The sequence below is a fragment of the Narcine bancroftii genome, chromosome 3 (genome assembly GCF_036971445.1).
Source record: "Narcine bancroftii isolate sNarBan1 chromosome 3, sNarBan1.hap1, whole genome shotgun sequence".
In the NCBI taxonomy this organism is placed as follows: domain Eukaryota; kingdom Metazoa; phylum Chordata; class Chondrichthyes; order Torpediniformes; family Narcinidae; genus Narcine; species Narcine bancroftii.
Window position 1 is genome coordinate 339,328,068 of NC_091471.1, and position 144,179 is coordinate 339,472,246.

Here is a 144,179-nt window from a genome sequence, read left to right on the forward strand (position 1 = left end):
CCATGCAATTTTGGAGCTAGTTAAAAGCCATTTGGGCTTTAGCTGAGAGGGGGAAGATAGTGGCTTTTAAGAGAGTGCGAACCTTATCAGTGTATTGAGGGATCAACTGGAAGTAATATGAGAAAAACCTCAGACATCTCCTCAAAGCCTTTGTGGTCCTGGGAACAGGGAGCTCTAACAGGTGGCCAATTATGCCATTCTCCGTCATGTAGCCAAGGATAGCCAGCCGTTTAGACCCGAACATGCACTTATCAGAGTTATAAGTGAGGTTCAGGCTTTCACTGTGTGGAAAAAACTCTGAAGGTTGGTGTCATGGTCTTCCAAGATGTGGCCATAGATGATGACATTATTGAGGTAGGGAAAGGTGGCCTTCAACCCATACTCGTCCACCAATCTGTCCATCTGCCTCTGGAAGATAGAAACACCATTAGTGATACCAAAAGGGACCCTCTGGAATTGATAGAGATGACCATTAGTCTCAAATACCATATATGGACGGTCTTGGAACGGATTGGCAGCTGGTGATAAGCAGCTTTTAGATCGATTGTTGAATAGACCCGATACTGTGCAATATCATTCACCATGTCCGAAATTTGAGGGAGAGGGAATGTATCCAGGAGTGTGTACTGATTAATAGTTTGGCTATAGTCAATTACTAGCCTGGACTTGTTTTCCCCTTTTACTACTATTACTTGTGTCCTCCCCGGGCTGGTGCTAGGTTCGATGATACATTCGTCAAGCAAATGTTGTGTCTCAGACTTTATAAAATCTCAGTCTGCTGCGCTGTACCTCCAGCTCTTGGTAGCAATAACTTTGCAATCCGAGGATAGATTCGGGAAGAGAGGTTGAGGTTCGATATTCACCATGGAGATGCTACATGTGCGTTCTGATTTTAGGGGCCCTCCGTTCTGAACCGCTATGGAGGGAAGGGACCAGAATACTCCAAGGTCACGCTTTTAAGGTGACACAGGAAGTCCAGACCCAACAACACCGGAGCACACAATTCATCAAGTATGTACAGCCGAAATTTACAGAAATCCCCCCTTCAAACAACAGATGTACTATACAATGTTGTTGAACACGCATAGAATGTGAATGAGATGCAAGGAATATGCAATAATTGGAAGGATACATCTTTAGGTTGTATTCTTGCATAGTCCATGAGTCTATGAAGCTTTCAGTAGAGCCCGTTTCGATTAGGCATTTAGTGGAATGTCTGTTTACCTTCACAGTCAGAGTTGCTAAGCTGGTGAGGCCTGTCCTGATCTAGGACCATCGAGGCTAGGAGCATGGAGACTCCATACTCATCACTCAAGTGGCCCCCACCATCCTGGGTTGCCCTGCGTGGGTAAAATGGCTTCGACCTCATGGAATGGCAAGATGGCCGCCCTCCTTCCTCCTTTGACGATGATGGAACCGAGTTTGAATATGGGTTGCAGCAAGATGGCCACCAAGCCTTTTCGCGCAGTTTCCTCACCGCCACCCTCAGTCCACATGTAGCACAGCATATGGACTTGGGTGAATTCGGGGCAGGTGGCTTGGGGCTGGAATTGGAACTGGGAGCAGTGCAAGCCACGGACTTCCCCAGGCTTCCCCTCATGTGGCAAATCCTCGCCCAATGCTCTTTCTTGCCACAGCTTGAACACACTGAGTCTTTAGCTAGGTAATGAGACTGAGGATGCTGCCTCTTGCCGCAGAAATAAAAAATTCCCTATCACGGGAGCTCTCCCTAGCACAGGAAGTGGCAGCCATTAGGGCTGGGGTAGTGGGAGCATCTGGTCCCTGGAAGTGTCACCTGGGTGAGTGAGCTTACTGGCTTCAAGGTCATCATTCTGGAGTTTGGCCTGTTCCAATGATTTGGCCAGTTCAAGATGGCTAGCCAGATCATTTGTTCCTGACTCGAGTAGTCACTGCCTCATTTACCTTGAGCGGCCCCCATGACTAGAGTGTCCCAGATCTGATCTTCCTCATGAATGCAGCCCATAGCCACTGCGTACCTGCATTTCTTGGCAAGTGTCCAGAGATCCAGCAGGTAGTCATCAATGGTCTTTCCATGCTGTTGGTGACATAGAGCAAATCGTTGCCTCACTAGGACCTCATTTTTTTCCCTTCAACACCTCGATGGCAGTCCCTGATGCCTGCATACCCTTTCGTTCCTACCCTGGAAACGGGTGCAGACCTCCTGTGTTCATTTGTCTCTGGTCGCGTTCACGTAGGCCTGGAAGCAGTCTAGCCAGTATGTGAAGTCCTCAGCTGCATCTGGGGACAGAGGGTCTATCAGTAACGTACCTGGCTTGAGTAGCGCTTCTATCGTTTAGGGCAGAAGCTAATAAAATTGTAGCTCGAATAAAAGCTCTCATGACTGGAGGGAGAACAAATGCTTTTATTAGCTTATAACTATGGGTAGGGGTTCACAGTAGTCTTTGGAAGGGTTCTGGGTTTAGGCGGGAAACCAGGGTTATATACGTTAGTAGATGGGGGCGGAGCCGGGAGGCAGAGCCAGCCATCAGCACAACACACTACCAGTGAATCCCAGTTCACTGCAACGAGTATATATTGTATTACAAATAGAGTACTGTACTTTATCTAAACGATGAATCCTGACACTACATACGAAAAATACATAACCTTGTCACATTTTGTGACAACTGTATTGTTGCTTGTGCAGGAGTTTCAAATGCAAATTATTTGTTTCTGGTCTCCACCTTAGAAGTGTCTGCCGCTTCAAAAGTGGCTTTATAATACTCCACCTTAGAAGTATCTGCCCCTTCAAAAGTGGCTTCATAATATCTTGTGAAGTCTTGAGATTGCATTGGGTGCTTAAGACAGGATGCCCTACGTAAGTATGTATTAAAAACAAACCATGGAAGGTTTCAGATTGTAGCTTTTTTTTATAATGTGGAAGAAAATCAAACTTTATCAATTTACCAACTCAATAAAGTTTTATTTGTGAAAGTAAGTAAAGCATGGTTTTTAAGATATATGGAATGGGTCAATCAATTTGCTGGTGAATGGTTAATTTATATGCAAATACAATGTGATTTTGTGGCTATGTTTCTATGGGAACTGCCTGTTTTTGCTGTGATTGGTAGAGAGCAGTTTAGGAGTTAGTGTGATGTGTGAGACAATACCATATTCTGACAGCTGCATATTCAGTAGCTGTAGTCCTCTCTCTTGGGATTGCAGGCTGCTCAGGAATCCCTCTAAACTTTCCACCTCCGCTGGTTAATTTTGCATTGAGTTAGCTATGAATGAAAGATTGTTTTGATTCATCATTCCAGGAGCTGGAGGTCTTGACTCAATGGACCAACGCAAATAAAGGGAACTTGCCGTGTTGGAACTGCTGACACCTGAACGATTTGGTGAGGCTGGGAAAAGGTGTACATCATCCTAGGTCGTGAAGAGGATTGGATGTTCTTCAATGAGGCAGACTACTCTGAAGCAATGGGGATCTTCAATGACAGAGGCAGGGATGAGGGAATAAGTTTAAACCTGTGGCTCCGTCGTTTACAAACTTCGAGGACTGAAATGCCATTGCCTATCTTCATTGTGTTGCTGCACGTAATGCAGGTGAGAGCGTGCGACTGATTAAATGAAAGTCTGAGTACATTAAAAATAGAGGAAAGATAAAGCCACGGAAAACAAACAATTAACACGGCGAACCTTTCAGTTTGGTGTTTTGCCAGCCTATTCGTCAGTTTAAAGGCAGAATGAATTCCACAAGGCTTTATGGTAACTTTTCTCTCATAGAAAGTTTTCATTTATTTCTGTTTGGTCTTTTTGGCATGTCCTTTTTTAACATGTTTGCATTTTTTACTAAATCCATAAGCTGTCAAAGAACCGTGTTCGACTGCGACAGGGCTTTCATTAAAGCACTGGGAAAAACAGCAAGGAATAAAAGATTTTGTTTTCTTTCAAAATATCCTTTTCCTAATCTCACTCATTAGACGCATACAGTTGAGTCTGAAGTAACACAAGTGTGCTCCTGGCAGAATTTTCAGTGAATGCACCCCTCTCTTTGCAATGAGGCTTTAAGCATAAAAGCTAAGGAAGGGAGGGAGAATTTAGATTCAAAAGCAGCAAAACCAGGTTCTGGACCCTCAATACATAATTCATTTGTTGATATTCTCATGACTGATTTATCCAAAGTTCAGCAGGCTAATTGAAGTTTCTCCAAATCCATGCTCTCCTCAAAAATCTTTCATCAAGATTTAAGATTTATATTCTATGAAGGGAACAGTGCACTCAAAAATTGAAGTTTGTTCTGGGATCTAAGATCTGGATTATTTTCTCAGGATTACTAGTTGAATAACCTTGCCCCCACTTCACTTTTCTCAACAAAGGAGAGGATTTATCTGCATCAAGGCGCACAAACTGGATGGATTATCATTTTTAAATTTGTGAATGGCTGATGCGGGAAAGGCTTTGAAATGACGAGGTGACTGTTAAGCAGCTCATGCTGTCACCTGAACTGAATCTAATTTTGCAATGTTGAAAGCAACACACATTAGTTATTTCAAAGTAAGAAAGCTCATCAGGCCGTTTGCACAAGTTTCCTGCCTAAACTCCCCCATGAAGTTGTGTTAGCCCTTCCTCCAAAAGTCGCATTTCATTTTTCATCATGGCACAGATGTGATTCTGATATGATAACCAGTTAGGATAACAAAGTAATACCAACACAGATTGAATTAACATGCTAGAACCCATTAGATTTTGCACAAAGCAAATTTTTAATCGACTGGGGTCTCTACCAGAGAAGGGGCAAGATATTGAAAGTTGTCCGACACCCTGCCATTCTTCATTGATTGTTTAAATTACAAAAAATTGTGCATAAATAACATAAATATATATTTTTCACTTTTTTTAATAAAGCCTACCTCATATGTAAGTTGAGATAGGATCATTATCTGCAGTTCAATTTTCAAAATGCCTGCAGTTGTGTTTCTTGCAGTGAAATTTTCCAATCCAGTCTCTATAATGTCAAATAATTGTTATTGTCAGACAATCTTCACTGAGAGCAAATTAAGGAAGGGGGAGGAAATATTTCTTAAAAATCATGTCTGCATGTTGAGTCTGTTTGAAAGTACTGTATATACTGACAGCTTTACATCTCAAAGCAGATTTCTCTGAAAATAAAGGTGAGTGTGTTATATCTATAGGTTAGAGTCAACATCTAACCCCAATCCCATGCCCTTTTAGTCACTGCATGTTTATATTTATCATCACATATACTGAGGTGTGTGCTACCCAACAAGTCTACCCAGGCGTAACTGGAGCTGGATAAAAAACACTGCACAGAGTTACTGTGAGAGATCAGTTCAAATGAAATAAGGGCAACATTACTTTGCTAGCATCAGTGTTCATCAGTGATCTGATTGCAGCGGGAAAGAAACTGTCCTTGAATCTGGTGGAGTGTGATCCCGCGCGCGCTCGAGTTTTCTTCCCGATGGGAGGAGGGAGACGAGAGCGTGGCTGGGGTGGAATGAACCCTTCAGTATGTTGCCTCAGGAGCCGTAGATGAGGTCAACAGAGGGAAGGAAGGTTCTGAGCTACAATATGCTGGGGGACATATGCCTGGCACAGGAGCAAATTACAACAAAAAGTAAAGCATTTTCCCTTGTCACTACATCTTGCTCATCCTCATTCCCTTGTTTTATCCTCTTGTGCTTTTATTTCCTGGTTGCTTCCACTCGTATTTTATTTTTCTCCATTGCTTTTCATATCTCCCTCCCTCGTTCCCTACAATGCAGCAATATATGATGAATATATGTAAAGAATATTAAGTAGCCAGTATATTCTAGCCAGACTTTTTTTTAAAAAATGAAGTGGTACACTAATTTTTCTGTCTCCTTTAGCTTTTGCTTAACAGACTAAATTTGTTGTAATATTTAGTGCTATGTACCATGAGTAGTTAATCTCTTTTAAAAATGCGTTAATATCTGCCAAGCAACCACTCGAGCACAAAAGTTGCCTTTTGTTGTGAATTGTGAACGTTTTCTCGGATTGTGCATTAGTTTACAAGATAACAAAGATTTTATGTTGTATTAAGGAGCTGCACTGTTGCTTATCCTGGCCACTCTGGTTCCAAACGTTTTATTTCCTGCACTGCGTAATCATCAGTTCACATATTTTCACCATCTCGGTCAGAAAACTGTCTTTGGACTAATTCTTGCCACAATGGTTAGCTCGCGGCACAGTTTAGCGTAGCGGTCGGCGCAATGCAATTGCAGCGCCAGCGATCCGGCTTCGAATCCGATGCTGTCTGTGAGCAGTTTGCATGCTCTCCCTGTGCCGGTGTGGGTTTCCTTTGGGTGCTCCAGTTTTCGCCCACCCTTGAAAGCCATCGTAGGTTAATTGGTGTATTTGGGGAGCAAGGGTCAGAAGGGCCTGTTACCATGTTGTTTGCCGAAATTTAAACGTCCAATGACAGCAAACTTTGACTCAGTGGTTATTGATTCAGAGAGGAAATGAGAAAATCTTTGAAACCTAAGTCACAAAAATGCTGTATAATGGATCTGATTATTTAACTTATTCTATATCGACATGGTGCATTTCAATACATCCATCACGTTAATTATAATAACCACTGTAATTGCTTATGAAGGAAACTTAGGATGGAGAGATATATGCACATCCTGCAAAAGGCTGTAACAAAATTATATGCCTTCAATCTATCATGTGCTTCAGGTCACTGAATGCTCTAAAGATATCATTCTCGCAACCCGCCCCCCCACCCACCCCCAACACTGCCGGGCTGAAGTTAGGTAGCTCTCCTCGTATCCTGCCAGCTCATGCTTTGGTGAAGACCGTGCCCCAATGAAAGGACAATCACGTCTCAACCAATTTTAAGTAACTGGAAGTTACGTTGGAGCCACAATTTCCAACATGAAAAGTCAGGCAAATTAATGAGGGTGTTGTACCTTTGGCCATTCTGGGAATCATATGAACAAGCAGGTGGGATTATGGTCAAGTTTATTGTCATCTGATTGCACAAGTACAATGCAACGAAACAGTATCCTCCGGACCTCGGTGCAAAACACGCAGACGTGCAACCAGACATAATACACATACAGACAAACAATACATATGCAGGACAAGCATTCATCTATACAAATAGATATTGTTTCCTGACTATGAGAGTCTCAAATGGTGAGCAGTTCCTTTCATCATTCTTACTGCCCATGAGAAGAAGGTGCTCCTCAGTCTGGTGCTGGCTGATATTCTTTCCTGATGGGAGCAGCTGACAGGTGGAAGGGGTCCTCAATGATTTTGTGCGCCCTCTTCAGTCAATGATCCATTAGAGTATGTCGATGGGGAGGGTGTGAGACTCCATTGATCCTCTCTGTCACTCTTGTGGTCCTATGGATTGACCTCCAATCCATTTCTCTGCAGCAACTGTACCACACTGTGATTCAGCTGGCCAGGACGCTCTCAATAGAGCTCCTATAGAAGGTTCACATAATAGTAGCCAGTGGCCTTGCCCGCTTCAGTCTTCTCAGAAAGTGTGGTCGCTGTTGCAATTTCCTGACAAGCGAGAAGACATTGTGTGTCCATAATAGGTCAGTAGTTAAGTGAACTCCAAAGAACTTGGTGCTCTTCACCTTCTCCCCTACAGAGTTGTTGATGTGTATTGGAGGGTGGTCATTCCTGGCCCTCCTGAAGTCCACGATCTCAAGTATACTCAGGAAATTAACAAGATAAAATGGGAAGGTGGAATGTGTAAAGATTTGTACAACAGTAAAAGAATGAGCGTTGCTTAAGGTTTGACTTTCAATACATTGCTGACCCACTCACTGCCTTTGGTTGGAAGTTGACTGCCTTCAACAATGGATGCTTTATTGACTGCTCATCTTCTGTTCATGATCTTTGGTCATTGCAGTGGCAATGAGTTGGGGGTATTACTCCTGGAAGAAACAGCAAGCCAGCGATCCAGTGTGGTTAATCAAGAAAAAATATTCTTTTGGTAAATAAACTGTGATGATAAGCGGTGGTCATGCCAAATATGTTTGTGAGCTCAAGAGATAGGACCAGTCATAATGACCATACCACATGGAAACAGGTCCTTCTGCCCTACTTGCTCACGGCAATCAAAATGTCCCACCCACACTAATCCCATCTGTTTGCATTTGGCCCAGATCCCTTCACTGTATCAGGCATTTGCCCTTTTTATGAAATAGTGATGAGTGTTAAATTATATTTGCAAGGTACCTTGGGAGGATATAAAACAGTGCAAGGCTGATGACATTACAATGCGGAATTGTGCTTGTAAATGGGTCAGGGACATGTGAGACGTTTACGATACAATTAGTGCAGCAGACCACTGACATCACATAATCTTGACCAGATAATTTAACCTAGCCCCTGCAGAGATTATTAGGATACAAGTCCAGTAAGGAGCATTGAAACAATTGGCAAACATAGTAATAAAAAGTCCAATTGCAAAATTCTTTTGGATCAGACACTCAGATTACAAAATGTGAAAGCTTTTTGGGCAACAGACAAATTTCCACCACTGTATATATAGTGTATAAAGTTGTGGAACAATTTTGATCAGGGCATAATTCTGAGCTAGAAACCCCAGAATTAATAACACTGCTATAATCCTCTTCTTTGCAAGGATGCCACACATCAATTGGGAAGGAAAAGGGAGACTGGGGAAGTGGGAAGTTTAAAAAGTCAAAAATTCTTTCTTTGGAAGCCCATTGCCCATTCAAGAGGGCCTGGTGTTACTAGTATTATTAGGTAGGGGATAATTCATTGACATTCAAGTCTCTGAACAAAGTAACTGCCAGTAAAGACTGTCACCCTGTATGACTAGACAAAGATTCACATAATGGGCACAGGTAGCTAGACAGTCGAGTCCACCCCAGTTTGATCTAAATAAAGTCCAGCAAGTCCCACTCTCCACTCTCCTGACTCCAGGAATGACCACCCTCCAATACACATCAACAACTCTGTAGTCACTCCATCATCCAGCCAATCATTTCCTTTCAATACTTAGCTATTTACTTTTCAAACTCCTCTCCTGTTAAATCCACCTCCTACCCCAGCTGTGCATATCATGCCTGAACCACTGTATATATCCAAAAAAACTTGTTTCTTTACATCTTTTTACAATTAAGGTTTTGGGCTAAAGCTTGGAGGTACAAGTGTGGGTCAGTGTCACTTGGACACAGAATAAATAACAAGGAGGAGCAAATGGGAATATTGAATGGTGTTTTTTGTAGGGGAAAGAACAGTGAGGACTCTAACAAGTAAAGAGGGATGTGGATTGTGATAAGACGGTAATAGAGAACTAAAGACGGGTCCAAGCGTAGATTCATGCAATACAGCGGTGATGACACCCAAGTTTCAGGAACATTATTCATTAGGTTATAATATGTTCTCTTTGATGTAATAGGAAATTGGATTTATTGTTAAATAAGTTACAGTCATAACATGCACCCATTGTTGTAACAGAAACTTAAGCTCATTGTTAACTTAGTTAGAGATAATTAAGCATCCTATATTGCAATCAACCTTATCTTGCCAGTAACTAGATCTTTGTTACATTCATTCTGTAACCAAAGCAGGAAAACTAAGTGAATCATGTTTCTGTAATCACGTCGAATGAGAGTGTCAAAACTGTACAAAAGTCATGCTGGTCTCCTGATGTAGAACAGTTTTAATAAATTGCCTGTTGTTTCAAACACCATATTCACATGGTACTTCTATTTGTTCAAACAGCATTCATTACATAGCCAAATAGGATATTTAAAGCCAACTAACTTGACTATAAAAGCAATGATTAGCATTTGTTTGATCCTCTTTCAAGCCTGGCTGTTGTAGGTTTTAGGGTACGTATTGGACATACATTGTGACAGACCAAAATGATGTTCAAAAAATATACAAGAAAGAATTCTAAGTTTTGTAGAGCAACCTGTTGAATGTCCAATGGAAGAAGAAGGGTTCAGTTAACGAGGTGCTTAGGGAAAGGAATGTGTACCTGTAATCAATGGCATATGAGAAAAATAGCGCAACACCATTACAATGCCAGCAATCGGGACCGGGGTTCAAATTCTGCACTGTCCTAAGGAGTTGGTACATTCTCCCCATGTCCTCATGGGTTTTCCCTGGGGGCTCCAGTTTCCTACCAGGGGTTGTGGACTAATTGGGTGTAAATTAGGAAGCACAGCTCAAGGGCTAAAATGGCCTGTTACCATATGCTATATGTCTAAAAAACTTTTTCAAAAATTGAAAAAAATTTAAAATATTGCATCAGCCAATGAGGAGGTCCACAAACCAGTCACGTACGAAACCTGCCCAAATAGATCTCTGGTCAGATTATTTAAAGAGGTGCCAAGTTCATGGACCACTCCATCCAGATTCACCAGCTCCATCTCCAACAAACTAATCTTGACAACCAAAAATTCAAAGTCTAAGTAAATATAGCGTGAAAGGAGAATGCACATGGGTTTGAGAGGTGATCAAGGTTGTGAACAGAGCAGGGAGAACCTGAGGAATATGCAGCTGAAAATGTATGGGAAAGGTAAAATAAGTTGCTAAATGTGTGACTTTCCTGAAGAAAGTGAAATCAGAAGCTGCAGAAATTAAAGAACAATTGAAGGATATAGAGCCAAGACGATGGTTAAAGGGAAAGTGGAGAACAGGAATCTAATGCCTCTTGAAATGACTTGTATGTGCAAATTGCCAACATCAACAAAAATCACAGCTTCCTCAACATGAAGGGATTCTTTTCTTTGAAAGCCAGGGATTCGGTGAATTGGTCAGTGAAGCGTTGGGCACGTATCTATTTTGCTGTAGTTCACCAAGGATCAAAAATATTCGATTTTGATGGCAGGGCAGAAGGAGCACTTTGGTGACGTGTCTGTGGAGGCCAACACAAAGTTACATACAAGCCTGCATTGAAAGCTAACAAGCAGCAGAGTGAATTAATCCTGGTGGAATATTCAGAATAAAAGACTGTAATCATGAAGCATCTGAATCATCATTTGGACAGCGATTTAGCACTGTTAGAGAGCAAGAGGAATTGGGACAATCCTCAATAGAAGTTTACTCAGAAGAAAACATTGGTAATGTGTCAGATGGTATGAGATTTGAGAGGGCAGTGGTGTCATTAAAACAATCCACAGAGCAGGTCAAGGGAAAAGTGTGAGTCGTTTCAACTATTTCTGCACAGATGGTGCTGTGGTGGAGATGAGGCTGCCAAAATGTTAGGGGAGAAGGCTTTTGCTGTTTAGAGAACTGCTAAATGAACTGAATCAAATGCAGACTAAGTAGGATGCTTTCTGTGAAAAATGCATTGCAATATGGAGGCATCTCTAGCATTCTAAAGATCCTACAAAAGATACCACATTAGGCATGGACTTCCTGATGTCAGCCTCCTGGCCAAAGTGCAACCAGAGAACTGAGAACAGTCATAGTAGAACAGCAAGCCTTGGAGGCAACCCAGGAAGAGGCCTTTAGAAGAAAACAGAATGACTTCCAAAGGGACAACAGGAAAGAGGGAAAGTCAAGAGCCATCCGAGGGTCGAGACAGAGAGAGAGAGAGAGAAGAGAGAGAGAGAGAGAGAGAGAGAGAGAGAGAGAGAGAGAGAGAGAGAGAGAGCGAAAGAGAGAGAAAGAGAGAGAGAGAGAAAGAGAGAGAGAAAGAGAGAGAGAGAGAGAGAGAAAGAGAGAGAGAGAGAGAGAGACTTAAACCAAGATACAGGAGTCGTAACTGAGTAAAAACACACAGAAATACTGCTGGGATTCAGCCAGTCTCATTCATTGGAGGTAAAGGTATATTTTTTTTGCTTATCCCTTGAAGGGCTCAGACACGAAATGTTTGTTAACATAATTTTAACTTCTGTGGATGCTGCAAGACCAGCTGAGTTCCTCCAGCATTTCTGTGTTTCTAGTACAATCACAGCGTCTGCAGACTTCCATGTTTCAGTTGTAATTGAGTTCATGGTTTGATGTGACTTTCCGAAATCCTCAAGGTCAAGATCAAGATTCAATTTATTGTCATAGTAATAAAAAGCAGACAGATTCGCCACTGGCAGGAGTTGCCTTGGCTCCTCTCTAATCTCTCTCTTATGCACACATCTCCAATTGCACAAAATTTCTTAAAATGGATATATAATACATTAATTTTCAGGGGCTGGGCCCATGGTTACAAAAGAGACAGGTTGAAATATGTCTTTAGGTGTTAATATATCCACTAGAGACTGTTCACCCGATCCGAAGAGGCCACCGCAGGCTTCTACCGTGCTACCATCAAGGCCACTTTTACCATCGTCTGTTGGATTCTGGATGTTAAATTGTCTTTTGTTTAAAAGGGAAAACCACTCTCACAGCTCACCATCTTTCAAGGTCGAAGTCATAGCATCTCTCCCATGAGGCCCCAATAATCCTGGACACGTATCTTCAGGAGCCCCGAACCGGGCCCATGACTCTGCCGCTCCAGGGACACCTCCTCCGGATCCACCACTACGTCTCCGCAACCCCCACCAACAGGCCACGTCAACTCTAGCGCCAAAGCCTGAAGGCCGCATCGCCCCAGCAGAGGCCTCAATCTTCTCAGCCTCCCAAGTCCGCAACGTAAGCTCCGTCTCCCAGTAGTCGGGCTTCGCGGCCACTTTCAGAGGTCTGCTCTTCCTTGGCGTTCTCCAAATTTCAACATCCGACTCCCTGTGTTCCAGGCCTCATCCTCATTGGATCAAGGATTGAGCGCGGCACCTACATGGGGGGGGGGGGGGGGGGGTGGGATTCCTGCTGCACCCGGTCCAGAGAGGCCGCAGAGGGCTACAGCCAAGCCGTCATCTTAGGGTTGAGAGTCACTGCCATCGTTGTTAGGTATTATTATCCTATGTTAAGTTTAATGTTAACAGTTGGTACTTAAAAATATATGATGTATTTTGGAGAAAATGGTTAATGCAGAAATTGTGTAATATGAGATTAGATGTAAATGAAGGTCTCTCTGGAGAAGTTTGTCATTGACATAATGGGTAGATCATTCAGAGTTGTTAAACACAGCTCTTGAGTGAAGTATTTGTTGAGAAGACTGAGAAACTAGATAAATAATATTTGGTTAGTTATAAATCTAACCAAACATTATCTATTCTATCACAGTTCTCTATGCATAAATCTCTCTGTCAATTACTTGATTGTATAATTTAATTTCTGTAGGAAGTGAGCTGATGGTATCATTTACTGCAATTAAAGAGTTGATTGTTGCTGGGCTTGTATTATTAGGGGATTAATGTACCTTAGATTTAATACCCTATATAATGATATTCGATGCATTGTTGAAACACCTGCTGATGATGTAGGTATTTTGCGGGCAGTCGTACTTTTGCTACTTCCTGTGTCAACCAGCTGCACCAAACTGGATGCAGGCAGCAGAAAAAAAAACACGAAAGCTGCAAAAAGCTAGAATCTTCAGCAAATGAAAAAAAATGGATGCTGGAGCTCGGCAGGTCCGACAGCATCCACAGGCAGTACTGGTGACCAAATATGTTGTGAATGCAGAGTCCACGTCAACCCAAGGAAGTGAGCCTGTACCAAGGAAAGGCGAGCAGCCACTTGCCAAATTCCATCGAGCAACAACGTTACCGAAAGAAGCCCCTCATCAATTTAAAAACAGTCCAGGCACAATGTCAGAATTTGTGGTTTGTCATCCATTAAATCATTTTCTCCGTGAATTCAGTTAGATGAACTGTGCAGCAACTCAACAGGACTTCTGGGTTTTATCTGCAATAGCCACATGGCCTGTGCATAGTTCTTTGATAGGAGCTAAGTCTGCGGAGTATCAGTCCGATTGCTGAACCCCGGTTATTGCATATTGCGTCTGATCTATCAGAATGTAATAATCTAGATAGGTTGAGTAATGGATGCAATTCTAGCTGTGCTTGATAATTCCCATGTTACCAGTGGACATGACCTGAAGAACAGTCAGCCGAGACAAAGGGCATATTGAAAACAAAATGAAGAGTTAATAACAAAACATTCTTTGGATTCTTTCTTTTCTTCTTTGGCTTGGCTTCGCGGACGAAGATTTATGGAGGGGGTAAAAAGTCCACGTCAGCTGCAGGCTCGTTTGTGGCTGACAAGTCCGATGCGGGACAGGCAGACACGGTTGCAGCGGTTGCAGGGGAAAATTGGTTGGTTGGGGTTGGGTGTTGGGTTTTTCCTCCTTTGCCTTTTGTCAGTGAGGTGGGCTCTGCGGTCTTCTTCAAAGGAGGTTGCTGCCCGCCAAACTGTGAGGCGCCAAGATGCACGGTTTGAGGCGTTATCAGCCCACTGGCGGTGGTCAATGTGGCAGGCACCAAGAGATTTCTTTAGGCAGTCCTTGTACCTTTTCTTTGGTGCACCTCTGTCACGGTGGCCAGTGGAGAGCTCGCCATATAACACGATCTTGGGAAGGCGATGGTCCTCCATTCTGGAGACGTGACCCATCCAGCGCAGCTGGATCTTCAGCAGCATGGACTCGATGCTGTCGACCTCTGCCATCTTGAGTACTTCGACGTTAGGGATGTAAGCGCTCCAATGGATGTTGAGGATGGAGCGGAGACAACACTGGTGGAAGCGTTCTAGGAGCCGTAGGTGGTGCCGGTAGAGGACCCATGATTCGGAGCCGAACAGGAGTGTGGGTATGACAACGGCTCTGTATACACTTACATCCCTTGCAAATGGACGTTGCACTGAATGATGCATGCTGGTGGCCAGTGTGGTCATTGCAAAACAGGTATCTCAGAATTCTTTTGTATTTCTCCTCAAGCAAGCTTTCTGCTTCCTACCACATGGGAACCAATTGGAGATCTTGGCCAAATGGACAAAATAATTCTTGCTATTGTTTTATATTTGTCTGGATATGTATGGTATTAAATGTAGGATATACTCTATGTCATAACCTAATTCTGTTGCTATCCATGTTTTTACTATTTCGTTGAAACATGCTGTTGTTGCATTTTAATGAACACAAATAACTTGCAACTAAGCTCTCAGACCAACATTGTTAGAAGTGCTTAACAAATTCTTTAGCTGGTAAGAAAGTGGGAATGGTAGAGATGATCTTCCTTCATGTAATTCTGAATAGTCACCCTGTAATGGTGACTGGCTGGCAACGTGCTGGAGATAAATGAACAAGTTTTCTAGGTACAATATAGCGAAACTTCTGTTTGCCAGCTCATGTTCCAAAGACAAACCGAGGTAAAATGATAATTAAGATTGTGAATGAGGTCTCTTCACTACTGTGAAAGTTTTACTGTTGGTGTAGAATAGAACGCCTGGTGTGGTGCTATACCTACATAATGTAGCGACAAAGTGCGTTGAAGGTCAGGTACTGGCAGGTCGGTCCTCCTACTCCATCCTGTTACACTCAGCATTGAGCCCAATGGCAGAAAACAAACATTCTGAGCCGAGGAACTTTGTATCTGATTGCCCAACTTTGACCTGAATATATTGTGCATGACCCTTTTCATTTCAATAGTGTTACTGACCTGCATGGAAAGTGCATGGAAATGAGTTTCTTTTGTTTATTCCTTATTTTACTTATTATTAACATTTTTATTGATTAATATTTGGTTGATATTTTCAACATTTTTTAATGTTTCAATTTTATTTAAATTGGTAACTTGATCAATGATCAAACCTCTTCAAAATACAAGTTTATTTTTAAACATATAAAGGGTATCTTTACATGAATCTGCAACGTACTGCTTCATTACTGCGGTGTGAGTCATTGAAGTCCAACTCTATGGAATTCATAAATCATTAACCATAATTCTGAGATAGGGAATAAACATTTTCTCCAATGGAATTAATGTGAAAAACAGAGAACTGATATAGTATGTCAATTATGGCAGGCTACCAATTCATAACAGGTGGTCACTTCAGGGATTTGCTTTGGAAACTGACAGGCGAATTGCTTTGAGCTGAAACCATTTATTGGGACTCAGCTCAAAATGTCAACCATACTTTTTTTTCCCACTAATACTGCTTGACCTGCAGAATTTTTACAGCAGCTTGTGTTTAGCTATAAATTATTATTGTTTAGTTTTGTGAGTTTCGATTTACAAATATGACCGGATGGAATGCAATTCCCAAACACAAATAAAAATCTTAAATTGCTAATGTGCTATTCCATCAGTAGAGGAGGGTGAATAATAATCCCAGCTAGACGTTAGAAGTAAGGCGCCGAATCTTCTCGCTACTTGGAAAGACAGACTGGTTCGCAGAATATGACCACCTCATAAATCTGTGGAGCCATGTGTAATAGCACCAGGGTTTGGCTTATAAAATCAATGAAGATAGACAAGGTTGCTCTGATTTTTGAAGAGAACATCACACACTCTTGAAAGAATTCATTTTGATATTTGTCTTTTCAAGCCTCCAAGTTTGGTGATAAACTACTTTTTGTTCATTTTATCCCTATACCGTAAAACCTTGTTAGAACGCGGTAGTTGGGGGGGGGGGCCTCCAAGATTTCATACCGCAGAACAGCTGAGTCGCGGAACAGATGCATCAGATAATATTAGAACTATCACAGAGGCAAGCAGTTTTGAACTCAAGTTGTTTTGTGCCTTTTGGAAGTCGAGGAGTCCATCTTTCTTACTATATTACAATGACATTCAAATGATATTTCATAGAGCTCAGGAGGAAAGATAATCCATCTATCTTTCAAAATTTGCAAAGTTTGGGGTCCACAGACAGCCGCGGATTAACGAATTGTGTTCTACGAGGTTTCATTGTAATTATCATAGAGCTTACCGTTAACAGTAAATAAAATGTATGTGGTTGGGCGTACACTAAATGCATACTGGAAAAGCCAAATTGAAATTTCTAGTTTGATAACTAATCAATCAATTGACCTACATTTCATCAGGATATTGCTCAAACAGGCCTTGGTAGTAAAGGTTTTGTGATTTTCATTGTCCTGACTCATGCCGTTAAAACATCTGATGGACTTTTTCAGAAAGTTGGATGAAAACTAAAGATACAGTACTATGGAGGCCCAGTTAGTCTAGCGGTTGTCACAATGCTATTGCAGCATCAGTGACTCGGGTTCGAATCTGGCGCTGTCTGGAAGAGATTCTCTGGTTTCCTTCCACATTCCAAAGACGTGTGGGGTTAGTGGGTTAATTGGTCACATGGGTGCATTTGGACAGTGCGGACACATTGGTCAGAAGGGCCTGATACATTGCTGGATCTCCAAGTTGAAATTAAATCATGTCCCAGGAGTTGAAGATTAGAAGCAGAGTTAAATCAAGAAATAATGTTTAAGCATTGACTTCATTTGGGATCAGCTATGCTGCTTCCATACAAAGCCTAACAGCAATCCTTTCCTTTGGTAATATGTAAAGAATTTTTCTTGTTTAGGTTTCTTACAGGGGCTTGTTTACATCTTCCATCCTGTTTACTCTGCAGGTCAGTGGCACACTACTGGAGGACACGATCAGTAACTGGTCCTTGTATAAGGATCAGTGTTTGCAAAACCTAACCAGGTCTAGTGCGAAAACTGGTGAGCAACCAAATTTGATATTAAAAATGATTCTTGGGGAAAATCACTCTGTTTAAAAATGTTATCTTTTTGCTCTCCTGGGCTTGGCTTCTATTGAGATGAGCACCAGAAAGGGAATCTGTTCAAACTCTTCAAGGAAGTACACTTTATTTGATGTTGTACTTCCTGTTGCCAATTGGGGAGCTTAAGAACATAAGAGATAGGAGTCGGCTGTCTGGCCCATTTACCCTACTCCACTGTTCAGTGGTTGATCTGGCTGTGGACTCAGCTCCATTCACCTGTCTGTTCTCCTTATTCCTTTAAATCTCCTATTCAAAAAAACCTATCTATGTCTTAATTCAATAAGGCATCCCTACTGCTTCCTTGAACATAGAACTGAAGATATTCACTACTCTTTGGGAGAAGCAGGTCCTTCTTATCTCTGTCTTAAGTCTAGTCTCCTAAATCTTGAGGCTGTGTCCCTTAGTTCTGGTCTCACCTGCAGTGGAAACAATCTCACTCCTTCTCTATTCCTTTCATAAGATCCACTTTCATCCTTCTAAACTCCAGGGAATATCCCAGGTTACTCAATCATTCCTCCAGTTCTGGAACCACCTGGTGAACATCCTCTGCACCGCCTCCAAAACCAGTCCATCCTTTCTCAAGTAAAGAGACCAGAAACTGCACACAGAACTCCAGGGTGCGGCCTCACCAAAGCCTTGTACAGTTGCAGCAGGATCTTCTCTCCTCTTAAATTCAACCCCTCCAGCAATGAAGATTACCATCGTGTTTGCCTTCATGCAGGCTACACCTGAAAACCACTTCTTTGCAATTCATGCACAAGCATTCCCAAGCTCTTCTGTACACTGGCATGGTGTAAATTTTCATGTTGTAAATATACAATTTTTCTTTCCAAATTAATAAGCACACATTGTCCTCCATCTGTCAGATCCTTGCCCACATTTTTCAACCTATCTATATCTATATCTGCTTTGAGGAATTGCTCACTTTGTCCATCACTCGTGGAGGTTGTCACAATCTTAGCTTTCTTCATAACTATTGACCAATTGGAAATTGTATTTGCAAGAGAGAGAGAGGTAATTAATGATTCATAACAGTGACTATGCAGTGCAGTTGGCTTCAAGAAAGATAATGATGAGTTTGGGTTATATTCATTGTACAAGGTGCATATGCACCAAATTTCTTACTTATTGCAGCCAAGCAGATAGTCCAAAAACAATTACAATTGTTTACATCAAATAACATTGAAAAAGATAAGAAATGCAAAAGATAGATAATAAATGTTCACATTACCAAAGTGTAAGAAAAAAAGTGAAGTTACTGATGAGTATTACTTGAAAGACTCTTGTAGAGAAACCAATAAGCTTTTATTCACTTAAGAACACAAGCACATCCGTACTGTTTGGTTGAGCTGCAGGGGCTGTGGAACAGTCACCTTTATACAGGAGCCTGTGGGGAAGGACCTCAGGTACAACCACCCAATAGGGATGTCTGACCAGACAAGGATACATAACAATGGTTTACCCCAGTTACAAATGTGAAGACAGGTCTTTCTGAAATGTCAGAGTAGGTTATGATTAGGGTAACAAGAGGAGGTTTGAGGGACGGATAGCTTTTGGAAAGAAACTGAAGGTGCTGGTGTTCAGACTTCTGTGTCCTCTGCCTGAAGACAGGTGAAAAGAAATTGTGACTAGGGTGAGGAGGTTATGTGGAGATGAATGATAAAACTTTTTGGAGTCCCAACAAATAATCTTTCTATTATTATACTCTCAAGAAGGCAGCCAACCTCCTAAATGAGCCGTATCTCTTTGGCCCATAAAGTTTCCATGATCAGGCCTTCCCAACTCCTTCTCAGCGAATGCCAGCCGAGACTTTGACTGAAACAAACTGAACAATGAACAGCTGACCATCTATGAAGCTGTTGTCAATCTGTCAGCACAACTTGGGCCATCGGCAACATTTGCATATCCAATGACATGCTAGCCAGCCATCTTTTACTAACTTCAAAACTCCATGCCTGGCTATCCTCCTATTGTTGCCGGCTAGTCAGGAAGCGGTGGAAGAGAGTGAAAGGAAAGTTCACTAGGAGTTCATTGAACCTTTGTTCTCTGAAACGGTCAAATTTCTATCTGTATGAGGTGAGCCAAGCCACATTGGCACAATGAGTGGGCAGAAGAAAATGATAGCATGATGCCAACAGTGTTGAAGAGGACAATCGTCCGGAAATTCTTCAGCAGCTGACTCCATCAAGAAGATTCATGCTGTTGGTTATAGAACTAGGCAGGCAATGAAATGTTTGCTTGATGATAAGATTACCAAAAACGTTTGCTTGGACGATTGAGGAAGGTATGGGGATCCAGCCCTGACCCTCGACAAGGCTGCATGCTGATCTTGGTGTTATGGTGGAGCATTCCATCAATCCACCTAGACTTAGCTGTGGAGTATCCAATAGCCAGTATCTCAATCTCCAATGCAGCATGGATGAGAGACAAGCCAATGGCTGCTGATACAGATATCTGCCATACAAGTTCAAACTATGATGGACTCCAATAGCTTGCAGATTGATCATGCACTCCTTAAGTGCACCATACAATAAGATCACAGAAGTTCTGCCGCAAGAGAATAGAGTGACTCCATGGAATCTTTCAAGATGACCTCTTGCACATCTCCAAAGCTAGCAGTCATACAGGGGTCATGCATTGCCTGTCAGTCAGGAAGCCCAGATTCTTTCTTTCTCTGCTCCAGCTGGGAGGAAAGTCTTCTGGAAGTGGACTACAAGGGCTGATTGCAAGCCCTCCTCTGCCTTCATCTGCTGAAGGTTGGTGACCTGCCACCAGTTCTGGTGCAGCTACTGATGTGGCACATCGTCAAGGCACAAGGAGCAATAAAGACGCATGAGTCATCAAGAAACACACGTCATTTGTTGAAATGTATTCACAGCTTTCATTTGGACAGTCAGTGTTGCAGGCACTGTCACTGGTGCACAGCTGCAGGGAGAATGTAAACCATGGGCATTGGGGAGATGGCAAGATTAGGGCGTGGCAATTTAAAATTGAAGTGCATAGGAACTTCTTGCTGAGAGAGGAGAGTTTGAGAAATGCTTCTGTTTAACACCCCAGATGAACAGCAGAGCCTCCGAGTCTGCAGTACCTCCTCCCCAATCCCAGTTCTGCAGTATCACTTCACCTGGCACCTTCACTCTGCCTGCATCAGTGACAGGGACCTCCCAATGGCCATCCATTTTAATTCTGCACCCACTTCTGCCCTGACATTTCTGCCCTTGGCCTTGTACAATTGGAGGAGCACAAATTGGAGGAGCAACACCTAATTCTCTCTCTCTCCAACTGAATGGCATCAGCGTCGACTTCTCTGGTTTCTGCTAGCCTACTCCCCATCTTTCTTCCAGCTCTCCACCACATTCCCTTTCCATTCCCAGAGCTTTCCCCATCCCACATTGTTTGCCATCCCTCCCTTATCTACCTATTACCTCCTGCCTGTGAGGGGAGTGGTCTTCCCCCTGACCCCCCACACCCCCCACAATTTTGTTCGGGTGACTGTTTACATTTTGCTCATACCTTGAAGCCCAAACATTGGTTATTTACCTTTACCTTTGCTGTACCAAGGACACTGTTTGACCTGCTGAGTTTCTCCTGCATTGTGTGTTTTTACTTCACTCACAGATCCACATGCATGCGATCAATGGTGCCCTGCTGCACTGTGAAGCATGCAATCTTGCAGCCACTCCAACCTTTGCATTCTGGTAATGTACTCAAATCAGAAAGCATCAGTCAAACATTGAACCCCCACTCCCCAATCCAGTTCCACTATTCCCATCTGTTCTATCTCTACTTTATCTTTGCTTTCACTTTTTTCACAAATTTTTACCCGCCCCCCCACCCCCCACCACCACCACCACCACTGTGGCCTCCTCTCCTACCTGTCCTTTCACCTCTCCCACTTTTATTGTACACTTTCCTTTGACTTTTTGGGTTCTTCCCCACCACCATCACCTGTTGCCCCTGCCACCACAGTCTGACTTTTCTGTTTGTTACGCTCCGTCTATCCCTTCCCACTTTGATCTCGAGAAAGTGCCCCCCCCCGAAACGTTGACTGACCGTTTCCATCCATGGATCCTACTGAGTTCCTCCTGCTTCAAGTACATCGGTCACATCACTGATATATTACTAGATGGTCAAGCTGAAGGTTGAGATCGACTTTGTGCATGCCTTCACTTTCAGCTTGGGAGGAACGTGACAATGGAAACCATCGACGGCCACAGCAGAGCAGTCCTTCTCTACAGTTGGAGCAGAGGAAATATTTCAGTTAGGACATTCTTTGTGAGCCACAGGCATGTTATGCACTTGCAAGATTCAGGATTATTTTATTGGCGTGGAATAAAACAGAAAATGTGATATTACACAAAATTTCCTTTAGTCTGCCATAGGACAAAGATTCGCTATCAGCAGAAATTGCGGAGTGCCCCCTTACAGTTCAAGAATGAGAAGCAAAAGAGAGCCTCCCCTCAAGTCATTGAGTGTCCATGGATTTGCCTCCAGCCTCTGCAGCCACACAGCCAAGCCATCAAAACCTGAGCGCCAGATGCACACCTCTGACACGATCCTCAGCATCCTCTGGCATCATTGTTCTGATGCCTGGTACCACTTCAGCCAGGCTTGAGCCAGTCTCCAGCAGTCCACAGCCCTGGTGTGGGTTCCTCGGCTCAAGTCACCAGCAGCCCCGCTGCCTGTGTGTTCTTCAGCCTCAGAAGCCCTTACTGGTCACAGCCATGGTCACTGTCCCATGGGTCATCTCCTCTGCTTCTTCTCAAATGAGGGGTGGTTTCCCCATTTTCTGGTGCCCTACGCCAGTCCCCCACTTCCACGGAGTCTGCAACCCTTCATGGCTGCTGCCGATCATCGGGGCCAGCATCTTGTGCCCAGACCCATGGTCACAGGATTTTAAAATAAAACCACTATCTGCTCCTTTGTCAGGTGTTTCAAACCAACAACAGTCAGACTGGGTGGTTGTGCCCCGCAGGGGAGCAGGCACTGTGTCTCCAAACCCTACTCTCCACAGGTCCGCCCGCACCAGTGACAGTGCCAACATTTTGTTTTCTTTCTTTCATATTCGGGGGGAATGAGGGCAATCATTCTCCAAAGACCCTGAGAATATATTGTTATGGGAGTCTTCCTCCCCTTCTCCTCCTTCCTCTTCCTTGACCAAGGGCACAACCCAGGTTGACAGTGCCAGCAATAAGCCTGTGATGCTTGAGGACTAAGGTCACCCAGCCTGTGTCCAGCAGGTGTCAACATTGTGCATGCAATCTTCCATCAATGCAATCCTGTCATAACCTTCCTTTTTGCTTTAATATTCAGCGCCAGTCTCTGATTTTATTGAAAAAAAATTGTAGTTGCTTCACAAATGAGTGATGAAACTCTATTGATTTGTAATGTACAGTTACCAATCTTAAATTAATTAATTATGCTTGAGGAAGGCAGGGATCACAGGACGCAGGTCACTGATTCAGCTTTATTGTCAGAGTACATACATGACATCGCATAAAACCCTGAGATTCCTTTCTCCTGCAGCCACGGCAGAATTACCACTAATTCTGTCCAAAAAATAAACCATGCACAGTGTAAACATGTAAACAAATAAAAGAACTGTAAACAGAAACAGATAAATAATGTCAACAAACTGAATGTGCAATACAGAGAGAACAAAAAGAAAATCAATAAGGTGCACAAGTAAAGGGTCCTTAAGTGAGTCTCTGATTGAATTTGTTGTTGAGGAGTAGCAGCTGTTCCTGAACCTGGTGGTGCGAGTCTTGTGGCACCTCTACCTCTTTCCTGATGGCAGCAGCAAGAACAGAGCATGTGGTAGGTGGTGAGGGTCTTTGATGATCGCTGCTGCTTTCCGAGGGCAGCGTTCCCTGTAGATGTACTCAGTAGTGGGGAGGGCTGTGTCCACTACCTTTTGGAGGGCTTTACGCTCAGGGGTATTGGTGCCCTCATACGAGACCTTAGTTTGTTCCATAAGAACATAGAACAGTATTTCTTGAGAGATTTTATGGAGGCTGGAGAGATACTGAAAGCACTTATTTTTAGGGAATCTAAGGATTTTACTTTTCTTTACTGTTTGGGAAGCCAATTCAGGGACTCCAAACACTGTGCAATTTCCTTATCCAGTTGGACATTCTCAGTTTGGAATTGGGAATTAATGAAAGTTGAAAATCTTGGATTAAAAATGACATGATCTTAAATGTCATCAAATAATTTACGTGAGTAATGGCAGAAAAAGATCATATTTTCAAATTTGTTGTTATCTGAAAGACTAGGTCATGATGGATCCCGGAGACTCTCGATATTGAAATTCAGCATCCTGGGACAAAATAATGTAAACCAAAGAACTCCTAAACCTTCCTCACTTCCTTTTTGCCCACCTTTGTGATTCCTCGCAAATTAATTAATTCAGTCGGGAATAAGCTTTTGTTTGTGTTCTTGGCCCCGTCCTTATATTCAATGGCACTGAAGAGAGGAATGGGTTAAAATACTGAGCAGGAGCCACATCTGTGAATCAGTATCCTTGAGCCTAATAAATGACGGAAAAATAAGTTTGGTTGCCATGGATTCCTCTGAATTAATTAATCAATAATTTGTAAATTGTTACAACATGGCAGCAGGAACGTTACTCGCTCCATCAGATTTTGCTCAGCTGTTTATGGTTCAGTTTCATTTTCCTTCAGATCTGCGGTCATACCACAAACTTTTGTGCGTACAAAACAAAGAATGGTGGTGATTTATTATTTTGAATGTTTTAAGATATAAAATGAGGGGAAATGTTACTGCAACCAAATGAAAAAGGGGGAAATGAATGTACTTACGAAGGCAGCCATGCAAATTAATTTTGAGAGAAATAGATAAGACTAAAATTAAAATCCACTTTTGAAGGGAGGCAAGATTGGAAATTCACAGCTTCCAAAGTGATCATCGAACATTGAGAATAATAAGTAAAATCGACTCTGTTTCAGCCCTCCTTTTTCCACCTCAGCTCCGTCATGATCTCAACATCTCTGAATTGTTGAGTTGTGGTAGCTGGAGAGGATGGGAGTGCAAGGGTAATGAAGGAAAATTATTCAAATGTTTAGTGCAACTGTATTAGGTACACAAACTCAATTACAAATCAAACCATCCTCCCAGGTTAAAATTTAATCTTAAATTCAGGGACAAATTTCAAAATTCAAAGTTCTCGCAAAACATTAGGATGCCCCTAACCTTAAATCTCAAATGACACTGCATTGAAGTTAGAACAATCTTTTAACATCAATCAAAATGATAAATGGTTTATCAGTAGAAACACCAGTAAATGGAGATAGGCTTTTTTCCACTGAGAGTAGGCAAGATACAAACCAGAAGACATGGCTCAAGGGTGAAAGGGGTAAAGTTTACTTTCTCCAGCATGATGTTTTTTACTTCAATCACGGTGTCTGCAGAATTCCGTGTTTGATCAATGGGCTATCAGTGATGCAACCACAGAAACATAAAACATTACAGCACAGAAACTGGCCTATTTGGGCCTACTAATCCATGCCGAAACATTTTTTTTCCCTAGCCACACCGAACTGTACCCAGTCCATAGCCCTCCGTACCTCTTCCATCCATGTAGTTGTCCAAATTCATCTTAAATGTTAAAATTGAGCCCATATTCACATTCATTGTATACTCCCACCACTCTCTGCATGAAAATGTTTCTCCTCATGTTCTCCTTAACCTTTCCCCTTTCACCCTTATCCCATGTCCTCTCGTTTGTACCTCACCGACCCTCAGTGGAAAAAGCCGATCTACATTTACTCTGTCTATCCCCCTCATAATTTTAAATACCTCTATCAAATCACCCTGTATTCTTCTACACTCTGGGGAATAAAGTCCTAACCTCTTTAACCTTTCCCTATAACTCAGTTCTTGAAGTCCAGCAACATCCTAGTAAATCTTCTCTGCGATCTTTCTATCTTATTGATGTCTTTCCTGTAGTTAGGTGATCAAAACTGCACACAATAATCCAAATATGGCCTCACCAATGGCTTACACAACTTTACCATAACATCCCAATTCCTATACTCAATACTTTGATTTATGAAAGCCAACATGCCAAAAATTCTCTTCACAACCCTACCCACCTTTGAGGCCACTTTCAGCGAATTATATATCTGTATTCCCAGATCCCTCTCTTCTACCACACTCTTCAGTGCCCTACCATTCACCATGTATGTCCTTTCTTGGTTTGTCCTTCCAAAATGCAACATCGTACACTTGTCTGCACTAAATTGCATCTACTATTTTTCAGCCCATTTTTCCAGCTCGTCCAGATCCCTCTGCAAGCTTTGAAAACATTCTTTGCTGTTCACAACACCTCCAATGGTAGTGTCATGTGGAAATTTGCTGATCCAATTTATCACATTATAATCCAGATCATTCATATAGATGACAAACAACAATGGTCCCAGCACTGATCCCTGAGGCACATTATGAGTTACAGGCCTCCGTCCAGTCTGAGAAGCAATCATCCACCACTACTCTCTGGCTTCTCCCATCCGGCCATTGTCAAATCAAGTTCACTTCTTCACCATGTACCCAGCGTCTGAACCTTCCTGACTAACCTCCCATGTGGGACCTTGTCAAAGCCCTTACTAAGCCCATGTAGACAACATCTACAGCTTTTCTTCATCAACTTTCCTGGTAATCTCCTCAAAAAACTATAAGATTGGTTAAACACAGCTTACCATGCCCAAAGTCATGTTGATTATCCCTAATCAGTCCCTGGCTATCCAAATAATTGTATATCTGATCTCTTAGTACATCTTCATGTTATTTTACCTACTACTTATGTCAAACTCATTAGCCTACAATTTCCAGGGTTACTTTTGGAGTCTTCTTTAAACAAAGGAACAATGTGAGCTACCCTCCAATCCTCTGGCACCACAACCATGGTAAAGAACATTTTAAATATTTCTGCTAGAGTCCTGCGATTTCTACACTAGACTGCTTCAATGTCTGAGGGAATATCTTGACAAGCCCTGGGGATTTATCCTCATTTATTTGCTTTAAAACAGAAAGCACTTCCTCCTCTTTTATATGTATAGGTTCCATGACCTCATAAAAATTCAAGTTAGAAGTAATGCTTATTTTCCAGTTGATTGATTTTTTTTGTCTTATATTCATACTTAATGCTCAGATATGCTTTCAATCTATAGAATGTAACTGGTTTCTTTCTCTTGTACACTAGATAGAACACTGAAAATTAGCATTTAATATGGAAGCACATCTGATCCATCATCTGTAAAAAACAGAAATTAAAAGTTTTAATTCGGTATTTGTTTTAGCAGTGTTGTATACAGCTATCCACATGGGATTATTAGTGCGATTCCTGCCGATTAGTAATTTTATGCTGGGAATGCCCCTCTTCAATAATTTCAAACCACGCTGCACTTGAAAATCAAGGGGAAGGCTCACCAATAAAAAAAAGTCTATTCCAAAATAAGATGTTAAATCTTGATCACTCATGTAATTTTGTTTCATTTTTCTATCTTAATTGATTCTTTTAAAATTGCTTGTTTATCGCAGTTTGAATCACTGACACATACTTGTTTTCACTAGGAATATTTTGTAACAAAATGTTTGATCAGTTTGTCTGCTGGCCAGCATCATACCCAGGGAATGTGTCCGAACCCTGCCCATGGTATCTGCCTTGGATTAAAACAGGTAAATAGTCTGCTTTGGTTCTTGGACCCTTTTAGTTCATCCTCTGCATCTGAGGAAAACCAAGCATCTCTTCACTGTATCCTCCTTCTTGTTCGGAGTCAAATGCTGGCTTTAAGCTATTGCCAAAGTCCTTCTTATCTGAGTTTATAACGTAACGTCGAAGTGTTGACCTTTCTTCAAATTTTGAATGTCGTGCCTTGTGTAGATTCTCATCTGTATGTGGTCCAAAATTCTGCATTTTTATTGAGCAACTTCTGTTAAATTTGTTAATTGTGTAATTGATTCCAAAAAAGTTAATATGTGTGCATTGGTGTAAAATAATATCAATTCTACACATAGATGAGTAGGAAATGGAACAGGTCATTTATGAACAGGTCATAAGTGCCATTTCACCACCTGCTTCTTCAGAATCAGAATCAGAATTTATTGATACATATTCCGTCTCACCAGTCTGGCATTCCCTCTGCCTCTAGTTCACTCTGAAGTCATCAGCTAACTCAATGTGACAGCCAATCTTTTAATTGGATTTTGTATTTGTACAGCTTGGCCATGCAAGGATTCACTGTTCTCTTCTGGAGAAGCTGCTAAAAAGGAGTATTTTCCATTACAAAACTGACCATTCTTCGCACGTGACGCCTCAATCCTTTATTAGTAATACAGACAGACTAATTAGCAGTAGCACCAACATATGAAAATACACCAACATCGAGAGCCACAAGCCTATCTTTTGAAGGTCGGCACAGTACCTATTCACAACAGTTGCCCCAGTTTCAGGCTAACCAAATGCACCCGAGAGAGTGTCAGTTTCTCAGTTATATACTCTTTAGCAGGTGGTATATTTAGCAACTAAGAATTTCATCTGCTTAATAGTTTCTTAGACAGTTGTATCAATCACATAGTCATTGGGTAACAAAGGTTATGGCGGTGTATCCATACTGTAAAATTATTTTATCTCACGAGAAAGTTAAAAAAGAAAATGAAAAAAAATTCTTATTTTTGCCCATTCGGATAATCAAACTTATTCAAGGTGACTACTTTTACTTGATGTCTTAAATCTTTAATTTCTCATTCCATCAACTTTCAGCCAACAGTCTACGAGCATTTAAAATGCTACCTTGCTGTCTTCTTCCTACCCCTTGGCTTACATTATTTTCCTTCCTTGCAGGTAGCACAAAGCGGGTCTATAGATATTGCCTCAACAATGGAAGCTGGCTGACCCTCTCAAACTCTACTGTTATCTGGCGGGATCATTCTGAATGTAATGAAGACACCCAGGATATTCAGCAAAATGTATTTCATCAGAATGTTTCTAACCTTGCTTGGCCTTCAAGAATTAAAACCATTCTACAATATTGATCATATGAAAAAGCAAAAGTATTGATTAGTTCAGAATAACATTATTGCAAGATTAAGAAAATCTATATTTCTTTCAGATACTTATCTTTCCAAAACATTTTTAATAATGCCAGCCTCTCAATGTATTTTGGACAGATTTTCCAATTTAAAAAAAAAATTAACTGTTCAGATTTTCTCTCAGTATCTTGTGTGATTCTAAATGCAGTTTGGTTACATAAAGCTCAGTTGCTGTACAGTTTGGTTGAAATATGTTCTATAATTGTACATGATCCTGTGAGGTTCTCACAATGTTCGGTTCCTTCGTTATGCAGTTCACTCATTGCATACTGCAGTATCTTTATGCCAAGTGCCAATTCTCTGAGTGTGAATTAAGCCGGTGAGTGCTAAATAATTAGTCAATCTGCCACAACTTCATCTCGTGTTCACACCTTCCATAGGTCCACACCCGGAAGTTATGCGGAGAAAGAGCACAACAAATGAAATGGCAGCAATTATGTTTTATACACACCTGCTCCATCCCAAGAAAATATTCCCATTCTCCCAGAATGGGAAAGCTCGGAATAGGAAGAGGGTACCATCCCCTTTGCAAAATTTTACCTCCTAGACCCCTTGTCAATTTCCTTGAACGTCTGCAGCCTAAAGTGAACTGCAGGCATTCCGTGAACAACGGGCTACTGAATAGGACATCACCAAAGTGGCATTGCAAGTCTCGCCTCTTTACTTAACGCACTTCCGGTACGCTGTCTAAACACGCGTAAAGAACCGGAGATTTGGAGTTTTGGTCATTCATGTGTGAACGACCAATGCCGAGATGTCAGACTGGTAAAATCACGCAAAGTCTATCTAAAAAAAAATGCTAGATCCTATCAGTGAGGTGGCTGAGAATGCGGATTAATTAATCTAATAGTTTATGATCTGATATCTCACTGCACAAATGTACATCAGAGTTATACCACAAACAAATCAGCCCTTCAGTCCGGCAGGCCCATGACAATCTATTTGCCCTTCTGCACTAATTCTGCTTGCCCATATCCCTCAATGTCTTGTTTATGTAAGTGCCCATAATAAATGGCTTTTCATAGTAATTAATTGAATCAACATCCACCATCTCCTCTGACAGCACCTTCCAGACATAGCCAACACAATGTAAAATACTTATCCCTCACATTGACTCAAAAACTTTATCTTTTCATCCTAAACCTTGCATTTGTTACCTCAATCTGGGGAAAAAAATGTTGATCATCTAGGCCTCTCATCATTTTATCGACGTCAATCAGATCATCTCTCTGAAGCTCCAGTGTGAACAACCCCAGCATATCTAAACTCTTCCCATAATTAATGTTCTCCAATCCAGCCAATTCCTGGCAAACCCTTCAATCGAGGCAATATCTTACTAAATCTTCCAAACCAGTAGTAACCTGGTGAATCTTCCATCCAGTACTTCACCATTGTAAACTTACAGAATTATTCTTTTGCAAATAAGAAAAGCTTCCTGAATATTTAGATTAATTTCTATTTTAAATTGTTCTCCCTGGAGAACTTTGAACTGCGTAACATAGCAGCCATTTAATCTGATAACCATTTGACTTAGTTCAGCTTTGTTCACTCTTTTTACAATATTAGTGACTTCAGGACCATGCAAGTAGCATTTGGCCATTGATTGAAATCTTCTTTAGAGCACCCACCCTTAGCTTTCAGTGGAACACTACCATTGACCTCTCCACCGTTCAGATCCCAGAGGTGTTGAGCGTTAAATAAGAACAAAACTGAACCAACCACACGAATACATTAAGCAAGCCAAGGGAGAAAGTCAACAAAGAGCAGCTTGCACCCCCAAAATTGAGAGCTCCAAGTCTGAGAAAGACATGGGTAGCAGATACAAAGGAAGACCATTTTGTTCAAGCTCTACTCAGAGTTGCATATTATCAGAATTGGCCCATTTGTTTGCTGTTACCTTGCCAAAATTCTGGAATATCTAATGTCATTGCAAATATGCCCTCAATATATAGATTGTGATTAGTTCAGAAAAAGCCTGACTCCTTCCACTGAGATGGATAATTAGTGACCATTTTGTTCATAATGTTCATATTGCAGACATGTTGCATAATCATGAACCTGGACCTTTTACCTCAGTTTCTCAATATGCAAGTTAAAGATAAAGGTCTGAACCTACAATGCAGGAAATGTTTTCCCAGCAATTCTCGTCAGCACCGAGAAACACCAATGCTCCTTTTAAATGCATGTTTCATGTTTCTTTTTGCAGAAGAATCAGCATGGACTATTGAAAACCCTGCAATTGATCTACACTGTGGGCTACTCAATCTCCTTGTCCTCACTTTCATCGGCCATATTGATACTGCTATGGCTTAGGTTTGTTCTTCATTTGCGAAACTTGCTAACTACTTGCAGAATGTGCCTATGATAAATATAGCTTTTATGTTGCTCTTTCCCTCTCATTTTTCTAATAACATGAAGCAAAAGTACACTGACATATATTTTCCCTTGCACCAGTGAGTGATGTGAACTTTTGTAAGTGGGTTTTTTTTTTCTCACATATATTATTAACTTTATTAATTCCTCACTCTTTATTTTTTGGGGGGAGAGGGGGGGTTGGACTAATTTGAGTTGGGTTATTAATGTGTAATAATTATTGGGGAGGGTATAGTTTATTTAGATTACTGATACTGTATTGTAATTTTATTATTTTATTCTTAATTTTTTTAATGTAATCCTATATGTTATTCATGTTATAAAATCTTAAATAAAGTTTTTTAAAAAACCTACTGAAACACGTTTAATATCACTTCCACCCTAACGATGTGTTGTAAGAAGATATAATTTTTCTTTTTTTTATCTTTCATGGCAATGCCATTGGCATGAAACCTTTGTGGGAAAAAACAGGGCAAAATGGCACAAAGCCACAACATTTTTGAGATGATCACAACCAAGTTCTATGGTGTGAGAAATCACTTGCACATCATGGGGTCGAAGTGATAAAGTTCCTACTATTTATAGGAATATTTCACTTTGTTACATGTGTTGTATTTATATGCTTTTGTGATTCTCACTTTCCTTACAAAATCTGGAATTCCTCGAAATAACGTGGTCAAATCCATCAGAGCAGACTAATCTCAACTTTTTTGGAGACGAGCTTCTCAGGGGATGGAATTATTTCATTGCCACTTCCCTGGTGATCACATGACCCCTGATAGTGTAATTGACTTCCCCCCACCCCACCCCCCAGAAATCAGATGATCTGCAGAATTCAGTCAAGTAGTCGAAAGAAGAAAGTCTCAACATATTCAGGTCTTGGGAGTTCTACATCATTAGATATCTTTCTCCAGCTCTGCTTTCTTTTCTGATCTGTTGATAACGGAAACACCTTTATTTCTGTTGGGACATTTTCTCACAACTCTGGATGCTAAACTTTCAAACTTAGTGAAACTATTTGGGATCACAGTTTAGATCAATGTTTTCAATTACTGTTTTATGACTGAGGTTTATCCATGATCTTCGAAAACCCATAGCACTAATTCAAATAGGGTCTCTCTCTGTTTGTCTCAAAGTCAAATTCAATGCCATCTTCATTCTCAGTAACATAGCCTCAGGATCTTTGAACTTCATATGCAGTAAAACCCCTGGTATCCAGCACCTACCAGTTAAACAAGTTTTCCAGTTGCTTGAGACTGCATTTTGCGTGAATAGACAACTAACGGCAAGGTGCACCAATTTTAAACTTCCGTGTTTTTTACCCATTTATTTTCCACAATTTTTTTGGCCAGTTCCCTGAGGTTGCTGGTTGGTTGAATTCCAGATAACAGGGATTTTACTGCATTTACCCCATCAGGTGATATTTTGCACCAATGGCAAAGTGGAGGGCCTTCTATTTTTGGTAAATGTAACCGCTTCATTCACCCCTGGAAAAAACATCCAGCTGAATAGTGAACATCAAAATTGTGCAGACTCTCCTAAAGGGCACTCGAGCCCTAATAGAAACTCCTTCCCAATTTTCCTCCTGATTTCACAGTTCTTCAGAAGTCTCTGTATTTGAGGGTCTTCTTGAGGGGCTCCATCACCCTCCTTAACCAATACCCTCTTCCACCAAAGTTGTATGTAACTTCTTGCAAAATGACATTTGTTGAAAGAATGTTGCTTGTTTGACATCAATGTCTATCATTAATACTTTGTGTCTTCTCTGACTTCAATCAACCAATCAAAAAGCAACAAATATTTTTAGAGCATATCCTGTTTTGGTTACCTGCACTAACTCAGGTCTAACTTAATGTCTGCTCTCATTAATGAAAACCGATGTAAAATATCCTTCACCAGCGGTTACCTTTATTTTTGTAAGTGAATAACAACTTTTCCTCAGATATCTATTTCTTTGTTTACTTTCTCCTCCCTAAAACATTCTCTGCTCTCTGCTTTCTTTAGTTAACCCAACTTTTTCCCCATTTTGTTTCAATCCATTTATGTATGGAGAATTTATCCTGACTCCAACCTTCCTTAGGTATCAATTCATTAGCTTGTCCCTCTAACACATGAAGAATTTCTATTGCTGATTGTAGAGCGCATCGAAAGAATCAAAGGCTTGTTGACCCAAACCAAAGCTTTTATTAACTAGAAGACTGGAGCGTATCACATGTTGGTCGACCAGTCCAGAATGGCCTGGTCTGGCTAGGACCAACCCTTTAAGATCTGCCAGTAGATGGGGCTACACTCTCAGCCAATCACAGTCATCCTACACTACAATCTGTACATATACTCATTGGTGATAGAATCTGTACCATCACACTAATCGATTGCTCTTTAGTCTAGTCAACTCCCAAGTCATCACCTTTATTTATCATTCATCCCATGCTTGCCCGGTAAAGACGAGGAAGCGTTTCTCCAGGACCATGGAGGATATTTACATAAATATAAGTTAGAATAGAAGTTAAATACATTGAAATATTAAAATATTAGGATGTATGTAGTCCATGGTACACTATCCATGATGCACTTTAACTGATTTTGTTACTAATCTTCTTGGAAACTTTAATCTTTTCCTGTCTGCACTGTGCCATTTATCATCTGTTTTCATGTCCATGGACCAGATGAAGCAATGCTTTACGTTGACGGACAAACATATTTTTGAACTGGGAAGCAAAAAAATTGAGAACACTTCCAATAATGCTTTGCTCAATGCAAGTACCCATCATCTTCACATTGCTTAAACAAAAGAGTTTGCTTTTTCTCTGACTTCAAGCATTTTCATGTCAAACTATGTCATCCTATCTGCTCCTATACCGTAGATGTCCCAGTGCCTGCTCCAAAGTTGCAAACAAGGGCATGGTTCACTATCTGTATCTATGTGAATGAACTTATTGGAGCAAATGTGTAACTATTTGATAGTATGAATGCTTACATTTTTAAGGGAAAGATGTTTTTGTGTCTGCACAGAAAAGAATATTCTCCATTAGTATCCATTTAAGAGATAAATGGACAACTTGTGCCTTCTGTTCTTTCTGTTTGTAGGAAGCTGCATTGCACACGGAATTATATTCACATCAATTTATTTGCTTCCTTTATTCTGAGAGCTTTGGCAGTTCTCGTAAAAGATATTTCTCTGAAAAACACTTTCGCAAAACGCCCAGACAATGAAATGGAATGGAAGTCATTTTTTGACACTGAGGTAAATAATAAATATCTTCTTATATCTAAGTGTCTTCTGAGACTGTTTTAAACAGCTCTAGAAGAGTAACGCTCGATCAATCAGCCCACTGTTTTCTGTCAGAGACCATCTCGTCATCTGTGACTTTCACTATTTCTCCTCTTTCACCTTATATAGGATGGCATGGTTAGCACAGCCGTTAGCACCACACTATTCCAGTGCAAGCATCCTGGGTTTAAATTCTTCGCAATCCATAATACATTCTCCCCATGTCTGCGTGGGTTTCCTCCGGGTTCTCCCATTTCCTCCCATCCTACAAAGACCTGTGGGGTTAGTAGGTTAATTAGTCACATGGGTGTTGTTGGGTGGTAGGGGCTCATGGGTCAGAACAGATCTAACCGTGCTGTATCTCTATAAAATATTATAACATTTTTTTAAATTGCTCAACATATAAACTTACAGACAAATTTTTAAGGAAACCAATAACAAGTCATCTCGTACAAACAAAAATTGGACAGTTCCTTAATCTACATGAGAAACAAGTTTTTGAATTAATCTGATAACTTGTTGAAACCCATATTTGCCGAACTAATCCAAATAAAAACATATAATAGAAAAAAAACAAATAAAAACCCTAAAAACCAAATCTAATCTACCCTCTCCCTCTAATCAAAGTAACTTTTGTCAAACAAAAGGGAGATTGTGGATTGGATAGCGACCTCCAGACATTGGACTGAGAATCTCCAAAACATTCAAAATTCTTAATTCTTCCACACATGATGATATTCTATGGATGAACCCCACAGCTTTACAAATTGAAGCTTCCTATCTTTAATGTTGTATCTAATTTTCTCCAAGCTTTAAATGGGACTTTAAAAATATTGTTGTTTTCATGATTGTTCAATGTCCCGAATGAAATGATTTGTTTAAAGGGAAGTCTACACCTAAAATTTGTACTGAATTCAGTATGGATCTTAATGGAATAATCAATGATGCAGATTATTATATTTTCCACTATAAATTTGTATATCAATAATGGCAGTGCTCTACCTCTTTACCAATGTACCTTTCAAACTTTTCTTTATATCACTATGTATTTTACAGACTGGTCAGGTCCTTACAAAAGATTTACTGTTAGAATGCCAGGCAGGGCTCTGGTCCAAATAACACAATGCCTCAAAACATTCCAGTCCCTTAAAAATAATATTTTGAATGAAAGCTTTTATTTATTTTTAAACTCATCAGTGAATCTAAAATAAAATTATAGAAAATGACATTGTTGTAATCCAGTGGTTCTCAACCTTTTTCTTTCCACTCACTTCTTTGGCTTGGCTTCGCGGACGAAGATTTATGGAGGGGTATGTCCACGTCTGCTGCAGGCTCGTTGGTGACTGACAAGTCCGATGCGGGACAGGCAGGCACGGTTGCAGGGGTTGCAAGGGAAAATTGGTGGGTTGGGGTTGGGTGTTGGGTTTTTCCTCCTTTGTCTTTTGTCAGTGAGGTGGGCTCTGCGGTCTTCTTCAAAGGAGGTTGCTGCCCGCCGAACTGTGAGGCGCCAAGATGCATTGTTGTAGGCGATATCAGCCCACTGGCGGTGGTCAATGTCGCAGGCACCAAGAGATCACTTTAAGTAATCCCTAGGCCATCACTGCTCTGAAATTAGTAAGGGATTACATAAGGTGGTGCGTGAGTGGGAAGGGAAGGTTGAGAATCATTGCTCTAGACCCAATTGGTACTGAAATATTTTGCTTAGAAAAATTGTCATTGGCCTATTTCCTTTGGAGTTATGAAACTGTGCACATAACAAGTCAATTAGGTACGATTAAAAGAGTGATTTTCTTTCCACCCACATACCACCTTAAGCAATCCCACACAGAGTACTCGTGGAATAGGGATTACTTAAAGTGGTATGTGAGTGGAAAGAAAAAGGTTGAGAAGCTACTGTTGTAAACGGATAAGTATTTTTGCTACTTGTAAATAAAGGAGTCAATATTCTCCAGCTAACCCTGCTGCCAGCTAGCTAATAGTGACCTCTTTTCAAACTTTTATCATGGGTCTTGCCCAGTCACCCATGTTTCATCACATAAAGCTAATTACTGTGTATGTTCTTTGCAGTGTCAAGGCGCCAGCTGCACATCAATGAAGCAGTAATCATATAATCATCAGGAGAATTTGGCCATTCAAACATTGCTTTCTGTTTCTGCGGAGTCCCCATAAACATGAGTCACAACCTCGAAGCTTCACTGAATCACAGCTGAATGTCTTTTGGCCCGTGTAAATGTCTCACTGTCACACTTATTTACCAAAGTTGTACTTTCTCTTCAGGCTTCAAATGGATGCAAGGCAGCTCAAGTCTTCATGCATTATTTTGTGGGAGCCACCTTCTTCTGGCTTTTAGTTGAAGGAATTTATCTTCATAAGCTGATAGTCCTGGCAGTGTTATCAGAGAAAAGATTGTTAAAACAGTACATCCTGATAGGATGGGGTAAGTGGAACTCAATTTCAAAAATTAATTGTGTCCCATCTCTTTGCCACTGCTTTTAAAATTGTTTTTTTTTGCACTTCATTCAGCTGCACTAATTCAGTGAGTCAAAATGACCCTGTCCTTGGCTTCTCTTTGTACAATTCAATAATTATTCATTGATGTAAACTTTATGAAATTTACAGATGCCTTTCAATGAAGCCTTGGTTTGGTGGTTGAGGGGACTATAGAGACAAGGCAATGTGCAAATATGCTACCAAATTTCCATTTAATAGATTAGGAAATGTACTCATTATTAAAAATACCTAATTTGCTGTATAGGGCTGTTGGATATCCTGCATTCATGAAAAACAGTAACAATTCTATATCTTTATGATACCATGATATTTCCACCTCACCCCCCCCCCCCCCAAGAAAATTATTTGGTGAGGTACAATATACCATGGAACTCTTCCCTGATTTCGTGTTGAAGTTCACAGGACTCAGATCTGGTTCTTGTCACACCAAAATCTGGTCTGGGTTTTGTTTGAAAATATTGGAAGGTTCTTAAATATTGTGCACTTTACATTTACTGTTGGATGTGGCAAGATAAGCGAAGGAGATTTTATGTATGTGCTTTTTTCCCACTTGCATCTGATCTGTCACCAGGCATCCTCTTCTCCCATCTTTATTGTCTGGTACCTGGCCTATCCTTGCCCTCCTGAAGTCAGCTAAGCTCAAATTTAGATAGGTTCTCAACTTTCTTTTTTTACACACACCACCTTAAGTGATCACTTACTAACCCCTGAGTGCCTCTGACAGAGGATGTCTTGGTAATTAGAAAGGTCAAAATCATCCCAGCTAATTTTCTGTATATTTTTTGTAGACCTGAAGATTTGAGAATGGATAACCTTAACAGCAGTGCTTCAGTGATGGAGAAATTATACACCAGGGCAGACACACCCTTCTTTCTAACTATCTTCCAGGCCCTTGTTACCCAATTCCTTTCCCTTTATCCACCTGCCCACCTCCCACACATCCATCCCACCCCCACTGTCCCAGCTGGTCATCATTCCTCTATGGTTCCCACTCTGTCATTACTTCAGCAGCTGCCTCCACCTTTAACCCACTCCGCCTCCTCTCACCACTTCTCTCTTTTCTCCTTTTCCTTTGCCCGTCCTCCTCCCCTTTAATACCCTTTTCCTTAGTCCAGAAGTGGGGTTTCAACCCAAAACATTAACTGTTCATTTCCATGCTGCCTGACTCATCGAGTTTCTCCAGCAGTTTGTTATATGGGAGAACTGCTGGCATCAGCATTTTGAGATTGATCTTAATGTAGAGTAAATCTTTAAATCTGGTCCAAAAAGTTCAAATAATAGATCCATAAAGACAGAAAATGAGAAGACAACTTCTCGAATAGAAGTTACCTTTGGTAACTCAAGATTCATCTCCAACCACACACCACATGTTTCCTGCTGTTTAGGTATCGCTATCCTTGCCCTACTCTCAGAGTCGTGCGCTTCTATTACACGGTTTTTCTCCAGGCTTTTACAGGAATCTAGCTCTCACCTTCCAATGCTCGACAAGTCCAAAAACTTTTATGAGTCTTTTAATAAAGATGGACATGACTGGTAATACTCAGAAGGTCACGAAAAGAAAAAGAGTTAATGTTCCTGATCGATAACCTTTCACCAGATTTCAACAAATGTGGCCTGAGACTCTATCTATTTCCAGTGCTTTTTCCTTATATTTTGGAGTTATGTGCTTGTCCCATGACTTGCTTCCCTGATATGCTGTAAACCTATGCACATTGCAACCTACCAAGCTTTGATAACATTTAGATAACATACTTTGGCTTTCTGTCTATATATGAGAGCCATCCTTTTATCTTATCCTCTCTGTGCATAGCAGGGCCTTCTGCCAGAATTCCTTTTGCCATGCTCTATGTCTAAAATGAAATAAAAATAAATCCTTTGGTTTCACCCACACTTTACTGCCTCCTAAACTATTGAGGTTTCTCTCTTTCTCAAGTCTGGTGAAGGGCCCATCATCTGAAAGGTTAGCTGGTTCTCTTTCCACAGATGCAGCCTGACAGTTCATTTTTACATCAATTTCATTCTCTGTTTTATATCTAGTCACCTCAATTTTTTTTGTTATCCTTCTTGTATAAATCTGTCCTGCCAGGTAAATCCCACCCTCTTATTATCAGTAACTCGCTTCATAAACCAAGAAGCTGGATATGCTGGTTATTTTGACCCATCCTATCAGTTTTTTTTTAATCTTTACTCCACTCATCCCTTCCCCACCTTCTCTCCTGAAGAAAATGAGCTTAAAGTTCTCTTTGTTTCCCAGGTGTGTGTGTGTGTGTGTGTGTGTGTGTGTGTGTGTGTGTGTGCGTGTGTGTGTGCGAGTGCGTGCGTGTGTGTGCGTGCGCATGTGCGTGCGTGTGTGTGCATGTGTGTGCGTGCATGTGCATGTGCGCGTGCGTGTGCGTGTGCGTGTGCGCGCGCGTGTGTGTGCGTGTGCGTGCGCGTGTGTGCATGTGCGTGTGCGTGTGCGTGTGTGCGTGTGTGTGTGCGTGTGCGTGTGCGTGTGCGTGTGCGTGTGAGTGTGCGTGTGTGTGTGCGTGTGTGCGTGTGCTTGCGTGTGTGTGTGTGAATGCTCCCTGCCCTGCTGATTCTTTTCAACATTTTCTCCTTTTTTTGTCAATTGTGTGAGTTGTCCTTTAACTCTTGAGCTCTCTGAAAGCACACTTGCCTCGAAGTGGGCAAACATGTGCCCGCAGTTTGTTTATGGTAGGTGATGACCTGCTTGCCAAGTTCCATTGGAGAGGCTGGCCTCACTTTCCCATTGGTCAGTTCATGATAATGAATTTATAATCTCCATTTACAGCATTAGAAGACTTTTGCTTTGGTTCCCCCAGCCTTACATAGATCCTGATGTATCTGTCCAAAAAAAGTGCTCAACTTTGATTTGGATTGCTTCATACCTGGATCAAGAGGCCATAATGTAATCCAAATATAATCCTGCTCTAATGGAAAATAAAATTCTTTCTTTCAGTGTTCCCGCTATTGTTTGTCATACCTTGGACGATATCAAAGATTATCTATGAAAATGAATGGTAAGACTTTACCGAAAAAAATAATTAATGACTGCATTAAGATGATATTTTAAATGTTTAAAACAAATCCAACTTCCTAACATCATTATTGGATAGTATTCCAGAGAAACTTCCATTATGTGTGATGAGCCTTCCTTCATCTCAAGACTATTTCAACTTTGCTGCCCAATTTCATAAATATTATTCTCTCTTACAACCTTACACAGTATCCTGAGCTCAACGTTTGTTGTGCTTTCCAAACCAAATCAAGCTAACATTTTATTTGAAGTCCACAGTTATATCCAACTGGAAATGATTTATCTCGCAATGTCTCCCTCTTCCCACCTTTTCATTCTATTTCAATCAAGATTGATCACACGACTTCCTTGTTACTTTCAAGTTCTGTTTCTCCCTCAATCTTTCCTCCCTGTTAGGAGTTCTAAACAATGAAATCTCAATTTGGCATTCCTTAATCACTGATTTACATAGCACTAACTTTTATGCTTTTCAAATTTTCTACTGATTTACACACTGGGTTATAGCCTTAAATGTTCCTCAGTTTAAGAAATGGTAAATATATTGGATGGAGCAATTGCATTTTTTGGAGACATAAGACACAACAGATGCTGGAAACTGAAGCAAAAGTAAATCTATTGGAACTCAGTGGGACAAGCAACATTCATGGGAGAAAGAACCTGACATCTTAATGAGCCAAAACACCACCAGTTCTTTGTCTCCCATTGATGCTCTTCAACCTGTTGAGTTCTCCAGCAGATTCTATTTTGAATTTAAATTTTTATTTATTTTCAGGGTCTGGGCATCTCAGGGAAGGCTAGCCAATATTGCCTGTCATTAACTGCCCATGAGATAGGAATGCTGAGTCACCTTCTTGATCTGCTGTGGGCCTTCTGGTGAAGGTATTCCCACAGTACTGCTTGGGTTGCAAAATTGAGAAAGAGTTGATGAATGATCAACAAAATATTTCCATGTCAGGCTGGTACATGACTTGGAGGGGAGACTCCAGGCGGTGGTGTTCTTCAGCACCTGGTTCCTTGCCCTGGGTGATGAAAGTTTGAGGATTGGAAGCCGCTTTGTGAGTGACTGAAGTGACGGCAACTGCTGCTGTAGAAAGGACCATCCACAGGACCATAAGAGTAGCAGAGAGGATCACTGGAGTTTAAGGTGGGAAGGGCAGGTTGAGGACCACTGCTCTAGACCCAACTTTTACTGCTTGAGAAACATTGTCATTGGCCCATTTCCTTTGGAGTCATGAAACCCTGCACATAAGGAGTCAATTAAGTACAATTAAAACAGCGGTTTCAAACATTTTTTTCCACTCACATACCACCTTAAGCAATCCCTTACTAATCACAGAACACTTGTGGCATAGGGATTGTTTAAGGTGGTATGTGAGTGGAAAAAAAGTTTGAAAACCTTGGCTCTAAAGGGACTCTATTTTACTTTTTTTTTGCTGACTGGCAATTGCGAGGCAATTTCTGCTGATGGCAAATCATTGAATATTTTACGGCAGATTAAATGCAATTTTGTGTAAATATTACATGCCATTAAAATAATTAGAACCAATGTCTCAACGGAGCCAAGACAAAGGAGATGATTGTGGATTTCAGGAAGAAGAAAAACCACTACTCACAACATATCAATGGCTCAGCTGTAGAGAGATCGGGGAGGATCAAATTCCTTGGTGTCCATTTAAAGGATGAGCTATCCTGGACCCACAGCACCTCTTCATTATTCCGGAAGGTGCAGCAGTGCCTGCACTTTCTAAGGAGGATGAAGAGAGCAAGGCTACTGGCTACCATCCTAATAACGTTCTACAGAAGCACACTAGATGGTGTTTTGGCTAGCTGCAAAGCATCAAACTGCTGAGAAGATCACTGGGGTCTCTCTCCCCTCAACTGATGATATCTACAGGTGCTTAAGGAGAGCTTAGAGAACCAGCAAAGACCCTTAACCTCCAGCCCACAGTATCTTTGAGACACGACCTGCAAGGAAGAGGTATGGAAGCACAAAAAAACAGGACTGCCAGGCTGGAAAACAGCTGCTTATGCAGGCAGTAAAACAATCCTAGAATCCACTAAATTATTTTATATATATATATATATATATATATATATATATATACACACACACATAAATTTATTTATTTATTTATTTATTTTGGATCGCTATGTACGTTTATTGTTAGTGTGCGGGGTGCACTGTGTGTTTGTGTGTGTGTGAACTATGTCCCAGAGATACACTGTTTCGTCGAGTTCTATATGTACATATGACAAATAAATCTGAATTTGGTCCATTGGAAAACACAAGAGGAGTGGAGATGCCTATTTGGTTTACTTTTGTAAGAACTCTCTACCCTTTCAGCAGGTATGCAGCTCTGCTAAAAGAGTTTCATTTTAGATGCATTAGATGGGCACCACGGTTAGCACCAGCAATTGGGATCGTACCAGGGTTCGAATCTTGCACTGTCTGCAAGGAGTTTGTACGTTCTCCTTGTGTCTACGTGGGTTTTCTCCAGAGGCTCTGGTTTCCTTCCACCCTTCAAAACTTACTGGGGGAGGGTGTAGGGTTTTTTTTTAATTATTTTACTTATACATTTTAAACCACAGTAATAGTTGCATTACATTCAATGCAAAAAATAATTTCAAAAAATTATATATGTGGTTTATAACCCCACCACCGCACCCCCATCCCACCCTCCCACCTCCCCTTCCCAAACCTTGAAAGAAAGGAAAAAAAAGAACCATAAAATACCAAAGGAATAAAAAATTTATACCATAAAGTCTAGATTGGAGGTTACCAAGAAGCGAGGCCTTCAGAGAGTCTATGTGATATTTATCTCACAGTCTGTTAGTAATTTTCTCTAACGGTGTACAACTACAAAGTTCTGCATGCCATCTTTCCATACCTCGGTCTATTTCTGACTTCCATGATATTGCTATACATTTCTAATGCGATTAACACAAATTCAGTTTGAAATATTTAATTGTAATTTTGGTCTCATAAGCTTAATATTATTCAATAAAAATAACTTCGGGTACTGCGGGAATTTGACTCCCATAATTCATTCCAAAAAATTACCTACCACTAACCAAAAATGTTTAACTTTAGGGCAATGCCAAGTTGAATGCAAGGGGTTGTAGGTTAATGAGGTGTAAGTTGGGTGGCACGGACTCATGGGCCAAAATGGCCAGTTACCTTGCTGTATGTATGTCTAAATTTAAAATTGCACCCATAATGGCTACTGGAAGATGCATGAAGGTTGATTCCCTGGTAACTGTTAAGGTGGCGTGGCAAGCCTGAGGAGTTTCCAATAAGCAAAGAAAATGTAGATCAGGCAGAATTATGGAGGGAATTCTGATGCTCAGTCAGAGGCATCGGCTGGTTTCTCTCTTCATCTGTGTCGGTGGAGCAGAATTGCAGCTCCTGGAGCTGCTACCTTAAAAATCCTGTAAGCTGAGTTCAATCCTGACCACCCCAGTCCTAACTCTGTGAAATTTACATGTGCTCCTGTTGACAATGATGGTTTCTTCCACATAGTCTGATTCCTTCCCACATCCAAAATATGTGCGGCTTGGAGGTTAATTGGCTGATGTAATTGCCTGACTGTCGAAGAGTGATTGTATCAGAGGAACCCTGGGGAGAATAAAATAGGGTTGGGTAAGATTACAGAAGAATGGGAAGAATAAAATGGATTGGCGTGGGCTTAGATGCTGAAGGGTTGTTAAAGCTTCACATCAATTCACCTACCTTTATAACAACTCTGATGGCAGGTACTGGATGTGGATTCTGATCCTTCCAGGAGGATAGTTTCACAGGTGAAGCGAGTTGTTCCACCTCATTCTGTAAAGACTATGTCGCTGAGGGCGGTTGCTTAGCAGCGGGCTGATGACATCGCGATGATGCTGTCAGCCCATGACCCAGGAGCCACCACCAGGGCTCCCACAGTGAGTTGTGTGGGGTAGCATTCCATCCTCCCACCCCAAAATGTCCTCTTCCTGTTCCCTTCTGCCCTCTCTCCTTCAACAACAAGGCCGCCAAGACCGAGGAGCAGGGGGGCGATGGGGAGATGGAAAGAGAGAAATAGACATGCAAGGTGACTGGGGGTGGAGAGAGTCCAGCGAGGACAAGGGGAGTCAGAGGGTCAGAGGGTGAAGGAACCCAGGTGCTGAGCTCCACAGCCCGGGAGGAAGAAGGAGAGATGCTGAAGAGTGGAGACAGAGAAGCAGAGCCGGGGAGTCCGATGGATGAAAGAGGGGAGCGGAAAGCCATGCTCGGCGTGCTGGAGGGGCAGCATCGGGCAGAAGACCTGAAAGAAGGATCAATGTCCATCTTTGTTACCCATAATCCCCCACACAGCTGGAACTGCTCTGTGTTTCCTGTCATGGTGAATGGCAGTGGTACACCATCACTTGACCCCCACCTCCTTCAGCTCCGGAAGAAGACTCTTTATAAAAGCAATGCTGGAGCACCCTTATAGGCCTTCTCTATTAAGGTAAGTCCGCCTTTTTCTTTCCCCAAATGGAGCTGACCTCAATGCAGCATCACTCCATAAAAGCACCTTTGCCTCGAGATATTGACTCCTCAAGTACCTCCAGCATTTTCTGCTTTTACTTCAGATTTCCAGCAACTGCAGCTTATTTGATTTTTCACTTAACCTCGGAGGTAGCAGAGGCCTTTCAAACTTTCACTACGTGGCTTTTATCACCATATTCTTCCTCTCTCATAAAACAGAGAGTGAAACTGGTGTTCCGAGCAAAAAAAAGGATGTGTGAAGGTGCCTGGGGCTTCCACACTTGTGCATCAATACGAACAGAAGAGTAAAACTGTAAAAGCCTCATCAGAGGTTAAGATACATGGGGAGGAGAAAAAAGTAAACATCGTGAGGCAATGAATTTTTCTTCAAAACTGAGATGTTGTATTTAAAAGTTATAAATCTATTTTCATACATTAGGTGCTGGACAAGAAATCGTAACATGGGCATTTGGTGGATAATTAGAGGACCAGTGATATTTGCAATTACTGTAAGTATGGAAATCCTTTTGGTACAGTCACATTGAAAATAAATCAGCAATTTACATTGCTTAATTTCATTTTTTGATGAACGGTCAGTGTCTTAGTTTTCGATTCACCACCACCTTATCGGTCCTGTTACAAATTTGTTTCTGCAATCCTTCAGTCCGGCTGTGGAGAAAGCACCTTATTGATCTACCAATCACTTGGATGGAGAGATGTCCAAATCAGCCGCACGTAACTGCCATCTTATTGGGATCATTTGATCCTCATGTGTTGCTGGGGCAGATGTGGCTCATTTTATGGATCTGCTGCTACATGTATCATGAGAGGGCTTGAGAGAAGAAATTCATCATTATTAGTGGAGCCACCATTTCACATTGGTTGCCTTCACGTCCTTTTATGGATTTCCACTGGTCCACGGATTCAAATATGCAGAGATGAATGCAGTTTAAACATATGTTTAGCGACCTCCCACTACCCCACACTCCCCATCTCACGTTTAATTCACCTGAATAAACTGGGTGCAGAGGCTGTGAATGACAAAGCTACCTTCTCTGAATGGAGTGCCTATAATTGAGTGAAATATCCAAGAGTGCTTCTTGAAATCTCACCAAACAAAATTTAATTGAGGCAGCTACTAAAGCAGGAGACCAAAAGGTTATAAAATTCTACGGTACAAGTTAAATGGCTGTCATTTCTTGGGACATAGAACATAGAAAACTACAGCCTTGGGCCCACAGTGTAGTGCAGACCTAACAGCCTACTCTAATAGCTGCCCAGACTTTCTCATTCATTTTTATCTATCAATATCTCAAGGTCTTATATAGCTGCCACATTACATCAAGGCTCTTGAACTCAGTGCCATGGTTAATAATGGCCCATACATCATATGCCTTCTTTACAACACTATCAACTTGTGCAGTAGCTTTGAGTGTCCTATGTCTGCCCAGTCTTTCCATTAACATTGTATTCTGCCTTCAAATTTGACCTATCAAAATGAATCACTTCACAATTTTCTGGATTACATTCCATCTGCCACTTCTCAGTCCAGCTCTGCATCCTATCAATGGACCCTTTCAAACCGCCATGTGCACGGGGTTAACTGGGCAATTTGCACAGTTAGTGACCCAGGTACACGGCAATTGCAAGGGTCCAAATGGGTCAACCTGGTCAGAACCCAACCAGCTCCCTGACCTATCTTAGAGGTGGTCAGGGAACCCAATAAAACTTAGCCCGGGCGTCCTGCTCTGGCGGTTTGAAAGGGAAAATTGTTAACCCAGTTACTTAGATGACACCAACACTTGCATGTGTGCACCACAGGGAAACCTCTATCTGGTGCCCTGGCATCGAGGGGAGGGGGGCCAATCAGGGGAAGAATGATTGCTGCCACGAACGCCACTCCAGTTCACAGCGACAGCTCAATGAGGGAGAGCGGGATCAATGGCCGTCTTCCTTACCCATAATCTCTCACACCGCTGGAATCGCTCAGGCGCTGGCAGAGCAGCACATCCTGAGTGGTATGTCATGGCAGAAACTGCTTCCTCCCCCCCACCCGTTCACGGCAGCGGGGGAGACAACTGATAGGGGATGGGGAGTTGCAACTGATGGTGAAGGAGGGGGTTACCATGATGAAGGGCTTCATTCAGGGTGGCAGTTAAACTGGAGATATAACCAAACCCTTAAGTTACTAATACTAGTACTGTATTTAGAACACAGGGTTTCAAGGTGTCAAAAGCAAAGGTGAAACAGTTTTGATAATGCCATTAACCAATGCTTCAGGAATACAGAGATGCGCGGTACATTTTGGGCAACTACTGCTTTTGGTTATCAAATCCTGAAAAGAACTAAGTTTTCTTAAGCTGTTTCTGCCTCAAAACTGCATTAAAAGCTCAAGATGCACAAGCTGTTGCAGAAATGGAAGCAACTGATTAAATATCACAGATAGAGTGATGGTATATTGCTTAGTTCACCCCCAATAATAGTGACGTGTGTGCTTTATGATGCCGTCAGCACATTGTATGTTACTTCCAAAAATAAAGTACTGACTGACGCCAGTACTTCTGGTGAGTGCGCGGAGTTTCACTCACCGCATCACCATGGGGATGGGATCCCCCTTAAATCGCCCCGTTGGTGATTTATCAGGCAGGTCAGGCTGTTATCCTGCACCCACGAGCCAGCAATCGCACCAGGGTCCCGGGAGGGCGACCCAGGTGCTGCAATTTGAAAGCACCTACTGTCCCTCTGTAACCTCTGGCAACCCTGTAGACTATTCACATCATCACCTACCTTTGTGTCATCCATCAACTTCCTAACCCTTTCGCATTCTGGTCCAGGTCATTTATAAAAATTACAAAGAGACTATGTCCCAGAACAGATCCCCACAATACATAACTGGTCTCCAACCCCCACGTAGAATATGAATCATCTCCATCCACCCTCTGCCTTCTCCGGGCAAATGAATACTGTATCAACAAAGCATGGCCTCCTTACTTTCTGAATAAGCCTTGCACGAGAACCTTATCAAATACCTTACATCCACCACTCTATCTCCATCAGTGTGCTTTGTTACATCCCCAAATAATTCAATCAGGCTCCAGAGATGACCTTCCCCTGGCAAAGTCATGCCAACTATCGCTAATCAGATGATGTCTTTCTTAATTCTTGTAAATCCTATCTCTTAGGATCTTCTTCAACAGCTTGCCCACCACTGAAGTAGAACTCACTGGTCTATAATTTCCTGGGTTATTTCTACTCTCTTTCTTGAACATGGGAACAACATTTGCAAAGCTCCAATCCTCTGGTACTTCTGCCTCCAGTGACAATGCAAAGATCATCGCCAGTGACTCAGCAATCTCCTCCCTCACTTCACCCAGTAGCCTTGAGTAAATCTCGCCTGGTGCTGATGACTTACCTAACTTTGTGTTCAGATGCCTATCGACATTTTTCCATACCTCGATGAGGGGCTCAAACTCGAAACATTGGTTATGTATCTTTATCTTTGCTATTTGACCTGCTGAGTTTCTCCACCATTGCATTTTTACTTCAAGTCTGCAGACTTTCGTGTTTTACTTTTTTATCCTAACCTTGCTTTTCAAAAGCTCCAACATGTCCTCTTTTTTAATCTCATAAGATACCTTAAGATTTTTTTTGTAGTTATGGTCTTGCTCTGAACAAGTGGTAATATCATATACAATCTCATTTACATTTTTGCCATTTTTTATTAAGATCAAGCATTTTAACAAAAAGCTATTTAACAATACATCTCTTTAAAGTACACTTGTAGCAAGCGACCCGCGAACCGAGTCATGACCCGGCTCACAAAGTGGCCGGTGAATGCGGCGATCATGTGGGTCCCACAGGGATCAATGGCCGTCGTCCCACGTGACCTCCCACATGGTGGGAAGCAGCGGGCAACTGCGGGAACGCCGGGCAGTCAGAGGCCGGTGCTGAGATGACACCACTCCTGTCGTCAGAGGCAGGGAGTAAATGTAAACATAGCTGGCAGAGCAATAAATCAGTCTTCGACCTCTACGCGACTGTTGGTGTGCCTCGTTCTTACTCCACATTTTGCGTAGCGTTCCCGCTACATACGGTTAATATTTTAGTTCATGCCCCACAACCACTAGCCAAAAATATCTACTATTTCGAAGAAGCTTAAGAAATTAAATAAATACAATCCTAATATTTTACCTTCATAAACATGATTCATAATTACCAATAACCAATAGGTGATATGAAAATTCTCATTTTATACAATTAAAGGACACATCTACTAAGAACTGAACCAGTGAAAAAGAAGATTGCTTCAGAAATATTGCAAAACCCAATTAATAATGGAAATCACTACCGATTTATCTTCAGGAGAAATGTTAACTCCCAAGCAGTGCATTTTCTTGGAAAGTGTTTGAAGAGACCTGGTTCATTTTAATGGCCAGGCATCACTGGATTTCAGCAGGTGAAATGGTGCTGACATGTTGAGGGCATCCAATTCATACAAGTCATTTGGTTAATGATGGGAATTACTGATGTTTCAAGAGGGAAGCATGGGGGCAGTGGTCCACACTTTAAGTAGACCACTAAAAAGTGTACTCTATGCAAGAAGAATGATTCACTGGGTTGTTAAAATAATGTTGCGATTCTCTCTAAATGACAGAGCAAGCATAGTGAATAAGGTGACAGTCTCAGCTGCACAAACAAGGCAATAGAAAGTGTTCCCCCTTTATATTTCACATGACAATTAGTATTTGAATTTCAGGGTGGCCTGGTTAGCATAGGAGTGCCATGGTTAGTGTGGCAGTTAGTGCAGTGATCAGGTGTTGACTGTAAGGAGTTTATACGTTCTCCCCGTGTCTGCGTGTGTTTTTTTTTCCAGGTGCTTCAGTTTCCTCCAACCCTTCAAAACACATGAGAGTTTTGTAGGTTAATTAGCTTATTTGGGCTCGTCGGCCGGAAGCGTCTGTTACAGCGGTGCGTGTATAAAATTTAAAAATCAATATGCTTATGTGTTTCAGTCCACTTTAAGTCACTCTCACAACTGCCAACATCCTTCAGCTCTTCAAAGTTGAAGTTATTTCTGTCATGTGACTGTGACTAATTCTCAGAGAGCTGAATCCAGAAATAATGATGGGTATTAGCTGCAGAATTATATTTACACACAGTTATACTGTGTTTAAACGGTATAAGAATTAGAGGCACTTAAAATTGCAAAGGCAATAAAAGCACTAAATATTTGTGCAATTTACAATGAGTTGTCTTGGTTAATAGGGAGTATGACCTCACAGGCAAAGACTGTGGCTTTGAGCTCCAATTAAAGAAGTGTGTCCCGGTATGTGCTTTCTTTAAAGCAATATGCTGCATTTGGCTGACACTGCCTCAGCTGAACGTTAAATATTCCACCTCACTATTCCAGGAAGAGCAAATTCCTCTGTATCTTGACCAATATTCCTCCCTCAACAAACATCAGGTAAAAGACAATGTGGTCTGTGTGGTGATACAACCACCAGCCTACTGCAGGAGGTAATCTCTGTATCTGCAGAAGGACCACATAAGGGGATGACTCCACCTGGCCGGCTGTCAATCAGCCGACCTGAACATAGACCTGAGCCGGCCCCTCCTGAGGGAGCCACCAAAGCATGAACTGGTGTTCTGACTTTTGCCTGAATAAAGCCTGTTGTACAGTCTTTTGTGCCTGCTGGCTGCTTCCTCAGCACGCCACAGTCTGCTAATTAACAGTGGCTGCCTCATTTCTCCACACTATACTGTCACTGCAGGAACTTGCAGAAACAAATTTTAACAGGATCAATAAGTCAACTTTAATGAAATGCATTGTCATTTTTTTGCTTCTTTTTATGACAGATGAATTTCTATATCTTCATAAAGATCTTGAAAACCTTGCTTTCCAAACTTAAAGCCCAACAAAAGCGTTTCAGTGATTACAAATACAGGTACCATGATTTCTTATACATGCTTTGCCGCATTTATAATAAAAATCTGAGATGATAACATTGCAAGTACAATTAATAATCTATTAAATCAACAACATTTATTTGTTTCTCTTCTCCTTACCTCATTAAGATGATGCCTTTCATTGGACTCTCAAGAACCAGCTACCTTTTTGATCAAGTACCGATCATTGCGTATCGGCTATCCACAGGGTCGGCGCCAGGACAGGTCTTAGTGGGGGGCATTAGGGTAATGGTGGGGGGGGGGAGATAAACTGACTTTTGAAAACTCACTCAGCGGGTGGGAGTGGTCGGGGTGATGGTGGTGTCTACCTTCCTACCATGAACGTCCTCCATGCAGCACTGGTGCCAGCACCTTCCCCCTTCCTACCCCGTCCGCTGTCCCCTCCCCATCCCCTGTCCACCATCCCTTCCCCTTCCTCCTCCCACTCCCCCTTCCCATCCTCCTCTAACATAACAGACAAGCATGCTACTTATATTGCAGACTACAGTTGCAACACGCTATTGATGTTAGACAGTTGTGACTCTAGGCTACGAGGGCGGGAAATGGCTGTGAGTGGGTGGGGGGGTGATGGCCGCGAGCAGGTTGGGGGGGTCAAAATACCTTGTTCGGGAGTCAATGCCTGCGAATGCCCCCTCGGCACGACTCTGACTATCAATCAAACAATGGAAGGGGAAGGTCATTCTGTCATCAGTCAATAACAACATGTCTATCATCAAAATGGGTTTAGAGGGTAGCAAGGAGAGCAGCATTATTTCTACTTTTTCATGCTGAAGATTGAAAATTGCAATTGAAATAATGAAATTCACTTGGACTCACACCGATTTAAATCTAGGACCATCACAGAATCAGGGAAAAAATTTACTATGTCAAAGGGGACTACTCAACCCATTTTATCTGAATTAGTTGAAATGGAGCTACCTTCTTAATATAGGTAATATAGGCCTGCAGATCATAGATTTCCTGTAATTTCAATATCAAGTGTGTTGTTGCATGTACCAAGGTATAGTGAAAATGTTTGCTGTGTGAGCAGTCCAGCTATTGAACCCATACATAATACTAGAGAATGTAGGGTTACAGAGAGAGATCAGTTAGAATGGAATAATATTGCGGGTGTTGGAGTGGGGTGGATGGAAGAGTTGAGCAATTGAAGAATGTGTGAGGAGAAGATCAGCGGGAAGCAGCTCACAATATGGCGCTATCTTGAATCGAGTACCCATGGAGAGTTTAAATGTGCTGATGGTTTCGGCATGTGCCACCCCCTCCTTTCTGGCTGAAAATAAACAATTCCACATCTCTGTCTCATCCTTCTCCCAATAATTTATTCCATGTGTTTTGGTGCTTGTCACCTCTCCTACCCTCCCTACCACCCCACCAAGAAACAAATCCCTCCTCTTTACCTCCCGTTCTGTAATAAAGAAAACAGGTGAATCGAATCTTGCCTCATAACAACTATTTTAAGTCCTGCCACCATCTGTGACCTTCTTCTCTGCCCCGCCGCAGTTCAATCTCATCCCTCCTGAAATGTCCTGGTTATGACTGTATGCAGTATTCCCATTGTTCCAGCTCTTGCCTCCAGCTCTTACATTCAATGCCTTACTAATAAAGGAATGCATTCCATGTGTGTTCATTGACCTGTTCCCATGCTGTGTCTTTCTGAAGGCCTTGTTCTACACTGCAGTAAATTCCCTTCACCAGTTTTTGGTCCTACTTATTGGACCATGTTTAACCTTTTACCATCTAACATTCCTTTAACGCAGCCGTTAAAAGACAGGAATTAACCACCTTTTAACCATTTCATGTACCTGTGTAAACGGAATGAATGCAGAATAGGGAGTCATTTTCACCCCAGGTATTACCCGCCAAGGTTGGCAGTATCTGAGCCGATGTGTTTGCCAGTGACTCCTGCCTAAAAGGCTCACTGACCCGACTTTTCTTCAGTGTGAATGACCCGAGCTGGCTTTAAAGACGGGTCGTTCTCATGCCAATTAAGTGGGATCACTGTGTAAAAGGGACATAAATCTTTCCTGCTTACCATCTATTCAATGAGTACACTTGTAATAATGCCCAAAATACCTTAATCTGCTAGGCAATGGTTAAAGCATTGAGTAAAACACTTCTAATTTGGACCTGAAATATCTCAAGCATCATGCCTAACATACTACTGACTGTTAAATTACCCAACCCTAAAACATCATGCAACAAAACATTTAGAATGGGCATAAACAGTTCTTCTGCTTCATACATTAATTGTCCTGTGCTGTGTATATGATATGATTGATTCATACTTTGTAATATTCTCTCCGTTTGGGAATATGTTGGACTCAGAGAAAGCTTGCAGCTGCTTTGATGAATTGGATGCCAGATACTGGGAAATATCAAAGGCAGGATTGCATTACAAAGCAGGGCTCCAAAAAGATGCCTTTTTATTTTTCCAATTTAACCTTGTACGGCCTGAGTGTCAGGATCAACTCAGATACTACCTGCTGAAATTTGCGAAGGGTTTGGTCATGATAAATCTCAGGAAGAGCAAATTCAGTCAGACCTCCTGGCTCTTTCACTTTTAGGAAAAAAATACACCAAAGCAATGCACTGCAGCATTGGCCCTCGTGTCTGACCTCAGAATCTAATTCTCATGAGCGTCTAATTACAACATATGGCATTGTACCCCAGCAATGTGTCAACTAGCTCAGGACGTAGCAAGAGGGAAAGAAACATTCTCAGGCCTTGCTGTTCATAAATTAAAAGGTGAATATTTAATTCATCATTCATATACATAAAGAACATTTTATAAAAGGTATGAAAAAAGCATAAACTGAATTACAGAGAAATTCAACATTTCTGCCTGGTTATTTTGCATTGCCATTTTGTTTTTTGTGTTTGAATTTTATTACTTCCTTATGACATAGGAAGCCATTTCAGTGTGAGAAAATCTCCCTGTGAAGCACCGTGGAGAAGAGGAAAGTCTAAGCTAGCAGTGTCATAAAAATATAAAGTTCAGAAATAGACCTGTCAGACCACCACATCTTTTGCTCAACTATACTCGACCAACTTGCCCACAACAAGACTGTGTCTTTGCCTATTTAAGTGTCTGTATAAATGTCTCTTAACCATAATGATTGTATCTGATTCCATCACCTCCTCCAGCAGCAAATTCCAGAAACCAACGTTTCCTTTAAATCACCATTAAGGCTCCTTCCTTTCACCTTGACGGTGTGTCCTCTTGTATTTGACACTCATACACTGGAGGCAGGTAAGCTGTTCCCAATATTGAGTTGCCTTCATGCAATAGGCTCCGGTGGGACAGAGTTTGATAACTACATCCAAAACAGATTTTTAGATGATGTGTCAGGGCAGTGCTTGGTCTTATTTTTGGAAATGAAATTGGACTAGTGATGGAAATATTGGTAGGGGAGCACTTTGGGAACAATGACCATAATTCAGTAAGTTTCAAGGTAGTTATGGAAAGGGATAAAGTTGGTCCTCAAGTTAATGACCTGAACTGGGAAAAGCTGATTTCAACAGCTCGGAGAGGGCATGGTGAAGTAGCTTGAGAGCAGATTAAGGTCAGAGGGAATTAGGATGAGTTCAGAGCTATGTTCCTTTGCAATAAGCAAAGATTTAGCAAAATTACGGAATGCGAGATGATAAAGAACATTGAGGTTTAGTCATTTCAATAAAAGTACAGGTACTTCCCGACTTTCAACCTATGTGACTTATGTCCATCCACAGATACAACCGAACACTTTTGAAAACTAAAATAAAGAAAAAAATATAAAACTTGCACGATTACAGTGAAAATCGGCCTATCTATGGAAAATAATGCCTCTCGCAAAAGGTTGGCAGTGGTGGCAAACTTTGCTCAAGAATTGGGTGGTAGCCAACCTCTTGCGAGCACTGCCCTTGGTGGCCACCATGGACTTGAGATATTCAACTGCATTGTAATCCTTTAGAGTATCCAGTTTTTTCCTGGTTCTGTTGCTCAATATTCCGACAGTCAGATGGATTTTAGAGGCCAGTAGAGTCACCAGGTTGCTCCAGGTTCGCAGCAACAGAGAGAATGAGAAGGATTTGGTCATAGAGAATGGAAGGAAATCGATTGTTTTACTCTTCAGTGTCACTCCGTGAACAGAACACGGATGTATGTCTGGGAGTACCTTAAACAAATGTAGGCAACAAGGATCAAGGAAGTCTCTTAAGGAATATAGCGTGCAAGAGAGAACTTAAGAAAGAAATAGGGTTCAAAATGAAAGGCCATAAAATAACGGCAATATTATTGATGAAAATTTCAGGACATTCCATTAGTATATTAGAAGTAAGAGTGTTCTGTAGATGGGGAAAGAATACATCCCTTCAGGAATAAAGGAATGGAGCCAGGCAATGTGGTTCGGATCCTAAATAAATATCTCTCATCTGGATTAAGAGAAAGACGCGGGAGATAGTGAGTTGAGGAAGGAGCACGTGGACAATCTGGAGCAGGTGATCATTGAGAAGGAGGAAGTGTTAGATGTCATGGAATGCATAAGGGTTGATAAATCCCTCAGGCCAAATAAGAAGCAATGAACGAGAGAGCAGAAGCCCTGACCCAGATTTTTGCATGTTCTTTAGCCACAGCTGAGATGTCAGAAAAGTGGATGATAACTAAAATTCTTCAATTATCTAAAAAGGTCTGCATGAAAAAGCCAGGTAACTACAGGCCAGAAAGCTTTACATCAGTGGTTGGGATATTATTGAAGAAAATTCCAAGGGGAAAGATTTACGTTCATTTGGAAGAGCAGAGACTAATCACAGCTTATTGGTATGGCTTGGTGAGGGGGGGGAGTTCCTGTCTTACTAATGTGATCGAGTTTTATGAAAAGGTCATTGAGAAGATTGATGAAAGTGCATTGTCTGTGTAGACTTCCATAAGGCACTTAATATTGTCAGCTGGTCCAGAAGGTTAAAGTAGATGGGACCCAAGGCAAATTGGCTAACTGGATCCAACTCGTGAATGGAGCAGAGAGTCACAGTGGAAGAATGCTTTTCCAATTGAAACCAGTGCTGTACAACAGAGATCACTATTAGGTCCCTTGTTTGTTGTGATGTATATTAATGACTTGGATGTATGTTTGCACATGTGTAGGTGTTCAGGAGAACAAAGATTATCTAAGGCTACTGTAGAATATAAATCAGATGGAAAGTTAGGTGGAGATTTGGCAGATGGAATTTCATCCCAATGATGCATAGTGAGAAATCATTCTGGGGATGGGACACACACAGTAAATGTCGCTGAATGGAGAGACCTTAGGGTTCAAGTCCATTGTTCCCTGAAAAATCTTAACACAGGTTGGTAAAGAAGGTATTTAATTTAATTCAGGCATACATCACAATAACATGAGCTCTTGCTGCCCAATTGACCAACAACGCCGGTACATTTTTGAAGGGTGGGAGGAAACCCATGCAGACATGGGAAGAATGTACCCAATCTTTACAGACAGTGCTGGAACAATGTCACACTAACTGCTACACTAACTGTGTCACCTTGGTATAGGGAATGTTTCAGGACATAGAATATTAAATTTAGGTCATTGTGCTACAACTTTACAAGACAATGTTTAGACCACACGGAGCATTGTTGGAAGTTCTGATCACTAGACTATTGGAAGGATGTGGTTGTGTTGAAGAGAGTGGAGAGAAGATACACCAGTTATTGCCTGGATTGGAGGTCTTTAGTTATGGGGAGAGATTGGATAGGGTCTATTTTGTTGAAGGAGACTGTGGGATGATCTGATAGAGATAAATATAAAACTTCAGAACCTTCTTTTCCATGGTAAGGGTATCAAAAGAAGGGTTAAGTGTAAAGTAAAAGGGAGCAGTCTTAAAGGTGAGTTAAGAGGAACATTTTTCTCACAGTGGAACTTACTGACAGAGGAGCTGGTGGAGTCAGATACAATCACTACATTTAAGAGACATTTACATAGACACTTAAATGGTCAAGGCATAGAAGAATATATATAGTCCAAATGCATGCAAATGAGTGAGGTTAGATGGACAAAAAGTCTAATGATCCATTTCTGTTCTGTACAACAAAATGGCTCTGACTCAACTTTATAACTCTTTCAAAATTCTACCGATAGCCAACACATGAGAAATAATTGTCAGTGGCCACTTAGTCTATCAACTTTCACCTCTTTGGGTTATGGGAGGCATCTGGAGCACCCAAGGGAAGTTGGCGCAGTCACAGGCAGAATGGGGAGACTCCACACCAACAATTCTAGAGGTCAGGATTGAACCCAAATTTCTGGAGCTCTGAGACAGCAACGTACTAAGTCTGTGGCTACACTACCCTGTACTCAATACCATCAATGACTCAGGAGAGCATTTTAACAGGTCTACAAATGGGCCTGGACAATAGCTCTATCGATTATCAACAAGGCAGCAATTAATCAGAATGTGCTGTTAATTGTGAAGTCAGATCCATCCCAAGATAATCTCTGTTTTTTTTAATGATTTAGATTGACAAGATCAACTCTTGTGCTGATACCATTGCTTGGGGTCCATGAATTTGTCTTCACCTTCCTGCTCGATGAACATGTACAGGGCATACTGCTGCACATCCGACTCTTCCTTCAATTAGCAATCAGCTCATTCCAGGTACGAGAAATACTTTGCAAAAAGAGTTTGGATATTTAAGCTTGCATTCTTTATCTGATATTTTGAGAGGAGACGAGCTATTTAATTCCACTCCTGAGCTCTTATGTTGAACAGTAATTTCTACAAGTAAACAGGACCTTTGGCCTACCCAAACCACATCGAGCCCTCATTTTTACATGAATGCTACCCAGCCCCATTCTCCCCACTTTGCCATTACAACCCCTCCCCAGAGTCTCCCACTCATTTACACAGAAGGGGCAATTTGCAGTGGTTACTCACCAGCCTGCACATTTTTGTGGTATGAGAGGAAACTGGAGTACTCAGATGAAAGTGCAAGTTCCACACCAGCAGCACTACAGGTCAGGATTGAACCCACATCACTGAATCTGTGAGCCAGGTGTTCCACAAGCTGTGCCCACTGGGTCATCTGAAGCTGAGCTTAATAATTTTGGCTTTAAGGATCCACAGGCAAGATATTCTGATTGCCCCTGATTTCAAAAAGTGGAACCTTCTTCTTGAATACTGAGGCTTGTATGATGCATCTGCTCCTTTAGTGTGGGTTAGTGGGTATTCCAGGATTTTGACTCCCTATAATGAAGCAACAGTATTATATTTCCAAGATCAGATCATGCAAGAGTTCAACATGGAAGTGAGGGCTGGCTGCACCTGTCCTCCTTCCCTGTCTAGCTGGTGTAGATGTGAGATTGGGATGAGTGACAGAAGCCACCATGAGTCCCTGCAAGGTATTGGTTAGAGTCATAGGATAAAAGAGAAAGTGGGCACCTGCAATATTCTCAAAAGTGAGGTCTGAGTGTCCCTGCAGGGTGGTGGTGTCCTGATGCATCCATGTCACTCCTCTAGCTAGTGGAAATTCCAAGTGCAACCATGGGAAGCTCTGAAAATGCAAGCAATAAAATCGGTCATAAATAGGGAAATAATGAGCATGAAATCAGCTAACTCTGTTAAAATCCAACACATGCGTTACACGTATCCATTGGGGAGGAAAGCAGTCATCCTTAGCAATCCTCTGCTTAAACCTTGTGCCCAAACACCAAGAAGAACCACCAAAAAAGTCTTCTAAATGTCAGCAATCTACACAGCCTTAATAAACTGGTACAATCTTCATGCTGTAAAATTACTTTATAGTAAAATCTCTTTTTAAAAAAATCAGAAGGGGTCTGAGGGGGAAAAATGCATCCAGAGGTAGTTGTAATCTGGGACACACTGCTTGAGAAAATGCAAGGCATTTTGTTGATGACAAGCTACTGCAGCAAACTTGCATTGATGGAGGATACACTGTGTACTTGGGGTGGTGGATGTGTAAAAGAATATTGAACAAGAGGTTCTTGCTGTGTGTGTATGCTAGTGAGGATTCAATAGCTTTGCAGATACGAGCAAGGCTGCATAAATTCAAGGTCTCATGTTACGCCTGAAAACAATTCGACAAGGTCATGGCAATTAGACAAATATAGCATAACTGGAGTCAAGCAAGATTAGCCTATCTAAAAATGTTGAGATTGTATGTCTAAAGACACCACAAGGATATATGGAACAAAAAGAGGAAAAAAACCAACTGCAAGAAATATGTAAAACTGCACGTAGCACTCATCTAGAGGACTATATAAGATGAACTAAAACACTGTATGAATGGAGTGAGGCTCAGTGCAGGGAATGAGTGACACTGTCTACCCATTCTTTGTAACCTTTATTTCCGCTAGCGTAACACAATAAAGTTGGTTCTGCTTTGTTTTTTTAAATTGCTGCACAGGTCAACTTTAACAGATGGGGTAAGCGGGTTACTTTTCCCTGCTTGGTGTCCAGCTTCCTGAGTGCTTGAAGACTATTGAAGAGCTTTCCATCTCACTCCCAACTTGTGTTTTAATGGTGGTGATAGGTGTGAGCAGGTGAATCCTGGATGCAGGACAGTCTGCTTTTAACCACTCTTCTAGCCATCGTGTTTATATAGCTGGCCCAGATAGGATTCTATATAAAGGTGACTTCTGAGATGTTGATGGCTGGGATATTTGGAGATAGTTATGTGATTGAAAGTGAAGGTGGGAATAAGCTCATGAAAAATTGGATTGGAATATTAAGGCTCTGAAGTTGTCATTTTAATTTATTGTGGCATGAAACTTCTCAATGAACAATTCAAATTTGATGGTACATAAATGAATTCAATGATATTTTGGAGCAGGCTCAGACAAAAACTAGTTGTGGGCTGAGGAAAGACAGGGAGAGAGCTTCAAGAAAATAATATTCCTAAAAATGTTCAATAAAATCAATGCCATTTGATCAAAATGATTGAATCTGCTAGTGTCCCTTTGTTTCTCTTAATTTCATCTCAGTAAACTGCGCTCCTTGCCTGGTTCATGCAGAGATGCTTATAACTTTGATAAACAGCACACAGTGATAGTCCTTCTCTTGGCTTGTCCATCTAACTTCACATTACAAGCCAGCAGAAGTACTTCCCCTGAAAGGCAGTTGCTTGTTTTGACTTGCAATGTCAAAACTTGCAGTGTCAAAACATCAAGCTCTCTGCCTGGTTTTATCACCAAAGTGATTTCTTTTAGAATCTAGTTATAAAATATATTTATCAGCTAGCACTGCCCTCCTTTGGTAGTCAAGAATAAAACAGGAGGCAGTTGCATTATTTGGGCATTATAAATAAAAATCTGTCTGTTTAGAAATGTTGGCATCCTTAGAAGCAGTGCTTTAGAGCCACGGACACCCACCTCTCAAATCATGTAGCCATTGCTCGGGAAACTACAGAAACTCCATTTTTCACATAGCAAAATATTATCTCAAATCATAATGAGAGAAAAGGTCCGATAATTGGCTTCAATTATGCCACTTGAGCCAAAACAAGCTGCTCTTTTTAATGGAATTTCAATTAAATTGAATTATTGATTATCACCTTTACCAAGATACAGTGCAAACTGTTTTGCATGCCATCCGGTCAAGGTAACCCATTCTTAAATAAATAGATTTGCAAACTAAACCAAAAGTGTATAGTCTTACAGAGGAAACATTCAGTTAAACAGTGTAAGGACAGCATCATTTTACTAATGAGAGGTTCATCAGTCGTCTAATAATACTGAGGAAGAAACTATCCATGAATCTCGTGGTGTGTGTTTTCAAGCATATATCTTCTATCCAATGGGAGGAGAGGAAGAGAATGTGAGATGGGTCTTTTAATATGTTGGCTGATTTCATGAGGCAGCAGGAAATGTAGAGAGCCAATAATGATGGCTTGAGCTGCGTCCACAACTTTTTTCAGTCTTGGGCTTCCACTGTCGCTCTATCAAACAGAATGGAGCTCCATTTAAATTTGGTAGTCAAGAGATTCACCTGTCAATAGAATGAAGTAGCCACCATCTCGGAGCAAAACCATGCTTCACAACAGATTTTGGAGACAAATTACAATGTGGTCCCAAGAGGCAAACTCTTCCCAACAGCACCAGTACTATACTGTCTCCAGAATGCAGGGCTTGGATAAATATCTCACTGACCCAGAGGCAAGAGTGCTTCCAACTGAATCAATGCTTACACAATTTTGGCATTGAATTGAGGCAGAAATCAGAATATCTACAAATGATGAAAAACCCTGTATACTGAACAAAACTTGAAGGGCACAAAAAAAAATGCCGCTGATCTTCAGGAGTCGTCCAACAGAAATTATAAGGTCATTTTTTAAACTTATTTTCATTTACAATCTTATTTTTAACAATTATACAGAACACAAAACACCAAAGAAATCCCGTTTCCCTACACTTCTTAAATAAACCCAATGAAAAGAAAAAACGGTCAGTGCATACAGTGAAACACATAGAGACACTGTACTAAAGAGGCCCTCTGGCTAACCAGAAAAGATCACATGCCTTGGCCGAAATCAGTGAAGTGCCTATATATTCTAGGTAAGGCTGGCAATTTTTCAGTAAGGTGTTGTATCCTTTCTAAGACTATATGTGATCTTTTCAAGAGGATTACAACTACTTCCAAAGACCATCTATCAATGAGGAGAGGGAAATCAGATTTGCATGTCACCGTTGTACATTTCCTGGACACACATAAAGTGATTTCCATAAATTTAATTTGGGAATTGGTTAAAGTCTTCTGACCCTAGTGAAATTCCCCAATAAACAAAGCTCAGGTGGCTCCTATGATACTAAAAGGGCCCCACCTTTGTACAAAGCCAAGTAAGAAGGAGCCGGCTTCAATTATAAGGACTTTTAATCTAAATAAGCAACTGATATGTGAACACCAAGGTAAGTTTGGTCTAATCTCTTGTGTCATTGGATCATCAAGCTTCTCCAGAAGAGTTAGGGACATCAGGCAACTCTTGGGTGCTATGGAGTTCAACAAGAAAGCCTGCAGACCCTGGCGTTGAGTGCATGTTGGGGAAACTCAGCAGGTCATCCATAGGAAGTAAAGTTTAACCAACATTTTGAGCCTGGTCCTTTTGTCGGGGGGGGAAGGAAGGGGAAGCAAAAAAACAGACGGCCAGCTGAATAAAAAAGATGGGGGGGAGTGGGGAGGAGAGGAGAGAGGGAGGGGCGAGGTAAGGCACCCAGGTGAACAGGTGGAAAAGAAAAAGCTGAGAAGTTATAAGGGGAGAGGGTAGCTCCCTGATTTGGAGAGGGAAGGGTTAGCAACTCATCCAAGTTGAACAGAAGACCAAGCCCGTCAGCAGTCAACAATTAGTTAGCATTGAGACTTCCGCACAAAAATGGTAATAAGGAAGAACATTGCATTTACCGCATCAATGCAAGGAAAGCACTGGCTTTGAAACAGTCCGAAATTGCCATTGATTTAAAGACCTGTTATAAGATACTGCTCTCGCCACCACTACTTTTTTTCAACACTGTAATTTGGTTTTGAGACATTGATGAACAGCCTTCGCTGCTCATTCAGAGTATTCTGGGCAATAATGAACCAAACAGATGGTTCTGCTAATACATCTGATTTGGGAGAAATTAGATTTGTGTCGTGCAGTCAGATTTCTTCCTGCTGCCTTCATTAAGTTACTTATGTCATATTTGCTCTAGTTTAAATAATGAGTCTTAAAACGATAAAAACTGCTTTCTTCCTCCACAGGGTTTTCTGGTTGCTTTGCTTTATTGCTTCGCCAATGGAGAGGTAAGAGAAATGAAACTCTCCATAATGATGGAGTTCTTACTAATGATAACAGCAGGCATGTTACTTGTGAGTGAGTTAGTATCACCTCAGGCTTGATTCCTGATTGGCACTGGGTTAGTTGACCTCACAAAGCACTCACAGTCTCTTTTATTCACTGATTTTTGGTGCAACATCCACAAAATATTATCACAGAAATTTTAACTGTCAACACTATCTTTCAAAAAGCAAATGTTAAGCTGGCTGTTGATATCTTTATTTTCTCTTTCTGCTTTGCTTTAATGTGTCTATTATTCTCTCTATGTCAGTGTATCTGACCTGGGAAATTTCTACCGCATGATCATTTATATGTGCTTTACTTGTCAAAATTGACTTGATGCAGCAAATATTCACTGCATTCAAATTTTAATGAGTCAGTACAGTAGAAGGCCCATGCCACCCAATTCCCCTCCCAACCCTGCACATTTATGGCGGAAACCGGAGAACCCGGGTGAAACCCATACAGGTCACAGGGAGAACATAGAAGCACCTTACAGAAAGCCAGGGATTTGAACCCAGGTCACTGGTGCTGTTGTTAAACTGCAGCACCTGGGCAGCCCTCCTGGGACCCGGGTGCAATTACTGGGGCAGTGGTGCTGGAAGCACCTTTCCAATCGTGGGGGGATGGGGATCTACCCATTAAATCACCAACCCGGCGATTTAATAGGGGGATCCCACCTCTGGAATGATGCATTGCATACTCACCAGATGTTCAGATGCTGTCTGCCCAGTGACTCACGCACACAAGGGCCGACATCAATGGAATAAGCGGGTCGGCCATTTTCCTGTTCTAATCGCCTGTGGGCGCAACCTAGGTAAGTTTAACTGGGTTCCCTGACTACCTCCGACGAGGTTAACCAGGTTGGACCCTTTCTATCTGTGTACAACTGGGGTGCTAACCGGGCAAATTGCCCCCTTAACCCCATTTTACATGGCAGTTTGAAAGGGCCTAGTGTTGCACTAAGCACTACACTGTTCCTCCTGAAGTTTGCTTTTTGAATGTCGGTTCTTTCTAATGTAAGAGGTGCCTAAACATGTCAGCATTGTGCAACGCATATTTGGGTGCCACATCCACTTGGTCTCTGGGTGGGGAAAGCCACTCAGGAAGAAAGAGGTCTCCTTCTAGTTTGCTGAGGGCCTTCACAAGCAGATCCTGGTCCCTGTACATTCAGTCCAGCACTGTACCCCTGCTGTAACTGGTGCTCTTTTGACAGGGTCTTCCTTGGATCTCCTGGTCACCTTGCTCAGTCCACCATACTCCAGTCTGATTGCAATCACAACTCAAAAACCAACCTGCCCATTCACTACCCTGACTCCACTTGTGCCCAAGAAATCATCTGAGCACCACAACTCTGCACCACGAAACTCTTACAAGAGCTGACCCATGACATTCTCTGATAGCAGCAAGCAGACGCAAAACACAAAAGTCTGTACTACAGGTTTTATTCTGCTAAAAGTCTGTATACAAACCAGTTTCAGCTGTGGTGGTTCCCAAATGACTGGCTCAGGGGGGGGGGGGGGGGGGGGGGGCCAGCTCAGGCTTATATTCGGGTGGGCTGATTGACAGCCGGCCAGGTGGAGTCATCCCCCAGGTTGTCCTTCTGCAGGCACAGTGATCACCCCCTGCAGTAGGCTAGTGGTGACACATTCCAATTCTCCTGCTGTGCTGCTGGCATACCACAACTGAAAACATTTCTAGAAGTCGTGAGCTTCCCAAGTAAAAGTCAGCGGCAAGGTTAGTGTAGCCGTTAGCACAACCTATTACAGCACCAGCGACCCAGGTTCAAGACTGCCGCTGTCCGTAAAGAGTTGGTACATTCTCCCGGAGATTGCATGGGTTTCTTCCCACCCTTCAAAACATATGGGGGCTGTAGGTTAACATCAAACCGATTCATAGTTAAAATTCTACAGGCAACATTGTTCTTTGACACCCTGTCCAATGACTCATTATGCCATCTTCCTGTGCCTTATTACAAGGTCAGGTTTTAGTCTCTGTGATGAACATTCGTCACTTGCCATACATCATACTTACCCTTCTCCAGAAACATTCTATAGCATCCTGGACTGAAATTTAATCAGGAAGATTGAATAAACCTTAATATAGAACATTGATCATAGAACACTACAGCACAGTACCGGCACTCCGGGCCTCGATGCTATGTTGATCCCACCAAATAAAAATAAACCCTTCCTACCTTGTAACCCTCCATTTTTCTTTCATCCTTGTGCCTCACTCTTAAATGTCCCTATTGTTCCTGCCTCCACCACCACCCCGGCAAGGAACTCCAGGCACCCACAACTCTGCGTAAAAGAAAACTTGGATTTCTTGGTCATGAGGCCTTCAGTACACTTACAGCAATGTCCTGTTCATCAGGGAGGTTTGCCGAAACAAAACTACAGACTCAGAGATGTTGTGTATCCTCGGACCATTGAAAGTTACCCGTCCATGGTAAAAGTGGCAAATACATCAAAGGGGAATTGATGGGCATGTAAGAGAAAATGTTACAGAGCTACAAGGGAATAAAAAGGGATGCAGTGCCAGAAGCCGACATGACCGATTGATCTTCAATGTTGTACTCAGTAAATTACAGTCACACAGCATACAAACAGGCCCTTGATACCATTACATCTGTGCCAACCATAAAACATCAATTTATATTGATCCTATTCTCTTCTTTCTCTCCAAATTCTCCTGCCTTCCATAATGGGGTTAACATACAGTAGACCATTAACCTACCAACCATTATGTGTGCAGGACGAAACTAGAGCACCTGGGGGAAGACCACGAGTTGGCAGGGAGAAAAGAGACATGGTCAGGTTTTAACCCAGGTCTCTGAGCTGTGAGGAAGGAGTCACTACATCTCCAACAGACAATGCACCATGTAAACAATACACACAAAGAGGAAATCTAACCATCACCCAGCCTTCTGCACAATCTTACTGGAACTAAAGATAAAAAACATTTTAAATTAGTTGATTTCCAACCCTACATTGTTTGATTGTCGACATCTTAACACGTCGCCCACACTACTGATGTACAAATTAGCTCACAGTTTCAATTTTACAAATACATGGTTACTATTTATAAAATCTGGAGGAGCCTGAATTCTTAAAACGACATTAAAGTATGTAGGATGGTTGAAAATATGTGGGATTGTCAAACATATTAACATCATTTGGTGAACTGTGAAAAAAGTTAGAAGTATGAAATCATCTCTCCTCGAAAAGAAATGGATTGGCTTTAGAACATAAAACACTACAGCCCAATACAGGCCCTTTAACCCTTGAGGTTGTGCCAATCTATATATTCCTACTAAAAAGAACCACAAAACAACAAAAGTACTAAACCCTCCCTACCTCATAACCCACTATTTTTCTTCCATTCATGTGCCTGTCTAAGAGTCTCTTAAATGCTTCTAATGTTTCAGCCTCTACCACCACCCGTGGCCTTCCAGGCACCCACAGCTCTCTGTGTAAAAAAAAACCCACTGATGTCTCCCCTAAACTTTCCTCCCTTCATTTTGTCCGGATAGCCTCTGGTGTTTGCTACTCTCAGCCTGGGGAAACAGTGCTGGCTGTCTACCCTATCTATGCCTCTCAGCATCTTATTGCCTCTATTAAGTCACCGCTCATCCTTCTTAGCTCCAGAGAGAAAAGTCCAAGCTCTGCTAACATTGTGTCATAAGACCTGTTTTCCAATCCAAGCAACATCCCAGTAACTTTCCTCTACACCTTCTCCACAGCTTCCATATCCTTTGTATATTGAGGTGATCAGAACTGAAAACAACATTTTAAGGATGATCTCACTAGAGATTTGTAGATTTGCTGCAAAACCTATCAGCTCTTGAACTCATCAACCAACTAATGAAGCCCTGCATCCTATAGGCCTTCTTGCATGGCAACCTTAAGTGAAGTATAGATTTGGACTAGGGTGGCCATTCCAAAGAAGGACATGGTCATAGGTTACCACACACACACACACACACACACACACACACACACACACACACACACACACACACACACAAAATGTGTTTGCATTTGCTGATCTTGCAATGCTGTTTAATTTGGAATTTGGAATTCCTCGTTTGGAATGGCTACCCTAATTTTGACCGTACGGTTAAGTATCCAACTATTAACCCTATACTCAGCCTTCAGGTTTGATCTTCCAAAATGACTCGCCTCACACTTATCTGGATTGAACTCCATCTGCCACTTTTCTGCCCAACTCTGCATCCTATCTATATTCTTTTGTAACCTACGACAACCTTCAACATTATCCACAACTCCTCCCACTTTTGTATCTTCCACAAACTTACTGATGCATCTTTTCACTTCTTTATCAAGGTCATTATTAAAAATCACATCAGAAGTTCCAGAACTGATCCCTGCAGAGCTCCACTAGTCACTAACTTCCAGGGCTGAATGCTTTCTGTCCACTACTACTCTTTGCTTTCTGCAGTCAAGCCAATTTTGAGTTGGCACGGGTTCCATGAATCCCATGCCTCATGTCTTTCTGAACGAGTCTCTCATGGGACAAATGCCTTACTAAAATCCATTTACACCACATCTACCTCCCTACCTTCTTCAATTTATTTTGTTATCTCTTGAAAAACATTCAATTAGGCTTGTGAGGCACAATCTTCCCTTCACAAAGCCTTGCTGGCTATCCCTGAGAAGACTGCACTTCTCCAAATGTTCATAAATCCTATCCTTAAGAATCCTCTCCAATAATGTAAGACAAGGAGACCACATTTGTCACTCTGAAATCCCCTGGCACTTCCCCTCTGGCCAAAGAGGATGCAAAGCTCATCCCCAATGCCCCAGCCATTTCTTTCCTCCCTTCCCGTAGCAACCTTGAGTATATCTCGTCTGGCCCGGAGGACTTAGCAATCCTAATGTTTTTAAGAAGATCACTTTCTCTTTCCTAATCTCAACATGGTACAAAACATAAGCCTATTCTATTTTGACCTCACCTTGACCAAGGACCTTTTCTCTGGTGAACACTGAAGCAAAGTATTCATCTAGGACTTCCCCAACCTCCTCTGCCTCCAAGCACATGTTGCCTCCTTTATTTCTTATTTGGTCCTACCTTTACTCTTATCATCCTTCTGTTCTTTACATATGCGTAGAACATCTGTGGGTTCTCCATATCATTCTTGCCAAGGGCTTCTTATGCCCACTTCAAACATTCCTTTTTCCTTTCTTAATTCCTTCCTGCCGATAATATAATTCTAATGTCCTCTTCCTCATTTTTGCTTCCTAAATCTAATGTATGCTTCCTTCCTCCTCTTAACTATTTTGTCAACCATAATTGCCTTTTGCCACCATTTTCCCTGTCCCAGTCGGCAAACCTATCCAGAACCCTATGCAAGTGGTACCTAAACATCCGCCACATTACTCCTGTGATTTCTCCTGTGAACATCTGTTCCCAATTTACTCACCCGAATTTCTGCTTCATGTCATTGTAATTAGCCCTTCTCCAAATAAACACTTTCTCATTTTGGCTGCTTTTATCCTTGTCTAGGCTAAAGCTCAGAGAGATATGGTCACTATCACCGAAATGTTCTCCCACCAAGATGGTACTAGATCCAGTTTGGCTTCTCCTCTATTCGGCTGGTCCACATATTGTGTCAGAAATCTTTCTCAGACATTCTGCCCCATCTATCCTTCTTACAGTCAGAAGGTGCCAGTCAATATTTGGGAAGTTGAAGTCTTCCATAACAACATCTCTAATTTCTGAACCATTCCAGAATCTGCCTACTTATCTGTTCCTCAGTATCCTGAGGGCTATTTGGGGGCCTATAGTGTACAGTGTCCCACTACAGTGCTCCCCTCCTATTTCTGACTTCCACCCATCCTGACTCAGTAGATATTCTCTCTTCAGTGTTTTCTCTTTCTACAGTCATGACACTATCCATGGCCAGTTCTTTTTTTAACCTCTCATTCTATCCCTTTTAAAACTCCTAAACTCCGGTACCTGCATCAGGCAATCCAGTCCTCCATCAGCCAGGTCTTTGTAATGGTCACAACATTGCAATTCTACATCCTGATCCATGCTATAAGTTCATCTTCTTTATTCCTAATACTCCATGCATTGAAATAGACACATTTAAAACCTTCCAACTGATGATATTTATGCTTCCTCCCTCCCTGTACCTCCTCACAAACCCACAACATATTGTATCATACTTTCCACCTTTTGCCTGATTCTGTTTACTTATATTTTTTGGTTTCCACCCTCCTGCCAATCAAGTTTAAATTTTCCCCAACAGCTCTAGGAAGCTTGCCCATCAGGATATTGGTCCCTCTCCAGTTCCAGGATAACCTATCCTTGTTGTACAGGTCAGTTTTCCTCAAAAGGGATCCCAGTGATCCACAAATATGAAGCCCTGTCCACTGCACCAACTTTTCAGCCATGCTTTAATCTGCCACAACTTAGTTTTTCTAACTTCACTGGCACATGACACAGGCAGCAATCCCAAGATTACAACCCTTGATGTTCTTCTTTTCAACTTTCTACCTAACTCCCTACTCATTCCCTCTTCAGGACCTCATCCCTACTCCTATCTATGTCATTGGCAAACTGGAGGCCTGCGACGAGTTCTGTGCCTCAGGGATCAGTGCTGGGACCATTGTTGTTTGTCATCCCTGTCAAAGGTAGGGATGATAATGAGGTAAATTAGATCAGCAAGTTTGCAGATGACACTAAGATTGGAGGCATTGTAGACAGCAAATAAGGTTTTCAAAGCTTGCATCTCGAAAAATGGGCTGAAAAATGATAGATGGAATATAATGCAGTCAAATATGAGGTGATGCATTTGGAAGAACGAACCAAGAAAGGGCATATTCGGTTAATGGTAGGGCACTGAGGAGTGCAGTGGAACTGAGGGATCTGGGAATACAGATACATAATTCCCTGAAAGTGTCATCACAGAGTTGGGAAGTTATAGTAAAGTTGTATTAGAAATTGGTGAGGCCAAATTTGGTGTATTCTGTGCCGTTTTGGTCACCTAACTACAGGAAAAATAGACAAGATTTACTAGGATCTTGCCTGGACTCCAAGAACTGAGTTACAGGGAAAGGTTAAACAAGCTTATTCCCTGGAACTTAGAAGGAGGAGATTTGATAAGGTATTTAAAATTATGAGGAGGATAGATAGAGTAAATTCAGAAAGGCTTTTTGCACTGATGGTAGGTGAGATGCAAACTAGAGGACTTGGCTTAAGAGTGAAACGGGACACTGAGGGGGAACTTCTTCATACAGAGTGTGGTGGGGGGTATGGAATTAGCTGCCAGCTAAAGTGCTGAATGCGGGCTCAATTTTAACATTTAAGAATTTGGTCAGGTACATGGATGGGAGTAGTATGGAGGGCTATGGACTGGGTGCAGGTCAGTTGGACTAGGGAGAAAAATGGTTCAGCACAGACTAGAAGGGCTGAAGGGACCTGTTTCTGTGCTGTAATGTTCTAAGGTTCTATTGTTTTAACAAATCCCTAATCATTATCACTCCCTTCCTTTCTCCCCTTTCCTTCTTAGCAGAAGAGACAGACTCTGTACCAAAGACCTGACCACCATGGTAGATCACTTTCCCTCCAACAGTATCCAAAATGATATACTTATTGTTGAGGAGAATGGACACAGGAGTACTGCACTCTTCCCCTTCCATCTCCTAACAGTCACCCAGCTACCTGCCTCTTGACTTTTGTGGGGGGGGGGGGAAGGAAAGGGGTGACTATTTCCCTTTAGCTCCTATCACCCCCTCTGCCTTCCATATGATATTGGATCATCCAGTTCTATGCCAAGTTATGGATAGTAAGTACAGTAGAGGGATAGAAAGATGGAATTAGGAAAGAGATATTGGAAGCAGAAAGATGGAAAAGGGTACCTGAATACTTTATATTTTTAAATTTCCAACAATGATTTAAAATGGGAATAAGGTTCAGTTTCTGAAAATGTTATTTCTTTATGATGTTTTTCAGTTGCTCATGTAATAGTTGATCCCGTGCTTAAGTCAACACCACCTCCCCCTCTCTTTGGCCCAAAAATTGCATATTTTCTGTTTTAACCCAAGTAAGAGTTGACCCCCCTATTTTTGGCCCCGACTTCCCTGAGCTCCAGATGCCCCGATCACAAACCCTCGCCCTCAGTCGTCCTCCCATCCAAGCTCCCGACGCCCCAACCGCGGATCCTTACCTCAGCTGCCCGTCCATCTGAGCTCCCGATGCCCCAACTGCAGATCCTCGCCCTGACCATCCAAGCACCCGACGCCCCAACCGTGGATCCTCACCCCGACTGCCCACCCATCCAAGCTCCCAACCCTTCCGAACAAGGAATTACCACCCAGTCCCGGCCTTCCAAGCTCTCGGCACTTTGAACAAGCAGGTATTTTCCACCGTCAAAAGTAGCATGCATGTAAAAGTCGATCCCCCCAAATTTGACCCTATATATTGGTCCCCAAAACTCAATGAGTACATGAGTATATATGGTACTTAGAAATGTACTTGCATTGAAATGATCGAGCCATTTCTTTGTTGTGCTCAGTGGGTACATGTTACTGAGACTTCCTTCCTTTTCGAGGTAAATCTTTTCCAAGAACTTATGAAGCTACAGGATCAATAAAGCAGCAACCTTTTGACTCTAGCACATGTGATCAATGGGAGTTGCTGCCTGATTTACACTGCAATATTGAGCAATGTTTACTCTCCACCATTATCTTGTACAGCAAAGTCCAGCTCACACCTATGGCCAGAGTTTCTGGCTCCTGCGAGCCTGTGGGAGCTAAGGGTTGGTGAATATGGAACCAGGAATGGATCCTGCTCAATCCAAGTAATCACACACACTCACATCTCCCCTATCTCACCGGCCCATTGGCCTCTCGAACCTTCAGCAGCCACTGATTTTTGGAACGACTCAAGGCCTCTGCACACTGGCTGGCCCGCAAGTGGAGTGAGCAAATCAAGCCACAGGTAGTGACAGCCCTCCTGTGCACCCAATGCAGCAGCCCTCTCAGGCCTTTGACAGGCCTACTTTAAATATCACAGATAATCAGAGATCCAAAAGAGCAGTTTAAATTTTATTTTAATTGAAAAATATTAAAAATGACTTCTAAGAAATAATGCACACATGCTGGCATGCAAACATCAAATTAGGAGCAGGAATAAAGCTATTTGACCCCTCAAGTTCTCTTCATCATTCAATCAGGTTCAACAGTAACCTTTAATCTGCAGCCCCATTTAACCCTGATAACTTTTCATCCCCACTTGCTTATCAAGAACCTGCCTCTACCTTGAACAGCTGCTTCCAATTCCCTTTGAGTAAGAGAGTTCCAGAGACCTAGCCACTCTCTGAGAGGAAAGAATTATGCCTCATCTCTGGCTTAAAGTGAGTAGCCCTTGTTTCTATACAGCGAGCTCCTGCTTTATGTTCACAAAACTTGTCAAACCTCCTCCCTTCATCCAACCTGTCAGTGCCCTCTGGATTCAACAAGTATGTCTTGATATTCAGAATTTCACAATTAATGGGGGAGGGGCACGTGGAGAATAAATATGCAAAGGAAGAAAATATTTTTATTTTGGAAATAAATTTTTTTAACTTTATGATGAGGGATGTTGACTCTATTTCAATGATGGGGCAGCAACCAAGCACAGTGTAGTTGATGTTAAGTTAGAAGGCTGGTATAAAATGTATTCATTCCCTCCCCTCTGTATATTAAGGAAAGGTGAGTCCAAGATTCAGAGCACCAAATTAAACATGGCACATTGTCCTCCAGGCCAATCCATTATTCCCTGCTCTACTGCACAGGCACAGGAATCCTAAATGCTTTGATAAACACACTGCGCCTTGCCAGCAGTTGTCTACTGCACCGCTGGTTCACCAACCTGACCCCAATCTGCATGAAAATTTCACAGATACTCTTCAGACTGACACTTAAAATAAAATTGTTTTATTGATAATTTGCTGGTTGGTCCACTTGATATCACAGGAGAGCAAAGTCCAATTTTTTGCTTAAAATTTTTTTTTAAATCAGAGTGAGAACATGGTGGAATACATAGATTAAACCCAGTGAAGTATGTTCTGCAAGTACAGAACAATCGTGGCTGCACCGATGAGCCATTAAAAAGCCAGAGAGATCACTTGCACAGTTCAATCTTTACAGCAAAATATGGATGTCAGTCATAAAGCAAATATGGGCCTTGTGCCTTGCATTTTTGCAAACCCTGTATGTTTTTAAGGAAACCAGAGCACCTGGAGGAAACCCACACAGAGAGTGGACACTGTCCTTACAGACAGTGAGATTGATGAGACGAGGTCCGTGCTCTCCAGAATTTGGAGGAATGAGAGATAATTCCATTAACACTTGTAGAATGCCTACAGGAAGCAGAGGATGCTTTCTCTGGCTGAGGAGTCCAGCAGAAATATCACTGCCTCAGAAAAAAGGCCAGACTTGTAAAGACTGAGGTGAGATGTAACCTCTTCACTCAGAGGATGGTAAACATTTGAAATTCTTTATCCCATAAAGTGGTAAGAGTCTCAAACATTCAAAATAGAAGTCAATCGCTTTCTGGATCAACCACAGGAGTGAAGGGATATAAGGAGAGTGGAGACAATGATCAAAGTTGGCCGTGACCTTCATAAATGGTTGAGCAAGCTTGAGCCAGAAATTTACCTTCTGCGTCTCATCCTTATTGTAAAATGGAAGGTCATCTGAGCTCTCTGACGGGAAACCAGTTTGAAGTCACCTCACCTACCAATCCAGAATTAGATCCACCCAGCAGTGAAGCTGCCACGCAATTGGTTCTCGCAGGTCATGCAGCTACACCTCAGCCGGTCGCTCTAGCTGGCTGCAGTATCCATCATGTGGAGCAGCTCACTCTGTTTAGATCCCTGAGCTCCTCTCCAGGTAGTGAGCCATGTCAACACTGGATGACTGATTGTTTTGGGTCTAATCCAGGTTGCGGACAATGGGCGGTGATGCTTGAGAGCCATTTGTGAGATCTAAGACAGTACAGGGTAAGGTCTATTTGTGGTATGCACCCAGGGAAGTCTGTAGCGTCTCACCCATTGTAGATTGTAACCAAACTTGTTCATTGGCTAATCGGTGTGCCGTGTCTGCTTGTTGTAGAGGGGATGGTGGGCACTGTCTGTTTAACACTCACTTCACAATCGGGAGTTATTCCCAAATTTCCCAAACGCAGTCTGTGTAAAAAAAGATCGGAATGGAAACAAGGGACTCATTCCCATTTCAAAATTTTACCTCCTAGACCCCTAGAAAATTTTCCAGAACCCCTGCCGTCTAAAGTTAACTGCAGGTATTCCAGAAGCAACAGGGATAATATATAGCATGTATTTGCAAGTCCCGCCGCTTTAATTACTGCAATTCTGGTTCGCTGTCTAAACTCGCGTACGGAAACAGAGGTTTCAACTTTTGGTCGTTTGTGTGTGAATGGTTACTCCAGAAAGTAGGAAGACATTTTTAAATGGGAAAAAGAACATAAATTCTATGGTAAAAAAAAATGTGATTTCTCAGGAGATGCGTTTATCAATGATTAATCAGCATCCGATGTGTATTATTTGTTTGTCTGTGTGTTCCGTGTTGTAAATTCCCCCACGCATTTGTTAATAAATGGTGTTCGTGACTTGTTACTTCATGAACCCTTCAAACTTGTTCTCACAATCACACTTATGCTCTTAGTTGTGTCCAGAAACCTGAAGCACATTATTTTTATTTTCCAAATAGGTTCAAGCAGAATTAAAAATGCGGTGGAGATGCTGGGTGTTGGCAAATGACTTTGGATGTTTTCGCTGCTTCGTGGGCAAGCACTTCCAATACCTAGGGAAATGCTCCAAACCCAGGTCAAACAGCTACATTAACAGTAGCAGCTACTGCTATAGTGACACCAGGACTTCCAGTGTGCAACTGAACACTGCTCCCATGTCAGACCAGCTGACACTGAATGCCACCCCCATGGAACAGTTTACCCAGACGACTGTCTCCGAGATCAGTGAAGGAGAGATGGCAGTTGGAGAGAGTCAAATCTAAGAGCAGATTTAAATGTGGAACAGACCTAACACTGGGACGGAAGTATATGAAGACCTTTAATGCAAGGCACTACCATATATGCATTATGACTGTCCATATTCTGTTGTAATTATTGAACTATGATCTTTTAAAAGCTCAACGGTGCAGTTATGATTGCCCTGTACTTGCAGAACAGGTTTCACTGGGCTTGGTTCTCCACTGCATGAACTGACATCAACAGAAATTCTGCAATTGGCTTCAGTGCCCCTGAGTTAAGAAGACAGAGATATATGGAAAATGTGTAGACATTTGAGAGGGCAAGAGAAGGCAGCTGAAATTCCCTCCTGATTAACATTCATTAGGCTTTTCACACTGGCTAACCTGTAAATTGGCTATTCAGTAAACCAGCTCAAGAACCATTTTTCCCATTCACACTGGACCACTGTTAATGGGTTCTCTGTGTCCTTTCACACTCACCACCAGGCATTCCCGGGGAGAGGGGCACTATCCTCCACTGGTAATGTCTGAGTGACCCATCAAGCAATGGTGGACCTACCTTCCCAGAATTCTGTGCAGCAGAGAACCCCTTCCATGAGTGTTCCGTGCATATGGCCCTTTCTCTGCTGCACCTAATTAACTCTGAGAAGGCAGGTCCACCATCACGCTCGCTCTCACACTCTCTCTCGGCGACTTCCCACGGTCTCTCTCTCTCTCTCGGCGACTTCCCCACAGACTTTATAAATCGTGCACCTGTGCGTTTTATTTCCGCTACCACCTTCCCATGGTCCTTTATAAATTTATAAAAGTTTATATAGGTCGGCACAACAACAGGTGCTGAAGGGCTCATATTTTGCCTTTATTATAATTATGTTATAATTAGGCATGATTAATTTTGTTTAAGTACAATATCATAATGCATTGTAAGGATTTAGTAAATTGAATACAAAGTTGAGGCCCTTTTTATTTTTTGTTTCCTTCTCGTTCGAGCACTCACACAAAAACATCATCAGTGAGTCACTACTTTGTCCCTGGTTAGTCTATGTCCCTTTCACACTGGGCTGATTGTCACACAAGCGTCGGATGATACACCCTACGTAGGCAGTCCGTCCCTGGCAAGCGAGCATTTACACTGGCCCTTTAACAGTAGATTGGCTGTTAAAAGGCCAGTGTGAAAGGGGGCATTGTCTCAGCTCACACCCCCTTCAAGAAAGCACATTGCTTTGAAAGGCAGTGAAATACAAGATAGTTTCCAAATAACAGAGAGCTAATCTTCTGGCCACATACCTTCTGCTGCCTTCCTTGTGCCTCAGTAATTATAGTCCACAATTTCAGGACCAAGCATCACTAGATACCATCCTGTAAACAAGAAAGGGTAAAAGAGCTTGTACATATTGCACACTATAGTCACCAATCCTCTCATCTCCAAAGTTAACAGCAAACTTTACAGTGCAAAGAAATATTAGTAATTCCGTGCACTTTCATACTGTAGGTGTGAATTGTCTTATAAAGGATATCATCTCTATGTTCAAATTTTTTTTAAAACTCTACTTAAGCAGCACACAATGACCAGTCACTTCCACTAATTCCCATCTTTAGAATTAAAGTTACTGTCCATTCCCAATACAATAGTCTCAAGGGGAAATGCTATTTGTCAGTTGATGGCAGGTGACCCACTGTAACAACTAGAACATTGGTACAAAGCCATCAGCTTCCTTCATGCCCACTTCTCCTCCTGAACTTGTCTTAATACAGTAAGTGAAAATCCAGAGTTGATTGTTACAAAAGGCCTCCTGTTTATGTTCAGTCCTACTACATCTCACACCTTGAAGAAGGCCTCAGGCCCGAAAGGTTTATTATGTATCTTTACCTCTGATGGACATTGTGTGGCCAGCTGAGTTCTTCCAGCATTTTTATGTTTTTATTACTGCATCTCAGAGTAGGTTTGGACGCCAGGAGCTGAGTAGGTCTGCTCCATCATTTCAGTAAATGCTTGATGTGGGCCTTAGCTAAGTTTAACGATTCAATATCCTGACAAAATTCAACAGGAAAACCTAGTTGGAGCTTACTCTGGCACTGCTGGCTACTTTAAAGAGCTGCGGACGTGTCACGTGCAACGAGGGGCCAGAGGAAATGGTTGTTGAAAGGCAATAAACGTGCAATGGTCGTAAGTTAATAGATGGGGAACCATGAGATAATTCAGCACAGAGGCTCCGATAGCTCAGTGGTTAGAGCACTGGCCTTGTAAACCAGGGGCCTCAATGATTGCTATGAGGGGCGTTGGACAAAGTGGTGACTCTCGGGCTTCATCACGGTAGACAAAGTTAAAGAATTTCATCCATGTTACATTCTGAGAGGTGTATTATATGACAATAATGGAATCTTTACCTTTATGTGGTCTGGCTGAAGGGAGAATGCAGGCAAAATTCTTCACCAGGGTAGGTGCAAGGCACCCAAAGTGCTGGAGAAACTCAGCAGCTCACGCAGCATCCTGACATTGACCCTGGCACCTCTCCTCTCTTCCCCCTTACCCACCCAGCCATCCTTTCCCTCCTTTCTCCACCGATCATCTCCTGCCTTTGCCACCACCCCCCCCCCCAACCATGACCTTTCTGTTTGGACACCTGCTGGCATTCTTTCATCCCTTGATGAAGGGCTCAAGCCCGAATTGTCAGTTCTGTATCCTTACCTTTGCTCCATAAAGGACATAGTTCGACCTGCTGAGCTTCTCCAGCATTTTGCGTTTTTACTTCAGCTGCAGTGTCTACAGTTTTTCATGATTTACTTGGAGGCGGTTTAGAGGTTTAGACTCAGTTTTGTTGGAGTCATCTTTGTGGTGCAGAAATTTTTTTTTCCTCTGTCGAGGTCTGACTGCGTGCAACGATGAGCTGCTCCATTAATGTCGAGTTGCGAAAGGAACTGATGATTGTGCGATCAGCAAAGAGCACGCCCATTTCCAGCCTAATGAGGAAAGAAGTAGATTCTGGACTCAGGACCTGAGAACCACATGACAATGGAAATGCAGGAGAGATTGCATGCCTACATCTAGCCACCTTGCAGATATAAGTCAGATGTTTTACAGACCATAATAAGGCTGGATGGACTACTTGACTTTGACCTTGATCCTAACTTTGGATATGGAAATGTCACCAGTATTCCTGCCAAATTGGTCCCCACATCGTCAACTGACACAATCGGATCTACAGACTCCTTGATCACAATCATTTAAGAGCTCCAGATTGACACAGTGGGTAAAGATGCTGCTTCACAACTCCAAAATTCTGGGTTCGTACCTGACCTCCAGTGTTGCCTGTGTGGAATCTTCATCTTCACCCTGTGACTGTGTGCGTTTCCTCTGAGTGCTCTGGTTTTCTCCCACATACCAAGGACAGGCAGGCGGGTAGTGAAAATTGTAACAATAAATTTAGCTGGTGTATACTCAAGAGTGCTGGAGAAACTCAGCATCAAGAGGAAGCAAAGGGAACAAGCGTTTTGGGCCTGAGCCGTTCATCGTATACCAAAGGTCCAAGCCCTAAACATTGGTTGCTCTTTGTGGTGGTACACCACCGGCCTACTGCAGGGGGAAACCTCTGTGCCTGCAAGAGTGTAGGGGAGACAGGACAACACCTGGACGGCTGTCAATAAGTCGACCTGAAGGGATCAAGCCCCACCCGGTCGGGTGTCAATCACCCTCTGGGATATAAGTCTGAGCCGGCCTCTGAAGTCTCTCTCACAGTTACTGCAGCAACAGCCAGCCTGGCTCTGTGGAAGCCTGTTGTACAGTCTTTGCTTTGTGTGTGCCTGGATCCGTCTATCAGCGCACCACACTCTTTGCTTCCTATTGATGCAGCATGACCTGTTGAGTTTCTCCAGCACTTTTTATTTTAGATAAACAGCACAGCAAACCGGTCTATGAGCCTGGGCTGCTCAGTTACAACCAATTGACCTACAACCCTGATACGTTTTGAACGGTGGGAGGAAACTGGAGCATCCAGACATGGGGAGAACATACAAACTCCTCACAGGCAGCGCAGAATTTCAACCCAGGTCACTGACGCTGTAAGAGTATTGCACCAATCACCACGCTGACCGTGTATTGCACCACAATCAAAGCGTCTGCAGACTCTCCTGTTTAATTCTTTCTTTAGCCGTGGAATTCAGTGTGGAATTGCTCTGTCCTCTCATAAAGTCAAGGAAGTGTCTGCTTCTGTGATTTCATTTCCAGCAGGATCAATGCAAATGACTTTCCTTCATGTTCACTTAACCCACTTCTGCGGCATCAATGACTTCTGGGCTACAATGTGAAGCCTGAGTCATTTGTAAATGTCCTTAAGAGGCCACTATTGATCTATAACCATTCTCACAAATGAGCACAAAGGCGCATATGAGTTTTGGAGTGGCAATTTTCATTGAAGTAGAACTGACCATTTCTATTATAGGCATCGAAAGTCGTGGGCAAAAAAACACTATACCACAGATCTGGAAAATCAGCACTGATATTTTGAGTGACGGACGTTTTTGGAGATTAAATACCTTAGAATGCTAAACATTATATGAATTTGTTTAAAATGAGGTGAACCATAACGCACGATGAGTTATCATTATTCATTGGTTTTCACAAGCAAATGCTATTAGCAAATAGCATGTCATCGATGTAAAACATCAGGCATCATTTAGCTTCCATAGATGTCATTTGGCCCATTGAGTTTTTCAGCATTTTATTTCAGTAGACGTGTTGGATGTTAATAGTTGACATTATGAACCATTTCCTTTGTTATGACGGAATTGCTATCAGGTGCAGGGACACACCTCAATATTTCTGAATGACTCCATTTATTAATGCTCATAAGATTGGTGTTACTCAAGGAAGTTATGATTCAGGTTTGTATTTCTTGGCTCCAATATTTGATGAGAGTGAGGAGACAGGCTCTGAAGGAGTTGGTAGTATTGTGAGGGAGGGGGACGAGGTGGGTGGAGGTGTCAATGTCAAGTTTTAAGTCTTCTGTACCTGAATAGGGGAAGTTCATTGGCTTCACTGGAATGGTTAAGATCAATGGGTGCATCTTCACTTCTGTCCATGATGTCATGCACAGCCAGATGGAGACGATCTGCAAATTGGAGGAACAATACCTCATCTTCCATCTGGGGGCCATCCAACCAGATGGCATTAACGTCAACTTTTTGATTTCTCTTAAACCCTCACACTGCTCCCTCTTCTTCTTCCCCCAGCTCTGTCTCCCTTTTCTCTCCTTTCATAGAGCCAAAATCAATTGTTACCTCTACTCTTATTATATCAAATTAACCCCTTTTGTTGGTCTGGACTCCTTCCCCAGCCAGTCTTCATTCTCTTTATTCTTACTCCTTGCTGTTCTTTGCTTATTCCTTGAAGAAGGCCTCAGATCCAGTCAGTAATATATCCTTACCTCCTTTTGATGCTGCGAGACCAGTTAAGTTCCTCCAGCATTTCTATGAGATTTTACTATAATCATAGCATCTGCAGACTTTTGTATTTTCACTCTGTTTACTTCCTATTGACTGTCTGGACATTGCTTATTTTATCATTTCCCCCCCCCCCCTTCCCCAATCATATACTAACCCTCATGCAGTTGTCATTGCTCATACTGGCATCTTAGATTGGCAGCTCTTCAGATCATTCAGGCAGAGAACAATGCATTTGATGACTTTTTTCTCTCATCCTTTTCTCTCTCTCTCTCTCTCTCTCTCTCTCTATCTCTATCTCTCCCCATTTCCCTCTGTAGAATAGTCAGGTTTAGAGAGACCATTAGAGAGATGCAATTCTGGATCTCCTTTTAGGGAATGTGACAGGACAGGTGATAGAAGTACATGTAGGGGAGCATTTTGGGTCCAGTGATCATAATGCCATTAGTTTCAAGTTAATAATGGAAAAGGATAGGTCTGGGCCTCAGATTGACATTCTAAATAGGAGAAAGGATTATTTTGAAGAAATGAGAAAGGATCTAGAATGTGTGGATTGGTAAGTAGAGGACCTGCAAAGGTGAAATTTTGAGAGTACAGAGTTTGTATGCACATGTCAGGATTAAAGGAAATGTTAGAAGGCATAGGGAACCTTGGTTTTCAAGGGATATTGGGGATCTGGTTCAGAAGAAGAGAGAGATGTATAGCAGGTATAGGCAACATTCAGCAAAAGAGGTACTTGAAGAGTATAAAAAATGCAAAATAAAACCTCAAGAAAGAAATCAGGAAGGCTAAAAGAAATCATGAGGTTGCTTTGGCAGAGAATGTGAAGGAAAATCCTGCTTTTCAACTTCCTTCCTATCTCCCTACATTCTCTCTTCAGGACCTCATGCCTACTCCTATCTATGCCTTTGGTACCAACATGGACCATGGCATCTGGCTACTTCCCCTCCCACTTGAGAATGCTGTGGACTCAATCTGAGATATCCCTGGCCCTGAATCCTGGGAGGCAACATACCATCTGGGAGGCTCGAACTTGTTCACAGAGCCTCCTATTTGTTCCATCAGAGAAGTCAGAGAGTAACGGTGGATGATTGCTTCTCAGATTGGAGGCCTCGGGGATCAGTGCTGGGACCATTATTGTTTGTCATCTATGTCAATGATCTGGATGATAATGTGGTCAATTGGATCAGCAAGTTTGCAGATGACACTAAAATTGGAGGTGTTGTGGACAGTAAATAAGGTTTTCAAAGCTTGCAGAGGGGTCTAGACCATCTAGAAAAATGGCCTGAAAAATGGCGGATGGAATATAATGCAGACGTGTGACATGTTGCATTTGGAAGGAAAAACCAAGAAAGGACATATTCAGTAAATGGTAGGGCACTGAAGATTGCAGTAGAACAGAGGGATCTGGGAATACAGATACATAATTCCCTGAAAGTGGCATCACAGGTGGATAGGGTTGTAAAAAGAGCTTTTGGAACATTGGGCTTCATAAATCAAAGTATTGAGTATAGAAGCTGGGATGTTATGGTAAAGTTGTACAATATATTGGTGTATATTGTGTGCAGTTTTGGTCACCTAACTGCAGGAAAGATATCAATAAGATAGAAAGAGTGCAGAGAAGATTTACTAGGATGTTTCCTGTACTGAGTTTTATGGAAAGTTTAAACAGGCAATGACTTTATTCCCTAGATCATAGAAGAATGAGAGAAGATTTGATAGAGGTATTTAAAATTATGAGGGGGGTAGACAGAATAATTGTAGAATGGCTTTTTGCACTGAGGGTAGGTGAGATACAAACTAGAGGGCATGGCTTAAGAGTGAAAGGGGAAGCTGAGGGGGGGAACTTCTTCACACGGAGAGTGGTGGGGGATGCGGAATTAGCTGCCAGCTGAGGTGGTGAATGCGGGCTCAATTTTAACAGTTAACAATATTTGGACAGTTACATGAATGGAGGGCTATGGACTGGGTGCAGGTCAGTGGGACTGGGCAAAAAAAATGGTTCAGCACAGACTAGAAAGGCCAAAGAGGCCTGTTTTTTGTGCTGTAATGTTCTATGGTTCTATTAATTGACATCACATTCTTGTTTCATACTCTCACCAATATAGCTCTGTGCAACCTGTCCTACAAATGAACCCACATGGAGTCCATGAGGCAATGATTATGTGGTACAGAAAATAGGAACTAATGCTTCCTATTTCTTTGTCTAATAATAACCTTGTCTTAAAAATTAATATGTTGAAAATACTAAAGGGTGCAAACAGCACCTGGGGGTGGGGGGAGAGAAAATCAATGGGCTGATGATCTTTTGGGGTTGGTTTCTGCTCAAAGACCATTGATGATGATAAACCCATTGTTTGTTTGACTCGCCACTCCTTGCTTGTCATCGTGACTGATTCCAACAAAAGTTTGTTGGAAGTTTAAACTGACAGCATACCTGCATTTTTGTTCTTACTTGCCAAGTTCCCATATGTTACATGCGGCTTAAAGCAATAGCCATTTAATCCATACAATATTTTATTAAACACTTGAGCCTAAAGATATGCATTGACCACAGGAGAATGATTACATAATGGCAAAGAATGGAGCACAGCCACTCAATGCTGATAAATAGGACAGGTTCACTCACTCTGCCTCCAAAAACCAATATCAACACGACTTCTTCAAAAAAAAGAACTGGAGTATCAAATGCAGAAGAAAAAGATGTAAATGCTAATTACGAACAAGAGTTTGTCAGCAATTGTGAACCAAATGCATGGATGTGGGCAGGAATGTACCAGTGACAGCTAGAATCTAGATAGGATGCTAATCTTTGTCTTTATCTTAAACACAATTTAGCATAGAGTCACTGTGCCTCCCTGATGGATTGGTGTGGGTATAATATTAAAATAACTGCCTGTTCTGCTTCTATTACACTTGTGTTAATTGAGATTACAGAAGCCTTAAGGTTTCCCATTGCAATGAGGCAAACGGAACCAAGATGAACAAGAAACAGGTATCTGATGCCATAGAATTGCTGTTAGATGCAATTTTAACAGTCACTGTCCTGGAGCTGGCAGCGAAATGTAGATAGGAATCAAAAACTACGCAGGCTAAGTTTGCCTTACTCTTTAAACCTTTCCTTGTGAGCCGCCGCCTGTCCTTCTGCCCCGTTGAGCACAGTTTTTGTTATTGATAACTTCACATGAATAATAAAATAGACATGACTGGGATAAATTATATAAGGGAAAGGAATTCGAGCTTTTATCTGGATTTGATTAAACATGGATGCAAATCTTTTCTTATCACAATATGTGTTGACAATTGGTAAGCGTCACCTTATGTTAGAAATTGTTTCTTTTGCATTAGACTTCACAGCCATTAAAATCACCACCTCATTCCAGGGGCAAGTCAATCCAGTTGGTTAAATTGCATTCTCTCCAAATTCAACAATGGAAGGAATGAAAAAGAAAATCCCTATAATTCCTTTGAACTTTGATATAATTATATGTAATGCATTTAGAAAGCAAGTATCCATTGAAGTTATTACACAGCTCTCAGTAAATGACCTTTAGGATGAGAAGCTTTAACTGTCATTCCAGATTAAGAGAATCTTGGTTACATCCATTGTGCCATTACCTTTGTAAAATAAACATGAATATTAATGGGGAAATGTACAACATTTTAATGATTAATTGTACTATTTTTTGCACTGTATCATACAGAAATGCATAATTTGTAAATAATCTTGGGACTGACTATGGAAAAAGGTTGTCCCCAGTGAACTCTTGAAACTATTTGTTTTCTAGCATTTTTTGACGTTCTTCGGTTCTAACTGAATCAGTCGGAGAATGTCCTGGTTTTCCAGTGTGCCTTGAATAAACTCGCCCTCTGATAATTTATCTGTGAAAAATGATAAATTAAAGAGTTACATTTGCAAGAAGTGTCCACCTCAAAGCATTTTACAGTTTTGACAGGCAACTTTTTAAAAACATTTGTGGTGGCCTTGCAACATCGGTTCATGAAAGAAGTTCATTTACATGAAAATCCAAAGCTTTTTGAAACAGCTATATCATTTTTATGCAAATATCGACATTGTATTCATCAGAAGGACAAAAGAAGTGTTGGAAATCTGATCAGCATCAGAAAAGGGAAGTGCTTTCATTCTCTTGAAAGGAATTTCAGTTCCACCAACACTAAGACTGTATTAAATTTCATTCCTTATTCAAATTCTGATAGACCTGCTGTGATTCCCCACTGTATTTTATTCTTGTCTCAGATATTTGGGCATGCTGCTGTTGCTCTTATCTCCTGGTCAGTAAGCAGTTCTATTTTAAGATATCTCCTGGAAATAATCTGTTCCTAATTGACAGATGGTATTTTAAAAGAGTTAATTCTGTCAGTTCTGTTGATGCAGGAGTATTAATAATTCAATTCTTCTTTCTTCTTTGGCTTGGCTTCGCGGACGAAGATTTATGGAGGGGGGTAAAAAGTCCACGTCAGCTGCAGGCTCGTTTGTGGCTGACAAGTCCGATGCGGGACAGGCAGACACGGTTGCAGCGGCTGCAGGGGAAAATTGGTTGGTTGGGGTTGGGAAAAATAATTCAATTATTGTCCCAGAAACCACCATTTAAGGATTATTGATCATGGATGGCATCAGATGTATATTATTCTTCAATTTATTATCCAGGAGTCTGACAATTTCCCTGTGTAGACGCACATCCCAAAAGCTACTTAATAACATTCTGTCATTAGTCGTTATGGACTCCCTCAGGAGAAATTGAGGGAAAGCCATAGAGAATGTATTCCATGTCTCAATCATCAATTAGACATTTTCATGTATACACACACTGGTCTACACAGTGATCTACCACTTAATCCTTTTACATAAGGATGTTGAAATGCTATTTCATCGGGTTGTACTTGGCCAATCAGATGACAATAAAATTTGTCTTGACTTGACGTGAAAATAAATATATCTGTGTTTACCATTTTCCTTCTTGCCGAAATAGTCCCAGATTTTGTCAGCTCTCTTCTCTGGTGTGTTCTCGTCATCTGGCAGTTTATTTCTTTCTTCTTCATTTATCATTTTAAATATTGCCTGTGGGAAATAAAGGACAGATTTCATAGAATCTGCCACAAAATTGACAGAATGATAATTCCTCATAGGATGGTGCCATCTGCATACATTTTTTCATGAATGAACAGAAACAGTCACGGCAAAGCTGGTCGGGCCGCTGTCTCATTGCTTCGGAAGCCCGAGTTCACTCCTGACCTCAGGAGGCATCACTGTGGGGTCTGCAAGACCAGGAGCTCCCATCTCCCAAAGGGGTGTGGTTTGGTGGATTGATTATTCATTGAAATTGGCCCGAGTGGAGAGATGATTTGTCAAATCTGAGTAGAGTGGATGAGAATATGGGGAGAATCCATTATAAGATTAATGAAGAATTAGTGCAAAATAGGTGGTTATAGATGGTGCGTACTTAGTGGGCCTCTTTCTATTCCGTATCTCTCCGTGACTCTGCAAGAAATAATATTTACTTTTTTTTAACTAATGTAGCAAACAAAACAAATCAAATTTAATAAGTGGAGAAGAATAACTCTTTTGTAATTATAACTTTTCTCCCCCCCCCCCCCCCCCACCCCGTAAAGTTAATCTGCTGAGAGTTAAGGTCTGCCCTGTGTTGGTCACTGGGCCATTCAGCAAGAAAGGTTCCCCTCAGTGGGCCTCAATGTTTGCCATCTTGATAATTTTTCAGCCAGAATATTGGAGAATTATCAAGACAAATGTTTGTTCCTATTTTTACACTCCTGGCACAAGGAGGGTAAATTTATTATAAAACAAACCTGAGCAACAATTTTCACTGAATACTTGTTTATGCCAAAATGGAGAAGGCAGAGTCTTCAACTAAAGTCATTTTGATAGAAGATGGAGTTGGGATAGTGTCTGAAGCAGAATGGGAAATAATAGTTCGACACAGACTAGATGGGCCAAAGGGTGTGTTTCTGTTCTGTAGTGTTCTATGCAGTTTTGGCATTTAGATCTTCAATTAATACCCTTGACCAATAGTGAAAAAATTCCCAAGAATATACCAGCTAGCAGTGGAGATTTGTGTAATTTCAAGTGACATTCAGCATGGATGAAATTATGGTTCTGTTCAGCAGTTCTGGTTGGCACACTCAAATTTTCATTCTAATTTTCTTGGAGTCCATTAAGGCCATTGAGTAATTTCATTAATCCTACTCCCTTGCATATTTCCCCGCACCTAATTCTCGCCAAACTTCTCATTTATTGCCACTGACACGGGATACTTTACAGTAGTCAATTAACCCACCAACCTGCTGTGAGACGAAACAGCAGCAATGAGGGGAAACCCATGCAGACCGATGGGAAATGTCCAGACTCCATACAAACAGTGCAGAGGGTCAGGATCAGGTCCATGGATCTAGATCTGAAGAACTGTGCCAGCCAAGAAATGTCCATCTAAGAATACATCCATGGGTTTCCAGTGTAGGCAGGTAAAGAGATACTATTAGAGGGGACCAAAACAGGAATGGAATTGAGTGATCACAATCCCACCCATCTAGCCTGGAGATAAAGCATTGGAGATAGTGCCATGGATTAGGTTCAAGGATGAAGGGGATTGAAAAGGATGGTCAGTCTCATTGGATGTCACTTTGAGTTTGCTAAAGAGCACTTCAATGCTGAAACTGGGGTAGAAACCTCGTCAGAGAGATTCAAAGATGTTTCTGGAAACATTTGGGAGCCTGTAACACATTCAAGGAACTTGAAGGGGCAAGGGAGTTTGGAGATGGAGCAGTAATTTGGAAAATCAGATGCTGGTGGTAGGGGGCAAGGGGGCAATAGTAAAGGATGAATTTTGGGGATTATACTGGTGAACTTCCTTCAAGGTATAGTCACTATTGTGTAATACAGGAAAAGCTTATTGCAGTAATCCAGCTTCTGTATTTCTGTATACACCATGCAATAGGAAACAGAGTCTTCTAATCCATTGAAAAAGCCTTCCCCAGCATAAAATATAACTTCTGAAATTAAACTGGCATTGGGCAAATCAACAGGAACCACTGAAAAATTCCAATATGTCATATAGAATTTTGCTCCATATTTAATCAGTTCCTTAAAATTTAATGTTTTTATGTTCCTTCAATGTTAATAGTTTTCCAATATAAGTAGGCTGATTCACATTCAAAGATTTTGAAAATGCTTTACTTAGTTTAGATATAGTATCAAAAGGGAACGGTTATGATGCGTTTTACCTTTCATGTATAATTAAGAAGCAAAAACAGTCCTATTCACATTTTGGGTAGTATCAGGGAATTCATGCAATAATGTTCTTCCCTCTGAACACAGCAAAGAAATAAGTCATCCTGTCATTCATTCACTTACTCAATATGACATGTGGCTCAAAAACCTACAAAATACAGACTGCATTTTAAAAGCATCATGCTTTGGATCTCCTTGACAACCTTGCTTTCAATGTCACCAGAACCACAGAGTTGATTGTTGAGTTCAGGAAGGGAAAACCAGAAGTATACAATCCCGTGATCATTGGGGGATCAGAAATGGAGAGGGTGAGCAAATTTAAGGTTCTTTGGAGTCACCTGTCTCAGAGGATCTTTCCTGGAGCCAGCATACAAATGGCATCGTGCAGAAAGAACATTTAGGGCCTCTACTTGCTCAGGAGTTTGAGGAGGTTTGGCATCAGAAACCCCGGAAAATTTCTACAGATTTGTGATGGAAAGTGTACTGACAGGCTGCATCATGGTCTGATATGGAGAGATTAATGCCCCAGAGTGTAAAGCCCTGCAAAAGGTAGTGGACAGATCCCAGGATATCTGGTGTAAAACCTTCCCAACCATCGAGAACATCTACAGGGAATGCTGGCATGGGATAGCAGCAGCATTTCTCAAGCATCCACACCACCCAGCACCCGCTCTGTTCTCACTGCTACCATCAGAAATGAGGTATAGGGGCCACAAGACTCACGCCACCAGGTTCAGGAACAGCTGTTACCCCTCCACCATCAGACTTCTCAATAACAAACTCAATCGGAGTCTTAGTTAAAGATTCTTGCACTTCATTGATTTTTCATCGCCAGTATTGCACAGTTTGTTTACATTTCTTTATTTGTTTACATGTGCACCTTGAGTCAGTTTTTTTTTTGCACTGCCGGTAATTCTGCCTCGCCTGCAAGGGAAAAGAATCTCAGGGTTGCTTATTTGACATCATTTCTTAAAAATAATTCTGGATAGAGTGCAAGTGAGTTGTCTTATGAGTTGTCTTTGGTCAAAACACAGAGTACTTTCAGTCTAACGATGATATGATCTAAAACAACCATAATTAAACCCATATATAACCAGTTGTATTTAAAAAAAGGAATAAAAAAAACTAAATCTAATCTACCCCCTCTCTCTAATCAAGGTTACCTCGTAGAAAAAGATGTAAAGATATAGATCAAATAGCGACCTTCAGAAACTAGACTGAGCATCAGAAAATCTTCCAATCATGATAGCACTCCATGAATGGGCACCACATCTTTCCAAATTGAAACCTACTATCTATAATGTGGCTCAGGAATGTATGTGATGTCATGTATGTACTCTGACAATAAATCTGAAAAAAAACATCTATTAAGCTGCATTTAAAATAGAAACCCCCTTTCAAAGTCTTGAAATTATCATTATTGCCACCAAATGGTACAAAGAATATTGTTTTTTGGGAAAAGGCCCTAAATTGTTTAAAGAAGAGGTTGAGTATTTCTCCACTGCAAGAGAATTAGAAAGGAAATCACATCCGCCTCTTTGCTGCAACTTGTAGCCATCGATTAAAAGCAGAGCCATTAGTAGAACTCCCAGCAAAAGATTCCAAAGAGAGGAATGGTGAAAACTGGAGGAAACTAGATGGGGGGAAAGAACAATGAGTAACAACTTTTTCTGACAGCTTGTAAAATCAGTATCACGTAACAGAGAAATTACTATACCTTGACAATATCCAATATTTCCTGCTTGTTGATTGTCCCATTTCCATCCACGTCGTAAAGAGAAAAAGCCCATTCAAGCTTCTGCGAAGTTTTTCCAGAGGAGGTGAGATGGAGGGCAACGATGTACTCCTTAAAATCCAAGGTCCCATCACAGTTGGTATCGAAGCTTCTGAAAACATGTTGAGCATAATCTTTGGGATCTGCATCTGGGAAGAAGCCAGAGTAGATATGTTGAAATTTATCCACCGTGATCCTACCATTTGGACATTCCTTCAAGAAGGCTTTGTACCACGCAGAGAGCTCCTCTTCTGTGTATTTGGTGCTAAGTTTGAGATCTTCCAAGATGTCTTTGGAGAGAGCGCTGCTTTTGGAGTTTCCCATTTTCAGCCCCAGAGGCAAGAAGGAAAAGGAGCGAGAAAGGATTCCTCCTGACTCAACACTGCATCGACCTGGAGGCAGAAAACAGATTTATCTGAACAGATTAAAACTTGGTGGATTAGAGGGATAAACCTTCAGCACTTTAATCACACAGACAGCACGATGCCTAATTAGCCAATATAAATAATATTTTTAAATTTACATTTAGACATATAGCACAGAAAAAAGGCCCATCCATGCCACCCATTACTCAGATTAACCTACAGTCCCCATATGTTTTGAGGGGTGGGAGAAACCAGAACACCCAGAGGAAACTCACCCAGACACAGGGCGAACGTACAAACTCTTTACAGACAGTGCTGGATTCATACTCAGTCTGCTGCCTCTGCAGTAGGGTGACACAAATCACTTCACTAATCGTGCCCGTAACTAAAGTACAAATTCCTAAAAATATTGGGTCTGACTGTATTAATTTTCTTTTCAGTGGTCACAATTAATGTTTGTCTTTTGTTCCATCAGATTGTCTGAATTTGCTAAGAAATAGAAGCATATGTTATTTTTACTAATTGTTCTCAGGTTGATGGTGACACTGGAAACTCCGAACGTGGTGCTAATATCAAGTGACCCTGAGTTGGCAGTGGACTTTTTTTTCCTGGAATAGCTGCTGCCCTTGTCGTGATAATGCTTCCTCAATAGACAAAGATGGACCTTGGGCCCATGCTAATCGAAAACTCTTTCATATCCAAGGTGACATCATGGTTGGTATCAAAGCTGATGAAAACGCATTGGGAGGTATGGTGATACCACTGAATTACCATTGGTTACCATCTCTGTATGTATGGCTGGCCCACCTCTGTGCTGACTGTACCAGTGATTTTGTAACAGGTGGGCGGCGTATTATTCTGGCTGGTTGCTATTAGCTATGGCTGTAGAGATACTCCACCCTACTGGTATAACAGATGGAGGTGCTTTCCCATTGGCCAGTTTAGTGGTGGTTACAGTCTGTTAATAAAAGTCCAGTATTAGTATAACACTTGTCTGGTCCATGTCTATGGCATATCAATTTTATTAACAGACTCTCAATCATGGATACTTCCCTGTAACCTGGAAGATGAGATAGATCATTGATATGCCATAGACATGGACCAGACAAGTTTTATATGAATATGGGGCATTTATTAACAGACTATAACCACCACTAAACTGGGAAAGCATCATTTTTCTTCCTGTACTATTCCAATGTATACCTGCCTGCTTCCTTTTATTCTATTCTCCAAATTCACCCCTCACGTCTGTACTTGTTGATGGGCATTGGCTCGAGTGTATTATTCTCAAACTAACTTTCAAATCTCTCCATTGTCTCATGTCCTCTTTACTATGTAACTTCCTCCAGTCCTAACCTCCTGGAATATCTGTAATCCTTTAATCAGGCCACTGAGTTAATTCCTCCATCAATAACAACTGTGACCTTAGCTGCCAAGGTTCTAAACTCTGTAATTTTCTACCTGAACATACAGGCTTCTCCAACACCCTTTCCTCTCGAAAGTCATTGTCATAGAGCTGTTCAGAACAAAAACAGACTCTTTGTCTCAACTTGTCCATACTAAACACAATGCTTATCTACACTAATCTCATTTATCTGCAGCAGGCTTGCACCCCTCCTTGCCTATCCAAGAATCTGCCCAAGTGCCTTTTAAATGTTCTAATTATTTCTGCGTTTACTACCAACTTTGGCATGTTACTTTATATAACCACCGTCTGCTGTTTAAAAAAAATGCCCCTTGGATCATTTAAAATTTTTCCCCTCTCAACTTAAACCTGTAAGCTACAGTTCTTGTCTCCCCATCCCTAGGAAAAAGACTCTGAAAAAGAACCTTTGCATGTTTCTATGAATTTTATAAACCTCTAAAAGGTCATCCCTCAGTCTCCTACACTCCAGTGAGAACAGTCCCAGCAGAACCAATTTTGCGATGTAACTAAAGCCCTCCCTTCCAGGTAAACCTCTTGGAGAATCTCTTCTGCATTATCTCAAATGCTACCACATGCTCACTGCAGTGAGACAATCAGAAATGTAAAAAGTACTCCAAGTATGGTCCTACCAGCATTTTATAAAGCTGCAATATGATATCCTAGATCAATGCCTGGGGCCTTGAAAACAAGCATGCCAAATAGCTTCTTCATTTTAAGTTAACCCTATTTTGAAATTATCAAGACCCATCAGAATCATATATATTTCAATTAGTACATCTCTAAGTCTTCCAAACTCAATCAAAATGAGCCTTGCATTTTAAAACGTTTCCTGCTGCTCTTGCCCCATCAGTCTCAAGAAAATGTAAATCCAATAATATACAGAAAATTGACCAGACATTGATTGATCAAATCAACAGGAAATGTGTCAGATCAAAATGAATAACCTTTGGCGAGATATACAATCTAAGCGGCAGTGGTGCAGCGAGTAGAACTGCTGTCTCATTGCATCAGAGATAGACATAAAAAGATTACAGTTCAGACCCCTCAGCTCACAAAGTGGTACTGACTTGTATAGTGACCTACTTCATAATCTAATCTTTCCCCACCTCACCCCCATAACCCTCTATTTTTCTTACAACCTGTGCTACCAATCAACCACATTAGACAAGGATCTGTGATTAATAGGCTTTAATCACCTTTAGATGTCAGCACATTTTACATGTTGCTGGCCTGGTTCCAAGGCAGATACTGAGGGAGGGGTTTGGATGTAACAGCCTTTATGGGGATATCCAGGAGGGAAGAGTCACAGGTTCAGGGGGGAGGGGGAAAACAGCTCATACATACAAAGTGGTAGCACCACACAACCATTTGTCTATCTAAGAGTATTTCAAGTGTGCTGACAAGGTACATCACAATCTGGTATGGGGGACACCAATACCCAAGAGTAAAACCCTGCAAAAGGTAATGGACACAGCAAAGGAAAACAAGCAAAACCCTTCCCACCATCGAGAACATGGACATTGAACGCTGCCGTCGGAGAGCAGCAGGAATCATCAGGGATCCACACCACCCAGCACACGCTCTGTTCTCACTGCTACCGTCAAGGAAAGAGGTAGAGGTGCCACAAGACTCACAGCACCAGGAACAGCTGCTACCTCACCACCATCAGACCCCTCAACGACAAATTCAATCAGGGACTTCTTTAATGACTTTTTTTTCCAATTTATTGATTTTTTTTTCCTTTCGGTCTTGCACAGTCACATGCATATGTTGTGAAGTTTTTTTTTGTACCAGCAGTAAGTGGTAATTCTCCCTCACCCTAGTGATGTCACTGCTGCGGCAGCGCTACCAAGTAAAGAGCCGTCCACACAGTGGGAGGATGAACCAAAGAATGACTTTATTGGTTTGAATTCTCCGCGTCTCCACGCTGGCCCGCCCACTTCCGGAAACGTGCCCGCCGGCTTCCAGAAGCGACGCTGTCGCGGTGTCACCCTCCAGCCGGCGGGACGCCACGCGGAGGGGGAGGGAGGGGGCCCCCCCGCCCGCCCGCACGTGGCACCAGGTGGCGCGGGCTCCTTCTCCGCAGTGAAGGGGGAGCCCGCACCACCTGGGGCCGGCCGCGGGTGGCAGCGATTCGGCCCGTTCCCATAAATCTGAAGTGTCCTTATTGTACCAGCCTCCACCACCAGCCCTCGGCAACACATTCCTGGCACATACCACTCTGAGTTTTAAGAAAAAAAAGGCAGACCTGGCATCTCCCTGTTAGAAACAGAAGTACCTTCACAGAAATTGCTCGAGACAAAAATTGAGAACAAAGAACATTTATTATACAACAATGCAAAGTTGGGTGTTTCCCCTTACCCTGGGAATACACACATACACTGAGGCTCACCCAACTTTTATACAGTTGATTTCAGTATAGGAATACCCTCCCCCTTACATTCTTCTGCCTCCTGCTGGAGAGGTTTGGCATTAGGCAATCCTGCCTGCCTACGTGCTGTTTCTGTGCACTTGGTGGACCAGGGGGTATCCTGTCGGTGTCCCTTCATGTTATTGTCCTTATTCACACCTTCCTGATTCTCGGAGCTACAGTCTCTTGATATGCAGAGTTCGCTAATCCTGTCTAGGGTTAACTAATTTAATATGTATAACTTTGTAAATCTATGTAAGGTTAACTAATTAGATATGTAGAACTTGGTACTTCTGTCTTGGGCTAGGAGACCCTTATCTCATCCAGACTACCTCAACTTCCTACACTCTATTGTTCCTTACCGCTCCTTATCTTATTCATATGGTGGGCTCATTGATCTTGTCACAAAGACTAGAAGATTCTTATCTTAAATGTGCTGACTCTGCTTTCCTGCATCCTAATTCCCAAGCTCATCCTGTTTGTACTGGTTACATTCATTTACTAATGTATGAATTTTAGTTTCCTTCATGTTCATAATTTTAGATCAGTTTTCTCATCTCTCACATCCCCTAAACTTCCCCCCCACTCGCCTGAACCAGACGTGATCCCTGCTCCAAATTTTGCCTGGAGTTTGCGTGTTCTCTCCAATGGCAGGTGTCTCCCCTCCAGTCATGAGGGTTGATCGCTTAATTGGCCCTTGGGGGTTGCCACAGGCGTGCAAAGGAGTGATGGAATCCAAGGGGAGGCAATTAATTGATGTGGGTTCATGCATGTATGTGGTCTTTGGGATTCATGGGTCAATATGACATTTAAAATGTAACTTTTTTAAAATATCTCTTTCAGGTGTCCCGCGTCCGCAACGTGTTTCTTTTCTCTGCAACCTTGTCGTCCCCCCCACCCCGCTTAACGTCTCGGGACACAATGGGTTAATGAATGACGTGGGCTCTGCAATGTATCAGTGGACGCCGACGCGGAACTAGTAATTCTCAACGTGCAGCCAAACTCCAATCGGACTCCGGGTCCCAGCTGAACGGATGGAGGGAGGGGAGGCGAGAAGCGAGATGCCGGCGGCTCGAGTGCTGCGGGTGACCCGAGTGGAGTCTTTCTGCGCCGCTCACCGTCTCCACAGGTAACTCCCTCATTGTCCGCGGTGGGGGACCGCTGGGGCAGCGCGGCTGTGATGCATGCGGGAGGGCGGAGTGTACGTTCCCCCCCCCCCCCCCCTATCTGTATTTGTCGCCCTCTTTTTGTTGTTTGCTGATCTCAAGAATAGACACAGGAAGGATTGTGACGGGGCGGCAGGAGGTCGTTCAACGCCCGGGGCTCTTTGTGTCCTTCCTTCTGTGGGTCGGAATAAACTGGAACCACCGAAGATGCTGGGGTCCAGTCTACAGCATGAGGCGCCTTTCATGACCATAACTACTCATGCTCAGTAAAGACTGGATGCTCTTTCTCCAGGACCAGATTTGCTTAAATAGGAGTGTGGTCCTTCTCCAGGACCAGATTTGCTTAGATAGGAGTGTGGTGCTTGTCCAGGACCAGATTTGCTTAAATAGGAGGGTGGTGCTTCTCCAGGATCAGATTTGCTTAAATAGGAGTGTCGTGCTTCTCCAGGACCAGATTTGCTTAAATCGGAGTGTGGTGCTTCTCCAGGACCAGATTTGCTTAAATCGGAGTGTGGTGCTTGTCCAGGACCAGATTTGCTTAAAAGGAGTGTGGTCCTTCTCCAGGACCAGATTTGCTTAAATAGGAGTGTGGTCCTTCTCCAGGACCAGATTTGCTTAGATAGGAGTGTGGTGCTTCTCCAGGACCAGATTTGCTTAAATAGGAGTGTCGTGCTTCTCCAGGACCAGATTTGCTTAAATCTGAGTGTGGTGCTTGTCCAGGACCAGATTTGCTTAAAAGGAGTGTGGTCCTTCTCCAGGACCAGATTTGCTTAAATAGGAGTGTGGTCCTTCTCCAGGACCAGATTTGCTTAGATAGGAGTGTGGTGCTTCTCCAGGATCAGATTTGCTTAAATAGGAGTGTCGTGCTTCTCCAGGACCAGATTTGCTTAAATCGGAGTGTGGTGCTTCTCCAGGACCAGATTTGCTTAAATCGGAGTGTGGTGCTTCTCCAGGACCAGATTTGCTTAAATCGGAGTGTGGTGCTTCTCCAGGACCAGACTTGCATAAATAGGAGTGTGGTGATATGTTTCCTTCATTGTATATAGTTATGGTTGACTACTGTATATGGAGGTGGCCTGCCCACTGATGACTCATCCTATAACTCCTCCCCCCCCCTATGGTTGTGGGCCATAAAGGTCGAGCCACCTCTTCCCTTCCCTCCATTCCTTTCCCTGGATCTGGGCCAGCAAGGTGTTGAAGCCTATCATTCCCTCAACCTAGTCTGGGTGGTTGCTGGAGTTAAATAATATCATAGCTTGGGGAGGGGGCGGCAGGTGGAAAACTTGCATAATTTGGACGTGTGGGCCCGAACCTCTTTCCAGGGAGGGGTGTGAGAGGTCCTTCATGATGTTACCAATCTGCCGCGTGCATCGTTTGCTGTAGGTGTCTGTCAAGGTCGGAAGAGAGAGCCCAGTAATCTTCTCTGCGGTGTCTTGCGGTCTGAGGTGGTACAGCTTCCAAACCAGGTGGTCATGCGAGTGCTCAGAATGCTCTCAATGCCCTTCTCTGCAGGATGGTTAGAGCACTGGCCTTGTAAACCAGGGGTTGCGAGTTCGTTCCTCGTGAAGGCTCATTTCTGTGACAAAGCAGTGACTCTGCCTTATGGTAGAGTTAAAGTTAAAGAATATTATGTACGTTACATTCTAAATGTAGTATTTTCCATGGAGGGTGGGGGGGATGAACTTTCCTCAGCCTTCGCAGGAAGTAGAGGCGCTGCTGGGCTTTCTTGGCTATGGAGCTGGTGTTGAGGGACCAGGTGAGATTCTCTGCCAAGTGCACACCAAGAAACTTGGTGCTCTTGATGACCTCAACGGTAGAGCCGTCAGTGGAGAGTGCCCCTGAGCACTCCTGAAGTCGACAACTATTTCTTTTTGTTTTATTAACATTCAGATACAGGTTGTCAGATCTGCACCAATCCATTAGCAACTGCACTGCACACTGACTCCTCCCACAGTCATGTGACCATACCACCATGTCAGGAAGCATCATAGTATGTGAAAGAAAATCAACGTTACAGACCTAACCCCTTCCTCAATGCAAAAAATTACAGACATGCCGGAATAAAAGAAAAATGGGGAAGAGCACAGGCTAGTGGGTGGAAGGGGGTGGGTGGAAGCAGTTGGGAGGATGGAAGAGAAACTAATAAGTGATAGGGGAGTGGGTACAGGGCTTTACTGAGCCATCTTAACCCCTCCTTCCCTACTCATCCCAACTTTCCCCAGCTGTTGATTTGTAGGTAGAGGGAAGTTAAAATGTATTCCATGCCTGCTACGGCATTTCAGATCTCCATATCAAACTGAAGGTTTGCTGGTATCTTGTGTCAGACCAATTCTGGTCCAGTAGTTCCTCATCTGGGGTCAAGCAAGCTTTCTTCTGTCCAAATGGGACTGATGCAAGGTGAGTGTGTGCTCCTTGGGCACAGCCAATCAGTGTGTTTTGTGAGACCAACTGGCTAATGAATGACCAGAAGCTGCTGGACATGAGGCTGTGGTACACGACACAGGCCCAAAGATGAGAACTGAGAAGATGCAGGAGGTCTGCTTTTGCAGTCGAAAAGAATCAGCAAGAGGAGTATTGGACTGAATGGCACTGAGGGCTAGACAGTGGGTCTCTGTAGGGATTTTCCTGTGGGCTGCAGTCTACCTGCCCCCACCCCCACCCCACTGAGGTCAGAAAGATGGGAACATCTGTCCTCGGACTCTGCTCCAGAACTCACTGTTGAGCCTCAGCAAACCATCTCTAGGTTACATCGAACATTACAGCACAGTGCAGGCACTTCAGCCCACAATGTACAGACCTATGTAAACCTACTCCACAACAATCTTTTTTTCCCCACCTCACACCATAACCCTCTGTTTGCATCCAGGTGCATGTCTAAGAGTCTTTTGAATGTCCTTATTGTACCAGCCTCTTCCAGCACCCTCACCAATGCATCCCAGGCACCCACCACTCTGAGTAAAAAGCACAGACTTCTGACCTCTCCTACACTTTCCACCACTCACCTCAAACAGGTGTCCTCTGGTATTTGCTATTGTTGTCCAGGAAAACGGTGCTGTCTGTCCACCCTATCTAAGTGTCATAATCTTGTATAGGTGGTACCACTTTAATCTGGTGATGTTGGGACCTGGCCATTGCCAGACCACAGAAAATGCCAGTAAACAGAAATTGACCCATAAGGAACACCGCCCCCTCCCCCCCCCCCATGAAAATGTATCAAAGTTAGAATAAAGCTTAAAACAGGAAATAATACTGTGGAGTGGCACGGTTAGTATAGTGATTAGTGCATCGACTTTACAGCACCAGCGATTGAGACCAGGGTTCAGGCATTGTACACACCAGGTTATAATTCGATTGAAGAATGCAGAGGTAACATGAGTATTTATAAACCAAACATACTAGCAATATATACTTATAACTAAGTGGGCAGCATGGTTAGTATAGTGTAGCAGTTAGCGCAACGCCTTTACGGTGCCAGTGATTGAGACCAGGGTTTGAGTTGCACGCTGTCTACAAGGAGTTTGTACCATCGGTGGCAGACTCAAACGTTCCAAACCATGGAGTTGCTGGACCACAGAGCACTGGATAAGAGAGATACAACTTGTGCACCTCTCATCCTTTGTTGATCCCTATCTCTATCAACCTTGGTTCATATGATAGCTCCTGTCTTGACAACATTTTACAGCAATGAAATTAAGAGTATCCTGTCTGTCTGCATCATTGTGTGGCATGGTAGCTGCAAAGCATTTTTTTAAAATTTTGATTATTTTTAAAAAATCATTAGTAATAATACAACATAGTCAATAAAAACATTTTTATATAAGTGTGTGTGTGTGTGTGTGTGTGTGTGTGTGTGTGTGTGTGTGTGTGTGTGTGTGTGTGTGTGTGTGTGTGTGTGTGTGTGTGTGTGTGTGTGTGTGTGTGTGTGTGTGTGTGTGTGTGTGTGTGTATATAAAGAAAAAATTGGGAAAAAAAATAATATTAAAAAAAATAAATCCCCTCCCACCAGCTCTCTTCAGAAGAGCCAAAAATATATAAACAGAAACTAAAGATATATCAAAAAATCAAAATACATCTAAATGCATATATTCCAAATATGGTAACCACTTATTAACAAAAAAATAATTGTCATGCAGATTATGTAATTTTTTCCAATCAATACAAGCTTTCAATTCATTACACCATCACATTATGTTGATCACTGTATTATCTTTCCATGTACTTGCTACACATTTTTGAGCTACAAACAATGCTAAATATACAAATGCAATTTGAAATTTATCCAACACTAATCCCCTGAAAGGAATTGTATAACCCATTAAAAAGATAGATGGATCTAATGGTAACTTAAAATTATACAATTTTTCCAAAATTAACCTAATTTCTTCCCAAAATGGTTGTACATACACATAGGACCAAACAGTTCCAGTACTTACACTACATCTAAAACCGGATCCATATTACTAAAACCATATTCTTTCAGTTTCTCTGGGGTTAAGTACAACTGATGTAAAAAATTATAGTTAACCATTCCATAGCGCACATTGGTCAATTTCGTAACACTATCATAACACATATCTGCCCAATAATCTTTTTTTATTTTTTATTTTTCACACTATGAACCATACTGACCAAAATACACACATTTCCCTCTTGAATAAACACAGTGTCATTTTCTCCTCTTTTCCCCCCTCCCTTCCCTCCTTCCTTCACCCCCCCTCCCCACTCACTCAACGTTTAACATATACGATACATTAAACCCATTAAACAATGTCGTCACACAATGAAAGTAAACAAGAAATTTGTGTCTTCTACTTTTACACACTGGGTCATTTCATTTTGTCTTCTTCTCCTTCTGTCATTTTAGGCTGTGGAGGTCCGCGGTAGGACTTCTCCGTTGTGTTCCATGTACGGTTCCCAAATTTGTTCAAATACTGTGATGTTATTTCTTAAATTATATGTTATTTTTTCCAATGGAATACATTTATTCATTTCTATGTACCATGGTTGTATTCTCAGGCTATCTTCTAATTTCTAGGTTGACATAATACATTTTTTTGCTACAGCTAAGGCTAACATAATAAATCTTTTTTGTGCTCCATCCAAATCGAGTCCAAGTTCTTTATTTCTTATATTACTTAGAAGAAAGAACTCTGGGTTTTTTGGTTTGTTGCTTTTTGTGATTTTATTTAATACCTGATTTAGATCTTCCCAAAACTTTTCCACTTTCTAACATTGCATGCACTGTTGTTCCTGTTTCCTTCTGACAGCCAAAGCATCTGTCTGATATTGTTGGGTCCCATTTATTTAACTGCCTAGTTGATCTGCTTAATTTAAATTGGTTTGATATATATCCATTTACTGTCACCTTCGCCAATGGTCCCTTATATAATGCTTTAATCCAATTAATATATTTTTCTGGTAGGTTGAACCTCTGTAATACTTTGAATAAATAATTCCATTCTACTCTGCCAAAGGCTTTCTCTTCATCTAAGGCAACCGCCACTGTTGGCATCTTGTTGCCTTGTACTGCATGGATTAAGTTAATAAATTTGCAGATATTGTCCGTTGTTCATCTTAATAAATCCAGTTTAATCTAGTTTTACTATTTTTGGTACACAGTCGGCCAATCTGTTTGCTAATAGTTTAGCTATTATCTTATAATCTGTGTTGAGTAGAGATATTGGTCTATATGATGCTGGTGTTAGTGGATCTTTCCCTGTCTTTGGTATTACTGTAATTATTGGTGTTTTGCATCAATCTGGCATGTTTTGTGTTTCTTTAATCTGGTTCATTACTTCCAACAGAGGAGGAATTAATAAGTCTTTAAATGTTTTATACAATTCTATTGGCAGTCCATCCTCTCCCGGTGTTTTAGTGTTCGGTAGTTTTTTTTAATATATCCTGTATTTCCTCTATTTCAATGGTTTTATTAATTTATTTTGCTCCTCTTGCAATTTCGGTAGTTCAATTTTAGCAAGAAATTCATCTATTTTATCTTCTTTCCCTTCATTCTCAGTTCAATATAGTTGCTCATAGAATTCCTTGAAGTTTTCATTGATCTCCGTTGGGTTATATGTAATTTGTTTGTCGTTTTTCCTTGATGCCAATACCGTTCTTTTAGTTTGTTCTGTTTTAAGCTGCCAAGCTAGTATTTTGTGCATTTTTTCTCCTAGCTCATAATACTTCTCCTTTGTCTTCATTATGTTCTTCTCCACCTTGTACATTTGTAGTGTTTCATATTTTAATTTTTTGTCTGCCAATTTTCTTCTTTTTGTTGTATCTTCCCTTGTTGCTAGTTCTTTTACTGTACTTACAATTTCCCTTTCCAGCTGTTCTATTTCCCGATTATAGTCCTTCTTCATCTTAGTTACATAACTTATTATCTGCCCTCTGATGAATGCTTTCATTGCATCCCATAGTATAAACTTATCTTTCACTGATTCCGTATTTATTTCAAAGTACATTTTAATTTGTCGCTCAATTAATTCTCTAAAATCCTGTCTTTTAAGTAGCACGGAGTTTAATCTCCATCTCTACATTCTCGGAGGGATGTCCCCCAGCTCTATTGCCAATAACAGGGGTGAGTGATCTGATAACAATCTAGCTTTATATTCTGTTTTCCTAACTCTTCCTTGGATGTGGGCTGACAACAGGAACAGGTCTATCCTTGAGTATGTTTTATGTCTACCCGAATAATATAGGTGTTGTCTCCTCCATATATCCAAAAGTTGCATTTCCTGCATCGATTTAACCATAAATTTCGTTACTTTGTTCTTTCTGCTAGTCTTTTGTCCAGTTTTATCCATCTTTAAGTCCAAATTAAGGTTTAAGTCCCCTCCCATCAGTATATTCCCCTGCATATCTGCAAGCTTCAAAAAGATATCTTGAATAAATTTTTGATCTTCTTCATTAGGTGCAAATACATTGAGCAAATTCCAAAATTCTGAATATATCTGACACTTTATCATTACATACCTCCCTGCTGGTTCTATTATTTCCTCCTCTGTTTTGATTGGTACATTTTTATTGATTAATATAGCTACTCCTCTGGCTTTTGAATTATATGATGCTGCCGTTACGTGCCCTATCCAATCTCTCCTTAATTTCTTATGTTCCATTTCAGTTAGATGTGTTTCCTGCACGAATGCTATATCAATTTTTTCTTTCTTCAGTAAATTTAACAGCCTCTTCCTTTTGATTTGGTTATGTATTCCATTAATATTTATAGTCATATAGTTCAACATGGCCATTTCATACTTTGTTTACCTTTCATTTCCACTTCCTCATCACCACCTTTCCCCCCTTATCCATTTTTGTTTTCTTTTTTTGAACCCACTGTAAGACAACACTTCTAAAACATAATATATTTCCACTGTTCCCACATCGAAAATTCCCTTAACCCCAAATGGCCCCCTCTTCTCTGAGTTGCCCCTTGTCCCTTGTCGGGCAACCACATCTCCCCTCTCCATTTGGATTGCGAACCCACTCGCAAGTGTCAACTGATTTCGCAGTAACTGTTATTCTCTCCCACCCAGCCCCCTCCAGAAAAGACTTTTATCTTCACATATAACAAAACTCACTCTCTTAATTCCCCCTTACTTCCTTTCTTCCCTTTCTTCCCCTTATTAGTTCTTACTTATTCTTTATTCTTCTTCTTTATATGAAGTTTGTCATCATTCTTCTTCTTGTTACATCTCTTCATCTCTCTGTCTGTTTTGCAGGTGTTCTGCAAATTCTCGTGCTTTCTCCAGATCCGAGAACAGTCTGCTTTACTGCCCCGGGATAACTATTTTAAGCACCGCTGGATATCTTAACATAAATTTATAGCCTTTATTCCATAGGATCGATTTTGCTGTGTTAAACTCCTTCCTCTTCTTCAGGAGCTCAAAACTTATGTCTGGGTAGAAAAAATTTTTTTGACCTTTGTATTCCAGTGGCTTTTTGTCATCTCTTATTTTTTTCATTGCCTTCTCCAATATATTTTCTCTTGTCGTATATCTCAGGAATTTTACTAGAATGGATCTTGGTTTTTGTTGTGGCTGTGGTTTCGGGACTAATGTTCTGTGTGCCCTTTCTATTTCCATTCCTTCCTGTAATTCTGGCATTCCTAGGACCCTGGGGTTCATTCTTTTATAAATTCTTTCATATCTTTGCCTCCTTCATCTTCCTTAAGGCCCACTATCTTTATATTGTTTCTCCTATTGTAGTTTTCAATTATATCCATCTTCTGAGCTAACAACTCCTGTGTTTCCTTAACTTTTTTATCAGATTTTTCCAATTTCCTTTTCAACTCGTCCACTTCCATTTCTATGGCTGTTTCTCGTTCTTCCACCTTGTCTACTCTTTTCCCTATTTCTGTCACTACCATCTCTAATCTACTCACTCTTTCTTCTGTACCTTTTATTCTTCTTTTAATTTCATTAAATTCTTGTCTGCCATTCTTTTACTGCTTCCATATATTCTTCAAAAAATTTCCTATCTATGTACAGTCCATTCCCTTTATCTTCTATTTCTCTGTGCAGAGCTTGATGTTCTCCCTCCTCTTCCCCTGAGTCCACTCCAGGACCTGTGACCTCTACCTCTCTTCCTTGTATCTGTGTCTCTTCTGACTTTCTTGTTGGGCAGTTTATCTCAGTTTGCTGGGTATTTTTTTAATTAATGGTGTCTTGATGTTGGTCCTCTTCCTCTGGGCTGGTCATCTGTTGAGTCTCTGATTTCCTTTTTTCATTCTCCTCCCTCTCGTTCCCATTATTTTCTGTATCTTCCCGCTGGGAGCCCTGCTGTCGGGTCTTACTCAGCTGTTCGAGCTGTGGAGTTCCACTCCACAGCTGGTCCCCCCCTCCCGTCGGTGTTGTCTTTGTCGTGTGCACTATGTTTGGCTCCGTGAGCCATCCTTGTAGTCCTGCGCTCGGTGGGTCGCGACCCTTCGGGGTTTCCACTGAACTCAGGGAGTGGCCTCCTCTTTCCACAGCGGGTCCCTGCTTCTTTGTACAGGTAAGGCCTTCACCTTTCTCTTTTGACATCTTTCCTCCTTCTTTTCTTCCTGTTGTTTTTGGCTTTTCTTTCTTTGGTGCCATTTCCTCCACACCTTTTTTTATTTGTTGTGGTTTGTGTGTCTGTGGCTTTGCTTTTCTTTACTTTTTGCCTTCTTTTCTGGAGAGGGGTGGTATTCTTCTAACGGCCACTACTCCATCACGTGACTCCACTTCTATCTGCCCAATAATCTTCAGGAAACACAAAAGTTAAATCATTTTCCAATTTAAGCTTAGAATCCTCCCATTCTAGCTTATCCATATTATCTTGTAGTACTTGATACATAGCAGAAATATAACCCCTTTTTGATATAGAAGAAATCAAAGACTCGAATTCCATCAATACAGGTAATATCATCTCTCTACCATACATATTTTTCACAAAAGATCGAAGTTGATAATAAAAAAGAAGAATTTTCAGCAATATCAAAATGTTCTTTCAATTGAGTAAAAGAAAGAAACTGACCATCTGCAAAACAATCCTGTAATATTCTTATACCCTTAAAATCCCAACTCTTTAAATTATTATTATACATTGAAAAAGAAATAAGATGATTATTATATAATGGAGTTAAAATTGACAATTTACCTTTTGATCCTAAATTTTTTTTTGTCCATAACTTCAAGAAATGTTTTAATATCAGCATATTCCTGCAACAAATTTACATTCCATCGAAATATAAATTGAGGGACCGCAACTTCAGATATACAAGCCATCTCATCTTAAGCCCAACCTGGAGGCTGGTCCAAATCCATAAATCCACTCATAAATTTCAACTGGGCTGCTTCATAATAATTCTGAAAATGAGGTAATTGAAGCCCACCTTAGGCATACTTCCAAGTAAGTTTGCTTAATGCTACCCATGGTAATTTACCTTTCCATAAAAATTCTCTCGTAACTTTATTTAAATCCTGAAATAAACTCTTTGTGATAGAACATGGTATTGATTGAAATAAATATTGAATATGAGGAAAAATGTTCATCTTAATACAATTAACTCGACCAATTAAAGTTAACGGAAGATCTTTCCACTTAATTAAATCTGCTTTAATCTTTTTTAAAATAATGGAACATAATTTAACTTCTATAAAGATTGATACTCAGTATTTACAGTTATTCCTAAATATTTAATTTTGTCAGACCATTTCAATTTTATAATATTTTTATACTCTGAATAATCTCCTTCTCCAACTGGTAAAATTTCACTTTTATTCTAATGAACTTTATATCCAGACAATGTTCCATAATGTAATAAACATTCCTGTAAATGTGGCAATGATTGTTCTGGGTTTGTTAAATATATCAAAACATCATCTGCAAAAAAATTAATCTTATACTCTTCATCCATAACTCTCATCCCTCTTATCTATTCATTCTGCCTTATTAATTGCTATTGCCTCAATAGCCAATGCATCTATAAGATGAACATACTACTTCTGAACTTTCATAGGAAAAAAATAATAGAGTGATCTGATATAACCCTACTTTTATTTTCTGCCTGTAATATCCTTCCTTGTAAATGTGCCGATACTAAAAAGAAATCTATTCTGAAGAATGAATCATGTCAATAAGAATAAAAAGAAGAATCTTTCTCTATAAGATAACCCTTTTCCAAATATCTACTAAATTTAAATCCTTCATCAAAGCCCCAATTTGTATCGCCATCTTTGATTTCTTTATACATTTTGGGGATCTATCAAACAAAGGATCCAAAACACAATTAAAATCTCCCCCAACTAAAATATTTTCATTAGCTTGACTTAATAACAAAAAAGCATCCGAAATAAAACACTCATCATCCACATTAGGTGCATAAATATTAAGCAAAGTCCAAAATTAATTAAAAATTTTATAATTCACCTTTGAAGCCCTTCCAGTATTCCCTTCCATAGTATGCAACTCAAAAGACAAATCCTTATGAATTAAAATTGCTACACCCTTTGCCTGAGAATTAAATGAAGAAAAGAACACATGTCCAACAGAATCTCTTTTCAATTTCAGATGTTCTTTTTCAGTCAAATGTGTTTCTTGTAAAAAATCAATATCAATTCTCATTTTCTTAATATAAGCTAAAACTCGCTTTTGCTTAATTGGAACAAGCAAGCTGGCTTCTAGAGACAGGTTGTGCAGTTTTGGAAGGGATTGCTTACCATATGGACAATGTATCTCAACAAATGACTCGAGGGTTTTTAGAAATGACAACTAAAATATCTAATATGTCTGAAGATATATCTACACTTAAGAAGGATGTCAATAAATGTATTAAATCAGTGGATACAGTGCAAGATCTTTTTTTTAATTGTATTAACTTTTTCTGAATGTAAAGATCAAGTTGTACATAATAAGGGAAAAAATAGAGGAAGTGGAAGATTCGTTTGTGGATTGGGGAATCCAGAAGAAAGATTTACTGAAAAAAAATTGATTTGTTGGCAAATCAAAGTCTGAAAAATAATGTGAAAATTGTGGGTCTTCCAGATGATATTGAAGGGTCCAATCCAATAAAAAATTTTAAGAATTGGATCCCCAAGGTGCTGGGTAAAGAGTTTTTCTTGGGAGGTCTAGTATTGGAGAGGACACATAGAGCTTTACGAAAGAAACCGATACTGGGACCACCACCACGAGCAGACTTAATTCAGTGCCTGAACTACCAAGACAGAGAAATTATCTTACGGCTGGCGGTACAGAAGGGAAGACAAAATCGATCTCCAATAATGATTCAGAACAATGGATTATTTTTCTATGCAGATTTGAGTGAGAAATTAGGCATCGACAGGAGTTTAATTCGGCTAAAGAAGTGTTGTGGCGGAAGGATTAGAAATTTGCTTTTCGACATCCTGCTGTGTTGAAGGTTTTTTTTGACACAACTTTATTTATTCGTTCAACAAGGTTATTACATACAGAGGTAAAAGTACAAATTGTGAACAATAAAAAAAATTATTTAAAAAAAAAAGAGAAGAGAAACCCCCTCCCCTCCCCCTCTCAGCCAGCTCTCTTTAGGAGAGCCAAAAACAACTAAGATATAAACTAAAAAATATTTACTAAAATCTAATCAAAGTAAAATTAAATGTTCTGAATATAAAGACCACTTATTAAGAAAAAAGAATAATTATGTAAAACATATGTAATTTTTTCCATTAACAAACAAGGTTTCATCTTAATCATGCCATCTATTAATATCAATCACATTAGCATTTTTCCATGTACTTGCTATACACTTTTTTGTACAGATAAAGCTAAATATACAAAAGCAATCTAAAATTTATCTAATCCCAAATCTTTCAAAGGCTTCAACTTGCCCAACAAAAATATTGTTGGGTAATATATTATTAACTTTATTAATTCTTCACTCTTTATTTTGAGGGGGGGGGAAAGGGGGGGTTGGACTAATTTGAGTTGGGTTATTAATGTGTAATAATTATTGGGGAGGGTATAGTTTATTTAGATTACTGATATTGTATTGTAATTTTATTATTTTATTCTTAATTTTTTTAAAAATGTAATCCTATATGTTATTCATGTTATAAAATGTTAAATAAAGTTTAAAAAATAATATTGTCGGGTCTAAAAGTAATGTTCCAAAAACAATTGAATTGCTTTCCAAAAAGATTGTATATGTACACATAACCAAACGGCATGAAAAAAAGTTCCAACTGAATTACTACATCTAAAACAAGAGTCTGATTCACTAAAATCATTTTTTTTAACTTTTCAGGTGTTAAATACAATTGATGTAAAAAATTGTAATTAACCATTGCATAATGAACATTTATCAATCTAGTAACACTATTATGGCAAATATCTAACCAATCATCCTTGGAAAAATTAAGGTTAATATCCTTTTCCCATTTAATCTTAAATCTATCCCATCCCCTTTTTTCCATACTCTCCTGTAGTATTTGATACATCAATGAAATATATTCCTTCTTTTGTACAGTCACAAGAAAAGATTCAAATTTAGTCAATTTAGATAAAGTCGTATCTCTACCAAATATTTGTTTTACTAAAGATCGAAGTTGATAATAAGCAAATAAAGAATTCTCATTAATACCAAAACCTTCCCTCATTTGATTAAAGGATAAAAATTTACCTTCTTTAAAACAATCCCCCAGATTTTTTATACCTTTAGATTTCCAATTTAATAAACATTGATTATGCATTGAAAAAGGAATAAGTTGATTATTATATAACGGTGTTAAAGTCAATAATTTACCCTTCGAACCTATTGCTTATTTTTTCTCATCCATAACTTCATTAAATGTGCTTTAGTATAGGCACATTATATTGTTGTAATAAATTTAAATTCCACCGAAACAAAAATTGATGTATTTCAAATTCAAAAATATTCACCAATTCAATTTTAGCCCAACTAGGGGTCCCTTCCAAATCCATTAAAGAACTAATAAATTTAAATTGAGCTGCCTCATAATAATTTTGAAAGTGTGGTAAAAGTAATCCTCCTAATGCATATTTCCAGGTCAACTTATTCAAAGCTACTCTCTCGGAAATTTACCTTTCCATAAAAATTCCCTAACCATTTTATTTAAATCTCAGAAAAAAAATTCTTAATAAGTAAACATGGAATTGACTGAAACAAATATTGTATACGTGGAAAGATATTCATTTTAATTGTATTTATTCTTCCAGTTAAATTTATAGGAAGATCCTTCCACTTAATCAAATCAGCTTTGATCTTTTTCATTAATGGTACATAATTTAATTTATATAAAGATTGATAATCAACATTCACATTTGTACCCAAATATTTATTTCGATCAGTCCACTTCAAATTGATAATATTCTTATAAACTGAATAATCTCCTTCACCTATCGGTAAGATTTCACTTTTTTCCAATTAACTTTATATCCAAACAAAGATCCATATTGTGTTAAACACTCCAAGTGTAAAAGTGACTGAACTGGATTTGTTAAATACACCAGTACATTGTCAGCAAATAGATTAATTTTATACTCCTCATCTAAAACTCTACCTTGTATCTGTGTATTTTTGTCATATCAGCTGTGCTAAAGGTTCAATTACTAATGCAAACAAAGCTGGGGATAAAGGACAACCTTGTCGAGTTGAACGAGTTAATTTAAAAGGTTCCGAGATCTGACCATTTGTCAATACCCTGGCTATTGGTTTATTATATAAAGCTTTAATCCAACCAATAAAAGAAGGATCAAACTTAAATTTCTCTAAAACTTTCAATAAAAAATTCCACTCAACTCTATCAAAAGCCTTTTCTGCATCGAGAAATATCACCATCGGGTGGTCAGGGCATTGTCGGTATTTATTAATCAAACTAATCACTCTAAGAATATTATCTGAAGCATACCTATTCTTTATGAAACCCGTTTGATCAACATGTATCAACTTAGGTAAAAATTTAGCCAATCAATTCACTAATACTTTAGCTATTATTTTATAGTCTACATTTAACAAATAAATTGGTCTATATGAAGACGCCTTCAACGGATCTCTATCCTTCTTAGGAATTACGGTAATTAAGGCACTAGAGCATGATTCAGGTAAATCATAATGTTCATTAATCTGTCGTAACACATCTCCAAACATTGTAGATAAATCATCATAAAATACCTTATAAAATTCAACCGAAAACCCATCATCACCAGGTGATTTTCCATTCGGCATTTCCAACATAGCCAATTTAATTTCTAAATCAGTAAAAGGAGCCTCCAGCTCCAATATATCTTCTTCTAATACCAGTAATTTCAACATCGATTAAAAAAGAGTCAAGCGATTCGCTCTCCTGTTTTTCCTCAGAAGTATATAATTTCTTATAAAATGAATAGAATTCATCATCAATCTCACAAGGTTTGTAAGTAACAGTCAAATATCGTCTGACTGCATTAATAACCCTTGATACCTGTTCTTTCTTTAACTGCCATGCAAGTACCTTATGCGCTTTCTCATCCCATTCATAATACCATTGTTTAGATTATTTATCAAGCATTCAAATCGATAAGATTGCAACATATTGTATTTCAATTTCAATCTAGACAATTCTATTTTTTGATTTTCTGTCTCATCTCTCTGAAATTCCTTTTCTAATTCATCAATCCGTTTCTCTAATTCAAGACTCTCGGTCAAATAATTCTTTTTAACCTTAGAGGTATAACTAATTATTTGACCTCTCAAGTAAGCTTTCATAGCATCCCACAATATAAATTTGCTCTGAATGGAATTAACATTTTCTTCCAAAAAGAGATTAATTTGTTTTTTTTAAAAACTCAATAAATTCCATTTTTTTAACATCGTATTGAATCTCCAACGAGAAGCTGCACGTACTTTTTCAGAACTTTCATAAGTAAAATACAACAAAGAATGATCTGAAATTACCCAACTTTTATATTCTGCCTAGAATATTTTCCCCTGAAAATGTGCCGATAATTTAAAAAAAAATTCTATTAAAAGATTCATGTCTAGACGAATAAAAGGAGAAGTCCTTCTCTGTTGGGTTGAGACGTCGCCAAATATCCACTAAATTAAAATCTTTCATCAAAGCTCGGATTTGAATTGCCATTTTAGATTTTTTAACATTTTTTGGAAATTTATCTACTAAAGGTTCCAAAACACAATTAAAATCTCCTCCAACCAGAACATTTTCATTGGCTTGTCCCAGAAGCAAAAATGCATCTGAAATAAATGCTTCATCATCACATTCGGTGCATAAATGTTGAGTAAAGTCCAAAATTCATTAAAAATCTTACAATTCAACTTAAGAATACATCCTGCATTCATTTCCATTTATTGTAATTCAAAAGGTAAATTTTTAGGTATCAAAATTGCTACTCCCTTAGCTTTAGAATTAAATGAAGAAAAAAAAAATGTCCAACCCAGTCCCTCTTCAATTTCATACTTTCTTTTTCATTCAAATGTGTTTCCTGTAAAAAAGCAGTATCAATCTTCATCTTTTTAATGCAAGCCAAAACCCGCTTACGCTTGATCGGGTTGTTTAATCCCTGAACATTAAAGGTAGCAAATTTCAAATTTGACATACCTAATACAATTACTAAATACCAAAAATAATCACAAAATTAATAATAACAAAAAAAATTGTTACATATAGGACCCTCAAATTAAATTATATAAGCCCTCCAAATAAAGATAATATTTGTTAATAAAGAAAAAACAACAAAAAAATCCCCAAAAAACTACCAAAAGGTAGTAACTCCCTAAAAAAAACTGGGTGTGGATTACCCACTAGTGACTGATGACTAACTAAGAAATCAGTGCAATCCCCTCCTCCCCAGCCAGCTAATCAAAAATATTAACTTATTACAAAAAAAATCAGCCTTGAGATTCTAGTCCAGATGGTGAACTCGTTTCAAGAGTAGGTGGACTCTTTCCATTCCCGTTCTTTCCCTTCACATTTCCAAGACCATCAGATTTTCTTTTAGGAGATAGTGGTGGACTTTATCTTTGTCCTCTGACATCTGGCAGCGAATTAGCAAAAACCATTGCTTCATGCTCATTTTCAAAGAATTGAGACTGATAGTTTCCATAAAACACTTTCAACACAGCAGGGTAACGAAAAGCAAATTTGTAACCTTTACGCCATAAAACATCTTTAACTGGATTAAATTCACATCGGCATCTTATGACATCTTGACTCAAATCAGGGTAGAAGAAAACTCTACTATTCTGAACCATCATTGGAGCTTGCCCTTGTCTTGCATTTTGAACTGCAAGTCGAAGAATTGTCTCTCTATCCATACAGTTCAAACAATGAACTATCACAGCTCTTGGGGGTTGACTAGGTAAGGGTGTTCTTCTTAAAGCTCCATGTGCTCTTTCTAATACCAATCCATCAGGAAAAGACTCTTTCCCCTAACATCTGAGGAATCCAATTTTAAAAAAATTTGACATGATCTTGACCTTCTATACCTTCTGGCAAATCCACAATTTTCACATTATTTCTTCTGATTTGATTTTCCAAATAGTCCATTTTTTTTTTTGTTAATTCTCTTTCCCGGGCTCCTAACTCTTTAACTGATTTTTCCACCTTTACTATTGTTTCTGTATTGGATTGTACTTGTTGTTTACATTCAGAAAAGGAAGTTTCAAATTTTTTAAAGTTTTCCCAATTTTCTTTAGCTTCTGCCTTAACCACAGTTAAGTCTGAACTCATATCGGTATTCACTTGAACCAGCTGGTGTAATGGACCAGTAATTATATCCAAATAAGAAGCAATACTTCAAACATCATATAAACAAGCTGAGATGCAATTTGGAATGCAGAATCCGGTTCCGTAATTTGTAACTCACTTTCTTCCAGCTCTTCTTCCATTTCCTGTGCAGTGGCTGAGAAAGGTAGGTCTTCTTCTGGTTATACATCAAAAGGCAGCATTCTAATTGTCTTGCTACGGGTTTGGACACCCAATGACGACCCCCCGACTTCCTCAGGGGGTCGTCGCTGTCCTCCCCCACAGACCATTTTTTAATAAAATTACGGAATCCTCTGTGATTGGCAGCGCTACTCACGTCCACAGTCGCTATAGACTGCGTGTCTAGCGTCACAGTCCTCTTTCTCCGTGCTCCCATCTTTTCCAATGGGGTTGTTCTTTGCAACAAGTCTCCAGGCTCGTGTCCAATTTCTCGGGAGCGTGCTTCTTCCTCCAGAAAACTGGTCGAACCAGCGCAATCTTGAGATTGCTGTTACTTTAACTTTTGTCATTGAGGCTTGGAGATCACTGAAATCGAGTCCGAGGCTGTTCCAGGTCATTTAGGCCCCAATTCTTCTGCACTTCGAAACTGTATTTTTCTTTTGTAACTGAGACTTAGTTTTTTTTTTAACATTAGCAGCCATAATGGCTCACCAAAATATCAAACTAAAAATTAAAATTTTTAAATTGAAAATAAAGGGTTAAAAAACGGGTACTTAAAAGTCTGACCAGGGAGGTCAGGGATTACATGTCTAGTCTCTACGCCATCTCGCCACACCCCCATTGTGTTGAAGGTCTTTTATGGCGATTTTCAATCTTAATTTTTTGAGAATGATCATGATGTGTTAGTTTTTGCTAATTCATTACCAGATTTACATGGTCATGGAAGAGCTTCGACATCATTGCCTAAAAGGAGGGCCAATGGAAATGGGCAGAATGGAAGGAATGGGAAAAATGGAAAGAAAGGGGTTTTAACACAAAGTCTTATTGATATTGAAGATCCGGAACAATCATTGGGAATGGAGTCATTGGGTTGAATATCTTTATAGTACTGAATTGTATTAATATGAATGATGTATTTTTGGCTGGGGAGGGTGGACTGCACTGAAATCTTTGATAGTCATCTGCCACTTGTGGGGTTTACCACACCCAGTTATTTAGGGCGTTACTACTTTGGGTAGTGTTTGTTTTTTTTTGAGGGGGAATAATTAAAATCTTTATATATATATATATATATATATATATATATAAAATGTATTTTTTTTAATATATTTTGTATTAAGTGACTATTGTCAGTTTGTTAAGATGTCTAATTTGAAATTTGCAACTTTTAATGTTCAGGGGTTAAATAATCCAAAGTAGCTGCAAAGCATTGAAGTGGAAGCCAATACAGTGGGTGGTCAAAACGGCCAAGAAGGTCACTAGGGTCTCCCTGTCCATAATTGACAATGTTTAGTGGGAGAGTTGCTTCAATAGAGTTCAAAGAAATTTTGAGCTTTTTTCATCCAGCACACGATATCTTTGTCCATCTACCATCAAAAAGGAGGTACAGGAGCATCAAAATCTGGACTGCCAAGCTGGAGAATAGCTTCTTCCTGTTGGCTGTGAGATTGATGAATGGTATCCTGCAACTGATACTCCTTTTACACAGAGGATTCAAGCCGGGTAGTGTCCGCTTTTTGAATGCTTCACCTAAATGAACACATTGAAGGTGGATTGGGGGGTGGGGGGGTGGGTCCTGAACTTGACCCGGCTTTTATCTACCAAGGTAGATAGTATCAGAGGCGAAGTGGGGCTGTACTACACGTCCCGCCTCTTTTGCTTTGGGCAGCTGGCTTGCTGTGCACTAGGACTCACTGACCCTTCTTCTGTCTGAACAAGCAAGCCGGCTTCTAGAGACAGGTCCGTGTTTCAGGCAATAGCACAGCTTTTCAGCAAAAAGGGGATGAGTAAATCATCCCAATATATTTATTATATGTATATTTGTGACTTTTATGTGCTGTGTATTATTTGTGCATCGTGGTCCAGAGAAACACTCCGGATGATGTACGATGATTATAAACTTGAACTTCACCAATGCAGGCAAATTCCTGGTAAATCTCCTCTGCACCCTCTCCAAAGTCTCCAGTTTATTTATGAGTAATCAAGCTTCTTGTGCTTTAAAGTGCCTTTTTTCCAGTTGGTTCCAAATGTCTGGAGGGCATCATTATAATCCATGAGCAGGGCTTTAGTTTCTGCTAACTGAAACCATGGCAGCGTGTCAGGAGTTTGTACTGCAGGCACAGGCATGTGGTATGCCCAAGGGCTGAGTGCTGACAAGGGCTGAATTCTGTAAACTATTAATGAAAACCAGTGTGGGGAAAAAATACTGTAACCCTTGAAATCCATTTTGAAAAAGCAATACCCATTTACAGTTTAAAAAAAAACAGGAGTGTAGCTAGGAGGGAAGGAAGGGGACAGGAGAGGAGGGCAATTGGAGAGAGGAGGGAGGCCTGGGGGCTTTGTGGGCTGGTCGCAAAACTTGTGCTCGTGTGCACACGCGCAGAGCTGTGGTTGTGGCACCTTTTTATGTGCTCTAGCTTCCCCTTAAGTCAAAACCTGGCTACACCACTGGTAAAAATCCTTTTATCCTAAATTCAAGCAATCAGTAAAAATTCAAAGAAATTAAATAGGTTAAAAAAATACAGTAGTTTAAAATCAGCATACCTCACTGTTAGTTCATCAATTACACAACACAGTCAAGCAACTGGAAAATACACTCATTCGGTATCTAATAATCCCCTTTGGTGTCAGATACCAGGGGGTTTTACTGTATAATTTGTTTTCCAGTAATTTACTGAGTGCTGAAGATAACAAGAGAATTTTTGGAAAGTGTAATAACCCAAATGGTCATGGACATAACTACAAAGGTCAGTATCTAATGAATGGTTTGTTTGCATAAGCATGTAATTGAAGGAATGTGTGGCTCGCAATTGGCTGAATCCAGATACAACATGGGACTCTTTCCTCCAGATCTCCTTTAAATGATTTTAGCTTATTGGCCTTGAAAAAGCTGGCTGCACCAATTTATGGCTCAAAAAAATGATGATATCTGAAATTTAGTCCAGAGTTATGGACAAGAATTAAGATTTATTGTCATGGACAAGTCATGAAATTCAGTGTTTTGTGGCAGCGTCACAGTGCAAGCATTCATATTATAACATTACTATAAAAAATAATTATAACAGTGCACGGAAAGTAAGGCCGTGTCTTTGGTTCACTGATTATTCAGGGATCTGATGGCAGCGGGGAAGAAGCTGACCTTGTGCCGCTGAGAGCTCGTCTTTAGTCTCTTGCACCTTTTCCTTGATGGTAGCTGGGTGAAGAGGGCGTGGCCTGAGTGGTGGGAGATAGAGGCTGTTTTTCTGAGACACCGCCTTGTGTAGATGTCCTTGACCGAGTGAAGTCTGGTGCCTGTGATGTCGCAGGCCGAGTTAACAACCCTCTGGAGTTTATTCTTGCCCTGAGAGTTGGTGCCTCCATACCAGGCAGTGATGCAACCAGCCAGAATGTTCTCCATTGTACACCTCTAGAAGTTTACGAGAGTCTTCGGTGACATACCGATTCTCCTCAGAAACCTCACAAACTATAGCCGCTAGTGAGCCTTCTTTGTGATTGGCCGTGCAATCCACTGCAAAGCTAATTTGAGTTTCTATCTTTGAGTTTCTCCATTAATATGTTAACTGCTAGCTTGTGCCAACCCAGTGTTGGAAGAGATACATTGGTGAGGATTTCCAAGTCCTGAGTCACTTAAGATATGATCCATCTGTCTCCTATCCTCACCCTTTTCCTTTCTCCTATTAGCTACTCTTGGCACTCTCCCCATCACTTTTCAATTGCTTTCTCTTCTACCCTTTGACCTATATCCACCTGTCATTCTCTTACCTGTTAGCCTAAGCTTCTCACCCTTCCTCTCCTCCTCCCCACCTTTTTATCCGGGTGCCTGTCTAGTTTTTTTTTTCTTGTACCTGACAAAAGGCCCAGGCCAGAAATGTTGGCCACTTTTTACTTGTAATGGATACTGCGCAACCTGCTGAGTTTCTCCAACACATTCCTGTATTGCACTCCATAAGACAGAGGAGCCGAAGTGGGTTATACAGCCCATTGAGTCTGACCTGCCATTTAATCATGAGTTCATCCATTTTCCCCACTCTAAAGGCTTCTCTCCCTAACCTCTGATGCTGTGGTGTTTGGGAAAGTATTGGGTTCAGTGGGTTCACAGAGAAATGAATCTGGACACAAGTGTTACAATTAAAGCTAACTTTTGAGACTTGGGACTGAGAATTAGCAAGGACTGGATGAGCTGAATGGTCCTCTTCAATTCATGGGAAATATGTGATAAAGGAAAGAATGAAATGGCTTCTTCCAATCGCCTTCACCTCTGCAACTATCCAATCTGCCTGGACCTAAAATCCAGACATTCCTGAGCCATACTAGTCCAAAACCAGGTGTTAATACTTCCTGCAGGCTCCACTATCTTACTTCAACCTTGTTAATCTATCCAAAGTCAGGCCTGATCATTGCATTAGCCCTTTGTTTATCTCTTCCACCCCCAAACCCCACCACCTTCAGACTTAAATGCCAGCCAAGCATGCTTTAAACTCCGAAACCACACAACAGATGTGGGGTGGTGGGTGCAGCGGTTAGCGCAATGCCTTTACTGGGCCAGTGATCAGGACCGGGGTTTGAATCCCACACTGTCTGTACGTTCTCTCCATGTCTGCATGGGTTTTCCTCAGGCGTTCCAGTTTCCTCCTGCCATTCAAAATTTACCAGGGTGTAGTTTAATTGGGTGTAAATTGGGCGGATTGGACTCTTGGGCTGAAATAGCTTCTTACCATGTTATATGTCTGTAGAGCTCGTCGAAAGAACCAAAGACTTGTTGATCCAAACCAAGGCTTTTATTAGCAAAAGACAGGAGCTCTTCACAGGTGGCCGACCAGTCCGGAATGATCCGACCTGGCTAGGGACACAACCCTTTAAGGCCCAGACAGTAGGCGTGGCTAAGCTCTCAGCCAATCGCTGTAAGCACAGTCATTACATACTCTAGTTACTGTAACTATATACATTGGTGATAGTCTGTACTATCACAAAGTCTAATTTTTTTTAAATTAACAGGGCGGTGCTGTTACAGTACCAGTGACCATGGTTGGAATATGGTGTTATCTGTAAGGAGCTTGTATGTTCTCTCCGTGTCAGCGAGGATTTCCTCTGGGTACTCTGATTTCCTCCCACCCTTCAAAACCTATCGAGTTTTAGGTAATCGGGCAGCACGGGCTCTTGGACTGAAAGGGCCTGTTACCGTGCTGTGTGTCTAAATTTAACACTTGTATCAGAGCAAGAACCTTCAATGGCCATCCATTTTGGTGCATCAGAATTTCCAGGAAGGAGTTCTATTGTAGCATGTCAGCCTGCTACAAAAAAAGGGAGAATATTGACCACGTCAGTGATTCTTGGTCTGAGTCGGTGCATTGGTGCACATTGTCTCCTGCCTGCATCTGTTAAAGGCTGCTATAAAGCACTCTGTTCACTAGGTCTTACTACGTTGTTGTTGAGCCTCCCATATTTTTTAAGTCTGTGCACCTTTGCCTCAACTCTGCATGAAAAGTTGACTTCATACCTTTTAAGCTACTCACCATAATATATACCATAGCCAGTTCATTCTTCCCTTTATCCCATATTTCCCATGACATTGAAGAGGACCATTCAGCTCATCCAGTCCTTGCTGATTCTCACAGATCCCTCTCAGTCCCAAGTCTCAATTATTCGGGCGATTTGAATCAGGTTGAGTCATGTGCTCCCTGGCTCGAGATCACTGGATCTGATTGGTATCATTGCATGTGACCTCCGCTCTATCAACAATTTATCAGCCAAACTCTCTGATTTCTCTGCACCTGACGCTTCCCTGCCGGAAGAGTATAATTGGCTGATTATTTCCTTGTGTTGCTCAACATTGTTTGAAAAGCAAGAAGATATTTTTTTAATATATGTGAAGGCGTCATGATAAAGAGGGGAGCTCTAAACTAGTGTGGCCAAATTCTCTGGAGTAGATTTTCCTAAGAGCTGGTGATGGAGATTGCTTTAAAAAGTCGCATGCAACTTTGTGTTCCATGCTGTCTATTGGCTGTACAGAGATCAAAGAGTGGTGTGTTGCAGAATCACAGCTGTGGTAGCTTAATTCTCCCTCAACCTTGTGCATTTATTGCTTCTCAGTTGTAGTTCTCCCTCTTTAATAAAAGAATTGCATAAGCCCATAAGTTGAGAATCTATATTTAAAAAAAAATGAAAACATTTTACAGAATAGGCACATATTTCTAAAGAGTACAAGTGGTTTTTCAGGTTTCATTTTAATATCTAACTTATTATGTTTGTGGTTTTTTTATTGCAGTGGAAGTTACCCTGCGTGGTGAGGTGAGTTTTGAAGTTGCTGGCAAAAGACAAATGATCAAAAGCTATTTCACTCTGCTGGAGTCGAATAACCTGTCAAGAGTTCAATGACTAAAGAGAGGGGCTTGGCTTTAGAGAAAAGACACGAGTAAAGAATACCCAGCTAGTCTTTTAGCATACAAAATCCTCTAAAGAGATTCCATTGTCGGATTGCAATTAGGACAACAAAGGAGCTGTTTATTAATTGCTTCATAGTTGTAAATGTTTCAAATGATTTACTTTAATTTGTGGCTTGGTATCGAGGTAACATTTCGTGCTGAAGGCACTTCACGAGCTCTACCACCCGACTGAAGATTAAATGTGAAGCTAGTGGGGTGGATGGTGAGCACCAGGGGAAGGGGATTTGGAGCAGAGGTCTGGAAAATGCATGAGATGCATCAAGGGCTCAGTTAACCATGATGGAAGGGGAAGCAACGGTTCATGAAGAAGAAAGACTCATCATGTGTGGAAAGTCTCAACTTCTATGGAAAACTTGATTTTCCTGTCCTCCTGGATTGTCCAGGAGTCTCTGAATTTAAATAAAACCCCTTTGGAGATCTCCATGAGCAACCTGAGGTGCAAGCCTGTTTGCCAGTACATGCATGTAAGCTGATGTTCTGATTGTGTTTTGAAGCAATTTGAGGGTTTTCATTCAGAGGTATGGTTGGGCAAACTCCCTCTCCTCCCATGGACTGGGGAATGAGGTGGGGAAGGGAATGACTGGGGAATGGTGGATTAGAATCAGAATTTATTGTCATATTTATAACCATCTTACAATTTTATTATATAAACAAAAATAGTGCATGAAAAGTAAGGTAGTGTCTTTGGTTCATTGATTATTCAGGAATCTGATGGCAGCGGGGAATTAGCTGTCCCTTTGCCGCTGAGTGCTCGTCTTTAGGTTCCTGAACCTTTTCCCCAATGGTAGTAGAGTGAAGAAGCCATGGCCTGGGTGGTGGGAGTCTGAGGATAGAGGTTGCTTTTTTTTTTTAAAACACACCACTTCATGTAGATATCCTTGAAGGAGTGAAGTCTGGTGCCTGTGATGTCTCAGGCTGAGTTAACAGCCACTCTGGAGATTATTCTTGTCCTGAGAGTGGGTGCCTCCATACCAGGCAGTGATGCAACCAGCCAGAATACCCTCCACAATACACTTGAAGAGGTTTTTGAGAGTCTATGGTGACGTACCGAATCTCGGACACCTCACAAAGTATAGCCACTGGCGAGCCACCTTTGTGATTGGCAGGGGAGTGTGTAGCTGAAGTATTCAAGGAATAAGATGGCCCTCATGGCCAGTGAGGCTTGGTCACAGCATGAAGCCTGTCCCTAATCTAACTGGAAATTTGAACTGAGCCTATTTTGGTTATTACTGCAATGGCCTATTGAATTGTTTGGAATTTAAATGGGAAATTTTATAACATTTGAATCAAATACAAGTTGGCAACCTAAGACCAACTCTATTGTTTGCTGGCAGAGTAACAATGAAGCTGTAGAACAATTATTTTCCAATTTTGAAACCAGTTGATATTAACTGGAAATTTCATCGCTTGTAAAGCCCTTTATTTACAATCATTTATGAATGAACAAATAATTGTGGCACGGTTGGCATAGTGGTCAACACAACGCCTTTACAGCCCCAATGATTGGGACCCAGGTTCAAATCCCACGCTGTCTATAAGGAGTTTGTACATTCTCCCTGTGTCTCCATGGGTTCCCCCCGGGGGCTCTGGTTTCCTCCCACTCTTTAAAATGTACTGGGGATATAGGCTAATTGGGTGGCATTGATTCATGGGCCAAATTGGCCTGTTACTGTGATGTATGTCTAAATTTAGAGAAATTTAGAAAGTCCAAGATTCTGCAAGAGCTGCTAATAGTCAATTGGTCAGGCAACATCTGTGAAGAGTCATTGTAACTACCTTTGCCAGGTAGTTAAAACTGAATGATAATCCATTGAATGCAGATAGCCATTGGGTAGATGGTGAAGACTAGGGAGCCTCTGTCCTTGTCCTGTCCAAAAAGAAATGGATTGAGAGCAGAATGTGGGAAAGAGATGAGATGCAGTCAAAGGATTGTTTAAGAACAATAGAGTGGAAGCAATAATTTAGGAAGACACCTTGGAGGCATTTGTGTTGGAAAATCTCATTGTTGGAGCAAATGTGGTAGAAGTGGAGGAACAGTGAGTCATTGCAATGCGGGAGGAAGAGTAGCCGGGATAGGGAACGATTCAGGAAGGGATGTTTGTTGCTACCTCTATGCTTGAGTTGGAGACCGTCAGGTTTAAGAAGGGAAGAGTCAAAGATGGACTTTGGGGAAAGTGAGATCACAATGCAAATTGGCAGAAAGGTAATTACATGTTTGAGTTCTGCCAAAAGGTCTTTGATTTGAGATGTTAACTCTGTTTCTTTTGCCACAGTTGCCTCCTGACCAGCTAAGGGTGGCAACGTTTCAGCATTTCCAATTTTTTTTTCAGCTTTTCCAATTTTCGGGGGGGGGGGGGGGATTTCTGATTTCTGGCAATAGTTTTTTTTGTACTTTTCACCAGTATTAACATTTCAGGTTAATGTATTTCATGGGTCATCACATGGCTCTTTTTATCTTTCTATGTGTCATGAGTGAAGAACAATGAATGTAACTTCAATTTACGATATGTTTCAGGTCAATCCAGTCACTGGTATGGTGATTAATATCACAGAACTGAAGGAACACCTGCAGGTAACAATTACATTGAGGAAGATTTTTTTTTATTAAGGAACAGGGCAAGTCACTCTGCCTCATTGTGTTGCATGCCCAGGGTTATGGAGGGTGCATATTTAAAAAAGAAATACCTTGGTTATTAATTGAGGTGTATGGCTGATGTTTATAGCCTTTCAAGAAATTAAGGAAATAACATTTGGTTTAATGTTGATGCCAAATTCTTGCCTGTTTTTCTTTCCTTAATAGGAAGTCATTATGAACCAACTTGACCACAAGAACCTGGACAAAGATGTTCCATACTTTGCAAATCTTGTTAGGTAGGTAGATATTTTGTGTCTTGCATAAAATAAATCTTTAGAGGAAGTAGAAACCTGATAATGATCAGTTTATTGTTATATATATATATATATATATATATCTTTGGCTTGGCTTCGCTGACGAAGATTTATGGAGGGGGTAAAAGTCCACGTCAGCTGCAGGCTCGTTTGTGGCTGACAAGTCTGATGCGGGACAGGCAGACACGGTTGCAGCGGCTGCAGGGGAAAATTGGTTGGTTGGGGTTGGGAGTTGGGTTTTTCCTCCTTTGCCTTTTGTCAGTGAGGTGGGCTCTGCGGTCTTCTTCAAAGGAGGTTGCTGCCTGCCAAACTGTGAGGCGCCAAGATGCACGGTTTGAGGCGCCAAGATGCACGGTTTGAGGCGCCAAGATGCACGGTTTGAGGCGCCAAGATGCACGGTTTGAGGCGCCAAGATGCACGGTTTGAGGCGCCAAGATGCACGGTTTGAGGCGATATCAGCCCTCTGGCGGTGGTCAATGTGGCAGGCACCAAGAGATTTCTTTAGGCAGTCCTTGTACCTTTTCTTTGGTGCACCTCTGTCACGGTGGCCAGTGGAGAGCTTGCCATATAACACGATCTTGGGAAGGCGATGGTCCTCCATTCTGGAGACGTGACCCACCCAGCGCAGCTGGATCTTCAGCAGCGTGGACTCAATGCTGTCGACCTCTGCCATCTCGAGTACTTCGACATTAGGGATGAAAGCGGTCCAATGGATATATGTGTGTGTGTGTGTGTATATAGAGAGAGAGAGAGAGAGAGAGAGAGAGAGAGAGAGAGAGAGAGAGAGAGAGAGAGAGAGAGAGAGAGAGAGAGAGAGAGAGAGAGAGAGAGAGAGAGAGAGAGATATATAGAGAGAGAGATATAGAGATATATATATATTATATATATATATTATATATATATATATATACATACATATATATACACATATATATACATATATATATACATATATATACACATATATATATATAGAGATATATATATATTATATATATACACATATATATACACATATATATACACATATATATACACATATATATACACATATATATACACATATATATACACATATATATACACATATATATACACATATATATACACATATATATACACATATATATACACATATATATACACATATATATACACATATATATACACATATATATACACATATATATACACATATATATACATATATATATATATACACATACATACATACACACACACATATATATATATATATATATATATAGAGTACAATGTACACCTGCTCAGAATTTCTTGCTGCAGTTCATGAAAAATAACCACCATGGTTAACATTATATTAAAAAGAAATAATATAGAAGATGGATGATAAATGTTCACATTAACCATGATGCAAGGAAACAAAGCAGTGTTATAATTGTGCAGACACTTTTGGAGGGTCAGAGCAGCATCTGATGAAGTGTCACACCTCAGAAGCAAGGAAGGTAAAGGTAGGGAAAGCTAGTCTCTGATATCAAACTAAAAACATGGCATGGTTGGTTTAGCGGTTAGCGCAACATATTTACAGCGCCAGCAATCAGGACCGGTGTTTGAATCCCACGCTGTCTGTAAGGAATTGGTACGTTCTCGTGTGTCTGCATAGTTTTTCTCCAGGGGCTCCGGTTTCCTCCCGCTGTTCAAAATGTAGCAGGAGTGTAGGATGATTGGGTGTAAATGGAGTGGAACAGATGCGTGGGCAAAAATGGCCTGTTACCGTGCTGTATGTCTAAATTTAAAATTTAAAAAAAGATCATGCTTACAATGTGGATGAGACTAATGGGAAAACAATCAATAAGCACACAATAAAGAAAGGGAAGATAGATTATTAAAGTAGGCAGTACAAAATATAAAAACGGACACCATATTTTTTGCAATTGTACTTTAATCTGACAATTTTAGCTTTCCAGGAATCCATTCTAAATGGCTTTTATTTTGAAATATGAAGTGGCACTGGTTATAATCTCGAGTACCTCGACGTCGAGGTACTCGAGATGGCAGAGGTCGACAGCATCGAGTCCACGCTGCTGAAGATCCAGCTGCGCTGGATGGGTCACGTCTCCAGAATGGAGGACCATCGCCTTCCCAAGATCGTATTATATGGCGAGCTCTCCACTGGCCACCGTGACAGAGGTGCACCAAAGAAAAGGTACAAGGACTGCCTAAAGAAATCTCTTGGTGCCTGCCACATTGACCACCGCCAGTGGGCTGATAACGCCTCAAACCGTGCATCTTGGCGCCTCACAGTTTGGCGGGCAGCAGCCTCCTTTGAAGAAGACCGCAGAGCCCACCTCACTGACAAAAGGCAAAGGAGGAAAAACCCAACACCCAACCCCAACCAACCAATTTTCCCTTGCAACCGCTGCAATCGTGTCTGCCTGTCCCGCATCGGACTGGTCAGCCACAAACGAGCCTGCAGCTGACGTGGACTTTTTTACCCCCTCCATAAATCTTCGTCCGCGAAGCCAAGCCAAAGAAGAAGGTTATAATCTATCGCAGTTTCGACTAACAGTTTTGAAATTGCACCTTGATTTGCATCTACTTTGTTTTTTTTCCACTTGTGCTGTGGCGGTGATGAGAGGGAACTATTAAAGGGCAAATGACCATGTAAAATAAATCCAGAGCAATCTGTATAACTGATCTTTTTTTGTTTAGTACCACTGAAAATGTAGCTATCTACATCTGGGAAAATCTACAGACCCGCCTCCCACCCAATCTACTCTATGAAGTAAAGGTATATGAAACCGATAAGAATATTGTTGTTTACCGTGGAGAATAAAGAAGATGTGTTGAGTTTTTGTCGTGTTGCTGTCTCTCACATTGAAGTCAAGAAAAAACCCATCTCAGCAAAGTCCCTAGGCCGCAAACTTGCTGCTGCTTCTCCATTAAATTCTGTTAACTTTGCAAATAATTTACAAGGATTAGAGATGAGAACTCTAAAGTTCCCAAAGATCCATGCTCACATCTTATTGTTGCTGAAAGGGCACCAGAGTTTCTCCATGCATTTTGAGTGAAGAGATTTTCTTCTGATCCACCTGTTTTCTACTTGCTGCATAATTTAAAGTAATTCTCTGCATGGCCATTGTCTGTTTAATCGAGTGGTCACAAAATAAATACATTGTGACTTGAAGCACTGCCCTACCAATATTGTGACAGAGAAAATGGCAGAAGTTGTGATACTGGATTTCTGCTTTTAGTGGAAAATGGTCATTTGAATTTGTGAATGCCTAGTTGGAGCCCCGAACTACCTCCATTTCTCACAATGCTTCTTTTGTGAAATCATTCCTGCAGCGGTTGTTCAAAACCACTTGTACACAATACTGATTCCATGGGCCATGATTAAAGGAAATGCAATGAGAGAAACTTGCTTTTAAATGACCAAAAAAAATCCTCGAGCCAAATAAAAGACTGAATTTATGAAGGATTAATTAATGGTGTAAAGCTCAATGGCTGTTGCAATATTAAATTATTTTAAATTATTGATATAGGCTTCTCATTGCTGTTTTTTTTTTTGTCCAGTGTCAATTTTCTCTCTCCTACATACTGTGACAGAGTATTATAGAGGTGCTTGGGAGATAAATTGGGAAAGGTTTGTTAGAGCAAGTCACACAGAAACAATTTAAAACACAGAATTTTTGCAGGAGCTTTTGCAAGAGAGCTCAGACTCATGATGGACTGTTTGCCAAAGGCAACAAATGTAACAACAGGCAGTAGCAGCTTTGTCTGGAAAATAGAATTTACTGTCTGGAAGGTCATGTGATCTTTGCAGGCAGAGAGCAGAATAAAAAACAAGCTTTGCTCTCAGAGTTGGAGGTAGAGAGAGAGAGAGAGACTTCGGTTCCAGAAGGATAAGCTGGCAAACTTTGGAAGACAGCCTGGTTAAAGGAGAGGACTGGCTGTCCAGTGTTTCCCTTGGAATAGGAGAAAATGAAAGGAACTCTATAGTGACCTGAAAGAAAGAGGTTATCATCTGGCGAACCCTGAAGAGGGCAAGTTTCATCAGCAAGACACTGGAGTGCGTGATTAAAAAGGAATCAGTTGTGGATGTCCTGGAACAAGAAAAACTCTGAAAACCAACAAGAACCTTTCTGAGTGGTAACCTGTTAAGCACCAAAGCCTGGTGAACTTTATTAACGTTAACTTCTGTGCACAATATAAGCATTGCCTGCAACCAGTGAGATTGGACTGTGAACCAAAGAACTTTGCTGAACTTGCGCACGCATTACACACACGTGCGCTTAGAATTAGAAGGGGGGGGTTAAGTGAGTCAATAGAGATAAGTTAAAGTTTGATTCTATTTTCATGTTCAAAGATAATGAAAAGCAACTTTTGTTCAAGTAACCCTTTGGCGTGGTGCATATCTATTACTGGTGGGTTTTGGGGTCCTCTGGACTCGTAACAATAAATAGCACACGACACAATTTTCATTTTTACAACGGATATATTGGATGAAATCTGACCAACGAAGAAATATTTTGTCTCCATTTTTTCTGCGGCTGATGTCATGTCTTCAAGATAGTCTTTGCATGCAATAATGTCATCAACAGACATTTTATTTATTGGTAATACCCCTGTAATTGCATAAAAAGTCACAATTTGAAATATGTGTTTAATGTAGATCACAATGTGCATGTATTACAGTGAAAGCAATGAAAGCTCCAAGAACCAAAGTAGCCACTTGGAATATTTTTATGTATCTCTTCTGTAATTTTTATTTCTTTTGTGTCTACTTCAAACTATTAATATTATAAAGTTTATAGATGCTGGCCTGAAATCCAGGAGCTGCTGCAGATCATGTGGTCACAGTAGCCATGGTAACGTTACTTCGGTGGGAAGATGCTCAAGGAGGAGTAATTCCCACCCAGGAGAATCATGCCTAAAACTTTAATTACACTGACCCCCTCCCCACTTGTCAGCTCATACAGATGCTGTAAGCATTGGAGATCAGGTTTGCACCATCTCTTAAACACCAGGTCAATCAGGATGATATTTCCAAGGATGTCCCCCAATTTCTTGAGTTATTTTTGTGAATTATGATTTAATACATGAAGATGATGTTTTGCCAGTCTGCTTCAGAAAATCTGCGAATGACTTCACTTTGAGATGCTTGAGGTTTTTTTAAAAAAAAAGTTTGCAAAGAATGGCGCAGCAGAAAGAGTCGTTGCCTGACGGCGCCAAAGACTCGGGTTTGATCCCGATCTCGGGCACCGAATGCTGTCAACTGTGTGTGGTGTTTGTATATTCTCCCTGTGACCACATGGGTGTTCAGATTTATTTTCAGAGTATATACATAGCATCGCATACAACCCTGAGGCTCCTTTTTCCTGCCTGTGTGGCAGAATGACCACTAATTCGTAGTGCAAAAAATAAACTCTGCACAGCATAAATATGTAAGCAGATTTTAAAAAATGTAAGCAAACTGTGCAATAAGAGAGAACAAAGAAAATCAATGAAGTGGACAAGTAAGAGTCCTTAAGTGAGTCTGAATGTCATTGAGGAGTCTGATGGTGGAGGGATAGCAGCTGTACCTGAACCTGGTGCGAGTCTTGTGGCACCTAGACCTCTTTCCCCTGGATCCTTTGGTTTCTCATGCATCCCAAAGATGTGTTGCATCAGCGGGTTAACTCGCTGTTAATTAAATTGACCGTTGTGTGGGAGAGGAGTAGAATCTGGGGAATGGTTGGGAATGTGCAGAGAATAAAATGGGGTCGGTATAAATGGGTGGCTGGTGTTTCTGTGCTGACTCATTGCATCAGAGATAGATGTAAAAGATTAAAGCCCAGTTCAGATCCCTCAACTCACCAAGTGGTACTGACTTTTATAGTTACCTACTTCACAATCTAATCTTTCCCCACCTCACCCCCATAATTCTCTGTTTTTCTTACAATCAACCACATTGATTGTGCTACCAATCAACCACATTAGACAAGGATGTGTGATTAATAGGCTTTAATCACCTTTAGATGTCAGCACATCTTGTATGTTGCTGGCCCGGTTCCAAGGCAGACACTGCCTCCAGCTCAGGTTTACACAGTAAAGTCTGCAGATGTTGAGGTCGAGTGCAATACACAAATGTGCAGGAGAAACTCAGCAGGTCATGCAGCACCTCGAGGAAGTAAAGGATAACCAACATTTCAACCTAGGCGAAGGATTCTGGTCTGAAGCTTTCATATGGATGCTGTGTGACTTACCGAGTTTCTCCCGCACATTTGTGTTAGTGCAGTTCAGGTTTTTCCTCAGATCAAGGTAAGGTACAACACTCTTATGCCACTGTATAAATAAGCCAAATGAGCTCAAACGCTACATTAGCTGGATTCAATTAAAAAACCTTCAGTCCTCCCAGATCAAGTTTCACAGATCTGTTAAAGTTTGGTCAACTTGTTGCATGAAACGCTAAGACAAATGACAGCTGGTGAACATCTCTGAGTCTTTTTTTGGTCAAGACTTGAATCGCAGAAATGGAATGGAGACAAGTCCCACGTTACCTTGAAGAAAGGCTCCGGCCCGAAATGTTGGTTGTACAGCTTTACCTCCTTTGGATGCTGTAAGACTTGGTGAGTTCCTTCAGAATGTTTGTATTTTTAACACCATTCCAGCATTTGCAGACTTCTGTGTTTTCACTCCCACGTTACCTTGTTAGTTCTCCAATTTCTATCACGTGCAATTTAGTGAAGCTGATTTCACCTTGATCACTTCTAACACCGTCCCCTTCCATAATTAAATTGTACTGAAGCTCGACACTTTCTCTCTTCAGAACTGTAATGTCTTTAAAAATGCATTAAAGGCACATTAAACCACAGAGAAGTTGTAGTTTTTTTTAAATGCTGGAAACTTACAACAGCTCAACTGTTATTTGTGGAAATTAATGTTTCAGGTCGAAAACACTTTGTTAGAAATAGTTTAATGATTAAACTCTGATAATCTGCTCTCCCACTCCTTAGAAATTCCAATGTTTCAGCATCTGGCCCAAGTGCCAATGACCCTGTGTTCCTTTTAAATTCACCAGTGCTGCAGTTCCCAACATCCCTTTTGATGTTGGGGTTCTGTTTCCTGCAGGAAAGAGCATTCAAGAAAATCTCAGATAAAATGTCAAGTTCAGTTCTGGGATATGGAAATTGCCACCACAAGTTCTCTGCCACCAGAGGGAGAAAGACTTCAGACGAACCTTTTTACTTGAAGTAAATGTCCGTGACATCATGTTACACAGACAGCAACAAGTGGCACCACACTCTGTTCGTCCACCTTTCAGGTGTTTGAGGGGCTGTTGGCAAAAGAGCAAAGGCTGTGTGAGTGATATTGGTGTTTTACATGAAGGGAGTTAAGACTGGACAACACTGTGGATATAAAGAAAGCAAGAATATTAAGAAAATTGAGCTCTGTTTACTGTTTTATACACACACACACACACACACACACACACACACACACACACACACACACACACACGAAGTGTATTCACTGCGTCCTCTACCTCAACATGACATGTTCTTATTTTTACTCCAAATTGTTCTAGTTCTTGTCACGGTTGGTCTTTAAATGGGATTCATCATCACAGCCCACCTTTTGTCTTCCATGTCTCCCATAATAGAACCCAGTACTCACAAACTTTTGGCTAGTGGCCTTATTGACATGAGTCCTTGCTTTCAATGTGTTGGGAACATCTATCTCCCCTAACTTCAACACCTGGAACAAAAAAAATATCTTAAATACTGTATTTTTTTTAAAGGATAGGTGGTGATTTTTTAAAAACAAAATTCTGCTATAACATTATAGGGACTGCAAGCAAAAGGGAAACTGGTTTGTGCAATGGGTCAGTGTTCTCGCCTTTCACTGCAGACGTTCTGTCAAGTATCCATTGGTATTATGGTTCCTGCAGTAGCCTGTAAAGCATATGCCTCACACCAACACTTATCCTGTTCAGAGTAAATACTCAGTGACTGAGTACATTCAAGATCAAGATAAATAGGATTTTAGATGTTAAAGGGATCTAGATTAGTGCCACAGAGTACAACTGAGGTAAAAGATATAGGTGACAGCACACACTAACTGAGAAGCTGGCCAAGCTAGGTACAACATTTACGAGTGCTTGAAACTCATGGGAAAGAAGACACTGATAGAGTGCTGGAAGGTGAGATTAATAACTGGGGCAGCATGGTTGTCATAGCGATTAGTGCAGTGCCTTTACAGTGGTAGGGCCAGTTCAGGGTTCGAATCCTGCGCTGGCTGTAAGGCGTTGGTATGTTCTTCCTGTGTCTGTGTTGATTTTACCTGGGGGCTCTGGTTTTCTCCCACTGTTCAAAGCATACCGTTTGGGGCGGGGGGGGGGGAGGGTGTAGGTTAATTTGGCGTAAATTGGGCAGCATGGACTTGTGGGCCGGAATAGCCTTTTACCATGCTGTTTGTCTAACTTTTGAAAATTCAATAAGCTGAACGGTCAGTTTCTATGTGCCATAGTCCGAATCTATGATCTTGTTGACTGGCAGAGCAAACAAGAGGGAGAAAATGGTTGACCCCTGCTTCTATTTATTCTTTATATAGTGTCCTCCTCCCAACATTCAAGGCACTTCTGACTTCTATGTCTCTGTACTGCAACCCAGATGTTGGAAATAGCTTGGTGATCCATTGGTAATGATCTGATGTGCTGCGGACTTGGCACTCTCTTCAGTGGCAATTCTGGTCATGCTGAGTCAAGCAACTAACAAACTCCAAACGTCAGGAACCTGACTCAGATATTCACAAAAAATTTAAATTCAGATTAAAATTTGTTTTCATTTACATTATTTCATTATATATTTTTAGTGTACGGGAGGTTAAAGTTTTTTTTTTAATTCGTTCGATTTTTTTCTAACGCAGTCCATGCAAGCTGTGGCAAGGCTCTGTTGGTAAGGAGTAAGATTAAATCATTAAAAAGAGGTAACAAAGAAACAAAAAATATAGCATTATTTTGGGTTGTGTTAAGAAATGGCAAGAGTAAAAGGACACTATTGGCAGTTATACACAGTCCTCCGTAGCTGGGATGTGGACAACAAATTACAACAGCAAATAGAAAAAGCTGTCATAAGAGCAAAGTCATCGGGGATTTTTACATGGAAGTAAATAGGGAAAATCAGGTGGAGACTGGATCTCAAGGAAGAGAATTTGTAGAAAGCCTACGTGATGGCTTTTTAGAGCAGCCCACTCTGATCGGTTGGATTGGGTGTTGTGTAATGCACTAGATCATTGATTCTCAATCTTTTTCTTTCCATTCACATACCAATTTAAGTATTCCCTATGCCATATGTGTTCTGTGATTAGTAGGAGATTGCTTAAGGAGGTATGTGAGTGGAAAGAAAAAGGTTGAGAACCACTGATCTAGATGATGAGGGTGCTTGGAGGAAAGGAACCATTAGGGGGCAGTGATCACAATATGATCGAGTTCACTTTGAAACTTTACAAGGAGCTTTATTGCGACATGAGAGAGGAACTGGAAGGGAGCCCTAGTTGGGAGGACGGCAGAGCAGCAATGCAAGAAATGAGGATGGTGCATGATAAATAGAGGAAATATTCCAATGGAAAAAATTCACAACTGTGGCTGACAAGGGAAGGCAAATCCAATGTAAAGCAAAAGAGAGGGCATTCATGGAAGCAAAAATTTAGTGGGAAAATAGAGGATTGGGAAGTTTTTAAAAACTTGCAAAAGGCAACAAAAACAGAAGGAGGAAAAAGATGAAGTCTGAAAGTAGGCTAGTAAATGGTATCAAAGACTATACAAAAGGCTTCAAGTATGGAGAGAGTAAAAGAGGTGACAGTAGATACAAATCTGCAAGAAAATGATGCTGGAGATACAATAACTGGAGACATGGAGATGGCAGATGAGCTCTCTGAGTATTTTGTATCAGTCTTCAATGTGGAAGACATTAGCAGTGTGCAAAGGTATCTGGGAAGGGCAATGAAAGTAGTTGTTATTTCAAGGGAGAAGGTGCTCAGAAAGCTGAATGGTCTCAGGAGCAGACGGATTCCACCCTCGTGTTCCGAAAGAGGTAGGTGTAGAGATTGTGGAGGCATTGGTAATAGATCAGTGGTTCTCAACCTTCTTCTTTCCATTCACATACCAGTTTAAGTAATCCCTATGCCATATGTGTTCTGTGATTAGTAAGGAATTGCTTAAGGTGGTATGTGAGTGGAAAGAAAAAGCTTGAAAACCACTTTTTTAATCGTACTTAATTGAATTGTTATGTGCACGGTTTCATAACTCCAAAGGAAATGGGCCAATGACAATTTTTCTCAAGCAAAATATTTCAGTAACAATTGGGTCTAGAGCAATGATTCTCAACCTTCCCTTCCCACTCACAGAGTACCGATGGCATAGGGATTACTTAAAGTGGTATGTGAGTGGAAAGGAAAAAGGTTGAGATCCATAGATTCTGGTATGGTCCTGGATTTGTAAATTGCAAATATCATCCCACTATTCAAGAAGGGGAGGCAGCAAAAAGCCTGATGTGAGTGGTTGGAAAGATTTTGGAGTCAATTGTCAAGGATGAGGTCACAGAGTACTTGGAGGCACTTGACAAGATCAGCCAAAGCCAGTCTACTTTTCTTAAGGGAGAATCTTACTTGACAAATCGATTGGAATTCTTTGAAGAAGTGACAAGTGGGCTAGATAAAGGAGATGCAGCGGATATATTTCGATTTTAAGAAGGCGTTTGATGAGATGCCACACATGAGGCTACTTAATAAGAGTCCATGGTATATCAAGAAATGGACTAGTATATGTACAACATTGGCTGATTGGCAGGAAGCAGAGAATTGGAATACAGGGATCATGTTCTGGCTGATTGCCTGTTGCTGGTGGTCCACAGGGGTCAACGTCACATCCTTTTCTTTGTTTGTTTTACATCAATGATTTAGATTATGGAATAAATGGCTTTGTGGCCAAGTTTCCAGATGTTACAATGAAAGGTGGAGGAGTAGGCAATGTTGAGGAAATAGAAAAACTGGAGAAGGACTTAGACAGATTAGGAAAATGGGCGGAGAGGTGGCAAATGAAATACAATGTTGGAAATTGTAGTGTCATGCACTTTGGCAGAAGAAATAAATGGGCAGTCTATTTTCTCAATGGGGAGAAATTTGAAAATTCCCAGATGTAAAGGGACCTCTGAGTTCTCATGCATGTGTCGGTGGTGAAGGTGGCAAATGTAATATAATTCAGGAGGCATCTAAGAGTAGGGATGTGATGTTGAGGCTTTAACAGACACTGGCGAGACCTCACTTGGAGTATTGTGAGCAATTTGGGCTCTTCGTTTACGGAAGTACGGGCAGGTTCACAAAGATGATTCCAGGATTATCGTATGATGAATGTTTGGCCGCTGATAGCCTTTACTTTTTGGAATTTAGATGAAGGAGGAGGGATCTCATTGAAGCATTTCAAATGTTGAAAGGCATGGACAGGGCAGATGTAGAAATGTCCCCTGTAGTGGAAGAGTCTAGAACAAAAGGGCTTAACTTCAGGGTTAAAGGGTGCCCACTTAGAACAAAGATACAGAGAAATGTCTGTAGCCAGAAGGTGGTGAATCTGGAATTTGTTGCCTCAGGCAGTCCAATCATTTTTCATATTTCAGGCAGAGATTGATAGATTTTTGATTAGCCAGGACATCAAAGGTTATGGAGAGAAGCCTAAGGAAAATGGATCAGCTCATTATTGAATGGCGGAACAGACTTGATGGTGCTGAAAAGCCTATTTCTGCTCCTTTGTCTTACATGTTAATCGAAAATGTATTCATGCTCTGCTGCAGGTAAAACTACATTTAATGAGGGGCTGAGAGCGTGATGTATCGGATTGAGCAAGAGCAGGCCCTTACAACAAGTTCCTATCCAAATCCACCCAGTAGCATTTAATTGAAGGTACTTAATGAGCCAGGTGCATAAATCCTCCCATCTAGAACATAAACTGAAGAAGGTCGAAAAGTAATTGCAGTGCTCTAGCCCAGAGCCTAATGGCATCAAAACATTCAGGCTTGTTTAAAAGCTACAGAACTTCTTTAGATGTAGGGCTTTGTTTCAGGTTCAAACAGTTCTGCACCCTTGGGCATTCAAACAGTATAATTTTGTAAACCTGCAGTTATATTAAAAAAATATATAAATGCTGCACATTAATACACTCTACCAGCTTTTAATAGTCGTTGATCCTGTCGAAATCAGCTCAATTTAAACTAAATCTGGTAGGAATGTTGAATCTTGCAGCATTTTATGTATACAAGAGATGAAGGAAAGGCTGTGGATGCTGTCTACATGGACTTTATTAAGGCCTTTGATAAGATCCCACGTGGGAGGTTAGTTCAGAAGGTTCAGACACTAGGTATCCATGGAGAGGATTTGAAATTGGGTGAATGGGAGAGGACAGAGTGTGGCAGTGGTTGATTACTTCTCAGACTGGAAGCCTGTGATTAGTGGTGGGCCTCAGGGATCGGTGCTGAGATCATTGTTGTTTGTTGCCTATATCAATTATCTGGATGATAATATGGGAAATTGGATCACCAGGTTTGCTGATGCCACTAAGACTGGAGGCATTGTGGACAGCGAGGAAGGTGTTCAAAGCTTGCAGAGGGATCTGAACCAATTGGAAAAATGGCCAGAAAATGGCAGATGGAATTTAATGCAGACAAGAGTGAGGTGTTGCATTTTTGGAAGGACAAACCAAGGTAGGACATACAAATGATAAGGCACTGAGGAGTGTGGAGGAACAAAGTGATCTGGGAATACAGATACATAATTCCTTGAAAGTGGTATCACAGGTAGACAGGGTTGTAAAGAGAGCTTTTGGTATCTTGGCCTTCATAAATGAAAGTATTGAATACAGAGTTGGGATGTTATGGTGAGTTTGTTATGACATTGGTGAGGCCAAATTTGGAGTATTGTGTGCAGTTCTTGTCGCCAAACTACAAGAAAGGTATCAGTGAGATTGAAAAAGTGCAGAGAAGATTTACTAGGATGTTGCCGTGTCTTCAGTAGTTGAGTTACAGGGAAAGATTAAACAGGTTTATTCCTTGGAATGTAGAAGAATGAGAGGAAATTTGATGAGGTTTAGAAAATTATGAGGGTATAGACAGAGTAAATGTGAGTAGGCTCTTTCCACTTAGATTAAGAGAGATAAATACATGACTTTTGGGTGAAAGGGAAAGGTTAAGGAGAAACATTAGAGGGAACTTGTTCACTCAGAGAGTGGTGGGAGTGTGGAACAAGCTGCCATCTGACATGGTAAATGCGGACTCACTCTTGTTTTAAGAATAAATTGGATAGAGGGGTATGGAATTGGTGCAGGTCAGTGGGACTAGCAGAATGATGTTTTGGCACAGCTTGAAGAGCCAAATGGCCTGCTCTCTGTGCTGTCGTGCTCTATGGTTCTGTTCTATGGAGAGAGTTCAATTGAGCAACAGGACAATCAATAGTAAACCTAATTTTCCTGCAGCTGTTTTACCTCCATTTTCCGAAACTGCATGTCTGGAATTTGAATGATTAAAAGATTTAAGTCAAAGCACATTTTGTGTTCGATGACATATTTGTGAGGGAAATGATACCTTGCAATAAAGCCACCTGTTTTCTTTGTACCATTGCAGCTTGGTATTATGTTTTGGGTAATTAATTGAGCCATAAATAGATTTGTTTACTTTTCCAACTATGCTTTGATTTTTTTTGATAATATATTCTTTAAAGCTATAAACCCTTCAATCTAGAAATGATGTTGTTATTACTGCAATTGACAGCTGGGCTCAGTGGTCACTCTGGGAGTCAGACACACAATCTATTCTGGTGTCTCAGTGAAGTACCAAGCACACGTGCATTGTTGGAAGGTTGTTTTTCCCCGTGTGAAGCTTAAATGAGGGGGATTTGCCTGTGCGCTGCACGTACAATATCTCCTAGCATTTTAAAGCAGGAGCTTCTTTTTGATGGCTTGGCCATTATTCACCTCTCCAGCAACAGAAATCATCTGTACACTCTTGTCACTAGTCCGTGCCCGTCTTTGCTGGTACCAGTTGGCTGCCAAGATTGTCTCCTTCATTGAGTGTCATGTGTTTGGTGAGAAGATAGTGAGCTTTATAAATACTGCTCTGTTGACAGAGACAGGATGTTTTTCCAGATTTCACAAATACTGAATCTAATTGTTAAACTTTGATACTTCCTCTCCTGTTTGAAGCATTGGTGATGTATAAACACAGACGTTCTTTAAACAATTTGTAAAATAATTTATCCAATCTCCGTAATTTCAAGGAATAAAGCAAGAAAATGCTGGAAACACATCATCGGTGGAAAGAGAAGATAAAGAAGTGTCTTCACCGTGAAATGTTTGTTTTGTTTTTGCCTCTCCACGGATACTGTCTAACCTGCTGAGTCACACACAGGATATAAGAGCAGAAATAGGCCAATCGGCCCATCGGGTCTCCTCCACCACTTAATCATCTGTCACTCAACCATACTCCCCAGGCTTCTCCCCGTAACCCTTGATGCCCTGACTAATCAAATACCTGTCAATTTCTGTCTTAAGTACCCCCAACAACCTCGATTCCACAGCTGCCTGTGGCAACAAGTTCCACAGACTGACGACCCTCTGGCTAAAGAAATTTATTCTCATTTCTGTTTTAAACTGGCGCCCTTTTATCCTGAAATTGTGGCCTCTTGTCCTAAACCGTCCCCCCCCCACCATCATAGGAAACAACTTTGTCACATTTACTCTGCCCAGGCCTTTCAGCCTTCAAAATGCCTCTGAGATCCCCCTCATCCTTCTTAACTCCGACGAGTTGGCTGACGAACGTTCCTCATACCCTAACCCATTCATTCCTGGTATCATTCTAGTCAATCTCTGAATCTCTCCAGTACAAGCAGATCCTTTCTCAAATCTGTATGCAGTACTCCAAGTGAGGACTCACCAGCGTCCGAAAGAGTCTCAACATTACATCCATTTCATTTCACCACTTTAATCTTTTTCTTTCCAATTCCCAGCATCTGCTTTTTTTCATTTTCAATTCCTGTTATTTCAGGTGTAGGCTTCCTGGGCAGCCCCCACCAAACAGAGATCAGGATGCACATACACGTCACCACTTTTCTCATGCACAATTTCTTCTTCCCTTCTGCCAGCTGGATGCTGAATGTAAATCTTAGCTGGTGGACTGTTTTGTAAGGAGTTGTAAGGCCTTATGATATTTCACTTCTTCCAAATACCAGGAGATTTTCCACGCTCCAGGCCATGAAAGGGGAAAGGTTGGATCCACCTAGAAGAGAAGTAAGCAGTTGAAGGTCATTCAGCCTCCTCCCCACCCCCCCCCCCCACCCCCATGCCTGCTCTGGCATTCAGTAAGATCTTGGCTGATCTTCCATTTCATTTGCAAGACCACCTCCCTTGATGCATCAACCTCACTCTCTCTTGGATATATTCACTAACTGAATCCCCACCATCCTTTGGATGGAAAATTCCAAAGATTCAATACCTTCTGCGTGAAGAAAGTTCTTCCCATCTATGCTCTGAGTGGTCAATCAGATATTGTGGAACTCTGACCTTTGGCCAGAGGAATATTTTAATTTAATTTCATTTATATTTTAAAAAAAAAATTAGGGATACAGCAAAGTACCTCTTGCCCACGAGCCCATGCAGCTTAAATATACCCATGTGAGCAATTAACGTACTAAACCCATATATCTTTGGAACATGGGAGGAAATGGAAGGAAATCCATGCAGACATGGGGAAAACATACAAACTCCTTACAGACAGAGCCAAATTGGAACCTGGATCACTGGAACTGTAATAACGTTGTACTAACTATGACACTAACCAAGCCGCCCATACTATTCCTGCATCTATCCTGTCGTGCACCATTTCCCCTGCTGGTCAAGTCTGATGACTTCATTTCCCCCTCCTTGCGTGCACTGATCCACCCACCTATTGGCTTTCCTGCTGAATGATGACGGCAGGATGAATGGCAGTTGAGACTGTAATGTGGATAGTCTGGTTGTGGCCCCAAACCCTGCATGGAGAACTTCCCCAATACATCATGTAAAAAAATTGGAATTGTATGCTTTCCATTGGTTTATCCTTTCCTGTATTATTCATGACCTTGTTGAGAGAGATGGCATAATTGAATTTTAGGGACAATTGCAGCTTCTTCAGGTTTTGACGCAACAGGATTCACTCTAGCACCTGCTAGTTGGGGCTTCAAGACCCACTAATGAACTCAATATCATCTCTCGAGTCCTACAAAGTGCTCTCTTGATAAGAGGTACAGCCCTCGAAATTGTTCCATACAGAGAATATTTCATCTTCACCTCGATGCCAGTTTTCAAAATCAAAGACACCCAAGTTCTTCAATGGTCATCAACACAAATGTTTTATCTCCATGAAACAGCCCTGTAACCCCCTCCTATACCGTCTCCACTATCTGATTCTCGTTCTGCTCCTTTAAAAACCGAGCTTTTCATCAAGTGGGCAAGGAATTCAGTTTTTTTTTCCCAAACAGAAGTCTCTGTGTGAAAGGAGAATTGCAGCTTAAAAGGTTTGTTTGTATTTCAAGCTTAAACTCTACCAGCATATCCAAGATAAGAAATGGCAGACTCCAATATCTTCTTATAATGATACGCAGCTGCTCTAATCCTACAGGTTGTCTTGTTTATTCTGCTCTCACGTTTGGGTTCAGCAGGAAGCTCTAACGCGCCTGAGATCTTGATTCGGTTTGACTTGAATGTGATGAAATAACAGACATCTCAACTCTTATCAAATACTTGTTCTTAGTTGAGCTCTCTGTAATCAGCCCATGGGATCGACAAGGGGCCAGCAGCAGATGAGTAAATGCTATGCAATTTTTAACTCCTTTTCAAAGAGAAAGGGATTTCTCCCCCACTCCCACCCCCCATTTGTGAATGGGACACCAGTCAAAAGAACTCATCTTTCTTTGTAATTCTTTAACTTCTATAAATGCTTTTGATGACTTCAACATTTTTTGCCGATCCTCAGCTTTTTGTTGATCAAGTACCCTGACTTTGAACTCTATTAGCCTACCAATACTGCTGCGGATGCTTTGGACACAAATCTAACTCTTCAACGCAGTGGGGCACAACAAGGACACTTGTTAGAAGGTTCATTTTCTTTCAATGACTTTTCCCTTATTCGGATCTCCCTTTATTTTTACAGTGCCTTCTGAGTGCACTAATATCCTCAAATGAGGATATTAGACAGCATAATTTTGGAGATTCACGTTTCCAAGTTTGGTTCAACTGGGTTCCCTCTAACAATTAGGGCTCAAGACCCACTAAGGAATTGAATGTGTAATCAGTGCGGAGCTGTAGCATGGAAACACGTCTTTGTTGGAAGTGCAGTCCTGGAGGTTGTTCCTGCTTGGAATGTCACATTAACCAGAAGTCAATACAGAGTTCAAGTTTATTTGTCATCTGATTGTAGGAACGAAACAGTGCTCTCTGGTCCACGGTCTGGAGCAGTGAAAACACAAGTACAAATATAACATACATATACACAGTATATTAAGTAATATTAATAAATTAGAGAGTCACGACGAGTTTAGCAGTCATTGAGCAGTATCATTACCATGGGAAGAAGTCTGGTTCTGGCTGATACTTCTGTACCTTTTTCTCAATGGGAATAGCTGGAAAATATTACGTGCTGGGTGGTAGGAGTCCTCGTTGATTTTGCATGCCCTCTTTAAACAATGAACCTAATAAATCATGACAATTGGGGAGATGGAGGGTGACCTCTCTGGTGCTTTTATGGTCCTGTGGATTGACCTCCAATCCGATGCTGTACAGCAACTGTACACACTGTGATGCAGCCGGCCAGGATGCTCTCGTGAGAGCCACTTGTAGAAAGATAACAGATAGTGGCTGGTAGCCTTGCTCACATCAGTAAGTGCAGTCACCGTTGTGCCTTCCAAACAAGTGAAGGGATGTCATCTGTCTAGGATGCCACTTATTAAGGAACTTCGTGCTCTACACTACCAAGCTATTAATGTGCAGTGGAGGGTGGCCATCACTGGTCCTTCTGAAGTCCATGATTATCTCCTTTGTCTTGTCCACATTGAGATGCAGGTAATTACACGAGATTTTCCACCTCTTTGTTATTTCTGATCAGGCAAACTACTGTCATGTCATCTGCAAACTTGAGACTGTTGGAGCTGGATTTAGTGATGCAGTTATGGGTCAGTAGCGTAAAAGGAGCAAACTAAGCATACAGCCTTGAGGTGCACCCAATGCTTCATGAGATGGAGCTCAATGTTCTGTTACCAACCTAGGACAGACTGTAATCTTTCTGTTAAGAAGTCCAGAATCAAGTTACAGAGAGGGGAGTTGACTCCCAGTGAAGACAGCTTTGGTACCAGAGGTGGAGAGGGTGAGCATATTTAAGTTTCTGGGAGTCACTATCTCAGAAGATCTTTCCTTGACCCAATACACCAATGGCATTGTGAAGAAAATGCATTAGCACCTCTACTTCCTCAGGAGATGTGGTATGACATCAGAAACCCTGGCAAATTTCTACAGAGGTGTGGTGGAAAATGTGCTGACCAGCTGCATCATGGTATGGTATGGGGACACCGATATCCCTGGGCATAAAGCCTGCAAAAGGTAGTGGGCACACCCCAGGACATTACAAGCAAAACTCTTTCCACTATTGAGTACATCTACAGGGAACGGTGTGGTCAGAGAGCAACTGCAATCATCAAGGATCCACACCACCCAGCACATGCTCTGTTCTTGCTGCTACCATCAGAAAAGAGGTCTAGGTGCCTGAAAACTTGCACCACCAGGTTCAGGAACAGCTGCTATCCCTCCGCCATCAGACTCCTCAGCAGCAAACTCAATCAGGGACTCGTTTAAGGATTCTTACTTGTGCATTTTATTGATTTTCTCTTTTAAATTCTCTCTATGTTGCCCAGTCAGTTTGATTACATTTGTTTCTGTTTACATGTGTAAGCTGTGTACAATTGTTTGTATTACGCTATGAATTAGTGGTAATTCTGCCGCTCCCTGCAGGAAAAAAAGTATCTCAGAGTTTTGTATGTTCTCTGACAATAAATCTGAAATGCAAAACACTGAGCTGGTCAATGCACAGTAGCCTGGCATATGAGGTGTTATTCTCCAGGTGGGTCAGGACAGAATGGAGGCAAATAGAGGGACAAGCATTGTTAGAGGAACGGTTCCATCTTGGGCAAATTAAAATGGGTCCAATGTCTCTGGGAGATACACTTTAACACATTCCATCTGCATACGCTCTAATCATTGAAGACCAGTGCCACTGGCTGGTTGTCATTGAGGCCAGTTATTTTCACCCTCTTTGGTATCAGGATGATGGTGGCCACCTTGAAACCCTTGGGGACAATGGACTGCTGCAATGACGTTGTGAAGATCTCCATAAGGACATCCATCGGTTGGTCTGCACAGTCTTTCGGTACCCGACCGAGTATGTTGTCAGGACCCACTGCCTCGTACGTGTTAACCCTTGATAGGATTCTCCTCACCTCTGCTGCGGCTATGCAAGAGGTTTGTACTTCAGGAGGAGACAGAGCTTTCTTTGGTGTCTGACTGTTCCTCTTGTCAAACCATGCATAGGAGGTGTTCAGACAGTCCAGAAGGGATGCATCAGTCTCGTTGAATCACAAGGTTGTCTTCTGATTTGTTATTGTTTTGATACCTTGCCACGTGAGCCTCATGTCACTGGTGTTGCAAAGCTGTCTATGAAACCCAGGCTTTGCCTCCCAGATTGCACAGGAAAATTCAGCCCATGCTAATCTTACTGCCAATTTGCCTTCTGGCCTGAAGGCATCATCTCTGTATCCAAATATAATTTCTGGTTAGCCTTTGTTGTGTCACATTTGATCGCTGTGTCATCCTTGATGCACTTTCTAATACAGAGATTATTAAGACAGCTGACAAGATCAGTGGGGTCTCCCTATACTGTATGGATGGCATTCACCAGGTATGTTGCTTAAATAGGGCTCAAACAATTATTGAGGATCTTGACCATCCATCACACAAGATCTTTGACATTTACCATCAAGTAGTATTAGAATCAGAATTTATTGTCATGAACAAGTCACGAGGTTCATTGTTTTGCAGCATCATGGTGCATACGTTCATGTAAACCACCTTACAAAAAATAAATAAAAATAGTTCATGAACAGTAAAATTAAGGCAGTGTCTTTGGTTCATTGATCATTCAGGAACCTGATGGCAGCGGGGAAGAAGATGTCCTGGTGCCATTGAGTGCTCATCTTTCACCACCTGTACCTATTTCGCGACGCTAGCCAAGGGAAGAAGCCTGGGTGGTGGGGATCCTTGAGGATGGAGGGTGCTTCCTTAAGACAGCGCCTCTCGTAGATGTGCTCGATGGAGTGATGTCTGGTGTCCATGTTGCCGCAGGAGTTTTTTTTTTCTTGTCCTGACCATTGGCACCTCTGTACTAGACAGTGATGCAACCAGCTAGAATGCCCTCTACGGTACACCTGTAGACATTTTCAAGAGTTTTCGGTGATGTAGCCAATCTCCTCAAACGCTTCACAAAGTATAGCCGCTGGCAAGCCTGCTTTGTGATTTCAATGACAAGGGGGCTCCATGACAGATCCTCGGAAAGGAAAGCACTCAGCGGCACAAGTGCAAGTTCTTCCTCACTGCTGTCAGATTCCTGAATGATACATGAACCAAAGACACTGCCTTACTTTGATTTCTCATGCACTATATTTATTTTTGTAGGGTGGTTTATATGAATGTTTGCACTGTGATGTTGCAGCAAAACAAGAAATGTCGTGACTTGTTCACGACAATGAATTCTGATTCTTTTTGACTAAACTTGATAGTAAATACTGAGTTCCTCCTCTCACTCCTCCATGATCCTGAAGGAATACATTTTGTGGATACCTCATGGCGCAGTTAGTATAGTGGTCAGCACAACACTGTTGGAGCTCTAGCGACTGGGGTTCAAATCTGGCACTGTCTGTAATGTGACAGAATATACATATGTTTTGGGGAGATAACTTGGGGCAGGGTTTTAGTGTAGGTCACATACAAACACTTTAAAACAGATCTTCTTTATAATACTGGAGCTCTGCTAATGTTAGACATATCGGCTCCAGAACTTTTGCAGAAGCATTGGAGAGTGCCCAAGAGACTTCACTAATGGATTGTTGTTTACAAAAAGGCAATAGATGAAAGAACATGTGGTTTTGCAAACAGAGAGAGTCAAACAGGCTTTCTTTCAGAGAGAGAGAGAGAGAGAGAGAGAGATCAGTTATGCAGTTTTACAGTCAGCAGCAACTGGAACAGGACAAGCTGGCAAGCTTGTGGAAAACCCCATTTGGAAGATGGGTTGTGAGTGCTTAGTTCAGCCTGGTCAAAGCCCTTGTGATTCATGCAAGAGGAGAGGTCTGCCTGTCTAATGTTTCACTTGAAATAAGAGAAACAAAAAGGAACTCTGTGGTGATCTGAAAGAAAGAGGTTATCATCTGGAGAACCCTGAGGGGGCAAGTTTCTTTGGAAAGTCACTGAAGTGGCTGATTAAAAAGGAATCAATTGTGGGTGTCAACGTACAATGAATCTCTCTCTGAAAACCGAAAAGAACCTTCCTGAGTGGTAACCATTTACCTTCCAAGCACCAAAGCCTGGTGAATTTTATAAATGTTAAATTTTGTGCACAGTATAAGAATTGACTGCAACCAGTGAACTTGGAGGAATGAGAAGTAAGATTAGACTGTGAATCAAAGAACTTTTTTGAAACTTACACACACGTGCGCTTAGAATTAGAAGGGGGTTGTTAGGTTAATTAAGTCAATAGTGATAAGTTAAAGTGTGATTCTGTTTTCATGTTTTAAGATAATTAAAAGCAACTTTTGTTTAAGTAACCATTTGTCTTGGGAAATATCTACCGCTGCTGGGTTTTGAGGTCCTCTGGGCTCATAACAGTAAGAAATTTGTATGTTCTCCCCCTATCTGTGTGGGTCTCCTCCGGGTGTTCCAGCATCTTCCCACCCTTGAAAATATTCCAGGTGTGTACGTCTGTTCAGGCGGCACGGGCTCCTGGGGTGAAAGGGCCTGTTACCGTGCTATATGTCAAATTTAAGATTTAACGTTTAAATTTAAAATGCAAAATGTAAAATAAATGTGAGCAGGGCTTACAAGATCTTGCATTTACATTCTATCAGAAGAACAATGTGAATACTCAAATTCTTCCTGAGGTTTATCATTCACCACCTTACAAGATGGAATCCATTGATATCCCCAATGAAACATCAATTACATCAGATAGCAAAAGATTGATGATTGTGAAATTGAGATTGCTTTAGACTGCCAGGAGATGTTTGCAGATAAATCTGATGATGACAGAAGAAAACGACAACAGTGCCATGTTCTATTGAAAGCAACATTTTGGTTAAAAACGGTATTACATGGACTGTCTTTAATCATGTGTTTCATTCCGTTTTATTCCCTATTTCTCTGTCCATTTTCCTCCTTCCAGGCCTGTTTGGTCTGTACTTTATTTTGTGCTACTGTGGCATGTGTAGTTCCCTTTCCTGTTGTATTATCTGCCTGTAAAGTTATTTTAGACTTCCACGATCTGCAATTTTTGTGGTTTAAAAGAGATCAGATATAATTTTGCTGAGACCTCGATGTTGAGCAATTGGACCACCGTGGCCATGTCATTGGTAGGTTTTATGCCACCAGAGAAAAGCAAGAGTTGTGTCAATATCCACCTCAGACAGGCTGCTGACCATGTCCATATGATCAGCTCAGTATCTGGAGTATAATAATATTTCATTCAGTTCCAGTATCATCGAACCCCAAAAGATATCACCAGTTCCCTCCTTGCAGAATGATGGAACTAATCAGTAGGTCAGGTAACACCCATTAAAAAAGAAACATAGTTAATGCTCCAGGTTAAGGCCCTTTCATCAGAACTGGGGGAGAAAAAGAAACACAAGAAGCCATGCGCAGTCTAAATTACAGAGAAGGAAGCGAGGTGGAGAGGGCAGCAGGAGTGTGTGAATGAGCGAAGACCAAGAGAGACTAAGTGGTAAAGGAGGTGCTGAGAGAGGGTGGTGAAGGCATGTAAATTGAAGCTGATCTGGGTGGAGAAGGTGGAAGCGAGAGGAAGGTGGAGGTACCAGCCTCCTCACCCTCTTTTATGAGGCAATAACTGAGTATATTTGCCAGTCTTAAGTAACTCTGTGCATTCCTGCTGTATGGTTTTGCGGCTGTCAGTGCCATCCCAAATGCTCCTACAGTTTGAAATGATAGGCTTGGAATGCTCATGAGCGAGTAGCAGTTTTCAGGGAGATTTTGAGAACATAATAATGCAAGAAATCGGAGCATCTGGTCCATTGAGCCTGCTCTACCATTCAATGAGATCATAGATGATCTGGCCATGGATTCTGATCCACTTACCCATCTGTTTGCCATAACCCTTAATTCTCCT

The 144,179-nt window shown here is 41.1% G+C and overlaps 3 protein-coding genes and 1 long non-coding RNA gene across 4 annotated transcripts; 2 read left to right on the plus strand and 2 right to left on the minus strand.

Moving 5' to 3' along the window:
* The first annotated feature begins 3,288 nt into the window (after positions 1-3,288).
* Positions 3,289-74,207, plus strand: LOC138756592 (glucagon-like peptide 2 receptor). The gene is made up of 13 exons (XM_069923016.1): positions 3,289-3,570; positions 17,410-17,503; positions 27,157-27,261; positions 28,427-28,551; positions 30,881-30,987; positions 34,135-34,291; positions 36,596-36,755; positions 39,792-39,852; positions 44,804-44,873; positions 50,221-50,309; positions 56,823-56,961; positions 62,056-62,097; positions 73,873-74,207. The coding sequence occupies exons 1-13, from the start codon at positions 3,412-3,414 to the stop codon at positions 74,173-74,175; spliced, it is 1,611 nt and encodes a 536-aa protein (XP_069779117.1). The 5' UTR covers positions 3,289-3,411; the 3' UTR covers positions 74,176-74,207.
* An 8,423-nt stretch (positions 74,208-82,630) lies between these two features.
* LOC138756593 (recoverin-like) lies at positions 82,631-88,984 on the minus strand. Its single transcript, XM_069923017.1, has 3 exons — positions 88,572-88,984; positions 84,559-84,670; positions 82,631-83,472 (listed from the first exon to the last, which is right to left on the minus strand). Exons 1-3 carry the CDS (start codon positions 88,950-88,952, stop codon positions 83,375-83,377), a joined length of 591 nt encoding a protein of 196 aa, XP_069779118.1. The 5' UTR covers positions 88,953-88,984; the 3' UTR covers positions 82,631-83,374.
* A 4,809-nt stretch (positions 88,985-93,793) lies between these two features.
* On the plus strand, positions 93,794-124,227 carry pts (6-pyruvoyltetrahydropterin synthase). The gene is made up of 6 exons (XM_069929473.1): positions 93,794-93,958; positions 114,044-114,123; positions 117,642-117,664; positions 120,335-120,391; positions 120,620-120,690; positions 123,400-124,227. The coding sequence occupies exons 1-6, from the start codon at positions 93,864-93,866 to the stop codon at positions 123,521-123,523; spliced, it is 450 nt and encodes a 149-aa protein (XP_069785574.1). The 5' UTR covers positions 93,794-93,863; the 3' UTR covers positions 123,524-124,227.
* Positions 124,228-127,839: 3,612 nt separating this feature from the next.
* Positions 127,840-140,514, minus strand: LOC138756594 (uncharacterized). The gene is made up of 3 exons (XR_011353177.1): positions 140,233-140,514; positions 135,645-135,986; positions 127,840-128,005 (listed from the first exon to the last, which is right to left on the minus strand). It is a non-coding gene; the product is annotated as an uncharacterized lncRNA (long non-coding RNA).
* Between the last annotated feature and the right edge of the window lie 3,665 nt (positions 140,515-144,179).

Coding starts and splice junctions, on each gene's coding strand:
- LOC138756592 (XM_069923016.1), top strand. CDS start 3,412: ATGTTCTTCAATGAGGCAGACTACTCTGAAGCAATGGGGATCTTCAAT. Junction 17,504..27,156: donor CAGGTCTAGTGCGAAAACTG/GTGAGCAACCAA, acceptor TGTTTTCACTAG/GAATATTTTGTAACAAAATG. Junction 44,874..50,220: donor CAGTGATATTTGCAATTACT/GTAAGTATGGAA, acceptor TTTTTATGACAG/ATGAATTTCTATATCTTCAT.
- LOC138756593 (XM_069923017.1), bottom strand. CDS start 88,952: ATGGGAAACTCCAAAAGCAGCGCTCTCTCCAAAGACATCTTGGAAGAT. Junction 84,671..88,571: donor AAATATTGGATATTGTCAAG/GTATAGTAATTT, acceptor TATTTCCCACAG/GCAATATTTAAAATGATAAA. Junction 83,473..84,558: donor TTTCGGCAAGAAGGAAAATG/GTAAACACAGAT, acceptor CATTTTTCACAG/ATAAATTATCAGAGGGCGAG.
- pts (XM_069929473.1), top strand. CDS start 93,864: ATGGAGGGAGGGGAGGCGAGAAGCGAGATGCCGGCGGCTCGAGTGCTG. Junction 114,124..117,641: donor TCATGGACATAACTACAAAG/GTCAGTATCTAA, acceptor TTTTTATTGCAG/TGGAAGTTACCCTGCGTGGT. Junction 120,691..123,399: donor TACTTTGCAAATCTTGTTAG/GTAGGTAGATAT, acceptor TTTTTTGTTTAG/TACCACTGAAAATGTAGCTA.